This window comes from Stegostoma tigrinum, chromosome 2 (assembly GCF_030684315.1).
Source record: "Stegostoma tigrinum isolate sSteTig4 chromosome 2, sSteTig4.hap1, whole genome shotgun sequence".
NCBI classification, from domain to species: Eukaryota; Metazoa; Chordata; class Chondrichthyes; order Orectolobiformes; family Stegostomatidae; genus Stegostoma; species Stegostoma tigrinum.
This window is the reverse complement of record NC_081355.1, coordinates 125,350,625-125,494,803: the sequence shown is the minus strand read 5'-3', so window position 1 is coordinate 125,494,803 and position 144,179 is coordinate 125,350,625. Positions and strand designations below refer to the sequence as shown.

Here is a 144,179-nt window from a genome sequence, read left to right as displayed (position 1 = left end):
ATAAGACCATAAGACATAGGAGTGGAAGTAAGGCCATTCGGCCCTTCAAGTCCACTCCACCATTTAAATCATGGCTGATGGGCATTTCAACTCCACTTCCCTGCACTCTCCCCGTAGCCCTTGATTCCTTCTGAGATCAAGAATTTGTCAATCTCTGCCTTGAAAGCATCCAACGTCCCAGCCTCCACTGCACTCCGTGGCAATGAATTCCACAAGCCCACCACTCTCTGGCTGAAGAAATATTGTCTCATTTCAGTTTTAAATTTACTCCCTCTAATTTTAAGGCTGTGCCCACGGGTCCTAGTCTCCCTGCCTAACGGAAACAACTTCCTAGTGTCCACCCCTACTAAGCTGTACATTATCTTATAAGTTTCTATTAGATCTCCCCTCAACCTTCTAAACTCTAATGAGTACAATCCCAGGATCCTTAGCCGTTCATCATACATTAAACCTACCATTCCAGGGATCATCCGTGTGAATCTCCACTGGACACGCTCCAGGGCTAGTATGTCCTTCCTGAGGTGTGGGGCCCAAAATTGGACACAGTATTCTAAATGGGGCCTAACTAGAGCTTTATAAAGCCTCAGAAGGACGTCGCTGCTTTTATATTCCAACCCTCTTGAGATAAACGACAACATTACATTCGCTTTCTTAATTATGGACTCTACCTGCAAGTTAACCTTTAGAGAATCCTGGACCAACACTCCCAGATCCCTTTGCACTTCCGATTTGTGAATTTTCTCACCGTTTAGAAAATAGTCCATGCCTGTATTCTTTTTTCCAAAGTGCAAAACCTCACATTTACTCACATTGAATTTCATCAGCCATTTCCTGGACCACTCTCCTAAACTGTCTAAATCTTTCTGCAGCTTCCCCACCTCCTCAGTACTACCTGCCTGTCCACCTATCTTCATATTATCGGCAAACTTTGCCAGAATGCCCCCAGTCCTTTCATCCAGATCATTAATATATAAAGTGAACAGCTGTGGCCCCAACACTGAACACTGCGGGACACCCCTCGTCACCGGTTGCCATTCCGAAAAAGAGCCTTTTATCCCAACTCTCTGCCTTCTGCTCGACAGCCAATCCTCAATCCAAGATGTGGGAATGTGGGAATGTTTTAAAGGCCAGTTGATTAGAGATAAGGGTCAGCATATTCCTGTGAAAATCAAGGATGAGGATGGCCAGATTTGGGAACCTTGTATGATTATAAAAATTAAGAGCTTAGTCATAAAAGAAAAGGAGGCATACAAAAGTTTTAGGAAACAGAAGACAGGTAGCACCTTTGAAGAATTCAAAGATAGCAGCAAATAACTCAAACGAGGAATCAGGAGGAGTATAAAGGGCCATGAAATGTTTTTGACAAACAGGATTAAGGGTAAGTCTCAAGTCATTTTATACATACACAGAAGCAAGAGGATATCTGAGAAAGGGTGGGTCCACTCAAGGGCAAAGGTGGGAATTTAACCATGAAGCCAAAGGAAGTGGGTGAGGTCCTGAATGAATACAATGCATTGATATTCACAAAGGAGAAGGACATGGTAAATGGTGAGTCTCAAGTGGAGTATGTTGATATTCTGAGCTGTGTTATTGTAAAAAAGGAGGTGGTGTTGGGTGTTTTGAAAAGTGTTAAGATAGACAAATTTCCAGGACCTGATGGGATCGCTCCCGGAATGTTGAGGGAGGCAGTAAGGAAACCACTGAGGTCTCAGAAAATCTTTGTATCCCCTTTAGTCGCAGATGAGGCTTCAGAGGACTAGAGAATAGCCAAATTTGTGCCTTTATTTTGAAACAGCAACATGGATAATTTAGGAAATTACAGGCTAGTAAGCCTAATGCCAATGTTCGGAAATTTTTGGAGAAGATTCTCAGGAATAGGTTGCATGCATATTTGGAAAAAAATATGGATTTATTAGCATCAAGGAGCACGGCTTTTTGCAGGAAGGTCTTGTCTTCCAAAGTTAAATGAGATTTTGAGGAAGTGATGAAGACGATAGATGCGATCTACATGAACTTCAGCAAGTCCTTTGGTAAGGTCCATCATGGCAGGCTGATCCAAAAGATGAAGTCACATAGTATCCACAGTGTGCTGGTAAGATGAGTACAGAACTGGTTTGGTCATGGAAGACAGAGAGTAGCAGTGGGAAGATATTTTTCTGACAGGAGATCTATGGCCAGCGGTATTCCCCAGAGATGAGTGTCGGGACCCCTGTTGTTTCTAATTAATATAAATGATTTGGAGGAGAATGCAGGTGGTCTGATTGATATGTTTGTGGACAACACAAAGATTGGAGGGAAGCTGCAGATAATGAGGAGGATTGCCAGAGGATATGGCAGGATATAGATAAGCTGCAGACTTGGATGGAGAAAAGGAAAATAGAGCTAATGGGAACTGCGGATGCTGGAGAATCCGAGATAACAAAGTGTGGAGCTGGATGAACACAGCAGGACAAGCAGCATCTCAGGAGCACAAAAACTGATGTTTTGGGCCTCGAAGGATCAGCTTTTATGCTCCTAAGATGCTGCTTGGCCTGCTGTGTTCATCTAGCTCCACACTTTGAAATGGAAGATAGAGTTTAATTCAAGAAGGCATATGGTATGCTTGCTTTCATCGGCCAAAAAAAAAAAGGTGAGTCATGTTTCAACTGTATAGAACTTTAGTTAGATCACATTTGGAACTTGGCATACAGTTCTAGTTGCCACACTACCAGAAGGATGTGGAAGTTTTAGAGAGGATACGCAAATGGTTCAACACGATGTTGCCTGGTCTCAAGGGTATTAGCTATGAGGACAAATTAGACAAACTTGGTTTGTTTTCACTTGCAGGTTGAAGGATGAGGGGGTGACCTGATAGAAGTTTACAAAATTGTGAGAGGATGGATAGAATGGATAGTCAATGTCTTTTTCCCACTGTCAATTACTAGGAGACATCAGTTTAAGGTAAGAGAGGGAAAGTTTAAAGGAGATGTGAGAAGCAAGCTATTTTTACAAAGATTCATAATTACCTAGAATCTGCTGCCAGAGAAGATGTTGGAGGTGGATACAATAGCAATATTGTGGACAGACACATGAATAGCTAGGGAGCAAAGGAATACAAACAGCACAGAGGCAAAAGGTTTACAGTTTAGAAAGCCATTACATGTTGGTGCAGTCTTGATGGGCTGAAGGGCCCATTCCTGAGCTGTACTGTCCTTTGCTCTTTTATCTTTAAGGAGTGCTACTCCTCCTCCAATACCAGTGTAGCCTAACACCTTCTCATTGTTCAATGTGGAGCCACCAGGTATAAGGAGACCCTACCAATGGTTGAAAATGTTCACTTTCATTCAATAACAACAAAGCAAACAATAATATAAACAACTATAAGCTGCATTTGCTTCTGGGAGCAAGCAGGGACCATTTCCCCTTTCAGCAAGAGCAATTTTATAGTCAGTGATTGCTCACTGCAGTCACCTCTCATCCATTGGAACTTGGTCTCAGTTTAGCTCTGTTTCACTTGTTGCACCCAGCTCTCCAATGGTCTGCTAAGCTGAAGGTGATGTTACTCTTGTTCAATGCTCCATCTTCAGAATCCTGTGACTGTTCTTCCACTCTTCAGGATCCGTCATACTCCCACGCTATCGGCTCCAACCGAGAAGAGCACACCATGCTAGGACTATGCAGCACACTGTGTCCGGGCTGTACTGCAATACGCTCCGGATCAATCCAAATATGGGGAGCTCAAGAGGTCTATCATCTGCTCTAGTAGAAGAAAAGGCAGTATTGTATCTACGCTCGGCCTCACTCAGAGACATACATAACAGAATCAATGACCATATTTGCAGAGGATAGCCCTTGTCTCCCACTCAAGTCAAGTTGCCATCGTCTTACCAGAGGCTGCTCTTTCATTGGAGAGAGATGACTAGTGATGATTTGACCTGAGAGCCAACATATCTCACGCAAGGGAAGAAGGTGAGAAGGAGAGCCGTTCATGGTAACCTCATGTTGGAATGTTGGAATTGAACCATGCTGTTGGTGTCACACTGCTTCGCAAACCAACCATGCAACTAACTGAGCTAAACCGACTCCTGTCTGTCTCCTAGCAACCCTCTTTGTAAAACATTCCAAACAGGACCATATCATACACTGGGCCACATCCAAACACACCCAGCCCTTGAAATGAAGTAAGAACATGTCGGTTTTCAAGGATATAGGCATCATGGTAGCTCCCAGGGTGCCTCATGTAGACCTCTAAGATGTGGTAGCGATAATCACGGATGAGTTGTACTTTGTCGTAATGGAATCCTTTTCTGTTGATGAAGTCAGCCATATTATGACATGGCATTCCCAACACAATCTATGTATAGCCTTTCGCAGCCTGAATCTGGGGAATGCCAGTCTCATTGGCAAATCCTACAGACCTCATCCCAGGGAAATGAGGTGAACTGCTATGATCTGGAACTAACTGCATCAATAACAGCCTCGATTCGTTTGCGGTCAAAAGTTGTGAGATCCCACACAGGTGCCCAGTGGATCTTTGGAAGCAGCCAATTGTATAAAGGTTTAGAGCAGCTGTCACCTTGACAACCATTGGGACAGGATGGCCACCCACACCTTCAGGTAAGTCACGGGTCCTGGTCCAGTAACAGGAATCATTCAGTGATAGTGTCTCAGGACATTGTCAGTCTGTGGTGACACAGTGCCTCATTCATTAGGAGGAAATCGCATTGAGGACAGTATCAATCGACATCACCTGCAGATCCAACAGGACATTCAGCTGCAAAATCTTTACGTGGAGACTGTTTATTTTATTCATTTATGGGATGAGGGCCTCACTGATTGGCAGCATTTATTGCCCATCCCTAATTGCCCAGAGGGCAGTTAACAGTCAACCATATTGCTGTGGGTCTAGAGTCACATCTAGGCCAGGTCAGGGAAGGATGGAAGTTTCCTTCCCTCAAGGACATTAGTGAACCAAAGGGGTTTTTCCTGACAATTGACGATGGAATCATAGTCAACATTAGACTTGCAGATTTCTTTTGCTTTTAATACAAATTCCATCATTTCCCACAGTGGGATTTGAACCTGGGTCCCCAGAACATTATCTGTGTCTCTGGATTAACAAGCCAGCGATAATACCACTAGGCTGTTGAAAGAAAAGTCTTATGATGATGATTAAGAGTGGTAGCAGCCACCAACAAAACAAAGTTGTCAACCAAAAGCAACATGTGCCTCTCCAGACAGAAATATGATCTCAGATCAGGGTGTTGGAAGTTGCGGTTGCTCCTGGGCTTCCTGGCACCTTTGTCCCTTGTCCATTTCTCTGCATCTTCATTGCAGGCAGCAACAATGCTAATAGCCGCGGCTGTGACTGCATCCATTCATCACACTTCCAGTGAGCCCAACCTACCGCAAGAGCAAGGCAGGTCCTTAGTGGTGTAAGCAGTCAAGGGTTTACAGCACACACAAACCACAGGTTAAACTACCATAAAGTGGAGGAGTCTGACAAGGAGGATCATCGATCCACCTTTCACACAGGGACCTTCTTCTGTTGAACGCACGACAAACCATCTTCCCACAAAACTCAGAAGAGGATTGCAGGTGCTGAGTGGTAACTTGTACCTTATCCCTCACCTCACCAACTAAAGCAGTATTGTGGAGAAGAGTATGTTGGCAAATACTTGCAGTTCAAGCTGAGAGGAGATCAGTTCCATGCCATTGTGTAGCCCTTGAGATCTCAGACATAAAAACCGAAGTTGCTGGAAAAGCTCAGCAAGTCTGTCAGCAACTGTGAAGAGAAATCAGAGTTAACATTTCGGGTTTAGTGATCCTTCCTGAGAACTGATGGTAGCAAAGAAAACATCGATTTCTATGCAGAAGGTAGGGTGGGGGAAGCGAGTAAGGAGTAAATAATAGGTGCAGATGGAACCCACAGAGAAGGAGAAGAGCATTCGGACAAACAAAGAAGTTGATAACAATCTGGCCAGAAGGGTGAATAGGTGTTCATGGTGACTGTTAGTGGTTAACAATTGGGAGTGTCTTATGGCAGGCCATGTGATAACAAGGCCTAGAGTGTGGAGTTGGTGGGGAGCTAGGACATGGGAGAGTTCAGGCCCTAAAATTATTGAACTCTACATTGAGTCCAGAGGGCTGCATGGTCCTCAAGTCGAAAATAAGGTGTTGTTCTTAAGGCTTGCATTGAACTTCACTGGAACACTGTGGCAAGCCCAAGAGAGAGATGTTGGTCAGTGAGCAGGGTGGTGCAGTAAAGTGGCAGGCTACAGGAAGCTCAGGGTCTTTTTTTGTGGGCAGAACATAGGTATTCTGCGAAGGTCTTGGGTGAGATCTGTGAAATCTTAGGTTGTTTTTGTGAATTTGGCCTCATGTGCCACTGTTAATCTCATCTGTGATTTCTTCTGTTTCACAAATGAGAGTCTGATCAATCTGCAATGAACAATAACATGGTGATGAGATAGTAGGAACTGCAAATGCTGGAGAATCTGAGATAACAAGGTGTAGAGCTGGATGAACACAGCAGGCCAAGCAGCATCAGAGGAGCAGGAAAGCTGATGCTTCGGGCCTAGATCCTTCTTCAGAAAATTTTTTTTCTGAATCAGTACTCCTCCACTGAGAAGAAGCACAGAGGATGGCAAGGGCACAAACTATACTCTGGGTGGGGAATTTCAATGTCCAGCGCAGTACTAACGATTGAGCTGGTCGGGTCCTAAAGGACAAAGCTGCCAGACTGTGTCAGCGACAGGTGGTAAGGGAACCAACAAGCTAGAAAAACACACTGACCTCATCCTCACCAATCTGCCTGCTGCAGTTGCATCTGTCCATGACAGTATCGGTAAGAGTGACCATCGCACATCGAGGAAGTCCTGCCTTCACGTTGAGAACAACCTCCATCGAGTTGTGTGGCAACATCACCGTGCTAAACAGGATAGACTTTGCACAGATACAGCAACTCGAGTCTGGGCATCCATGAGGCGCTGTGGGCCATCAACAGCAGCAGAACTGTATTCCATTACAATCTGTAACCTCATGGCCCAGCATGTCCCCCACTCAACCATTACCATTAAGCCAGGGGATCAACCCTGGTTCAGTGGAGAGTGCAGGAGGGCATGCCAGGAGCAGCACCAGGCTTACCTGAAGATGAGGTACCAACCTGATGAAGCCACCAAACAGGAAGACTTGCACGCCAAACAGCATAAGCAGGAATTGATAGACAGAGCTAAGCGATCCCATAAGCAACGGATTAGATCCAAGCTCTGCAGTCCTGCCCCATCCAGTTGTGAATGGTGGTGGGCAATTAAACAAATCACTGGAGGAGGAGGCTCCACAAATATCCCCATCCTCACTGATGGAAGAGCCCAGCACATCAGTGCAAAAGTTAAGGCTGAAGTACTTGCAGCAATCTTCAGCCAGAAGTGCCGAGGGGATGATCCATCTCAGCCTCCTCCAGTGGTCCCCAGCATTACAGATACCAGTCTTCAGCCAATTCAATTCAAGTGATATCAAGAAATGGTTGGGGACACTGGATACTGCAAAGGTGACGGGCCCTGATAATATTCCAGCAACAGTACTGAAGACTTGTGCTCCAGAACTTGTCGCTCCCCGAGCCAAGCTGTTCCAGTACAGTTACAACACTGGTATCTACCTGACAATGTGGAAAATTGCCCAAGTGTGCCCTGTACATGAAAAAAACAGGACAAATCCAATCCGGTCAATTACAGCTCCATCAATCTACTCTCGATTACCAGTAAAGTGATGGATAGTATCAGTAACAGTGCTATCAAGCAGAGGCAGCTCATAAATAACCTGCTCAGTGACGCTCAGTTTGGGTTCCGCCAGTGCCACTCAGCTCCTGACCTCATTACAGCCTTGGTTCAAACATGGACAAAACAGCTGAATTCCAGAGATAAGGTGAGAGTGACAGCTATTGATATCAAGGCTGCATTTGACTGAGTGTGGCATCGGGGAGCCTTAGCAAATATAGAATCAATGGGCATCTGGCGAAAACTCTCCACTGGTTGGAGTCATACCTGACACATAGGAAGATATTGTTGTGGTCGGTGGAGGGCAGTCATCTCAGCTCCTGGCCGTCTCTGCAGGAGTTCCTCATGGTTGTGTCCTCAGCCCAACCGTCTTCAGCTGCTTCACCAATGACCTTCCCTCCATCATAAGGTCAGAAGTGGGGATGTTCGCCAATGATTGCACAACGTTCAGCACCATTCGTGACTCCTCAGATACTGAAGCCGTCAGTGTTCGCATGCAACAAAATCTGGACGATATCCAGGTTTGGGCTGAAAAGTTGCAAATGACATTTGCGCCGCACGAGTGCCAGATGTGACCATCACCAATAAGAGACAATATAACCAATGTTCCTTGACACTCAATGGTGTTACCATCACTGAATCCCCCACTGTCAACCTCCTGGGGGTTACCATTGACCAGAAACTCGACTGCACTCACCACATAAACACAGTGGCTACAAGAGAAGGCCAGAAACGAGGAATACTGCAGCATGTAACTCACCTCCTGACTCCTTAAAGTCTGTTTACAATCTACAAGGCACATGTCAGGAGTGTGATGGAATACTCCTCACTTGCCTGGATGAGTGCAGCCCCAACAGCACTCAAGAAGTTTGATACAATGCAGGACAAAGCAACCCGCTTGATTGGCACCACATCCACAAGCATCACTCTCCCCACCACCAATGCTCAGTAGCAGGAGTGTGTACTGTCTACAAGATATGCTGCAGAAATTCACCAAAGATCCTCAGCCAGCACCTTCCAAATCCATTCAGAAGGACAAGGGCAGCAGACATATGGGAACATAACCACCTCTGAGTTACCCTCCAAGCTACTCATCCTCCTGACTTGGAAATATATTGCCGTTCCTTCACTGTTGTTGGGTCAATATCCTGGGATTCCCTCCCTAATGGATTCGTGGGCCAACCCACAGCAGGACGACTGCAGCAGTTCAGGAAAGCAACTCACCACCACCTTCTCAAGGGCAACTAGGGACGGGCAAGAAATGCTGGTCCAGCCAGCAACACCCACAAAAGAATAGTAAAACACCTGAACCTTCATATTCCTTTTTTCCTTGTATTCTGAAATAACTTCAGAGGCTGGTACCTGTCAACAACCCTTTATTTGACTTGACACTGGTCTAGCTTCCTCAGAGCCAGATCTCAGAGTGAGCAGAGCCTCTGACACGTGTGTTTGTATATGTCAGCCAGGGCTCCCTGATTGGACCATATTAACAAGCCCAATCAGAGAACTCATATTCTAGGAGGTCCACCTGGCTGACCTCATTGCAGTCACTATATTCCTTCCCTCTCTATGTATCAGGAAGTAGGCCTGTTCATTTCCTTGTAGCCTTCCCTGAGGCGTTTTCGCACTGGGCCCAGTTCCTCCAACTCAGCCTCAGGTGCAGGCAGCATGTACTGGACTGTAGAATGCTTCTTGTGCCTGGAGCATTTTGGAAGAAATTCATCCTCTTCTTTGGCATTAAAGGCGTCAAGCTGTGACATCCATCATGTCCATTTCAGACTCTGAGGTTTCTTTGTTGCTAGATGGAGTGGGGTGAATTCAGGGTCTCCAACAGCCTTTCTGGATGTTCTGAGGGGCCGGGTATGTTTTGCTCCTGCCCTATTTGTGAGTTTGAAGCTCTCAGGTGGTCCATGTGCTTGTTCAGGACCACCTGCCCTACCCAAACTTTGCACATCACAGGACCACACTACACGTCGACCTTACTTGCGTTGGGGCACTTCCAAGGTTTCAGCACCAAACCTCGTCCCCTGAAATAAATTGTCTGCTTCATTTGGTGGCGTCTAGTGTCTGCCTTTGATGCTCCTGGTGCTATTTCACCATCGCCACCCCCACCGAGATGAGATTTAACCCGGTGCAAAGTCTTCTCCCCTTTAGCAACTCTGCTGGTGCTATCCCTGTAGCTGCATGAGGGGTGGTTCAATAATCAAATAATCAATAGGGCAGTTTGATATCTAGTGAAGCTGTAGGCTGTTCCTTTAAGCCTGCCTTCAAAGTCTGAACTGCTCTTTCTGCCAGACCGTTGGACAATGGATGATATGGAACTGGCTGTATATGCTGAATGCTATTCAACTTTAGGAAATACTCACATTCCCCGCTGGTAAATGTATTGGTGGAACTTCCTCACAACAAAGATGACTGCCGAGCCTTCCTTCTCTATCCGGGGCATACTTGCATTCTGAATCAGCCAAAGTCCAGAAAGCATCTGCTATTGGGCATTCCTTTCCATTGGGCCATGTGTAAGCCAAAGCTACCGTGATACCATACAGGGAGGCATCACATGTCAATACCAGAGTCCTGCAGGATGTCTTCTGCTTGGAAAAGCCAAAAGCTACTGAAATCAATTCTGCACAATTAGACACGTGTCTGCTTTTTAGTTTAATTCTCAGTCCCCACACTCAGACATAACTAATTACACACAGTTGTCAGTCCACAGGCAACAGATATACATGTTCAAACACCAAATATTTGAACATTACAAACTGTATTATATGAAAGCAAGTCAGGCAGCAGGAAAGCTGACGTTTCGGGTCAGGACCATTCCTCAGAAATGGGGGAGGCGTAAGAGAGCTCAGAAATAAATAGACAGAGGACAGTTGGGGCTGGGGAAGGTAGGTGGGATGGTGACAGGTGAGTGCAGGTCGAGAGTGATGGGGATTAGTCAATGAGGTGGGAGGAGCAGATAGGTGGGAGAGAAGATGGGCAGGTTGCGTCGGGTCAAGGAGGAGAAGATGAGAGAGAGGTTTGGTCATGGGATGACGGTGGGGGTGGGGAGATTTTGAAACTGGTAAAGTCCACATTTAGGCCATGTGGCTGTAGGCTCCCAAGGCGGAATATGAGGTGTTCCTCCTCCAGTTTGCGGTGGTGTCATTGTAAGGCTCAGAGACCGTTTTGTAGAGCACCTGCTCTCTGTTCACAACAAATGACAACACCTTCCAGTCGCGAACTACTTCAAAACCCCCTCCCATTCCCAGGGTGACATGTCCATCCTGGGCCTCTCCCAGTATCAAAATGACACCACCTCACTAACCAGTCCCCACCACTCCCTAGCTGCACTTGCCTATCACCATCGCGCCTACCCTCCCCAGCCCCACCCCTCCTCTCTCTATTTATTTCTTAACATCCTTCCGCCTCTCCATTTCTGAAGAAAAGTTGCAACACAAAATGTCAACTTTCCTGCTTTTCTGATGCTGCCTGGCCTGCAGTGTTCCTCCAGCTCCACACTGTGTTATCTCTGACTTCAGCATCGGCAGTTCTTACTACCTCTGGGTGAGGTATATTAAAGCAAATCTTCCTTTTACTTTCATTCTTTGCTTATTGCCAGTAATACTGCATTCATAAGTTTTCACTAGGTTTCCATCCACTTTCCACCATCGACAGTCAGGGCTGTCTGACCAAGCTGACCAGAAGGCTAGGTAATAGCCAGTCCTAGGAGTCAGCTCAATGAAAGTCGTGGGAAGTTACCAGGGCATTCTTGAGCTAAGCATACAAATCTTGCACCACACCACTGCTTGTAGACTTTGACAACAATAAACTGGAAGGTCTGAGTTACAAGAAGAGGCTGGATAGGCTGCAACTTTTTTCCCTGGAGCATCGGAGGCTGAGGGGGTGGCCTTATAGAGGTTTATAAAATCATGAAGGCCATAGATAGGATGAAAGGATAAGGTCATTTCCCTAGGGTGGGGGAATCTAGACAGCATAGGTTTAAGGTGCGAGGGGAAAGATTTCAAAGGGGCCTAAGGGGCAACCATTTCATGCAGACAGCGGTGAGTGCATGGAATGAACTGTCAGAGGAAGTGGTAGAGGTTAGTACAATTACAACATTTAAAAGGCATCCAGATGGGTAAATGATGGGTTCAGATGGATATGGGCCAAATGCTGGCAAATGGAATTAGGTTTATTTCGGAAATCTGGTCAGCATGGACGAGTAGGACTGAAGGGCCTATTTCCATCCTGTATGACTCTGACTTTAATGGAAAGCACCAAGCACTTGTAGAACCGTAGTAATAGCTAGAAGAAAACACTTTATCAAACTCCAGCAGTACCGGGGAGAGTTCAGAAAAGATCGACAAGGATGTTGCCAGGAGTGGAGAGTTTGAGTTATAGGGAGAGGCTGGATAGGCTGGGATATTTTTCACTGGAGTGTAGGATGTTGAGGGGGACCTTATGGAGGTTATGTAATTATAAGGTATAGATAAAGTGACTGATAGGTTTCTTTTCTCTAGGGTGGGGGATTTCAAGACTAGGGGGCATATTTTTTAAAGGACAATTTTTTTACACAGGGAGTGGTTCATGTGTGGAATGAACTGGCAAAGGAAGTGGTGGATGCAGTTAAAGTTAAAACGTTTAAAACACATGGATGAGCATATGGACGTACATGGAATAGTGTAGGTTAGGTGGGCTTCAGATCGGTATGACAGGTGGGCACAACACCAAGGGCCGAAGGGCCTGTACTGTGCTGTAATGTTCTGTGTACATTTAGATAAGTACATGAATAAGAAATGCTTGGAGGAATATGGGCCAAGCACAGGCAAGTGGGGCTAGTTTAGTTTGGGATTATGTTCGGCATGGACTCGTTGGACCAAAGGGGGATGTGTTTCCGCGCGGGAGGGCTCCAAAACTCTACTGCATGGGAGAACAGGCTTTCAAATTCTCAGGTCTCTGAAGTAGGATGTGGATTCAGGGAGGTACACGTACTTACAATGAGGCACAGTCAGCACAAATGGCAGGCCAGGAGATCATAGAATGTGGAACGTTTCACACTTCCAACCGTTTAACAGTAGAAGCTTTGGAGGCAGAAACAATCAAAAGCCACAGAACCAGAGAACACTTTGTGGTTTCTTTGGGCAAAGTATTTGTGTACACAACTCACCAAGCTAGTCTTTGATTTCTGTTTACACCCTCGTCTCAACAATATCAGTGTGACTTTCATTCATGAAATATGTATTGCCAGACCACATTTCCTATTTTTTGTAAAAATTAACTATCAGATCTATTTTTCTTTCCTTCATTTCTTTCATTTTTTCTTCAGAAAGCTTTTAGCTGATTGGAATAACGTTGCACTTTGGCTAGCAGTAATGCGGAAACCCATTAGAAGGATCAAGCCACGTCCTCAGGGATGTCAGAGATAGCACGGGGCAGACTCGACAGCTATCAGATAACGCTGCTAACTACCTGGCAAACTTTGTTATGTGGTTTGTTTCTCTAATTCAGTCTGCATTGTCGTGTCATCAGCATGCATCATCGGGCACAAGGGCAAAGATGGAAAGCTATCAGACAGAGACTTGTAGAAGGAACTCTCACCAAGCGACAGAAATCAGACCAACTATAATGACAGCAGCTTCCTACTCTTTTAATCACGGAGTAATTTCTACCCCCCAACCACCCAGATCAGTCAGTGTTCAATTTCAATCTTAATCTCTACAAAGAACTATTGATTTCTTATTCCTAAACAATTTTCATCCTGGCAGTAACATAAGCTTCTGCCTCAGAAATAGCACAGAAAGGATGCATTATGTGTTTGCTTTGTTTACGCAATTAAACACAAGAGAAATATTGCCATTCTGACACAGCCCATTCACAGAAATCATCTGATTTCATACCAATGTATATGTAACGCTTTGCCTTATGCAACATTTTGTCATGCACACACACACGCATTGGATCAGCATAACAAAGTCGTGTCAACCATTGAATGTGCCCATGAGGCATTTCTGTGTAGGATACATCAGAGGTCAGCATTTACTTTCTTTGCCAGTACCTTTTCACTGTTGATTTGCATGTTCCTCAACAGAAGTGTACTGGTTACATTTAGCTGCCATTGGCTGTTCATTTTGCTAAGCTTTCCAAATGATAATGTATCATAGAATCTTAGAAGCACACAAAACGTATATGGGGTTTTTGAAAGAATGATCCAGTTAACCCCATTCTCAAGATGACACTGCGAGTATTTTCTTTTTTAAGCATGTACCCAGCTCCCTTTTCAAAGCAACGATTGAATCCCCTCCCACATCCTTTCAGTTTTGTCGAAACTATTTCTTCTAGGCTTGATGACAGAATTTTGCTTCATATCCAGAGGTTTTCCTAAACAAAGCAATGACATAAAGATAAAGAAAACCCTTCCAACAAACAACTTGCAGTCAGGTACATTGTCTGTCAGACCACACCTGCACCACTGGCTATAGCCACTGTAGAGCTGGATGAGCACAGCAGACCAGGCACCATCAGAGGAGCAGGAAAGCTGATATTTTGGGTCTGAGATAACAAAGTGTGAAGCTGGATGAACACAGCAGGCCAAGCAGCATCTTAGGAGCACAAAAGCTGACATTTTGGGCCCAGGCCCTTCATCAGAGAGGGGGATGGGGAGAGGGTTCTGAAATAAATAGGGAGCGAGGGGGAGGCGGACCGAAGATGGAAAGAGGAGAGGATAGGTGGAGAGGAGAGTATAGGTGGGAAGGTAGGGAGGAGATAGGTCAGTCCGGGGAGGACGGACAGGTCAAGGGGACGTGATGAGGTTAGTAGGTAGGAAATGGAGGTGCGGCTTCAGGTGGGAGGAGGGGACAGGTGAGAGGAAGAACAGGTTAGGGAGGCGGGAACGAGCTGGGCTGGTTTTGAGATGCAGTGGGGCAGGGGAGATTTTGAAGCTTGTGAAATCCACATTGATACCATTGGGCTACAGGGTTCCCATGCGGAATATGAGTTGCTGTTCCTGCAACCTTCGGGTGGCATCATTATGGCACTGCAGGAGGCCCAGGATGGACATGTCATCTAAGGAATGGGAGGGGGAGTTAAAATGGTTCGCGACTGGGAGGTACAGTTGTTTATTGCGAACTGAGCGTAGGTGTTCTGCAAAGCGGTCCCAAGTTTCGGATCTGGGCCCTTTTCAGAAAACTTTCTGAAGAAGGGTGCAGACCCGAAACGCCAGCTTTCCTGCTCCTCTGATGCTGCTTGACCTGCTGTGTTCATCCAGCTCCACACCTTGTTATCTCAGACTCCAGCGTCGGCAGCTCCTACTATCTCTGACTATAACCACTTGCATGTAGGTGCATAAAAGGCCTCCTGGGGTAAAGTCTCACAGTATGAGGGTGCGATCCATTGAAAATACAAATCACAGATTGTAGAATCCCTATAGTGTGACAACAGGCCCTTCAGCTCAACAAGTCCACACTGACCTTCAGAGCATGCCATCCAGATGCATCACCCTATAACCCACCTAACCTACACATCCCTTCATATCCCCAAAGTGTGGAAGCTGACCCTCTGAAGAGTGTCCCACCCAGACTCAACACCCTATCCTATCCCTGTAAAAGCCCATTTCCTATGGATAGCCCACTTAGGCTACACATCCCTGGACACTATGGACCATTTAGCATGGCCAATCCACATAACCCTACACATCTTTGGACTGTGGGGGGAAACTGGTACATTCAGAGGAAATCCAAGTAGACATGGGGAGAATGTGCAAGCTCCACACAGGCAGTCATCTGGGGATAGAATATGCTTGCAAGCTGATATTATTGGAAACCTAGGCTAATTTACCAACCTTGCCAACAATGGCAAGAAATTTAGGTTCATTTCTGGAATTGATCTGGCGTGGCAGTCAAGGTGACCCTGATTGCTGGGGATTATTCAGGTCTCTCAACTCTGGAGCTGAAGAAAGCCATCCTTTCCTTTGAGGGACAGCCTTTGCAGAAGAAGATGTGCTGGGGACATTACCTGCCACTGGTGCTCTACTTTCACCTTGGGAACCTGTGGTGCCATTCTCCGCCAAATATCATCCAGAAAAACTTCTAAATGTTCATCCATAATCTCTGATTTCTCCCACAGACCTCACCAATTCAGTGGCTAAAACCATTTCAGCTTTCAAAGCATCTGTAAACTGCCAATTCTGGTCTCCCATCTCCAGATGATAAGCTGTCAAGGACAGCACTGGGAGTTGGCTGTCATTACACAAAGTAGGCTGATACAGCAACTGCAGCCAGGGTCAGTTCATTCCAGATCGGGGAAGGAAACACAACAGAGCTGGTAGTTGTCGTCAAAAATGACGATGTCATGGCATTATCGACAGTATCGTCAAACATTGGGATGGTGCTGTTTTTGCAAAAGCATCAACTATTGGAAGTCAGGCAGCAAGGTAACTAAGTGTGGAACTGAATGAACACAGCAGGCCAAGCAGCATCTTAGGAGCATAAAAGCTGATGTTTCGGGCCTAGACCCTTCTTCAGAAATGGGGGATGGGGAGAGGGTTCTGAAATGAGGGAGAGAAGGGGAGGCGGACCGAAGATGGATAGAGGAGAAGATAGGTGGAGAGGAGAGTATAGGTGGGGAGGTAGGGAGGCTATAGGTCAGTCCGTGGAGGACGGACAGGTCAAGGAGGCGGGATGAGGTTAGTAGGTAGGAAATGGAGACGCAGCTTGAGGTGGCAGGAGGGGATAGGTGAGAGGAAGAACAGGTTAGGGAGGCGGGGATGAGCTGGGCTGGTTTTGGGGTGCAGTGGGGGCAGGGGAGATTTTGAAGCAACTGTGGAGAGAGAAACAGAGTTGATGTTTCAAGTCCTGCATGAGTCTTCTCCAGTACTAAATTAGACAGGCAGGAGTCATATCTGGAACTCACCAATTCCCATCACTGCTAAACGTAGACTCTGGCTAATGGGGTGCACTTGGCATTGTTCCCTGGTTTCTTTTGAGATTTCCTTTTATTTGTTCATGGGACATGAGCATCACCGACCAGGTCAATATTTGTTGCCCATCCCTAACTGCCCTTGAGCTGATTGGTTCGCCAGGCCATTTTAGAGGGTAGTTTAAGAGTCAACCTCATTGCCATGAACCTGGAGGCCAGATTGGATAAAAATGTCAGATTCCCTTCACCAAGGGACAATCATCGACAGTTTCATAGTCACCATTACCAAAACTCTCATTCAATTCCAGATCTTTATTAGCCAAATGTAAATCTCCAGAGGGTAAACCAGTAATACTTGAAGGGAAACATACTGGAGCTCTCTTTTGAAGTCTTAAAGACTGGCCAGACCAGCACACGCCAGTTGTAGTGGTTTTTCCTATCCATTTCTACCAGTTGCCATGGCAGGATTTGAACCCAAGCCACCAGCAAATTAGACTGAAGATCTGGATTACTCGCCCAATGATATTATAACTATGCAAACCATTTGTCTCAATTTTTGTCTCATTTCTTTGAATTGAGCATCAGCCCATTGGCCAGTTTGTCTCACATTCCTGTCCAGTCACTCGCTTCAGGAGAGGACAGGAGAGTGACTTTAATGTGAGACTTTAGATAAACAAATATAAATCGGAAAAAAGAAAAGTGGTGCGAGGCAAAGCTTGTATATGTGATGTATGCATCTGAGAAGCCACAAGAGGTAATGCTCTTATTGACCTGTTACAGTTAAATGACCCAGACAACATACAGGAAATGGAAGTCATGGCAACCCTCTGGGACCGACAAAGTCAAACATGATGTGGGATTCAGTTATAGCAAAAACCAGGAAGCAAGTTTATAATTTAAAAGGATTCAATTCAAAGAAAAGAAAGAAAAGTTAAGACAAATGGAGTGGAAGAGAATATGCTTCAGCAGTTCAGGAAAGAAACAATAATGCTGGATACACAAAATGAAAACATACCTCAGATCAGCAGGTTCAGACTAAACAAGTGTGACCCGAAATGGGTTTAAGAAACAAAGTAAAATAAGAAAGGAAAGTGACATCTATAAATCTTCCAGAGAATGAAGCTAGATATTTGCAACAACTGAGGAGAAGATAGGATCATGAAGCAGTACATCAACAGTTGATTGGTGGGGGAGGGAAGGGATATGGGTAAAACATAGCTGCAGAGGTCAATTCTTTTTGCTGCTGGACAGAAGACAAAACAACTTGGATTTATAAAGATCATTTAAGGACTTGAGGACATTCCAAAGTATTTCCCAGCTAATGGAATGCCAATGAAGAATATTTACCATTTAATGCAGCAATCTGTTTGCACAAAAAGGGGAAGACACCCTCTCTGATGAAGGGTCTAGGCCCGAAACGTCAGCTTTTGTGCTCCTGAGATGCTGCTTGGCCTGCTGTGTTCATCCAGCCTCACATTTTATTATCTTGGAATCTCCAGCATCTGCAGTTCCCATCATCTCTAAGACACCACACGGGCTGGTTTGCTGGATGAAAGACTCATGTCATTAGACAGGCGATTCTCCTGTTGCTTCCACGTCTGCCCTAAGCTTGCACAATCTTACACATAGCAATCAGAAAGACAGTCAGAAACAAAAGCTTCCCGCCTATCTTCATCCCAATTGAGGCCCTTAGATAGCCAGCTCATGGCCTCTTGTGGGACCCTTCCTACGCCAATCTGTAATTTCTCAGGTGGCTGTAGGAGGTCAGGGATAGCGTCAAAGACCAGCAGAGTATCATAGAATCATACAGCACTGAGGGGGCTCTTCAGCCCATTGAATCGGTGCAATCCTATCTACACAAATCCCATTTCCCAGTGGAAGTCTGGCCTGGAAAATGCGGAGGGCCTATTCTGTCCACTATATGCAATCAAAGTGACTTCTCACCATCTCCCCCACAGAAAACCCCTCCCCACTTGGCTTTTGTTACTATCCTAACCACCCACCCCACCTGGTTATCCTCTCTTTCACCCTGTTCCATAGGGCAGAAGATATGAAAGTTAGAATACACATACAGGTAGTTCTGCTAGAATGTGCGTTATGTTAACACAACTTGGCTGGCATGTAATTGATGAAAAGTGGATACTCTTTGGATAATGTGAACTTTTGCTGTACAGCTACAGCAATTTCCCTATAACACAATTTTATATTGTGCAAGATCACGCAAGAACAAACTGTTGTGTTATATAGAGAACTACCGAGAATCATAAAATCCTTACTGTGTGGGAGCAGGCCATTCAGCCCAACAAGTCCACACCACCCCTCCAGAAAGCATCCCAACCAGACCCTTCCCCTTCCCTGTAACATTACATTTGCTATGGCTAATCTACCTAATTTACACATGCCTGGACACAACAGGAAATTTTGCGTGGCCAATCCAGTTAACCCACATATTTTTGCACTACAGGAGGAAATAGGAGCACACAGCAGAAACCCACACAGACAGGGGAGAACGTGCAATCTCCACACAGACAGTCACCCAAGGGTGGAGTTGAACCCAAGGCCCTGGCACTGTGAGGCAGCAGTGCTAACCACTGAGCCACCGTGCCCCACCTACACGAATAGATTCAAGTACAGCTTCTTCCCCACTGTTACCAGACTTTTGAACAGACCTCTCAAATGTAAATTCTGATCTTTCTGTCTGCACTTTCTTTGTGGCTGTTTAACTGCATTCTGCACTCTGTTCTGTTCCTCTGATGCATGTTATATGGTACGATGTGCCTGTATAACACGCAAAAACAAGACTTTTCACTGTATCTCGGGATGTGACAACAAATCAATCAATGTTCAATCAATCACACACACCCAGGACCTCCAGTTCATTTCCCTGCCTTGCATTATTGCTCTAATTGCAGGCTCCTACAATGACTTTTCTTTCTTCTACCATTTCATTGTCTCCCAAATCTACCCCCAAGGATCTATTTCTCTTCCGCACGCTACCTCTCCACTTTACCACCACTCAATGCCTCTAACTGTCTGTACATTGTCAAAATCTTTGACCGACATCCAGTAATGACAAATTGAAGCTTCCTTCAACAAAATATTGAGAAGATGAACACCAATGTATCTGATCGTGATAGAAGTGGCATTGTGGATGTGGAGCACTTGGATTCCCAGAAATCTTTTGTCAAGGCGCCACATCGAAGGTTACAGCATTAAGTGCTCAATGTGCAGGAGATGAAACATAAGCACTCCGTGGTTGGAGGATTAGTCAGCTAACTGGAAACAGAGCATGAGTATAAATAGGTAACTTTCAGGTCAGCAAGACATAATGAGTGGAAAGCATCTGGAATCATTACTGTGGCCTCGATTATTTAAAATCTATGTCAATGACGTCAATGAAGGGCAAATGTATACTTGCTAAGTTTGCTGATGACTCCCATTTGGCAAGAAAGGAATTTCTGAGATGGACATTGGGAGGCTACAAATGGATATAAATTGGTTAAGTAACTGGAAAAAGAAAGGTGGCAGATGGAGCAAAGTATGAAAAAGTTTGAACCTTTTCACTGAGGTAGGAAGAATAAAAAATATTGTTTAAATGAAGAGGAATTGCAGTGTCACTGACATAGCAGCAGCAGTCAGGACAGTGGTACTGTGACCGGCTCTGAGGCTCAGAGGGAAAGGATGCAGTCAGACAAGAGCGACACTGGCAGGAGACTCAGTTGTGAGGGAGACAGACAGGAGATTCTGTGACCGCAGAAGAGACACCAGGAGAGTGTGTTGTCTCACGTGTGCCAGGGTCAAGGATGTCTCTGAGCAGTTGCAGAACATGCTGAAAGGGGAGGGTGAACAGCCAGAGGTCACTGTGCACATTGAGATAAATGACATAGGCAGACAAAGAGATGGGGTCCTGCGAAATGACCAGAGGGAGTTAGGTAAGAAGTTAAAAAGCAGGGCCTCAAGGGTAGCGATCTCTGGATTACTCCCAGTGCCACGCACCAGTGAGGACAGAAAAAGAAAGATGGGCCAGATGAATGCGTGGCTGAGGAGCTGGTGTAAGGGGCAGGGTTTTCAGTTCTTGGATCATTGGGATCTCTTCAGTGGTACAGGTGACCTGAACGAGAGGGATGGTTTACACTTGAACTAGAGGGGGTAAATATCCATGTGGGGAGATTTGCTAGTGTTATCCAGGAGGGTTTAAACTAGTTTGGCAGGGGATTGGGACTCTGAATAAGGGAGGGGTCATCAAGAAGTCAGGGGAATATACCTTAGCCATTCAAGATCAAGTTTACTATTCAGGATAGCCAGTGAAGGGGAGGGAAAAGGCTTCTGGTTTAAAGTGCATTTATTTCAACACATAAGACCTGACTGGTAAGGCAGACGAGCTCAGAGCAAGGATTGGCTCTAGGGACTGGGATATTACAGCCATAACAGAAACATGGCTAAGAGAAGGGCAGGTCTAGTAGCTCAATGTTCCATCCTGCAGAGGCTCCAGGCATGGTTGAAGTACAAGTAAGCAAAGAGGGAGAGTTAAAACAAAAACAGAAGTTGCTGGAAAAGCTTAGCAGGTCTGGCAGCATCTGTGAAGAAAAAAAATCAGAGTTTACATTTCGAATCAGGTGACCCAGAACAGAGCGGGAGTTGCCCTTTTGATAGGGTAGGACATAATAACTGGGCTTAGAGAGGGTATTCTTAAGGGGCCATCAAATAAGGCCACGTGTTTAGAACTTAGAAACAAGAAGGGGACGGCCACTGTGTTGTGACTGCATTATAGACCCCCAAGTAGCCAGCTGGTACTGGAGGAGCAGATGTGCAGAGAGATTGCAGATATCTGTAGGAATAAAAGTACAGTATTGGTTGGAGATTTTAATTTCCCCTGCACTGACTTGGCCACCTAAAGAAATGTGTCCATGAAAGTTTCCTAAATCAATATGCAGAGGTCCCTACTTGAGAGGGTACAACTCTGGAGCTCCCCTTAGGAAATGAGGTCACGCGACTGGTTGAAGTGTCAGTGGGAAAGCACTTTGTGTTCAGTGACTAAAAGTCTCTTAGTTTTAACATAGTTATGGACAAAGATAGGACCGGTCCACAGGTTAAAGTACTGAACTGGAGCAGGACCAATTTTGGGGCCATTAGGCAGGATCTAGCAGAGGTTGTTTCGGTGAGTTTGTTTGAAGGAAAATCAATGACTGGCAAAAGGGAGGGTTCTAAAAGTGTCATACCAAGCAACCAGCAGCAGTATGTCCCTATTAGGGTGAAGGGAAAAGCTGGCAGGTTCAGGGATCCCTGATGGATGAGGATATTGAGGCTGTGGCCAGAATAAAAAAGAAGGCTCACACTGAGTTTAAACAATCAGGCTCAAGTGAATCCCTAGGTGGCTATGAAAAGTGTAGGAGCACACTTAAGGGGAAAATCAAAAGAGCAAAAAGAGGGTATGAAATGGATCTGGTGGATAAGGTTAAAGAAAATCCCACCAGGTTCTTTAGGTATATTGGGAGTAAAAGGGTGACTAGGGAGAGAATAGGTCCCCTTAAAGATCAGCATGGCCCTCTGTGTGGAGCCACAGGACAGGGGGGATACTTTTAATGAATATTTCTCCTCAGTGTTTACTGTGGACAGAATCATGAATACTAAGGATATAAGGAAAACAAGAGGGGCATTTTGGACTGCATACATATCAGAAGAGAGGAAATGTTTGCAGCCTTAGATCACATTAAGGTGGATAAATCCCTTGGGCGTGATCAAGTCCGTACTCGGACATTGTGGGAGGTTAGGGAAGAAATTGCAGAGGCCCTTACAGAGATTTTTGCTTCATCTTTAGCCACTGGTGAAGTTTCGGAAGACTGGAGGGTGGCTAATGTTGTTCCATTGTTTAAGAGAGGTAGCAAAGACAAGCCAGGGAACTATAGGCCAGTGAGCCCAGTATTAGTGGTAGGCAAGTTATTGGAGATGATACTGAGGGACAGATCAACCAACATTTGCATCATCAGGGTCTGATTGGGGTAGTCAGCATGAATTTGCATGTGGGAAGTCATATCTGACAAATCAAGTTTTTCAAAGAGGTAACCAAGAGGATAGATAAGGGTTGTGCAGTGGATGTTTTCTATATAGACTTTAGTAAGGCCTTTGACAAGGTTCCACACTGCAGGCTTGTCATGAAGGTTAGGTTGCGTGGGATCTAAGGACAGCTAGCTAACTGGATTCATAATTGGCTCAGTGGCAGAAAAAAGAGTATAATAGTTGAAGGTTGTTTCTTGGGCTAGAGGCCTGTAACTAGTGGTGTGAGACAGGGTTTGATGCTAGGACCTTTGTTTTTTGATATTTACATAAATGATCTGGATGTTTGCGGATGAAAATTAGGAGATATTGTTGATAGCAAGGGTGTTTATCAAAAATTGCAGACGGGTCTTGATCAGATGGGGAAGTTGGCTGAGGATTGGCAAATGCAATTCAGTACAGGCAAGTGTGAAGTATTGCGTTTTGAAAAGTCTAACCAATGTAGGACTTACACAATAAGGTCCTGAGGAATGTTGTGGAACAGAGGACCGAGGAGTACAAGTACATAGTTCATTGATAATGGCGACACAGATAGACAGGGTGGTGAAAAAGGCAATTAGCATGCTAGCGTTCAGCACTCAATGCATTGAGTATATGAGTTAGGACATTAGGTTACGGTTGTATAAGTCATTGGCGAGGCTGCACTTGGAGTATTGTGTACAGCTTTGGTCACCCTGTTATAGAAAAGTTAAATTGGAAAGTGTGCAAAGAAGATTTACAAAGACATTGCCAGAGCTAGTAGGCCTGAGATATATGGAGAGGATGACCAGAGTCGGACATTATTCCTTGGAATGTCGGAGAATGAGGGGTGACCTTATTGAGATGTATAAAATCATGAGGGGCATTGATAGGATGAATGCATATCGTCTTCTTCCCAGGAATGTGAACTGAAAACTAGAGGGCATAGGGTTAAGGTGAGAGGGAAAGATTTAAGACGACCCTGAGGGGAAACTGCTTCATGCAGAGAGTAGTGCATATATGGAATGGGCTGCCAGAGAAATTGGTTGAGGCAGGTACACTAGCAACATTTAAAAAACATTTGGGAAGATACATGGATGTGAAGGATTAAGAGGAATACGGACCCATTGCAATTGGAACTAGCTGAGTGGGCACCATAGGCAGCTTGGACCATTTTAGGCTGAAGGCCCCATTTGCATGCTGTAATACTCAATGACTCAATGACTCTGAGTGTGAAGGTATCTGGGTGTCCTGGTACACAAATCACAAAAGGTTAGCTTGCAGGTACAGCAGATGACTCGGAAAGCAAATCAAATGTTGATCTTTACTGAAAGAGAAATGGAATATAGAAATAGAGTACTTTGCTGCATTTTTCAGACCATATTCAGATTGCAGCGTATAATTTTAGCCTCCTTATTTAAGAAAGACAGTTCAGTCAACTGATTCATAGGATGAGGGAAATGCCATATGAGGAAACATTCAACAGCTTGGGCTGGTACTTACTGGAGTTTAGAAAAATGAGAAGTGATCTTATAAAACACAGAATATCCTGGGGTCTTACCAGGGCAGATGTTGAATGTTTTCCTTTGTTGGAGACACTAGGATGGGGGCACATGTTTTAAAAATAAGGGCCTGACATTTTAGACAGAGATTAAGAGATTTGTTTCTGAGTTTGTAGACTTGCTTGCCGAACCGATGTGTTCAATTGCAGATGTTTTGTCGCCTTGCTTTCCAACATCATCAATGTGCATCTGGTGAAGGGTTGGTGTTCTGTTCCTCTTGTTATTTATATGCCTTGGTTTGCTGGGGCCTATGGCTTCACTTCTGGTTCTGTTTTTCAGTGGTTTGTATATTGGGCCCAGTTCAATGTGTTTTGTTGATAGAGTTCAGTTGGAATGCCAGGCTTCCAGGAATTCCCTGACATGTCTCTGTTGGGTTGTGCGATTATGGATGCATTGTCCCAGTCAAATTTGCATCCTTCTTTGTCCGTGTGTATTGAGAGCAGATTTGGTCATGTCTCTTGGTGGCTAGTCAGTGTCTGTATACACTCATTGTCAGTTTTCTTCCAGTTTAGCCTATGCAATGTTTCTCACAGTCCTTGCATGATGTTTTATACACCACAACCACAAAGTCGCTGGAAAAGCTCAGCAGGCCTGGCAGCGTCTGTGAAGGCAAAAAACAGCGTTAATATCCTCAGTTCTGTTAACTCTGTTTTTTGCCTTCACCAATGCTGCCAGGCCTGCTGAGCTTTTCCAGCAACTTTGTGTTTGTTCCAGATTTACAGCATCCACAGCTCTTTCGGTTTTTATTTTGTATATTACATTAATTTTATTGGTTGTGACTATGGGGTCCGTTACATTTGTCAGTAGCTGTTATAGGGTGATTGTTGGTTTGTGGGCAGCCCTGATCCTAGGGGTCTGAGTAGTCATGTGGTCAGCTCTGATAAGTCTCTGATGCACGGTGGGGTGACCAGTGTAAAAACCAGAAGAACTGCAGATACTGTAAATCAGGAACAAAAACAAAGCTGCTGGAAAAGCTCAGCAGGCCTGGCAGCAACTGTGGAGGAGAAAACAGAGTTAGCATTTCGGGTCCGGTGAGGGGAACTGAGGAAGGGTCACCGGACCCGAAACGTTAACTCTGTTTTCTCCTCCACAGATGCTTCCAGACCTGCTGAGCTTTTCCAGCAGTGATAATGGGAACTGCAGATGCTGGAGAATCCAAGATAATAAAGTGTGGAGCTGGATGAACACAGCAGGCCAAGCAGCATCTCAGGAGCGAGCTTTTCCAGCAACTCTGTTTTTGTTGTTGAGGGTGACCAGTGTGTCTGGTCATGTTGTGTCTTCTTGTTGTGGTCTGCCATGGAGGTATGGCAGATTGCGCTTTTTGGCTATCTAATCCTTTTAAAAACTCTGTGTTGGTGCTCCTGTTCTGCTTTACACAATTCCACGTTGCTGCAGTTGTTGTGGCTCATTGGAATAATGTCCTGATGCAGTTTCATTTATGGCTGTTGTGGTGGTTACTGGTGTAATTAAGTATCTGGTCCGTACATGATTGCAGAATTGGTAATGAAAAGGTTAGAACGGACAGCACTCCCCACTATCCAACCTAAACTCTGGGTCAGCTACGTAGATGACTACTTCATGATTATCAAACACACAAGAGTAGAAGAAACCCACTGACACATAAACAACATCCTACCGGAGTAGAATTCACAAAAAAAGAAGAGAACAATAACTGCCTAGCCTTCCTGGACATAATGGTGGTATGTAAGAACAACGGGGAAGTCCAGACATAGTCAAGGTTGTGAGTATGTGGGATTCCCCTTCCTAGAGAGCAATGGGGACAAGGCCATTGAATATTTTCAGGGTGAAGTAGATAAATGTTAGATTCACATGGAGTCAAAGTTATCGGGAGGAGTTGGGAAAGTGAGTTGAGACACATTCAGATCATCCACGATCTTACCCGAATGGCTGAGGAGGCTCAAGGGAACAAATAGCCTTATTCTAATTATGATGTCTGTAACTCGCCACCTTACCTCCGTTCCCTAGGTAATGGTTCCATCCCTCTGCTAGACTCTGTCTGAGACTGATTCACTCTAACTGCAACCTTATATGACGCTGAGTATTTCCAACCATGTCAGCAAGACCACAAATTTCAACATCTAGAGTATAGTCTGCTCACTACTGCTGAAACCTTCACTCATACCTCTGTTACATCTAAACTTAACTTAGATGAGCTCAGGGCATGAATGGGAACAAAGAACTGGGATATCACAGCCATTACAGAAACATGGCTGAGGAAGGGATAGGACTAGTAGCTCAATGTTCCAGGGTGGAGATGCTATAGGAGGGTTAGAAAGCGAGGCAAGAGAGGAGAGGGGGTGGTATTTTAGATTGGGAAAACACCACGGCAGTACTTAGATGGGATACTCCTGGGGAATTGTCCAATAAAGCTACATGGGTAGAACTGAGAAATAGGAAGGGGTTGATCTCTGTCTCCACAGTCGCTACTTGACCAGTAAGTTTTTTGGTCACCTTGTCACCATATCTTTATTGCACCAATTGGATCAAAACCATTAATCTCTATTTGCACTATTAGATCAACTATTGTATTGTGGATGCTTCATACACTCAGGTAGTCTTTAGTTATAAGTTTTCTGCTACTACTTGCATGAACCTTAGTCACTTCTGGGCCATTATTATTTGACTCTTTTCCTGTCCCACCCTGTTTTCCTTTACCCACATCACCAAACTCATCATTACTCCAGCTGAACTCTGCATTTTTATCTTGTTTGTCAAGACCCTGGCTATAAAATTCACCAGGGCTTTGACTCTATCCAAGCTTAAGAGGTAACCATCCCAATGAAAAAGTTCCCTCTTTTCTGAGTATTGCGGCTCGTGCTCCCATGAATCAAAACCCCCTTATTGTGAACATCTTGAAATTTACTTCCCGCATTTGCCAAAAGGTGAGCAGCTCAGGTAATAATCCAGAAATAATGACCTTTTATTTTGTGTGTCTTAGTTGGGATGCCAACTCCTCAAACTCTCTCCACAGAACATTTTTTAAGATGTTCATTAAAACTTACCTCTTGGCTAAGCTTGTGATTATCTGACCTAAAAGTCTTATGTGAATTAATATCAAATTTTGTTTGATAGCACATCTATGAAGTGTTTTGAGACGTAGTTTAATGGTCTTATATAAATCCAATATTAAGGTGCATGCTATTTTTAAGAGTAGTGCTTGAAATAACAACACCTCAATGATGACCACCTGAAACCGTGTAAATGTATTTTTATTGCATATTTTGACAATGACTGACTGCAATGCTTTTGAACAGGAACATTGAGGTGCATGAGAAGTTCTTTGGGGCAGCTCACAACATTGTATTGGCATTAATCTGGATATTCTGTCTGGAGTTCACCAGAAACAATGAGTGCTGCACCACTCTACCTTATTGGGCACCAGCGGAAATAGAGTGATTGGTCATCAACATCTTGCTCGGGTCAGATCTCTGGCTTTGCATTGATGAATGAGAGGAAGAGAGAACATCAGATAAAACAGCACTAGCTGCGGGAGTCAGAGGGAGGAGAGGCTGATGCCAAGGCAGCGAATCCACCCTGGACATGGCAAAAGTGGTGCTCCTATATTTCCATAACCCAAAACCAACGCATGTGCAGATTTAGAGAAGACTTCTCTACAAAGATCTGTAACCTCGTGGGATGAAAATGCAACATCATAACACTATCAGGAGTGCATTATTTGTGTCATTGTTGGTCAGAAAAGCACCTAACCTTTAAGACACTGGTACCTTCCAGGTTGGTACAGACAATACAAATTACATCTCGCAATCTGTTGGGTATTTACACACACATGAGTTCTCTGTTCTGCCAGTTGCACAGGGAAACAATAATTCCCAATTTCCTGGGAAATCCAGGATTAGGGAGAATACTAGATTAAAAAGCATTATTTGATTTGTCATGGGTTTGGACTTTACTATTGGGACTATGTCAGCTTTTCATTTTTGTTACTTACTTATGGGATGTGAGCATCCTTGGTTGCATCATAAGGCCATGAAACCGTAAGACATAGGGGTAGAATAAGACATTCAGCCCATTGAATCTGCTGTGTCACGCCTGATATGTTTCTCAACCGATTCTCCCGCCTTCTCCCCTTAATGCTTGATTCCATTACCATCAAGAACCTATCTATCTCTGGTTTAAGTACTCGTCATGACTTGGCCTTTACAGCCTTCTGCAGCTATGGGTTTCACAGGTTCGAACCCTGCCACAGCAGATGGTGGAATTTGAATTCAATAAATATCTGGAATTAGGAGTCTAATGATTTCTGTGAGTCCATTGTCTATTGTTAGGAAAAACCCATCTGGTTCACTAATGTTCTTTAGAGAAGGAAACTGCCATCCTTACCTGGTCCGGCCTACATGTGACTCCAGACCCACAGCAATGTGGTTGACTCTTAACTGCCCTCTGGGAAATTAGGGCTGGGCAGTAAATGCTGCCTAGTCAGTGATGCCCTCATCCAGTGAATGAATAAAAAAATTCTGCCACGTCTTTACCCACTTTCCTAGCATGTCCAAGTCCTTTTGCAGCCTTCCTGTTTCCTCAACACTACCTGCCCCTCCACCTATCTTTCTGTTACCTTCAAACCTAGCAATAATGCTCTCAGTTCCTCCACGCACATCAATAATGAAACATGTGAATAGTTGTGGTCCCAACATGGACCCCTGTGGAACTCCATTAGTCATCAGACCCAACCTGAAAAAGATCCCTTTATTCCTACTCTCTGCGCTTCTCCAGTCAGCCAATCCTCTATCTACACCAGTACCTTGCCCCAGCACCTTATCTTAATTAGCACCTCATGTGTGCACCTTGTCAAAGGCCTTCTGGAAATCCAAATAGATCACACCCACTAGCTCTCCTTTGTCTAACTTCCTTACTTCCTACTCAAAGAATTTTAACAGATTTGTCAGGCATGACCTCCACTTGATGAAGTCATGCCAAATCAACCCTATTTTTACCATGCACTTCCAAAAATGCTGCAATCTCATTTTTAATAATTGACACCAAAATCTTACCAATGACTAACATCAGGCTAACTGGCCTATATTTTCCTGGCTTCTGTCTAGTTCGCTTCACAAACAGGGGTGTTACATTAGCTATTTTCCCATTCTCTGGGACCCTCCCGAAATCCAGTGATTCCTGGAGTATCACCATCAATGCATCTACAATTTATTGCATTTCTTGACAATCGCTAGTTGTCCTCGAGAAGATGCTGACAAACTACTTTCTCTCAGCACTGCAGTCCCCAGTGCAGGTGCACCCACAATGCTGTTGTTGAGGGAGATCCAGGACTTTGGCTGAGCAACACCGGAGAAACAGTGATATATTTTCAAGTCAGGATAATGAGTAGCTTGGAGGGGCACTTGCTGGTGGTGGTGTTCCCTGTATCTGCTGCCCTTGTCCTTCTCGATGGTTGTGATCATGTAACTGGAAGGTCCTGTCAAAGAACCCTTGGTGAATTTCTACTGTGAATCTTGCAGATGGTATACACTGCTGCTACTGAGACAGGGAGCTGATGTTTCTGGATATGGTGCCAATCAAGCAAGCTGCTTTGTCATGGATGGAATCAAGCTTCTTGAGTTTTTTCAGAGCTGCACTCATCCAAGAAAATGAGGTGTATCACAATCATCGCTTATACCATGTTGATGGTGGAGAGACTTCAAGGAGTCAGGACATGAGTTATTTGGTACAGGATTCCTAACCTCTGACCTGTTATTGTTGCCACTATGTTTAGGTAGCGAGCCCAGTTGAGTTAGAACAAAGAACAGTCCAGCACAGTACAGGTCTTTTGGCCCACGATGTTGTGCTGAAATTTTACCCTAAATCTAAGGTCTATCTAACCCCCACCCCTACCTACACTAGGCAACTTTTTCCCACAGAGTGGATAGTGTGCGGAATGAACTTTCTGAGGAAGTGGTGGATGATGTACGGTCACAACATTTAAAAGACATTTGGATGAGTACATGAATAGGAAAGGTTTGGAGGGATAATGACAAAACACAGGCAAGTGGAACAAGTCTAATTTGGGAACATGGTCGGCGTGGACTAGTTGGACCAGAAATTCTGTTTCCATGCTGTATGACTCTAGGAGCTGAGTGGGCCTGGTGGAAACTAAGCTGACCATTATTGAGCAAGTTATTGTTGGCAAGTGCTGTTTGATAATGCTGTTGATGATCCCTTCCATCACTTGGCTGGCAATCCAGCGTGGATTGATGAGGTGATAGCTGGTCAGGTTAGATTTGTCCTGCTTTTTGTGCACAGGACACAAATGGGCAATTGTTTCTCATTATGGAGAAGATGGAGTGGCTGTACTAAAAGAGCTTGGTTAGCGGCAGAGCAAGATCTGGAGGATGTCTTCAATGCTATTGTCATAATGCTGTCAGGCGCATAGCCTTTACAGCATCCAATGTCTGTAGTCATTTCTCGATGTAGCGTGGAGTAAGTTGAATTGTCTGAAGTCTGTACATCATATAAATTGAGCAACATTTGGGAACAGGAAAGGATCCCACTCTTTGTGCAGCATCTGTGTAGCCATTACAGTGTATCATATGGCTAAATACCAACTAGTCAGGGAGCTGATACAAAGCATCAAGAATAATTCCAACAATCTTTGAGCTCTTGCATAATGTGTATATCTACCTTTTAAACTAATAAGGGATACCCACTGACGCTATGAATCATGACTTCCCTGAGAATCCCTCTGATGCCAGCAACTCAGAACTCGTACACATCCATTAAATCCTCAAGGTGAGGTTTAGATGTTTTGATCAGTCTCTGTAGTACTAGGCTGAGAAGATCTTTACACTGTGCTGAAACACAATCTGGGGACCAGCCTTTGCCACTAGCAAGGCTTCTGGAATGTCACATTCAGGAGCTATAAGAAGCTGTGATCACAATGCTTGGCATATTACTAGCTGGTATTCACCAAGCTCTCTGTATTGGTGATGATGGCACCCAGGCTTTGCATCCAGATATGGAACAAAGCAAAGGCATATTCCTCTATTCATAGAGCCACAACACAACTCCATTGCACAGTTATCCCTCTTCTGAAGCTTGGTCCTGCAGATCCTCATTTGACCCCCTCTACAATAGAACCAGTATCCAACTGCGGCTCCCAAAACCTCCCATTCCTTCCATCTTTTCTGGTAGTTCCATGCTAATGCCAGATTGATTATACTGGGAATCCCTCTTCTAAACTATCCTTAAATTCGTACAGGGTGCTGGACTTTGTATTTATGTTTTCTATAGGGATAGCTATTGACACAACACTTTCAGCTCTGCTCACCTACCTTCCCTCATGAGGGGTTTCACATGGACCTTACTCATGCAAACCTACGATAATCAAACTGCAGGGAATCAGGGTGCAATGTGTATGTGGCCACTTCACCAGAATATGTGTAACAAGAGATTTGGAGTTTGCAAGTGAGCCGAACTTTGAGTGATTAGGATTTGGGAGTAGCTGCATAGCTGCAAGAAAACCATCATGGTCACACACTGCTAAACAAAATGCTTTCTGTTGGAAAGGAAAGACAGGAAACTGAGTGCATTGGCACTGTGTATTTATGTATATGAAATGCTTTGTTTGGTTGAACACTAGTGAGGAATTAATGGAACCTGAGAAGTATAAAATATTATTGCACTGTATACCAATGTCAGTATATAGTCAGACGGAAGGAGAACATCAAAGCTGTAATGCGAGCACTCAATGTGAATTTCACTCATTTTCCACTTGTGCATATTTTCATGCTCTTTCCCGCTTTGTGAATTGGTGTGGAGCGATGAAAAGATTTCGCAGGTTGATTAATAATGTGCTTTGATCTGTGTGAATATTTCCACAGTCAACAAGCCCTGGAATCCGATTTGGTCCTGGAGTCTTCTGGCTCAGAGACAGAAGCACTAAACAATGAGCCATTAATACTGTGTGCTTGTGAGACTGAATCTTCCCTTGGGACCATTCACATCAATACATTACATTTCTTGCGGCACTGACACCATGTCTCAGGACCAGGGTTTGGGCTATAAACCTCAGGTCATCCCACATGCAGTACATGTAAAAGCTCTTCCTTTGCTAATAAAAACATAAAATGCTGGAGAAACTCTGCAGGTCTGGCTGCATCTGTGGAGAGAGAAACACAGTTAATGTTTTGAGTTCGATATGCCTCACCTTCAAAATAGCTTATTCTGTGGGCTCCTTTCTCATATGAAGAAGGCACCCCACCCTCTCACTATCTGTACCAGGATACCCAGTCAGAGAAACTGGCCCCTCTCTCTCTTACTGTGTGATGAATCCTCCCACTCCCACCCTGAGCACTCCACATCTTCAGTGGAAGTGGCTGAGTGTGGACTAATTATTCTGTTCCACAAGATTGTATCTAATTGATGCTTCAGAATCAAACCTGCAGTTGTCGGTTTGAGTGCCTACAGGCATCTACAAAACATGATAATCATCAGTTGCCTGAAAATTGCATACTAAGTCCAGACTTTCAAACAAACGTCTTTTATTCATACAGCACCCATCACCCTTTGGTCAAAATTACCCCTTGCAGGTTTTAAAGCGAGTTCAAACCCTGGAAAGAAAAACTTTGGGAGAATGGTGTTTAAGAGTTACAGATGTCATGCTAACAAGCCTCCTCAGTACTCTGCCCAGGTCAGTACAAACTCTTCTATTTTGATGGCTCCTCTTGAGATATTCTCAAGGGCTACTTTTTGATTTTAGGGGCACATTTTTTGCTTTTCTCACAATCCTTTTTTCATTTCCACTAATTTGTTTATCAGGCAATACAGTCGTGTCGTAATTCTACCTGCTGCATTTGTGTTGACATATGGGCTGTTCAGAGTTAAAACAAAGCTGAATTAGAATAATTTGTCAATATCCTCTACAATAATCACCTCACCACTAAAATTAAGGCCATTACACAGAGGCACATTAATTTCCCAGCCACTGCAGTGCTAAAATTATCACAAGATGACAGGCATAAGTTAGCAAAGAACAGTTTTTCAAAGGACCTGATGCACACATCTACACACAAAAAGCCATCCCCCTAAACACACCTTCTGCAAACTGGCATGTTCACAGCTAATGCATTTCCAATGCAGAGAAACAAAGCTGGAGCATTTTAACCAGCAATTACTACATCTCAGATTTCAAGTTCAGGTTTAAATGTATCCCTTGACACAGAGTTCACTACAATAGCTTACACTATATTATTTTCCTGCATATTAGTTCCTGAACATATGATGCTTTAAAATAACATATTTGATTTGATTTATTATTGCCATTACCAAGATACAGTGAAAAGTATTGTTTTGCACGCTAACCAGAAAAATCATAACTTACATGAGTACATCAGGGAATAGAACAGAGTACATTAGTGTAATACAACAGAATAAAGTGAGGTACAGGCACCACCAGGATTTGAACCCAAGATCATCTGTTTACTATGTTGTGGAGGGGCCGGCATTGGACCAGGGTGGACAAGGTCAGAAGTCACACAGCGCCAGGTTATAGTCCAACGGGTTTATTTAAAATCACAAGCTTTCTGCGTACTGTTCCTTCAACAGGTCAAGTGAAGGTGCTAGGCAAGCACTTAAACCAACCAAGCTGCAGCACCACCAAACATCCCACATTCGATTGCAAGGAATTCATACTTTCAGGGCTCCCAGTTAGCTGAATATTTATTTGTTGACACATTTATTGCTTTTTCCTTTTATTTGTAGCCTCCGTCTACCCCACCTCATCTTCCAGCCTCCGTCTCCATCTTCCCTTGCAGCCTCCCTTGCCCCCATCTCCTTTCAGTCTGAATCCTGTCACAAAACCCTTCCAGCCTCCTTCCCCATGCCTCTTAAACCTTATTCCTCACACACCTCTTGCTGAAGTGCATCACCTCCTGCCAAAATATTATTTTGTTTCAAATGTAGCACAAAACATGTTTTTGTTACAGTGCCCCTTTAAGAGCTAGTTCCTTAGTTAATGAGCTAATTTGGTTCAATTTGGTTTTAATTTGGTTATACTCAATCCATGCCATTAGTTTCACAAACACTCTCTGTTACTTTATCAAAGCATTCAATCAAGTTAGTCAAACACAAAATGTCTTCAACAAATCAATTGCCTGTCCTTTATTAACCCCACTTCTCCAAATGAGAATTAATTTTATTCTTGACAATGATTTGTAGCAGTTTTTCTATCTGCTAGGTGTCTAGTTACCACCTTTACCATTACCCCAGCTTAAAACATTTGCAATCCACTGGTCTTCTGGCACCAATCCCATCTTCAAAAAGGAGACTACATGAAGTTTCACCAACTCTACTGATGTCAGAATGTCTCAGATGCTGAGTGCAGAGTCTAGTTTGAGATCCTGATGGGGCCAGATGTGTCATCCCTGACTCCTGATGGGCCTAGTAATTCTATCATGCAATAAACTGCATCTGTGGTGAAGACAAGGACCTATTCTTGTTAAGGCTCACAGGTGATTCATGCATTGCCACTGTTAACCGAACAGGTCCTATTGGATAGCGTATAGCTGGGACGTATTACACTTTGTCTTGGAAATACCAGTGTTGCTTAAAGAAGAACACACAACATTCGCCACACTTTAAGAAGAGAAAAATTGTCAGGGATATTGCCTGCATTACTTGGAATTTTAAAAGTAACCCTCCTCAACAGGAATGCATCTCTAACAGAATTCAAGTTCAAGTTGCAGAAGTAACCCATTGAAATATTCAGTAACCCATTGAAATAGTAGGAACTGCAGATGCTGGAGAATGTGAGATAACAAGGTGTAGAGCTGGAGGAACACAGCAGGCCAAGCAGCATCTTAGGAGCACAAAAGCTGATGTTTCAGGCCTAGACCCCTTTTCTGAAGAAGGGTCTAGACCCAAAATGTCAGCTCTCCTGCTCCTATGATTAGATTAGATTAGATTCCCTACAGTGTGGAAACAGGCCCTTCGGCCCAACACGTCCACACTGCCCCTTGAAACATCCCACCCAGACCCAGGCCCATCCCCCTATAACCCACACACCCCTGAACACTATGGACAATTTAGCATGACCAATCCACCTAGCCTGCACATCTTCGGACTGTGGGAGGAAACCGGAGCACCCAGAGGAAACCCACACAGACACGGGGAGAATGTGCAAACTTCACACAGACAGTCGTCCCAGGCTGGAATTGAACCTGGGTCCCTGGTGCTGTGAGGCTGCAGTGCTAACCACTGAGCCACCATGCGATGCTGCTTGGCCTGCTGTATTCATCCAGCTCTACACTCTCTCATTAAAATATTCTATCTTTTTTGTTGCAATCTATATTTGTAATTTAAGCATCTTGGTGAAAAAAGTGCCTAAAATTTCCATATCAAAATTGCTAAGTCGCATCTAGGTGAGGTAGGAAAAACTGCATTTTTCAAGCAACAAAAATAGTTAATGAATTGGTCTCAGTATTACTGGTGCAGGCAGGGGGAAAATCAAACAGGTTTTCAGGTTTTGATCAATCGTTGGCGTGCAGAACTACTGTCAATTTACCAGAGTAAGGGTTAAAAGCTATACACCCGCAACCTGTTGCATGCATTGCAAACTTATAATTTTATTCAAAAGGTGATAAAATACAAATGCCAGTCATCAGATAGGATATAATTATGCTGACAGTTGGGATAAAATCCATAAAGAACATTTCTGAGCAGATTATACAGTTTGAAAGACATTTCCGGGTAATGTTGATTTTTGTAAGCATTTTGAATACAAAGGAAATGGAGAAGTTATCAATCTATTAGTGACTAATTGTTGACAGTGTATTTGACTGTCCACGTCAAGGGTAGGTTCTCTTCTCAACCAGAGAAAAGTCAAACTGTTTGGCGTTTGTTCCTTGTATTGTACTTAGTAAATGATTCCCAGCAATTTGTTTCCCAGCCAAAAGACTTTATGTCAAAGACAAAGCCAAAAATAGACAGTACATCGAAATATGGTGTTGGTGTGCACTTTCATTCAGGTTTTTGAGTAAAAACTAATCATTGAGCTTAAGTAGGTATTCAATCCAATAAAGAGTTTTTGGAATAAACTGCTGGAAGCTTTTACCTTTCTAACCATACAATAATATACACCGACAGATTTATTTTTTAAACCAAATATTGTGGATGCTGGAAATCTGTAATAAAAAAAGTAAGTGCTGGAGAAACTCAGCAGCTCTGGCAGCATCTGTAGAGAAAGAAACAGAGTTAATGTTTCAAGTCCAGTACAGCCCTTCTTCAGAACAGAGACTCATGAGATAGTAATTTATTGACTAGGTTTGTTCTGCTTTTGGTGGGCTGATATAGCTGAGCAATTTCCTACATAGTGGGTACATACAGGTTTAAAACAGTCCCGGAACAATTTGGCTCAGGGAGCGGTTAGTTCTGGTGCATAGGTCTTCAGTAAAACTGTCCAGATTTTGTCAGGGCCCATAACATATAGAGCATCCTTCAGATTTTTCAGACATTTCTTGAAATCACATGAAGTGATATGAATTGGCTGAAAGCTGGCACCAGGAGAAGGCTGCAACTCTTCATCCACGTAACAGAAAGAGACATGAAGGGTGATTATACTGAATGGGTTTTTTGTTGGCTGGCACAGGCATGAGGGGCTAATGGCATCATTCTGTGTTATAATTCTGCTACATTTCAACGTCCCTCTGCACTTCCTCCAGTGTAATCATATCCTTCCTATTGTGCATTGACCAGAATTACACCCAGTACTCCTGCTGTGGCCTGAACAAAGTTCTGTACAGATTCAACATAACCTCCCTGCTCTTATAATCTATGCCACGACTAACAAAGGTAAGTGTCCTGTGTGGCTTTTAACTACCCTATTAGCCTTCCTGCCACCTTCAGTGATCATCAGTCGAGAACCCCAACATCCCTGTATTCCTCTAAGTTTCCTAGTGTCCTACTATTCATTGAGTACTACCTTGCCTTTACTTCTTCCAAAGTGCATTGATTCACACTATCAGGGTTAAATTCAATCACTCACTATCTGTCCATCTGACCAATCCCTCCATCTCCTTCTGTAACTTACAGAACACAAACAATATGAGACCCAATACTGATCCCTGTGGTATGCCACTGCACACTAGCCTCCAGTCACACAAACAGCCTCCTACCACTGCCATCTGTCTGACACCACTTGGCCAATTATGGATTCAACTTAACAAGTTATCCTGGATCCCATGTGTGCTATCTTCTTTATGAATCTCCCATGTGAGACCATGTCAAAAACTTTACTGCAATATTTACCTGGTCACCTCTTTGAAAAACTCATTCAAATTTGTTAGGCATGACCTCCCTTTCGACAAAGCCGTGCCAACGGTCCCTGATCAAATCTTGCTTCTCCAAATGGAGGTTAATTGTCCCCTTCAGAATTCAACTTTCATTCACAATATTTAACTTCTTTCCTCTACTTAATTCATCATAAAAGCAAACATTTGTATTCAAAACCCCACTTCAAATATTTCATAAGAGCTCGTAGCTTTCAATCAAACAATGAAGTAACTGGCACCTCACTGTAATAATGCCAGGCTGTGAAATCAGTTATGCAGCACAAATGTTTCAATTCCCTCAGGCATGACTCACCATTCATTGTAAAATAGCTAGCAGATTTTACTTCTAAACACAGCAGACAATTAAGTCAAAAATGTAAAGACTGCGAGATTTAAATGATTTGGCAGCATGACAGTGCCCTTCACAGTTTCACAATTCCCTTGATGGCTTGTTAGTTTCCAATAGATTAATTCATTTTTAATACACATCCATGACTAGTTTTAACAATTCCAAAATGCTCCTCACTTGTACAAAAGGCACCCTACTTCTCTCAAAGCTGTAACTGAACCAATCAAATGGGGCATCCCACTCTCCAAAAACTCCAGCATCTTTTGGTGTTCTCCTGAAGAATTTAAAACCAACAACTTCTGTTTTGAACATCCTGTTTGTGAAAATTGGATCTGACTCTAGAAGCTGCACTTTAAAACAGGTAACAAAGTGTAGAGCTGGATGAACACAGCAGGCCAAGCAGCATCTTAGAAGCACAAAAGCTGACATGTAGTTTCCTCCATGAATGACAGATATACAATATACAACTCATCTCTGCTCCACCCTATCTCCGCTACCACACCCCAGCAAGGTGCCAGGTTTAGGGACAGATTTCCAGAACTGGGACTCGGGCACCACTTTGGCTCATCCAGGGAACATCTGCCTTTTCAACATTTCAAATTTCCTGTCTGCATCTGCCCATGGGAACAACAGACTACCTGACAAGATAACAAAGTGTGGGGCTGGATGAACACAGCAGGCCAAGCGGCATCTCAGACCCACAAAAGATGACGTTTCGGGCCTAGACTCTTCATCAGAGAGGGGAATGGGGAGAGGGAACTGGAATAAATAGGGAGAGAGGGGGAGGCGGACCAAAGATGGAGAGAAAAGAAGATAGGTGGAGAGGAGAGTATAGGTGGGGAGGTACGGAGGGGATAGGTCAATCCAGGGAGGATGGACAGGTCAAGGAGGCGGGATGAGGTTAGTAGGTGGGAAATGGAGGTGCGGCTTGAGGTGGGAGGAGGGGATAGGTGAGAGGAAGAGCAGGTTAGGGAGGCGGGGACAAGCTGGGCTGGTTTTGGGATGCAGTGGGGGAAGGGGAGATTTTGAAGCTTGTGAAGTCCACATTGATACCATTGGGCTGCAGGGTTCCTAAGTGGAATATGAGTTGCTGTTTCTGCAACCTTCGGGTGGCATCATTGTGGCACTGCAGGAGGCCCAGGATGGATATGTCGTCTAAGGAATGGGAGGGGGGAGTTAAAATGGTTCACGACTGGGAGGTGCAGTTGTTTATTGCGAACTAAGCAGAGGTGTTTTGCAAAGCGGTCCCCAAGCCTCCGCTTGGTTTCCCCAATGTAGAGGAAGCCACACCGGGTACAGTGGATACAGTATACCACATTGGCAGATATGCAGGTGAACATCTGCTTAATATGGGAAGTCAGTTTGACTGAGATGCTGCTTGGCTTGCTATGTTCATCCAGCTCCACACCTTGTTACCTTGGATTCTCCAGCATCTGCAGTTCCCATTATCTCAGACTACCTGACAATCTCAGTTCTGGGTATCCACAGGGAGATAGGCATTGACTTCCAGTGGATGCTTTAAAAGTACAGATACCCTATGTGGCACAAAGGACTGTGTGATGTTTACTGAGGCAGATTGGATAATGGGAAAACAATAAGACATAGTTTGGATTCACCCTTGAGGGCACATGGATCTGCAAGCAGCACATCAGCAGATAACAAGGGACTGACTGTTTACTTTGTTCACTTGTAAACACTTCCAAAATAAACAAAAGCCCATTGTTCTAATAAATGTCTTTCCTGCACAGAACATGGCTAAAGAAATACTTACAAGTTAATCATTAAGTCCCTTTGGACACACAGAAAGCCTACATGTTTCTTATTCAGCATGAAGAATTAGTTATATTAAATTATATGTAAATCACACACTTTACATCATTACAACATCCATAATGTTGATAGGAAAGAAATTCCATTTTAACCCAGCAATAGAGAAGGAACGGTGATTTGGATTCAATTCAGTATGTTGTGTGACTTGGAGGAGAATTCGTAGGTGGTGGAATTCCCACAAATCCGCCCTTGTTCTTCCAGGTCATGGAGGTCATAGTTTAGAAAGGGCTAACAAAGGAGCCCTTGTTGAGTTGCTGCAGCACATGTCAGCATACAGAGCACGCTGCTGCCACTGTGGTTTGATGGTGGAGCGACTGAACTTCTAACTTAATGAATGGGCTGCTGATCAGGCAGTCTACTTTGCCCTGGATGGCTTTAAGGTTTTTGTATGTTGTTGGATCTGCACACATAGAGGCAAGTAGAGAGTATTCCGACACAGTCTTTAGTTGTGATCTGTTACTGTAGGTGGTTTATATGTTTTTTGGAGAATCAGGCAGTGAGCTACTCACTGTAGGTTCAAACATCTGACCTATTCTCTGGGCCACAGTATTATTTGGCTGGTCCAGTTTTGCCTCTAGTCAACAGTAAACCTCCCCCCACCACCACCCAAGCATTTTTCTATTGGGAATTTTACAAGGCAATGCCATTGAACATAAGAGTTAGATTCCTTCTTGTTGGATTTGCATGAGTTAAATGTTGCTTGTCAATTTCAAACCAAATCTGAATGTTACCCAGCTCTTGTTGCAGATGGTACATTGTGGTAACTATTTTGAAAGGTGGGGCCTACTCTTAATCACATTCATGAATAGGAAACTGGCCTCCCAACTTTCCAAATTCTCCACTGGAGTTGGGATAAGAAACATGCAACACATCGATAACAACATGGAATTAGGTAGCACTTAAAATGTGGAAGTATGGTTAATTGAGCCTTACAGAGTTTTTAGAACAAAATTTTGCATTTAGCAAGTCAAGGAGGTAGTTGAACAGATGCCCTATCACTTGGTCTAAGTGGTAGATTTGAAAGAGTGTCTTAAAGGGAAAAAAATTGTGGAGAGGTTTAGAGAAGGTATTTCAGAACTTAGATCGTTGACAACAGAAGATACATTCACAGGTAGTGGAGAAAACATCATTGAGTATTAACAAGAAGCAGTTGCAACATGTTACTACATTGCAGGATTATAGAGATGGGTGACATTAAGGAGGGGAAAAATGACAGAGAGATTTCAAAATACGAATAAAAAGTTTACAATTGATATAATGTTTAATAAGGAGCCAACATTGGTCATTGAGCACAGGGATAATGAGTGAGCAGAATTTGATATGAATTAGGACATGGGTCTGTTTGAATGGTCTAAAGATTATGGAGGATGGAATAATCTATGTCAAGAATCATAGAATCACTCAATGGTTATAGCATAAAAAGAAGTCAGTTGGCCTGTTGTGTTCATGCCAGCTCTCTGGAAGAGCAACTCAGATCGATTTCAGCATCTTTTCCCCTTATGCCTTCAATTGGTTGAACTGAAATTTGCCAAACTGATAGGCAGTGCACTGTAGATCCTAACCATCCACAACTTAAAACTGTGCTTTTCAACTTTTAATTCATTTGCCTTTTGTGTTGAATTTGTGTCCAATGGGTTCTCCATCCTTTTACCAAAGTAAATTGTTGAGCCAGGACCGTTTTGATATAGTCAAATCTGGAAGTAACAAAGACATGGGTAAGGATTTCAGCAGCACATTAGCAGAGGGAGAGGCAGAGTAAAATCATGTTACATGTGTCAGGAGTCTCAGTGATGCGGTCAGAAACTTATCTTGGTGTCAAACGTGGCACCAAAACTGTGAACAACCTGGATCAGCCTTCAATCTTTGGCATGGAGATGACAGCGAGAGAAATAAGTTTTTGATGGGTTCTAAACACAACAGCTTTGCATTTTCCAATATATAATTGTAGAAGAGAAAGTAAGAACTGCAGATGCTGGAGTCAGAGATAACACAGTGTGGAGCTGAAGGAACACAGCAGGCCAGGCAGCATCAGCGGAATCTGAAGAAGGGTCAACTTTCCTGCTCCTCTGATGCTGCGTGGCCTGCTGTGTTCCTTCAGCTCCAAAATGTGTTGTCTATAATTGAAGGATATTTCTGCTCATGCAAAACTATATGTCAGGTAAAGGATGTTTGACAGTTTAAAGATACTGGAGACATTGAGAGAGGTGGTAGAGAGGTAGAGCTGGGTGTTAACATTGTAGATGTGGAAAATGTTTTCACATGATATTGCTAAGGGACAGCATGTAGACAAGAATTAGAACGGGGCAAGGATAGATCCTTGAACCCACACTGCTGGACCAGGAAAAGGAGTCATTTCAATCATTCTCAACAATTAAATAGCCAAGAATGGAGCTAGGTGAGTGCAACCCAAACCCCAATCAGCTGGACAACAGATCGAAGTTAGAGGAGAATAGTGTGTTCAGACATTTCAAAAGCTGCAAACAGCTTGACCTGGACAAAGTAGGTAAAGTGAGCATGAAGGACAAGGAGGGTGAGGTGTTTGGAAGGACACGGAGAGTGAGGTGTTTGGAAGGACACGGAGAGTGAGGTGTTTGGAAGGGTACAGAGAGTGAGGTGTTTGGAAGGACACGGAGAGTGAGGTGTTTAGCTTCACCAGATTGACACCTCCTCTTTAGGTATGGTTGCTGCTGCTGCTCCTGGCAAGCCCTCCTGTGCTCTTTATTAAACCAGGTTTGATCCCCTGGGATCTCCAACACCATTCACGACCTCATCACCACAGGGGACCTCCCACCCACAGCCTCCAACCTCATTGTTCCCCAACCCCGCACGGCCCGTTTCTATCTCCTTCCCAAAATCCACAAACCTGCCTGACCTGGTCGACACATCGTCTCAGCCTGCTCCTGCCCCACCGAACTCATCTCAACCTATCTGGACTCCATTTTCTCCCCTTTGGTCCAGGAACTCCCCACCTACGTCCGTGACACCACCCACGCCCTCCACCTCCTCCAGGACTTCCAATTCCCTGGCCCCCAACACCTCTTATTCACCATGGACGTCCAGTCCCTGTACACCTGCATTCCGCATGGAGATGGCCTCAAGGGCCTCCGCTTTTTCCTGTCCCGCAGGCCCGACCAGTCCCCCTCCACCGACACTCTCATCCGCCTAGCTGAACTCGTCCTCACACTCAACAACTTCTCTTTTGACTCCTCCCACTTCCTACAGACTAAGGGGCTGGCCATGGGCACCCGCATGGGCCCCAGCTATGCCTGCCTCTTTGTAGGTTACGTGGAACAGTCCCTCTTCCGCACCTACACAGGCCCCAAACCCCACCTCTTCCTCCGGTACATTGATGACTGTATCGGCGCCGCCTCTTGCTCCCCAGAGGAGCTCGAACAGTTCATCCACTTCACCAACACCTTCCACCCCAACCTTCAGTTCACCTGGGCCATCTGCAGCACATCCCTCACCTTCCTGGACCTCTCAGTCTCCATCTCAGGCAACCAGCTTGTAACTGATGTCCATTTCAAGCCCACCGACTCCCACAGCTACCTAGAATGCACCTCCTCCCACCCACCCTCCTGCAAAAATTCCATCCCCTATTCCCAATTCCTCCGCCTCCGCCACCTCTGCTCCCACGATAAGACATTCCACTCCCGCACATCCCAGATGTCCAAGTTCTTTAAGGACGGCAACTTTCCCCCCACAGTGATCGAGAACGCCCTTGACCGCGTCTCCCGTATTTCCCGCAACACATCCCTCACACCCCGCCCCCGCCACAACCGCCCAAAGAGGATCCCCCTCATTCTCACACACCACCCCACCAACCTCCGGATACAACGCGTTGTCCTCCGACACTTCCACCATCTACAATCCGACCCCACCACCCAAGACATTTTTCCATCCCCACCCCTGTCTGCTTTCCAGAGAGACCACTCTCTCCGTGACTCCCTTGTTCGCTCCACACTGCCCTCCAACCCCACCACACCCGGCACCTTCCCCTGCAACCGCAGGAGATGCTACACTCGTCCCCACACCTCCTCCCTCACCCCCATCCCAGGCCCCAAGATGACATTCCACATTAAGCAGAGGTTCACCTGCACATCTGCCAATGTGGTATACTGCATCCACTGTACCCGGTGCGGCTTCCTCTACATTGGGGAAACCAAGCGGAGGCTTGGGGACCGCTTTGCAGAACACCTCCGCTCAGTTCGCAACAAACAACTGCACCTCCCAGTCGCAAACCATTTCCACTCCCCCTCCCATTCTCTAGATGTCATGTCCATCATGGGCCTCCTGCAGTGCCACAATGATGCCACCCGAAGGTTGCAGGAACAGCAACTCATATTCCGCCTGGGAACTCTTCAGCCATATGGTATCAATGTGGACTTCACCAGTTTCAAAATCTCCCCTTCCCCTACTGCATCCCTAAACCAGCCCAGTTTGTCCCCTCCCCCCACTGCACCACACAACCAGCCCAGCTCTTCCCCCCCACCCACTGCATCCCAAAACCAGTCCAACCTGTCTCTGCCTCCCTAACCGGTTCTTCCTCTCACCCATCCCTTCCTCCCACCCCAAGACGCACCCCCAGCTACCTACTAACCTCATCCCACCTCCTTGACCTGTCCGTCTTCCCTGGACTGACCTATCCCGTCCCTACCTCCCCACCTACACTCTCTCCACCTATCTTCTTTACTCTCCATCTTCGGTCCGCCTCCCTCTCTCTCCCTATTTATTCCAGTTTCCTCTCCCCATCCCCCTCTCTGATGAAGGGTCTAGGCCTGAAACGTCAGCTTTTGTGCTCCTGAGATGCTGCTTGGCCTGCTGTGTTCATCCAGCCTCACATTTTATTATCTTGATCCCCTGGGTTGATAGTAACGGTAGAGTGGGGGATATTCCAGATCATGAGGAGATTTTGTTGGAATACGAGCCACTCTTGCTGGTAGACACTGAAACCACGTGCAAACCTCCCACCCCTCACCATCAGAATATACTCTTCACTATTGCTACATTCACTGCTTCCTCCATGTGACAATCAAGATGGAGGAGATCTGAATCAACAGCTGAGGGCGGACATTACATGGTATTCAGGAAATTGTTTATTTGCCAATTTTTGACCTGATGCATGAGACTCCATGAGGTCTGGATCCAATGTTGAGGACTCCGAGGGCAACTCCCACCCGACTGTATACCACTGTTCCAATCACTATGTTAGGTCCATTCTGCTGGTGGGTCAGGACATATCCAGGGATGACGATATTGGAGTCTCAGACATTGTCTGAAAGTTACAAGTCTGTGAGAATGACTACGTCAGGCTGTTGTTTCACTAGTCTGTGAGACAGCCCAGACTGTCCCCGCCTCCCTAACTTGTTCTTCCTCTCACCCATCCCTTCCTCCCACCCCAAGCCACACCTCCATCTCCTACCTACCACCTCATCCCCCCTCCTTGACTTGACCATCTTCCCTGGACTGATCTATCTCCTCCCTACCTCCTCACCTATACTCTCCTCTCTATCTATCTTGTTTTCTCTCCATCTTCGGTCCGCCTCCCCCTCTCTCCCTAATTATTCCAGTTCCCTCTCCCCATCCCCCTCTCTGATGAAGGGTCTAGGCCCAAAATGTCAGCTTTTGTGCTCCTGAGATGCTGCTTGGCCTGCTGTGTTCATCCAGCTTCACATTTTGTTATCTCCCAGTTTGGCAATGGCCCCCAGATGTTCGTAAGGAGGCTTCCTAGGGTTGATATAGCTGCGTTTGTCACTGTTGGCGTCTTGTTTGACACTAAGCTGATAAATAGTCGAGTGATAATACCACAAGGTCATTTCCCCCTCTATTGCACTGGTAGTGCCCCGAGTCTACAATATATGGGGAGATGGAGCAGAGGGTGCATTTCCACAATTTGTTCTGACTAAACCTCAGGCAAGCTTCCACAATTTATTACAAAGAGAACCTGGGCATGTTTCTCCAACTCATTACGGTTCCAGACAAGGCTCTCCAAATTGTTAAAGTCCCAGGTGAGGAGAAATGAACTGGAATGCCCTTTTCTTTTATTGACCCAAGCCCCTCATCCCCTCCCCTCCTCCTCGGTTATTCACAAAAGGCTCATTTACAAAGGATCCCTTCCCTACTGGGTATCCTTCTCCCAAGCCCAAGTGAGTATTAAAAAACGAGAGCACTGGAGAAACTCAGCAGGTCTAGTAGAGTCTGTGGAGAGAGAAAATTTCAAGTTAATGCTTTGAGTCTGAGTCCCGATATGGTAACTCCAAAGTCATGCTAGATTTTTTGTCAGAGAGTACGAGCACACTATGGAGTTCCAGAATAAAAAAAGGAAAGAACTGCAGATGCTGTAAACCAGGAAACAAAACAAGAAGTTGCTGGAAAAGCTTAACAGGTCCGGCAGCATCTGTGAAGGAAAAAACAGAGTTAACATTTCAGGTCCAATGACCCTTCCTCAGAACTCCAAATATTGCTGCTACCGTCCAATATGCTGCAGCATGGGATTAATCTCCAGCTGATCCCGGGGCAGCTTTCCTCACTGGAATGTTGCTTTGTGGGAATCACTTCTTCTGCATGCACATCATGTAGAGCCAGGATGGTGCCAACTAGCTTGCCTTCGCAAAAGCCTTTAAATTCTTTGAGCAGCCTCGTTACGTCTGCTCACTGCTCTGCATCAAGCTAGGTGACGAAGAGTCTACACTTGCCAGCAATTTTATATTTTTTAGCCGCACAGTAGGGATTCAATACAGGTCTCAACCATGTGTCTGTCTAATTCCTCCCCTCTGCTCCCCTCTGCCACGCTCATCCTCCAGGTCAGTGGCAATGGGACACACCATTATTTGCTTGTCACCTTTTCAGCAGTGTGTTGCTTTATCATATTGACATGACAGACACTTTGTTTTTTCCCTTGATCTGTGGGCTCAATCAGATATTTTGCTTCCCTGAACTTCTTGCCTACTCTGTAGTAAGGGAAACTGAACCAAGCCTTTATGATTCTCCTGATGTCAGTAGGAACGCTGTATGTTATCTCTTGGCTGTAAGGTTCAGTTCTTGGCTATTTCAGCGACTAATCACACCTCTTGCTGTATCTAAACAAACATGGATTTCATGCTTTGTTATAAGTTTAGCAGTTATCTTCAGCTCAAGGTCTAGGAAGGAGGTTTGTTTACAAAAGAAAGGAAACGGAATGAATGGCAAGTTAAAAGCAAGAGTAGAGCAAACTGAAGCCTGTTTGTGGAGGTCAGTGTTGACTGAGGAACAGCTTCATTCTGATGCAGGCACAGTGTTCTGGGAGAGAGGCTTGATTTGAAAAATGAGCATACAGGGCGGGCTGAAGAATATGTCTGTACATCAGCGAACCTGGCATTTTCCCCTGGTTTTTACAAGTGCTGCGGTAGACCAGCATGTTAACAGGTGGAACTGGTAGTGACAGCACTGCAGATTGTAAAGGCCAGTCTTAACAAAGCGCTGTCAGACACAAAACTGGTGTCAGCCTGTTGAACAGGTGACCAGCGTGCAGTGCCAGCTCACACGTAAACTCACTTCTTCAATCTCTTAACAATGATTTAAAAGAACAGCGGCACCACAAACAGCAGAGGCTGAACTCAAAACAAGCCATTTACGGGCTCTGCATTCCAAAGTGAGATTCTTATCTCAAGAATTAGGTTACAGAAGAAACCCAGACAGGCCTAGAGAAGTTGTGCCGTACCAAGAGCCTTCAGTCATGATGCCTGAATGCATGTGGCAATGCCCGCTGTGGGAAAACAGGAATGCACAGCAACTGAAAGCTTTAATCAAATTAAACCACTGTCCTTCATACTTCAGGCATCTTAGACAGAGATCTAAAAATGACTGAAGTGGAAAGGAGAGTGGCCTGCAGGGAGGAACAACAGGGAGCTTTAGGTTGCTCTGTACTTTAAAGTACTTTTATCAGTTTCCTATCAGCTGTATGTTAAAGGGAATGCTGTCTGGCCACTAGTCCCAAGCTCTTTGTGAAACTGTTTCTCCATAAAGCAGCTGCTGGTATTGAATGAACTCAATCAACTGCCACTCTGGCATCTGCTTCTGTTTTTGTGTACACAATGTTCAGTCTGAATTACTTGATTAAAAACAGGGTGACATAAGTGACAACTCCTACAACCTTCACAGAGCACTTCACCAACAAGAGAGCACCTCAAATCCATCCTGCAATAGAACAATCAATGAGGTGAATAAAATGATGGATGGCAACATTTCTTTATTTGAGATCACTATATCCGTTCCGATCAGTCTTCCAACTCTTTTATTTGTGAAGACTATAATTTTAGTCCCATTTTCTTACACTTATTAAAGGCTTTAATGGACTTACATTTCTTGCTGATTGCTTGCAGATGGTTATGCATTTGCTATTGCTTTATTCCACAAATATACATTTGTATTTTAACGAGTGTTTCCAAAATCATTCACATAAAGTTTGTTACCTTAGTTACTTTTAATGCAACAATTAACAACTTCCCAATTTTGATCCAGTTCAGAATAATAGAACATAAAACACGTATGTGAACAGTGGAATTTAAATATACTAAAACAGTCTTCAATACAATACTCCATATCTTCACGGTCACCTGTGACTATAAGCTTTTTAAAACTGATTTGATTTGTAGACCCATCTTTAGTTTGTGTCAACCCTATCTACAGTGACTGAGAATCCTATCTCTAATATTTGCCTGTGCTAGTTACAGACTCTGAGAGGCCTATCTATAGCATGACAGATCAAACAATAGTGAATGCAAGCTCTATTAATAGTGCGTAAGAGCTCTATTTATAGTAAATGTGGCATCTATCTGTGGTACATCAATCCTATGCATTGTAAATATGAGCCACAGAAGGAACGAAAGTCTGCTGTATTGTGAGTGAATATGACCTCTGTGTGTAGTGATCAGAAACCTCATTTCTAGTGAATGGGGTGTCAATCAGCAGCCACTAAATAGATCGATGGTTAGTTTATTTCACACATCCCCACAAAATGCTCTAGAAAGACACGGACATTTCTGCAGAAATGTTCCTGTATTTGTTATGCTCAGCTCATGTTTCTTTTAACAAATTGCATCAAAACCTGATGGCTTAGCTCCCCTAGTGGTTTTAGGCCAGTGGACAGTCCAGACAGTCTGGTCCCATGTTCACTTTTATTGTGTGCATTGTAATAGCTTTTAAAAACGTACCACTGGTGTTGTGAATTTTATAGGTAAGGTTGTACGTAGCTCCCCAAGAGAGTGGTGGAGTACGTTCTTATTGGACTGTTGCAGCACCAGGCCTGTGAACAGTCAACCCTAACTTGCTTGGAACTAGAGTTGGATAAAGTCCAGGTCAGGGGAGAACAGCAAGTTTTCTTTCCTAAAGGACAAAGATACAGGTTTTCTCACAAATCTGACAACTTCATGGTACTTTGGCTGACACCAGCTTTGTGTTGTTAGATGTTTCCTTTAAGGTGAATGTAACTTCTCAAGCAGTTACAATGGGATTTGATCTCACACAGCCTGGATTATTCGCACGTATTAAACTACTCTATCACCACAAGTTGGTTCATCTCAGGCAAGACAAGAATAGGTGGCTTCATTTCTTTTTTTCCTCAAGGCCCTGAGCAACAAATGGAAAGGTTAATGCTAAGTTTATTGTTGGAAATTATATTCCAGTAGATGTAGTCAGCAGATTTGGAAGATGAGGGAAAATCAGAAGAAAGAAAGTATGACAAACTCATTATGATATTGCTGGTCATGGAAATTGATACAAATCTGCTGCCTTCTTACCCTTCAGACCAACAGTGACCCCAAAAACTTCAAATTTACTTCATTGGTTCAAAGGCACTTTGGAATGCTTTGAGCTTATGAATGGTGCTATATAAATGCAAGTCTTTCTTTTCATGTTTACTGCGCTGAGCCACTGTGCTGTTGCACTGTTCAGGAATACAACACTGACAATCCTGGTAGACATTTCAAAGTTAATGTAGGTCGCCTGAAGGAGGTGAAATACTTGTCCCAGAAGGGAGCAAGAATCAAGGAGGAAGTTAAAGAACATGCCTTCCACTCACTTCCACAGCCCCTCCCTCACCAAATGGCTACTTAATAACGTCTGTGGCAAAGATGCCAGGAAAGGTTCCGTACATATTATGTTGTAACCCAGGGGAAATGGGCAAACAACAACAATATTCCAAGCCACGACACAGAAACATTATCAAACCAGGTATGACACTGGGCTGTAAGAGGAGATATTTGACCGGATGACCACATGCTTGGCGGAAGAGGTAGGTTTTAAGATATGTCTGAAAGGAGGAAGGTGAAGTAGCAATGCAGAGAAGTGTAGGGAGGATATTTCAGAGTTTAGGTCTTAGGCACAGCCACTAATGGTGAAGCAGTTGTTGTTCAGTGGCATAGTCATTTCAGGAATCCCCCATTATCAACGTGCTGGAGGCTACCATTGACCAGAAGCTGAACTGGATTAGCCATTTAAATGCTGTAGCTACAAGAGCAAGTCAGAGGCTGTGAATACTGCAGACAGTAACTCACTTCCTGTCTCCCTAGATCCTGTCCACAATCTGCAAGGCCCAAGTCAGGAGTAAGAATAAAATACTCTCCACTTGTCTGGATATATGCAGCTTTAAAAACACTCAAGAGGCTCAACACTATCCAGGATAGAGCAGCTCACTTGATTGGCACTACGTCCACCACCATCATAATTTTCTCCCTTCATCACTGATGCACATTGGTAGCAGGGTGTACAATTTGCAGTGGGACACTAAAACTCTTTCAACAATACAGTCCAAACCCATGTCCTCTACCACAAGGATATATGATAATGCCATCATCTGCAAAGTCCTCTCCAAGTCACATATCATCCTGACTTGGTAAGATATCACTATTCCTTCAGTACATGGGCAACTGATGATGACCCAGCCAGCAACATCCTCATCCTGTGAATAAATTAAAATTGGCCAAGCTTAGACAACAGCAGATAGCTCCGATGGTTGTGGGACCAGAGGAGATGACAGAAATAGGGAACAGTAAGACCACAAACGGATTTGAAAACAAGATTGAGAATTTTAAAATCAATGTGTTGCTTGATGAGAAGCTAGCAAATACAGGACTGATGGGAATGAGGCTTGCTGTGAGTTAAAACATGGGCAGCAGAATTGTGAATGACCCCAAGGTTAAGGAGAGTAGGCTGTGGGAGATCGGCCAGGAATTCATTGGAATAGTCATGTCTAGAGGGAATGAAAGCAAGGAAGGGAAATTTTATTTGAGTGAGGGGGAGAGTATGAAAAACTTCCAGCACCCAGAAAATCATAGAAAGAAAAGTGTGAATTAAATTTTCTGCTTCCTTGGTTCCAAGCCAATCCAAATTTTTACAGCCCTTTTCCATTTCTATTATACAAGCATGAGTATATTATGCAGCTAATTTTTTTTCTAATTTTCTTCCTTCTTTAAAAGTATGGTAAAATTATCATTTCAGTTTGCGAAGTGATCAAATGTAAGCCCCCACTTAAAGTACAACCACTAAACTCAAAGGTTTAAATATCAAATGAAAACCACCAAGTACCTCTTCTATCATCCAGTTCTGTTTTCCTGAAAATCCACCAACACTTTATACAGACATAATTCTGAGAGGGTACTTGAAATTCTGAGGGTCTTTTGCAAGATTATCTGTACGTGCTGAAGCTTTGATGTACTGACTGATGTCATCTCATTACTGGATAGCATCAAAAACCCATCAGATTGGGGCTGTTTGGCCTGGTACACTTCACTGGCACATTTCTGCAGCTGGGTCACTGCTGCAGGATCAGAATTCCCTCAGCATGCCTTTCCCAGACAAAAAATGTGTTTGTAGTGTTAGCCTTAGAGCAAAGCTCTGCCAGGAATTACATGCTGACAGCGATAACACAGATTTATTTATCTCTTTGGTTTTAAAAAAATGGCTGATTAAGGACACACTCATCACAGCATTGTCATATCCCCAGGCTGCACCTCTTCATTGTCAGCAAGGCTCAGTGGATAGCACTTTTGCTGGGTCATAGGTTCAAGCAGTACATCCACAGAATATAATCCTCAGCCGTCACTCTGCCACAATAATGAAGGAGGTCTGCTCTATCAGTGGTCCCGCCGTTTGGATTTTTTAAGCTAATTTTTTTGTGGGACGGGGTATTGCTGGCTGGCCAACATTTATCGCATATCCCTAGTTCCCTTGAGAAGGTCGTGGTGAGCTGCCTCCCTGAACCGCTCACTGTAGTTAGACCCACGATGCTGTTATGGAAGGAATTCCATGATTTTGGCCCAGCGACAGTGAAGGGCTGGCAATATATTTTCCAAGTCAGGATGGTGAGTGGCTTGGAGGCGGAGATATTTCCATGAATTTGCTGCCCTTGTCCTTCTGGATACAAGTGGTGAGTTTTCCATTGGACTCCTGAATTACAACATGTTGATGGTTAACAGGATTTGAGGAGTCAAAGCATTACTTACCACAGAATACGCTCCCAATGACCTGCTCTTGTAGCCACAGTTTTGTGTATAGAATCCCTACTGTGTGGAAACAGGCCAATCAGCTCATCAATTCTACACCAATCCTCTGAAGAGAACCCTCTGCCGACCCCTAGCACCCCTACTCCTGCATTTCCATGGCCAATCCACCTAACCTGCACATGTTCGAGCTGTGGAAGGAAACTGGAGCAGATTGTTGAAACCCATGCAGACACGAGGAGAATGTGCAAACTCCACACAGTCACCTGATACTGGAATTGAACTCGTGTCCCTGGCGCTGCGATGTAGCAGTGCTAACCACTGAGCCACAGTATCATATATCACTGGTCTAGCATAATTTCTAGTCAATGGTGGTCCCCTCCAGGTGCACCTCAGTGTTATTTCCGCAAAGCCACCAAAATAATATTAAAATAAGTATTAAATTACACACATAGTAAGATTGGATCAGAAAGAGGGCTTTTAGTCCCTGAAGCCAGTTCTATCATTAAAAATGTTCATGGCTGATCTCCAAACAGCTCAATGTCTCTTAGTAACTTTGAATCATTCAATGCTATTAATCTCAGATTTAAATGAAGAATTTAGTTAATTTAATTTTCGGAACATGGCCCCTGGTCCTAGGTTTTCAAAAATGACAGAAATTTCCTTCCCTGATTAACGTCACAGCTGGCTTCATTAATATTCAGCATCTTATCTGATCAAATGTGCCAAACAAGCCAGACATTGAGAATTCTCAACTTGGACCAGTTACCCAGTGACTTCAGCTCAGTGCTGCTGAAACACAGCTCTATGGTGCTTGGGACCAAACAATAGCTCAGTACATGGTCCACAGTCACTAGTCACACACAGCCCTCACTGGCAGGCATTGAATCTGTCATTTGCCAATCTCTCACAACGATCATAGCAATGTCTCGTTTCACTTTCAGGACTCTCAGGAATCTGTGTGGCAGGGTGCACCGGCAACTAGCAATGTGAGGCTGCAGCAAAACAGACAGGCACCCAGCTCACAGACTGGATCAGGCTGCACCTCAGGGCTGCTTGCTCACACTGTGCCTACCTACGTACTCACAACGTCCCTGCCAGCAGTCACCCTGCTGGGAAGCTTGTCCTACAGTGCCCAGTCATGCAGTCACTCTGCTGGGAAGCCTGTCCTACTGTGCCTAGTCGTGCAGTTACACCACTGAGCTTTGCCTTTCAGCGTAGCATCCCTCAGTCTAGGGGCAGACATTTTACTGTGTGCTATCCCAGTCTCCCACCTGCTCCATGTGCCAGTAACTTACATAGCAAGCACCTGGCATGTGCAGTTAGCTGACAGCCGTGTCTCAATGTCCACACAGAAGATCGTGGAGATACTTGTCAGCCTGGGGGTCCCGGCGTAGTGATCCAAGGACAACGTTGAAAACCAGTCCAGGGCCTTGGCCATGGGCGGGTGTTTAGTCAGAGTGAGCTTGGGCAGGGGTCAACGCCGTGGCTCAATAGTGGCCAGGCCATTAGGGTGGGGCTAATATAGTCAAAGAGATGTAAAGCCAACTGTCAGGAGTCTGGTCACTTCTTGTCTGTAACTTTTTAGTGACGATGTTCAAGGGCCAGTCCCTTTGTGTCCACTCACTGAAATTAAGGGGAAAGCAAAATCAGCACAGGACGAAGGGTAGGAAGCTGCATCAAGAAGGATATTCAACAACTTGTTTGTTGGAACTAATTGTTGCAAGATGGGGAGAAGTGGGATAACAACTGTGAAAGAGGTCAACAGGGGCATATGGTAATGCATGATGGGAAGGGGATCTTGTAAGAGGGGGCTTCCAGGACCTGACAGTGTATGACCACCAGCTCATGGTCCAGGGACTATGGGGTAAACGTGAGTTGGTGCAGGCTCACATAGGAACATAGGAAATTAGAAATAGGAGGGGGCCATTCAGCCCCTCGAGCCTACTCTGCCATTAAATAATACCATGACTGATCTGTGGCCTAACCCCATTCACCTGCCTTGAGCCCATATCGCTTAATATACTGGCTTAATAAAAATTTGTCTATCTCAGATTTAAATTTAACAATTGAATGGCAACAACTGTCATTTGAGGAAGAAAGCTCCAAACCTCCACTACTGTTTGTGTGTAGAAGAGCTTTCTAACATATCTCCTGAATTGCCTGGCCCAATTCTTAGACTGTGCTCCTTAGTTTTACAATCTGCCACCAGTGAAAATAGTATCAGTGATAATGGGAACTGCAGATGATGGAGAATCCAAGATATCAAAGTGTGGGGCTAGATGAACACAGCAGGCCAAGCAGCATCTCAGGAGCACAAAAGCTGACGTTTCGGGCCTAGACCCTTCATCAGAGAGGGGGATGGGGAGAGGGAACTGGAATAAATAAGGGTCTAGGCCCGAAACGTCAGCTTTTGTGCTCCTGAGATGCTGCTTGGCCTGCTGTGTTCATCCAGCTCCACACTTTGTTACCAGTGAAAATAGGATGTCTTTATCTACCATGTCTATCCCTCAATTAGGTCACCCATTAGCTTTCTAGATTCTAGAGAATAAAGACTTAATTTGTCTAATCTTTCCACTTAACAAGTCCTTAAGTACAGATATCATTTGTGTAATCCTGTGTTGACCTCCCTCCAGGACTAAAAAACCCTTCTGAAAGTGTGGTGCCCAGATCTGCTCAAAGCACTTAAGATGAGATTTAACTAGGGTTTTGTATAACTACAACATCTTCACCTCCATATCCCAGACCTTTAGATATGAAGATAAATATTCCATTATCTTTCTTGACTATTTTCTGCACCTGTGCATGGCATTTTAAAGACCCATGCATCTGAAACCCAAGTCTCATTGGGCACCACAACACTTTGATTTGTGCAGTCTAAAATATACCTCAATTTATCCTTTCTCGGCCCGAAATGGATAACCTCACACTTGCTTATGTTAAAATCCATCTGCCACAGCTTTGCCTATTCAATTAGTCAATCAGCATATTGTTGTAATTTTATGCTGTCGTCAATACTGTTTACAATGATGCCCAATTTTGTGTCTTTGGCGCATTTTTATGGTTAACTGTTTGAGAGGGGCCTGGGTGGGTGAGAAGCGTCTGGAGTTTGCAAGAAAGTGCGAAGGAAAGATGCCGAGGATGTTCAAACCTCACACATTGGGGCAGAGGCTGGAAAACTAAGTGAAGAATCTCACTATCTCCTTCCATTGTACCATTTCTCCATGGATGTTGCCATCTGACATTCAGTGGATGATGTTCACCATTCTGGCACCTCACCAAACTTGCATCATGGGCACAGCTGCTCAGATACAGTTACTGCACAGGGACACGGCTTGGACTAAGGGTTCCCTACAAGGGTGGCTTGCTCTCTTAGCATAAATTCATGGCATCTACTAGCATGCCCGTAGCATACATGCCATGCCTTGGGGTAAAAATCGTTGCAGTCATATAACCAAACAGCTGGCCTTGCTGCTTGGCTGTCCTCAGATAAGGTCACGTTCATTTTGTGTGCCATTTCAATGTCACACCTATATCACATTGCCACATCATTCGTGACAAACACACTGCAGCTGCAGAAAGCAGTGGGGTGTGTCCGAAAGTTTTTGGGCAGTAGATAATAATGGGGAAGAGGGAACAGTGGTTTTGGAGAGCAGAAGGTTGGAGATACATGTCAGTGACCTTAGTGAGGGCCTGTGGAAGTGTGAAGCATTTGGGATTGACGGAATGGGCATTCAGGAAGAAGATGGCAATGTTTTGGGGGCTCACTGCTACGTTCAGGCTTCAGCAGTAAGTCACTGGCAGAGGACTGGTGGCTGCCACTTTCCATAGTGAAGGTCATGGAAGGTGTGCATTAGGAAAGAAAATGGTTGTGGTGACACTTGGAATGGGCAGGGGGATTGCAGCAATATGTGAGGGAGAAAGTTACAGCTACAGGGGAAGAACAATGGCCAGGGACCCAGGTAATTACTTCTCAGTAAACTCCATCAATTACTCAAGCATGACATCCCTTCAGAAAAGCATATTAACATTGTCTGATTAACTTGAACCTGTCTTAATGCCCTGTTACAACATATTCACTAATAACTTCCACCATTTTCCCTATGACAGGTATTAAGCTAACTGGCCTATCTTCCTCACTTTCTGTCTCCCCACCCTTTTTAAATGAAGAAGTAACATGCATGATCTTCCTGTCTAATGGGATAGTCTCTGACTGAAGAGAGTGTGGAAAATTAAAACAATACATCAGTTATCTCACTGGCAACTTATTTTAAATCTCTAGGATGAAGCCCCTCAGGACTCAACACTTGTTAACCAGCAGCTCCAACAATTCACTCAGTCATTGGCAATCACTGAGCAATCGCTCGCATTCCTTTCTCCAGTTGCTTGTCCGTTCTTCCTCTTGCTGATGGGCATTCTCAAAGAATCGTCTCCTTCATACCAGAGTTTCCTTTGAATTAATTTCTTCCTGAATATGTTAGACAGATGTTAAGCTAACTTTACCTGTAGTTTCTCACTTTCTGTCTCTCACTCTTTTTGAATAAAGGACTTACGTTTATGATCTTCTGAAGTTCCCACAATCTACTTTGTCTCCTATCTTGAGGCCAGTTAGGTTGACCTCATAGAATATTGGTTCCCTGATTGTTAATCTGGCCCAATCAGGGATCCCTGGCTGACAGATAAGAACTGGAGGCAGGTAGGGGGATTCAGAGTTCAGGAGTGCAGGAGCCTAAGCCCTTGACCTTGAGCCACAGGTATGAGATTCTTGCTCCCTGTATGGTTGAGGAAAAGGACTGTGGACAGGATGAGCCAGCTGACCACGGCACCATGATGCTGAAGGTCATTCAAGACGGGGGAGCAAAAAGACATGTAGTTGTTATAGGGGATTCTATAATTAGGGAGACAGATAGTATCCTATGCAAGCCGTATCGGGAGTCCCGCATGGTGTGTTGCCTGCCCGGTGTCAGGGTGCGGGACATCTCTGACCGGGTTGAAAGGATATTGGAGCGGGAGGGGGAGAATCCAGTTGTTGTGGGGATCCAGTTGTTGTGGTCCATGTTGAGACTAACAACATAGGCAAAGCTAGGGTAGAGGACCTGTTCAGGGATTAAGAAGCACTAGGAAAGAAATTGAAGTACAGGTCCTCAAGGGTCATAATCTCCAGGTTACTGCCTGAGCCACGTGCCAATTGGCATAGGAAAAAGAAAGTTAGGGAAGTAAACACATGGCTAAGGGATTGATGTGGGAATGAGGGATTCCATTTCATGGGGCATTGGCATCATTTTTGGAACCGGGGGGCTCTGTGCCGTTGGGACGGTCTCCACCTGAACCGATCTGGAACCTGTGTTCTAGTGAAAAGGATAAATAGGGTCCTCAGTAGGACTTTAAACTATTGAGTCGGGGGGAAGGGAAAGTGAAAGAGACAGGGAGTATGGAGTTAAATGGAAAGATAAGCAACAGGATAGCATGTGTACAGGTGGATTTAAGCTCGAGGCAGACTAGGAATCCAGCAAAAAGGAAGGATAGCTTTAGACATCTTGGGATTTCCAACCTCTCTAATAATGATAAGAAAGCTAGCATTAAGACACTTTATCTAAATGCTCGTAGTATTCGCAACAAAGTAGATGAATTAACAGCACAAATCCTCTTGAATGATTATGATGTGGTCAGCATCACAGAGACATGGTTGCAGGGAGCTCAGGACTGGCCGTTAAACATCCAAGGATTCACAACATATCGAAAAGACAGGGAGGTGGGCAGAGGGGGTGGGGCTGCCTTGTTAGTTAAGAATGGAATTAAATCTACGGCACTGAATGACATAGGGTCAGAAGATGTGGAGTCTGTGTGGGTGGAATTGAGGAATCACAAAGGCAAAAAAACCATAATGGGAGTTATGTACAGACCTTCTAACAGTGATCAGGACCAGGGGTGCAAGATGCAGCGGGAAATAGATAGGGCATGTCAGAAAGGCAAGGTCATGGTGATCATGGGGGACTTCAATATGCAGGTGGACTGGGTGAATAATGTTGCCGGTGGATCCAAAGAAAGGGAATTCATGGAATGTTTGCAGGATGGCTTTTTGGCACAGCTTGTGATGGAGCCCACAAGGGAGCAGGCTATTCTGGACTTAGTGCTATGTAATGAGCCAGACTTTATAAAAGACCGTAAAGTAAGGGAACACTTAGGAGGCAGCGATCATAATATGGTAGAGCTCAGTCTGCAGTTTGAAAGAGAGAAGGCAAAATCGGGTGTAATGGTGTTACAGTTAAATAAAGGGGCATGAGAGAGGAATTGATGAAAATCGACTCGAAGCAGAGCCTAGCGGGGAAGACAGTAGAGCAACAATGGCAAGAGTTTCTGGGTGTAATTGAGGACACAGTACAGAGGTTCATCCCAAAGAAAAGAAAGATTATCCGGGGTGGGATTAGACAGCCATGGCTGACAAAGGAAGTCAGGAAATATATCAAAGAAAAAGAGACAGCCTATAAAGTGGCCAAGAGTACTGGGAAATCAGAAGATTGGGAAGGCTACAAAAACAGACAGAGGATAACAAAGAGAGCAATATGGAAGGAGAAGATCATATATGAAGGTAGGCTAGCTAGTAATATTAGAAATGATAGTAAAAGCTTCTTTCAATACATAAACAAACGAGAGGCAAAAGTAGATATTGGGCCGCTCCAAATTGATGCTGGAAGGCTAGTGATGGGAGACAAGGAAATAGCTGAAGAACTTAATAAGTACTTTGCGTCAGTCTTCACAGTGGAAGACATGAGTAGTATGCCAACAATTAGGGAGAGCCGGGGACAGAGTTGATTATGGCAATCATTACAAAAGAGAAAGTGCTAGAAAAGCTAAAGGATCTAAAAATTGATAAATCTCCTGGCCCCGATCGGCTACATCCTAGAGTTCTGAGGGAGGTGGCTGAGGAAATAGCGGAGGCTTTGGTTGTGATCTTTCAAAAGTCACTGGAGTCTCGGAAAGTCCCAGATGATTGGAAAATTGCTGTTGTAACCCCCTTGTTTAAGAAAGGATCAAGGCAAAAGATGGAAAATTATAGGCCGATTAGCCTAACCTCGGTAGTTGGTAAAATTCTAGAATCCATTGTCAAGGATGAGATTTCTAAATTCCTGGAAGTGCAGGATCAGATTAGGACAAGTCAGAATGGATTTAGTAAGGTGAGGTCGTGCCTGACAAACCTGTTAGAATTCTTTGAAGAGGTAACAAGTATGTTAGACCAGGGAAACCCAGTAGATGTTATCTATCTAGACTTCCAAAAGGCCTTTGATTCACTGCCTCACGGGAGGCTGCTGAGCAAGGTGAGGGCTTATAGTGTTCGAGGTGAGCTACTGGCTTGGATTGAGGATTGGCTGTCTGACAGATGGCACAGAGTTGGGATAAAAGGCTCTTTTTTGGAATGGCAACCGGTAACGAGTGGTGTCCCGCAGGGTTCAGTGTTGGGGCCACAGCTGTTCACCTTATATATTAATGATCTGGATGAAGGGACCGGGGGCATTCTGGCGAAGTTTGTCAATGATACAAAGATAGGTGGACAGGCAGGTAGTACTGAGGAGGTGGGGAAGCTGCAGAAAGATTTAGACAGTTTAGGAGAGTGGTCCAGGAAATGGCTGATGAAATTCAACGTGAGTAAATGTGAGGTTTTGCACTATGGAAAAAAGAATACAGGCATGGACTATTTTCTAAATGGTGAGAAAATTCACAAATCAGAAGTGCAAAGGGATCTGGGAGTGTTGGTCCAGGGTTCTCTAAAGGTTAACTTGCAGGTGGAGTCCGTAATTAAGAAAGCGAATGTAATGTTGTCGTTTATCTCAAGAGGGTTGGAATATAAAAGCAGCAAAGTGCTTCTGAGGCTTTATAAGGCTCTAGTTAGGCCCCATTTAGAATACCTTGTCCAATTTTGGGCCCTACACCTCTGGAAGGACATACTAGCCCTGGAGCGTGTCCAGCGGAGATTCACACGGATGATGCCTGGAATGGTAGGTTTAACATATGATGAACGGCTAAGGATCCTGGGATTGTACTCATTAGAGTTTAGAAGGTTGAGGGGAGATCTAATAGAAACTTACAAGATAATGTATGGTTTAGAAGGGGTGGATGCTAGGAAGTAGTTTCCGGTAGGCAGGGAGACTAGGGCCCGTGGGCACAGCCTTAAAATTAGAGGGGGTAAATTTAAAACTGAAATGAGGCGACATTTCTTCAGCCAGAGAGCGGTGGGCTTGTGGAATTCATTGCCACGGAGCGCAGTGGAGGCCAAGGTATTGGATGCCTTCAAGCAGAGATCGACAAATTCTTGACCTCAGAAGGGATCAAAGTCTACGGGGAGAGTGCAGGGAAGTGGAGTTGAAATGCCCATCAGCCATGATTTAAATGGCGGAGTGGACTTGATGGGCCTAATGGCCTTACTTCCCCTCCTATGTCTTATGGTCTTATGGAGTGCCAGGCATCCTGTTCATTCTGAGAGCTGGCTCTGGGGGAGGTGGAGCAGCATCAAGGGCTCTGCACATGTGAATATAACATTTCTGGCATTATGTAGCTATTTAGGAAGCTTAATTTATTTGATCCTGCTGTTGCACACTGGGCCAGGTATATGGACAGAATGTGATTTATTTTCCAGGAAAATGACATTGGGGTAGATGAAAAGCAACGAGTAATTCTACTGGCAGCTTGTGGTTCTGCAGCTTTTCCTGTTATAAGGGGCTTAACTTTCTCAGAGGCACAAGGTGTGAAAACCTTTCAAGATTTGACGGATTTAGTAGAGAATATTATGATGCCAAGCCTCCTTTAATTCGGAGACGCTATCAGTTTTACTCAGTAATTTGAGAACCAGGGGAATCTGTATCAGGATTTTTCACAAGGTTGAGATGACTGACAGAGCCACATAACTTCAGTTTAACCTGTAATGAGATGTTGAGAGACAGTTTAATTTGTGGGATTAATGATGTAGCCATGCAAAAGCACTGACTAGCTGAAGCCCAACTGGACTTCAGACATGTGCTACAACTGGCTTTATCATTGGAAAATGCAGCAAATGGACCATATGAATTACAGGGTATTCTAACTGCCTGTCCAACTGAGCTTGGGGAACACCATTTAAGTGTTGTCAATTGCATAGCCTCACTCAGGACATATCCTGAACAGAGGGACCCTAGGTCAGCTCACAGCTAAATGGTTAAAACTTCCTTCTGGATCGGGGGTAGCAAGCCATTGTATTTGCTGCTGGTATGCAGACTCAAGGTTGCAAAAAAATCCCACTAGACCGAAATTGAGTAAGATAACTCATAAGCTGGTATCCAGGGGAGGACACACCCTGGAAAGTTCAACTACATCTAGTTTGGAACAGTTAAATACCTTAGGAACGTCCAAATCAGAATCTATCAAAATAAATATCTGGTTAAATGGTCACTCAGTTCTGATGGAGGATGATATAGGCATGGCCATTTAAGTGATCGCAAAACCAGTCTTTAACAGAATTCGAGATAATAGTATCAGAGATAATGGGAACTGCAGATGCCGGAGAATCCAAGATAATAAAATGTGAGGCTGGATGAATTCGCCCTGACTTCAATCCTTAAGTTTGCACGAGACCTCAGCTGGACTGAGAACCGAACCTATACTGTTAAACTTTTTCTGATTAAATGTACGACTTCGATTCCAGTGTCTCATGAGAAACAGCTGGTTGATTTTCCACTGATTGTTGTAAAAGACTCGGGCCCAAGCTTGATGGAGCAAAATTGCTTGAGAAAGATTCATCCAGACTGGCTCAACATTTTTTGATTAGAAAATGAGAAGGCGTTTGGTTTGCTTGCCTTTATCAGTCAATACATTGAGTTTTCGGAGTTGGGAGGTCATACTGTATCTGTGCAGGATGTTGGTTAGGCAACGTTTGGACTATTGCGTGCAATCCTGATCTCCCTGCTACAGGAAGGATGTTGTGAAACTTGAAAGGATTCAGAAAGGATTTACATAGATGTTGCCAGGTATGGGGGGTTTGAGCTCTGGGGACAGGCTGTATAGGCTGGAGCAATAGTCCCTGGAGCATCAGAGGCTGAGCGGTGACCTTATAGAGGTTTATAAAATCATGAGGGGCATTAATGAGGTAAATAGTCAAGGTCTTATCCCCAGGATGGAGAAGTCCAAAACTCAAGGGCATAAGTTTAAGGTGAGAGGGGAAAGATTTAAAAGGGAATTAAGGGGCAACGTTTTCACACAGGCGGTGGTATGTGTAGGGAATGAGCTGCCAGAGGAAATGGTATAATTACAACATTTAAAAGGCATCTGGATGGGTATATAAATAGGAAGGGTTTCGAGGGATATGGGCCAAATGCTGGCAAATGAGACTAGATTAAGTTAGGATAGGTGGGCGTGGATGAGTTAGACTGAAGGGCCTGTTTCCATGCTGAACATCTCTATGATTCCATGGATGCCTGAGTGAAGTCCTAATTAAATTCAGAGGTTTTCAGAGATTCTAGGTACCATCAAAGGAGACAGGGCCATGTTGCATGTTGATCAGGAATTCCATGATTCTACAAGGCCAGTGCCATTTGCCTTGGGAACAAGAGCAGAGGCTAAAATCGGGAGGCTGGAAAGGGAAGGAATCATCACACCAGTCCAGTTTATGGAATGGCCAACATCGGTCACACCAATTATGGTGGATCAGTTCGCCTTTGTGGGGAGTTTAAACAAATGGTCAACCGCTTTTTACAGCTGGATAAATACTCAATCCCTCATGTGGAGGACTTATACACAAAGCTAGTGGATGGGGGCTGTTCTTGACAAAGCTGGACATGAGCCATGCATACCTACAATTGCAGCTTGATGAGGGCATACGACAATTAATACCTATGAAGATTTTTACCAGTATGCCAGACTGTCATTTTGGGTATCACCAGCTTGTACCATTTTCAGTGGATGATGGAGAACATTTTACAAGGTCTACCCCAGGTCACAACTTATCTGGATGATGTGCTAATAACAGGGAAGATTAATAAGAAGCACTTACACAATTTGAATATAGTCCTCAGACATTTCTCCCAATTGGGCATACACCTTAGAGGGGGAAAATGTGTGTTCTAGCCACCCTCACGTGGGTCTACAGAGTCTACAAGATCAGGTTACACCTATTGAAAGATGAAGTGAGGGTGATCAAAGGTGCCCTGACACCCCTGTCAGTGCCAGAGCTTTGGTCTTTCCTTGGGCTGATGAATTATTATGGAAAGCCTACCTGGTCTCCATTCGTGTACCTTTGCAGCAACTCTTAAAAATGGGCCAGCCTTGGAAATGGTCATGTAGCTAAGTCAGAGCTTTCAGGGAAATGAAGAAACAGATATCATCCACGATGGTGTTGGCACAGTATGATCCCAAGCAAGATCTGATATTGACATGCAATGGCCCTCCATTTGACAGGGCAGTATGAGCTCGTAGAAGGCCCAATTCAGAGGAATGCCCAATAGTGTATGCATCCAGGACTTTGGCTGATGCAGCGTGTAAATACACATGACTCTTCTGGAGCCCGCTGGTTCTCCCTCTGTGTAAGACATTGAAGATACCTTGGATTCTGAGATGAACACAACAGATATCACCACCTCAATGCCTTTGCCACATGAAGAAGAGAATTAATCCTAGATGCTTCAAGCACAAATGGCAAGCTGTTGTGTGTTAAACGCTGCCCATTTCAGAAGCAGGTTTGGAGGAACCTGATCCAGTGCTAAATTAACACAGGAGCACAAAGAGAAACCTGCCTATGTCCTCAGAGTCAGGGGGAGAGGGACATGAGCGATTGTAACAAGGTCAGAATATGAGTTCCCTGATTGGGGATATTAGTCTGGTCCAATCAGGGAGTACTGGCTGACAGACATAACAGGAGTGTCAGACACCCTGTTCACTCTGACAGTTGGCTCTGAAGAAACTGGACCAGTGTTAATGACTCTCTGTGTGTGAGTAAAGGGTGACTTGCTGACAGGATCCAGCCTCTGTGGAGTTATTGGTGGTGGTGATGACAGCATCCCCAAGATTGGCAAAGATTTCTTCTTTGTCCCAGATTTTCAGGAGCAGTTGACAGAGACAAAGAGTCAGTGGGGAAGGAGGAATCTGCTCTGATGAAGAACAAGTAGCAGTGAGGAAAAAGTCTGGCTTGATTTCTCTACGTGTACAAAGACGGGAACAAATTAAGTCCATGTTTACAGGTTTGAGAAAATTATAAACACATACAAAAGTCCGGGCTTGAAAATATAATCAGCATTAACATTTTGGATTAATGGATATTCCATTCTAAGAGCAGGCGTGGTCAAAATGGGTCTTGGATAAAAGCAGCTTGACATGTAGAGGTATGTGTTTTTCTGCCTGTAGGTACACCTTATGAATTAGGATCAGATTATTATTTAATTATAATCCACATAATTATAAGCATAACTTCCAATAAATGCAGCTAATTATAGGTTTAACAGATAATGCTGGAATGCAAAACTTCCCGGTTTCTCCTGATAATACCTTTTCATTAATTGCAGCCTTTTAATGTCTTATAGTCAGTGATAGAGGAGACCAGGAGTCCATTTTTACTCAGTTTTAGATTGATTCAAAGGAAGACATTACAAATGTCTAGCTCCTGACTACAAGCATGCCTCCACCCAGGATTGATATTTGTTTCTTCAAGTACTTATGAAAAATAAATAAGTAAACAACTTCTGATCAAACTCTTTAAGGTATATAATACCTTGAAATTTAAAACAAACCTGAAAGGAAACTGAGATAATGGGAACTGCGGATGCTGGAGAATCCAAGATAATCCAGCCTCACATTTTATTATCCTGAAAGGAAACTGAACAAGGTGTAATTTTAAAGTTGACAGCGTACTGCACCGACCTGTCATAGATAGAGGTCTCACTTATATTGCTGCTCCCTTTTCAGGGCACACAGACACACAAGTAACCACAGAGGAGGAAACAGGAAGTGTCTCTTTATATTCTTCTGATTATTAAATTAAACAAATGAGAAAATAACCAAACCAATTCCTTATAAGGGACATTTGCAGCTTATTGTAACAAAAATTAAAATTATGAAAGGACACATCAAATTTTCATTAAAATAACATTCCTGGGGCTGATAATTCATTCCACTCACTATGGCAATGCTCAGTCACAAAGGGCCTCCAGCATACCAGTCGATACTGCATGTTCCCTCAGCAGGGGGACATTGGGGCAGACCTATCCACAGAAGAGTTTGTCGGTCAGGTCTGTTGTCTGAGTAATTCTTACCATTGACTGCGGTGCTGTATGAAGCTGCTTGCATTATTCCTCACTGTGTGGGCTGTTTCTGCTGCCACCATCTTCTTTTTGGGATGGGATCTACAGGGCCTACTTGAGTCTAGTGTGTTTTTGGAAAGCCAGCTACAAGTTTCACAACAAGAATTTCAAGGGTAGTCACTTTCATCTCACCTCTCGAGTTCAGCACTTTTGTCCATTTTTGCTCCAAGGGTTTAATGAGCTCAGGAGCTGAGTGACTGTAGACATAAATTGAGATTAAGTGAACAGGTCATCCCAAAATCAATGCCATTTGATAGCACTACAAATGATATCTCCCATCACTTTGATGATCAAGAGTCAACTGATAGGGCATTAATTTGTTGGTTAGAATCTTCTTGCTTTTTGTAGACTGGACATGCCTGGGTGGTTTTCCACATTGTTGAATGGATGCAAATAGCTATATTGGAACAGAGCGGTTTTGTAGCTAGTCGTAGAACACCAATTTTCCAAATAGATGGTGGAATGTTGTCAGAGCTTTGCAACATCCGGTGCTTTTAGCCTTTCCTTGCTGTCTCATGGTGTGAATCAAATTGGAGGTTGAACACTGATATCTCAAGAGGAGGCCAAGATGGATCATTCACTTGGCACCTATGGCTGAAGAGTTTTACAAATGCCCCAGCCTTACCTTTTGCACTGATGTGTTGGGGTCTTCCATCATTAAGGATGGGGATATTTCTGGAGCCTCTTCCTGCAGTGAATTGTTTAATTCTTCTCCACCATTCATGACTGGATGTGGCAGGACTGCAGAGCTCAGATCTGATCCGTTGGTTGTGAGGTCGCTTAGATCTATCACTTGATCAGAGATAATGGGAACTGCAGATGCTGGAGAATCCAAGATAACAAAGTGTGGGGCTGGAAGAACACAGCAGGCCAAGCAGCATCTTAGGAGCACAAAAGTTGGCGTTTCGGGCCTAGACCCTTAACCCTCTCCCCATTCCCCTTTTCTGATGAAGGGTCTAGGCCCAAAATGTCAGCTTTTGTGCTCCTAAGATGCTGCTTGGTCTGCTGTGTTCTTCCAGCCCCACACTTCGTTATCTGTCTATCACTTGTTGCTTAAGCTGTGTGGAACCCAATGGGGCCAGTTTGGTAGCTTCACCAGTTTTTCCCCTCATTTTTATGCATGCTGGTGTAGGTGCTGACACACCCTGCTGCACTCTCCATTGAACCAGGGTTGATCTGCCAATTTAACGGCAATGATCAAGTGAGGGATATGCCACACCATTGGCTAACTGCACCTCCCAGTCGCAAACCATTTCCACTCCCCCTCCCATTCTCTTGATGACATGTCCATCATGGGCCTCCTGCACTGCCACAATGATGCCACCCGAAGGTTGCAGGAACAGCAACTCATATTCCGCCTGGGAACCCTGCAGCCATATGGTATCAATGTGGACTTCACCAGTTTCAAAATCTCCCCTTCCCCCACTGCATCCCTAAACCAGCCCAGTTCATCCCCTCCCCCCACTGCACCACACAACCAGCCCAGCTCTTCCCCCCCACCCACTGCATCCCAAAACCAGTCCAACCTGTCTCTGCCTCCCTAACCGGTTCTTCCTCTCACCCATCCCTTCCTCCCACCCCAAGCCGCACCCCCAGCTACCTACTAACCTCATCCCACCTGCTTGACCTGTCCGTCTTCCCTGGACTGACCTATCCCCTCCCTACCTCCCCACCCACACCTTCTCCACCTATCTTCTTTACTCTCCATCTTCGGTCCGCCTCCCCCTCTCTCCCTATTTATTCCAGTTCCCTCCCCCCATCCCCCTCTCTGATGAAGGGTCTAGGCCCGAAACGTCAGCTTTTGTGCTCCTGAGATGCTGCTTGGCCTGCTGTGTTCATCCAGCCTCACATTTTATTATATTGGCTAAATACAGTTTGGCAACTTCCTATGGCCCACAGTGCCTCATGGATTCCCAGATTTGATGTGCTAAATCTGTTTAAAATATATTTTGTTTAATACAGTAGCAGTGCCACATATCACAATGGAGGGTATCCTTAATGTGAAACTGGGACTATGTTCCTGTGTGGCCAATATGGCAAAGAGTGGTTTAAAAACAGATGATTGAGTAAGATTTAAAGGCCAAGAAAAGATAACCAAAAGAAAAGACGATAAACTTTGAGGGTAAGCTTGTAAAAAAATCAAGATGGAATGCAAAGCATGGAATCCCTACAGTGTGGAAACAGGCCATTTGGTCCGTACAAACCTCTAGAGAGTACCCCATCCAAATACCGTGCCCGACCCTGCATCATGGCCCACCTGGCCTGCACATCCCTAAACACTACGGGCAATTTAGCACGGCCAATCCACCTAGCCAGTACATCTTTGGACTGTGGGAGGAAACTGGAGCACCCAGAGGAAACCCACACAGACACGGGGAGAATGTGTAAACTCCACCCCAAGGTTGGAATCACACTTGGGCCTCTGCTGCTGTGAGGCAATAGTGCTAACCACTGTGCCACTTCTTTAAAGAGCTTCTTTAAATATATCAAAAGGAAGAGAGAGGCCAAAGTGACGATAGGCCTCTTAGAGAATGAGGCTGGGGAAATAATAATGGGAACCAGGAAATGGCAATTGAATAAATAATTTGCACAGTAGAATTTTCACAGTGGAAAACCTGAAAAGCATTCCAAAAATGTTAAGTAATCAAGTGGTTAAAAAAAAGAAGAGGAAATAAACACAATAACTATCACTGAGAAAAATGGCTTGGAAAAATAGGGCGAAAGATCGACAAATCCTTGGGTCTGATGGGGTGCATTTTAAGATATTGAAGGAAGTAGTTTTTTCAAATTCATTCATGAGATACAGGTATCACTGGTTAGGCCAGTATTTACTGCCTAGAGGGCAGTTAACAGTCAACCACGAGACATAGTGGGAACTACCGGTGCTGGAGTCTGAGATAACAAGGTGTGGATCTGGATGAACACAGCAGACCAGGCAGCATCAGAGGAGCAGGAAAGCTGACGTCTTGTGTGTGGATCCTTCTTCAGAAATGAGCGAGAGGAAGGAGGCTCTGAAATAAATAGAGAGAGGGAGGCAGTGAATGAGGGTGGATAGTGGAGCAGATAGGTGGGAAGGAAGACAGACAGGTCAAGAGGTGGGGATGAGAGGTGGGGCTGGTTTTGGGATGAGGTCAGGAGTGGGGAGATTTTGAAGCTCGTAAAGTCCACATTGAGACCATTGGGTTGCAGGATTCCCAAGCGGAATATGAAGTGCTGTCCCTCCAGTTTTTGGGTGGCATCTTGTGACACTGGAGGAGGCCCAGGATGGACATGTTGTCCAGGGAGTGGGAGGGGGATTTGAAGTGGTTCGTGACTGGGAGGTGTTGTCGTTTGTCACAAAACAAATATAGGTGCTCCACAAAGCGGACTCCGAGCCTCCGCTTGGTCTCCCCGAAATAGAGGAGGCCGCGTCAGGAACAGTGGATGCAGTATACCGCATGAGCAGATGTCCAGGTGAACATGTGTTTAATGTGGAAGGTTTACTTGGGGCCTATAATGAAGGAGAAGGGAGAGGTGTAGGGGCAGGTGTACCACCTCCTTCCGTTGTAGGAAAGGTGCCGGGGGTGGTGGCACTAATGGGGTGTGTGGAGCGGATGAGGGAGTCACAGAGAGAGCGGCCCCTGCTGAAGACAGATAGGGGTGGGGAGGGAAATATATCCTTCGTAGTAGGGTCAGATTTCAGGTGGTGGATGTGGCGGAGAATGCTGGGTTGAATCCGGAGATTAATGGGGTGATGATTGAGGACAAGGGGAATTCTGTCTTTGTTATTATTGCGGGGAGTCAGCCACATTGCTGTGGGTCTAGAATCATATGTAAGCCACACCAGGTAGGCTCGCAGTTTCCTTCCCTCAAGGACAATAGTGAATCAAGTGTGTATTTCTAGCAATTGACAATGAATTCATGGTCATCATTAGATTCCTAGCTCCAGATTTTTATTGAATTCAAACTCCGACATCTGCCATGGCAGGTTTCAAATCTGAACCCCCAGAACATTACCTGGGTCTCTGGATTAACAGTTCAGTGATTAGTATCACTGGGCTAAAAAGATAGAGGAAACACCAGTGCTAACCAAGAATCCTTAGATTCTGGAAAAGTGCTGGAGCATTGGAAAACTGCCAATGCAATAGCTTTATTCAAAAAGGGAAGGACATAATAAACATGTAATTATAGACCAGTTAGCTTCACATCTGTCATTGGGAAAAATTATAAGGGATTGTAATTTAAAATTAAGGATTATAAATAATTTACATTTTAAGTATGTAATAGCAGAGTACTTAGAATTACATAAATGAAACAAGTCAGGTCGATATGGCTTCATGAAGAAGAACTCATGCCTGACAAAGTTATTAAAATTCCTCCTAGAATCTTCGAATTCTACAGCACAGAAGGAAGCCATTCGACCCCCTTCGAGTCTGAACTAACTCCTGAAAGACCTCCCCAGTTAGTCCTATTCTCCAGCCCTATCTCTGCAACCCTCTAAATTCATCACTTTCAAATATATATCCAGCTCTCTTTCGAAACCTTGTGTGGAACTCACATTCTCCACTCTCCCAAGCAGCACATTCCAAATCTTAACAACTCTCTGAGTAAAGAAGTTTTTCTTATCTCACTCCTAGCTCTTTTGCTGACAGTTTTGAAATTGTGATCTCTAGCTATTTATATACCAAGAGAAGAAACAAAATATCCCCCTTTACACTATCAAAATTGATCATAATTTTGAACACTTCAATCAGGTCACCTCTTAATCTTCCCTGATCCAAGGAGAATCAGCCCAATTTCTGTAATCTTTCCTTGTATCTAAAATCCTTCATTCCTGGTATCATTCTAATAAATCTCCTTTGCATTTTCTCCAGGGCTTTAACATCCTTCTTTAAATAGGGTGCCCAGAACTGAACCTAATACTCCATAGGTGGTATGGCCGCTGATTTGTAGAGATGTAGCATCACTTCCTTCCTTTTATATTCGAGATGCCCCCTGCTTAATTTGTCTGGCCAACTTCAGAGTGTTATGCATGTTAACTCCGAGGTCCCTCTGTTCTCCTACTCCCCTCAAAAGTTGTACTATTGAGCCTGTATTGTCTGCCCATGTCTCTCCAATCAAGTTGCATTACCTCACATTTCCTGGTATTGAAATACATCTGCCAAGCGTTCGTCCATTCGACCAACATGTCACTGTCCCTTTGAAGTTGCTCAGCATTGTTCTCACGGTTCATTCTTCTCCCTAGCTTAGTATCACCTGCAAATTTAGTGATTTTTCCCTCGATACCCATTTTCAAATTGTTTGTATAAATCAGAAAAAGCAAATGACCCAACACTGATCCTTGATGAACACCACTTTCAACTCTTCTCCAACTTGAGAAATGATCATCTACACCTACTGCCTATTTCCTATTTTTTAACTAACTCCCAATACATGCTGTCAACAATCCATCAACCCTAAACATCCCTAATTTTCAAACCATCCTGCCATGTGACACTGAATCAAATGTTTTTTGAAAATCCAAATATACAACATCCACGCCACTACCCTTAACTACTGCCTGCTAGACCTCAAAGAATTTAGTTACATTTGTCGGTCATGACCGTCCTTGACAAAGTCATGTTGACTTTCTAGTATCAACATATTTTTCTAAAAGAACATGTTTATATTATGGCCTCCATCAGTTTGCCCACTGTTAATATCAGGATGACAGGTCTGTAATTTCCTGAGTAACCCATTGCCCCTTTCCTAAACAACATCATTACATTTGCAATCCTCTAGTCCCCTGGGACTAATCCTGCGTACAGAGAGACCTAGAAAATTTCTCTCAACAACTCCATGATTTGCTCTCTTACCATTCTCAGCAATTTAGGATGTATCCTATCCGGCCCTGGTGACTAGTCTACCTGGAGTGCCATCAGCCTCTTTTTAACACCACTTCTTTATCTGCCTCTATACTGCTTAGTTGCTCAATACCCACATTGTCAAATAGGCCACTATCACCATCTTCTATTTGGCAAAGTGCTCATTTAGTACCACTGCTATACTCTTTTGCTGCAGTGAGCTGCTTAACCTGGTTAGTCCTTATGATTCCCACACTACCCTTCATTAATATTTTACTAACGATATGTTTGAAGAACATTTTGAGGGAATTACACACAGGGCAGATAAAGGGGAAACAGTGGATGCAATATATTTGTATTTCCAGAAAGCATTTAATAAGGTACCATAGGTTTGGCTACTTAATAAGATAAGAGCCCGTGGAGTAGCATGGATACAGGACTGCCTAACTAACAAAAGGCAAAGAGTTGGATAAGGGGGAAGTTTTCAGGTTGGCCAACCCACAATAAGTGGAGTGCCGAGGGGATTAATGCTGAGGCCACAATTATTTAAAATATATATTAATGACTTGGTTGAGGAAAGTGAAGGTACTGTAGTAAAGTTTGAGGATGACACAAAAATTGGTGGGAAGCTAAGTGGTGAAGATGACACCATGAGTCTGCAGAGGGATAGGGACAGGCTAAACAAGTGAGCATAAACTTGACAGATGAATAATCACGTGGAAAATGTGAGATTATGAATTTTGGCAGTAGGAATGGAAGAACTGAATACTATTTAAATAGAGAAAGACTGCAGAAAACTACAGCAGAAAGGGATTTGGGAGTCCTCTGGCATAGATCACAAGTCAGCAAACAATGTGTCATTCTATGACAGGTAATAGGGAAGGCTAATGGAATGTTAGCCTTTATTTCAGAAGGCACTAATTATTCCATAACTGGAATACTATGCACAGTTTGGAAGGAAGAATATGCTGGCATTGGAGGCTATGATGTTGAGGTGCCGGTGTTGGACTGGGATAGACGAGACCAGAAATCATATGACACCAGGTTATAGTCCAACAGGTTTATTTGAAAACACAAGTTCTCAGAACCTCAGTCCTTCTTCAGGTGTTAGTGACAGAGGTAGTATCAGACACGGAATTTAAAACATCAAAGGGGCACACCATTGATGAAGATGCATTAAATAAACCTAAGATGCTGTTAAATCTTTAATCAGTGTGGAGGTTTTAATTGAATATGTATATGTAAATTCCTGAATTTCTTTCAAGTCACTGTCCGGAGAGAAATAAAGGTTTTATCAGGTATAAAGAAGAACATAGAACAATACAGCACAGAACAGGTCCTTCGGCCCTCGATGTTGTGCCGACCTGTGAACTAATCTAAGCCCCTCCCCCTACACTATCCCATCATTATCCTTATGCTTATCCAAGGACTGTTTAAATGCCCCTAATGTGGCTGAGTTAACTACATTGGCAGGCAGGGCATTCCACGCCCTTACCACTCTGAGCAAAGAACCTGCCTCTGGCATCTGTCTTAAATCTATCACCCCTCAATTTGTAGCTATGCCCCCTTGTGCAAGCTGAAGTCATCATCCTCAGAAAAAAACTCTCACTGTCCGCCATATCTAATCCTCTGATCATCTTGTATGTCTCTATTAAATCCCCTCTTAGCCTTCTTCTCTCCAGTGAGAACAGACCCAAGTCCCTCAGCCTTTCTTCATATGGCCTGCGCTCCAGAGCAGGCAACATCCTGGTAAATCTCCTCTGCACCTTTTCCAATGCTTCCACATCCTTCCTGTAATGGGGCGACCAGAACTGCATGCAATATTCCAAATGAGGCCGCACTAGCGTTTTGTACAGTTGCAACATGACATCACGGCAAGAGATGACGTTTTAGGTCAGACAATGCATGTTATCTGTGAGGCCTTGGTTAGATTCTGCTTGTGTTTTGGTTTGGAGTTAGACTGGTTTTATTTTTAAAGTAGGAATTTATAAAACCCTATATTAGCTGACTGTCTATAAATTGTGTACTTTTTGAACAAAATAGAATGTATCTGCAAATACACATGAATCAGTGTCACTACAATGCCACGCGGAAACTGGAGGAGCAGCACCTCATATTCCGCCTTGGAACCCTATAACACAACGGTGTCTGTGTGGACTTTACGAGCTTCAAAATTACCCCACCTCCAACCTCATCCCAAAACCAGCGCCAACTCTCATCACCGCCTCCTTGACCTGTCCGTCTTCTCTCCCACCTACCTGCTCCACTATCCACCTTCTATCACCAACCCCCCTCTCTATTTATTTCAGAGCCCCTTCTCCTCCCCCATTTCTGAAGTAAGTTCCAGACCTGAAATGTCAGCTTTCCTGTTCCTCTGATACTGCCTGGCCTGCTGTGTTCCTCCAGCTCCACACCTCGTTATCACGTGTGTGTGCGTGTGTGCGTTCACAGAAGGTTCACTTGGCTGCTACCTTGTAGGAAGGAGATAACAAAGTGTAGAGTTGGATGAACACAGCAGGCCAAGCAACATCTTAGGAGCAGGGAAGCTGATGTTTCAGGCCTAGACCCTTCTTCAGAAATCCCCTTGTAGGAAGGGATTATTTTTTGAGGAGAGTTTAAGTAGGTTGGGCTTGTATTCATCAAAGTTTAGAAGAATGAGAGGTGTCTTTATTGAAATATACTTAATTCTTAGTGGACTTGATAGGGTAGATATGGAATGGTTGTTTCCCTTTGTGGGAGAGTCTTAGACCACTTGCCATATTCTCAGAATAAATAGTCACCTATTAAGACCGAGATAAAGAAGAATTTCTTCTCTCAGAGGTAATGAATCTGTGGGATCCTTTTCTGCAGAGGGATGTTGAGGCTGGGTCAGTGATTACATTCAAGGTTAAGATAGACAGATTTTTAATGAGTCAAGTAATTTCAGGTTATGGGGGAAAGGCAAGAAAGTGAATGGAGGATTTTTAGAACTGCTATGATTTAATTGAAAAACAAAGCAGAATTAATGGGCTCATTGACCTATTTCTGCTCTGATGGTTTTATGGTCTAACAGAGATAGATTGAAAATAAAAACTGCCAATATAAATTGAAGATGCAGTCCATACAACCTCATGTAAGTCATCTTTGAGAAGGGAAGTATCAGTGTATTGAGATCCAGGAACAGTCAAGTTGGAACTTCTTGGTTTTAAGACATTGCGAAAAAAGGAAATTGCTGGTTCAACAAGTACAGATAAAGTCTTCATAGTTCTACTGGACCATGGGGCTGCCCTCTCACTAAAGCGAGAGAGAGAGAGAGACAATTGGTGGCAGTTTAACCAGAAGGCCACTACACCTTTGGCAGGGGGCAAGGTTGAGAAGAAGAGTCCTCCTAGCAATCTCAGCCAGTGCAAGAATTGCAGACAGTGTGTACTCTGCATTTATAAACCAGCCATCTAGCAAACTGAGCTAACCAGCCCTTAAAATTTCAACCAGGCTGCCCTCCACTGTAAAGGAAAGACATAAGACCATAAGACCAAAGAAATAGGAGCGGAAGTAAGGCCATTTGGCCCATCAAGTCCACTCCACCATTTAAATCATGGCTGATGGGCATTTCAACACCACTTCCCTGCACTCTCCCCGTAGACCTTGATCCCTTCTGAGATCAAGAATTTGTCGATCTCTGCCTTGAAGGCATCCAACGTCCCGGCCTCCACTGCACTCCGTGGCAATGAATTCCACAAGCCCACCACTCTCTGGCTGAAGAAATGTCGCCTCATTTCAGTTTTAAATTTACCCCCTCTAATTTTAAGGCTGTGCCCACGGATCCTAGTCTCCCTGCCTAACGGAAACTACTTCCTAGAGTCCACCCCTTCTAAACCATACATTATCTTGTAAGTTTCTATTAGATCTCCCCTCAACCTTCTAAACTCTAATGAGTACAATCCCAGGATCCTTAGCCGTTCATCATACGTTAAACCTACCATTCCAGGGATCATCCGTGTGAATCTCCGCTGGACACGCTCCAGGGCTAGTATGTCCTTCCTGAGGTGTGGGGCCCAAAATTGGACACAGTATTCTAAATGGGGCCTAACTAGAGCTTTATAAAGCCTCAGAAGCGCATCGCCGCTTTTATATTCCAACCTCTTGAGAAATTAAAAGTCTTCCAGATATTGCAATGGTGCAATAATAGGAAAACCACAATCTGCACAGGACATCCAAGAGATTAAGAGTCCTCCAGTCTAAAAAAAAATTCAGTCCACGCATCACCAGAAGAAACCAAGGTAAACAATCTTGTATTGAGAATTGGTTAGCAGATATGAAACCGAAGAAATGGTGGGTCATTTTGGAGTGAAAGGCCAGTGCTTGCTTTTCACTGCATATATATGTTGTGTGGAAGAGGGAATCGAGTGCATTATTACCCAGTTTGTTGATGACAAAAATCCAGGTTGGAGTGTGAGTGATGAAGAGGATGTAAAGAGGCTTCAGGGTGATTTAGGCAAGCTGAGTGGGCAAAAACATGGCAGATGCAGAAAAACCTGAAAAATTGCAGAGTAGGGAAATCAATATGTCAAATTATTATTTGAACAGTCATAGATTGAGAGAAGTTGATGTACATAGGGACCTGGGTTTGCTTGTACACCAGTACACCACTAAAAGCAAACATGCAGTGCAGCAAGCAGTTAGAAAGGCACATGGTATGTTGGCCTTCATTACAGGAGGAAAGAAATCTTACTGCAGCTGTACCAGGCACATGTGAAGCCACTTCTGGAGTACTATGAGCAGTTTTAGTCTCCTTAACTAAGAAATGATTTACTTCCTTAGAGAGTAGCAAATGTTCATGACAGGTTTGTCGTATGATGAGCGATGGGCCTGAATTTACTGGGTTTAGATTAAGGAAAGAAGATCCCATTAAAACATGTCAAATTCTGAGAAGGCCAGACTGACCTGATGCAGAGATGATATTTCCCAGCCAGAGGGATTCCTGAACAAGAGGCCACAGTCTCAGGTTATTTTGTAGGACATTTCAGACTAAGGTGAGAAGAAACATTTTTACTCAGTGGTAAACACGAGGAATTCTTTAGAAGGTTGTGAAGCCAAAGTCACTGACTATACTTAAGATTATTTTCTCAAGGTCAAAGATATCAAGGGGCATGCGAAGGAGTGACACCATGATGTTGAGATAGATGATCAGCCATGACCTTCATCAAGGTGCGGCAGGCTCAAGGGCCAAATGGCCTACATCTGCTCCTATTTTCCATGTTTCTATATTTTGTCAGTCCAAAGATGGAATAATCTTCCAAGTCAAAATACAGTGCATTCTGGGAAGATAGTGAAATCTCCGGTCTGCCTGAATTTGTGACATCAAAAACTTGGGTTGAGATAGCGGACTGGGAAATCTAGTTATACACACCAATGTATGGTATTAATAATGAGAAAAAAGAAGCTTTGTTAGGATACAGATGTTTGAAAGGATTAATGGTGAGGAATTTGTTAAGCATTACCCAATACGATGAACTCATATGGAGCTGGTGAAAGAATAGTTTAGGATCTCAAAGGGCTACCATCCAGAGCACCCTCATTGGCACAGTAATAAATTACATCACATCAGTGTAACTTGTGCATAGCTGCTAAATTGCAATAAACCACATTGTTTAAGATAATGGGAACTGCAGATGTTGGAGAATCTGGGATAATAAAGTGTGAAGCTGGATGAACACAGCAGGCCAAGCAGCATCTCAGGAGCACAAAAGCTGATGTTTCGGGCCTAGACCCTTCATCAGCCTGGGTCCGAAGGGTCTAGGCCCAAAACGTCAGCACTTCTGTTCCTAAGGTGCTGCTTGGCCTGCTGTGTTCATCCAGCTCCACACTTTGTTTAAGATAACAGCCTCTTTGCATTAGCCTAGCAAATGGTTATCCCCTACCATACCAGACCAAAGCAGGTTCTGTTGATTCCTACCTTAAAAGAGTGTGGTGGCATCAAAACTACCCTTTGGTGAGCTAGAGTGCAGACAACCTCATATAACAAGGTGGTCTGCAGTGAGAACTGCACATAAAACATGGTGGCCAGTGGTACAGATTCCACCTAGCAGTCACAGGCTGGCAGTTGTGGAGATCTGAAGATTTTTTTCAGACAGGTTTAAGAATCTTGCTCAAGCAGCGAACCAGGAGTAAGGAGAGTTGAACCCCACAGAAGCAACCCAGTTAGTGAGATTCAAAAAGCAGAGTCTACAGTCAGTGGTAAAATCATTTCAGATGCAGCAGCAGGTGACTGTGCATTGCTACCATAGGCACCATGAGGCATGGCTCTGGAAAGGGAAATTAGGAGTCACGGAAGAAATTCAAACCAAGTTCACAGGTCTGAACATGTTTGAGGGCTATGCAAATAAGGTCCAACAGAAGGCAGTTTGAAGACTTTATTAAGAACACAGGAAAGGCAGAAGATCATTTTTAGTACAATGGTGAAAACAGGAAGCATAACCCATAAGCAATTATATTGCCTTTCCTTCAATGTGGCTGGGTCAAAACTCTGATCTCCCATCTCCCCCAGTGGCATTGTACTCCAAGTGGACTGCAGCCATTGAAAAGGCAGCTCACCGCCACCTTCTAAAGGGCAATTAGGGACAGGCAGTAAGTGTTGATCCAGCCAGAACTGCCCACTCCCATGAATGAAGAACAAAAAAGATTCTTGCTTCAAGTAAGCCTCTCAATACCCATTGCAAATGACATCCAGAACCTTCAGTTCCCAATGTGGTCAAATGACTAAAGCCACTTGTCGTGTTAAAATGAGTCATTTTGGAATCGAAAAAAAAGCCTTTAAAATCCCACCCAATAAGTAGGTTGTTTACTTCCTCCATTGCACCCCACCAAAACACAACCTAGGTTATAATCCACACTGATAGCTTTACAAATCATACATAATTAGTATTCAAGGATTTACCCTCATTTCTCACCTGAGCTGATACAGCAGTGATGACCTCGATGTTACTATCAGCTGCATAAACCTGGAGTACATAGAACCTACAACAGTACACCACAGTACAGGTCCTTCAGCCCACAATGTTGTCCTGACCTATTATCCTACTCTAAGATCAAAACTAACCTGCATACCCTTTATTTTACTATCATCCATGTGCCTATCCAAGAGTCGCTTAAATGTGTCTAATGTATCTGACTCTACTACCACTGCTGGCAGCACGTTCCACATACCCACCACTCTCTGTGTAAAGAACCTACCTCTGACATCTCCTCTGTATCTTCCTGCAATCACCTTAAAGTTATGCCCTCTTGAAGTAATCATTTCCATCCTGGGAAAAAAGTCTGTTACTATCCACTCTATCTATGCCTCTTGTCATCTTGTACACCTCTATCAAGTCATCTCTCATCATTTTTCACTCCACTGAGAAAAGTCCTGGCTTCTTCAACTTTTCCTCATACAACCTGCCGTCCATTCCAGGCAGCATCCTGGTAAATCTCCTCTGCACCCTCTCTAAAGCTTCCTCATCCTTCCTACAATGAGGTGACCGGAACTGAACACAATATTCTAAGTGTGGTCTAAGTGGAAATTGCCACTTTTCTATTAGTGATAGATATCTCGTGATTTCAGCTAGAAGATCACTTATGTGAACCCAAACTGAAAAGTGAGTTGAATTCATGTGTGATCTACTCCAGGCTAACCTACCAACGCTCAATTTCCAAACTGAGTTAAAGCCTGTAGATGAAGTAAGAGAGTTAGAGAGCAAGCTGCATGGTCAGAGTGAGGGAGATTTCTCCCAGAGTCAGAGAGCTTTCTCCCAGATTGAGACTGAGACAGCTAGTAACTGGGAATTTAGATCAAAGTGGGAATTTAGGCCAGATGGGGAAAGATTTATGTAACTAAGGTTTACTGTAAGAAATAAAGTCTCCAGAGCAAATGGTGAGTGGGAGAGGAAACACAGCTTTAATTGAGAGGCCTACCTACACTGAGACCAACAGTGGTTTGATGGCACAAATGCAGGGAAAACAGCTGATTGGTTTGGTCAAAATTTCCAATCTTGGACGTTAAAGTCAGATATTTAGTTCTGTGTATAAGCCTCTAGATATTCTGTTCCCTCTTTTTCTGAGAAAGTTTATGTTTTCAGAGTAAGCCCATTCTTCTTTTAAAGGTAAAGAATAGTTAGAGTTGCAGGATGGCAGGTCAGAAAGGTCAAGTGAAGTATACACCCTGCAGTACATGTGTAATCACAGGCACACTGCAGACCAAACACCCTCTGTGAACCTTTGGAATTCTCTATCACAGAGGGCTATGGAACTTTAGTCTTTGAGAAGTTTAGTTTAAGGAATTGATAGAGTTTTGATTACCAATGGTGAACAGGATTTTGCAGATTGAATGGTAAAATATGTTGAAGGGTTTGATTAGCCATGATCTCGTTGAATGGCAGGGCAGATTCTGACAGATTGAATGGCTTGAAAAGCATAGCAGGTCAGCAGTGGAAGAAAAGATTAAAGAATAATTATTAAAATATAAGTCACAATAAAATAAGTTCCAGTGAATCACTGACCTACAGGCATATGTTGGTCCCAATGTACCAAAATCAATATTTAGTTCCCAGGAAACAAAATCAATTTTGATTAATGAAACTGAACTTACCTTGTGCCAGTGATATTTCAGATTCAGAATTACAGATATCTCCTTATTTGGGAGTAGACACCCTGGCTCCTCCATCTGTCTGGGGAATCATTCAATACTCAGTCGAGTTGTTTGGGGCTATTTATTCAACAAGGCATCTGAAAGATTTCCCATTTTATACCATTTTAAAAACCCCAAACCCACACCCCTCTCTTTGAGGAGTTTGTGTGTTCAATCATGTCCAAATGTGCGTCTCACAAAAATACTATGAAAGGGGGAAGAAAAGTTAAATTTGTTCCTCATGTCTTTTTCCAAAAATGGATGGAGGTGAGAGGTCAAGTATAAGTCACAATATTGAGATAAGAAGTATTTGTATTTCTACATTGACATAATCCCAGGGTCAGTTTTATCACAAGTCAAACTATGTGGTTGTGACATCCTGTGGCCTGTGTTTATAGAGCAAAGAAAGGAATGTCAGACCTTGATTCAATGCCAAAATCATGTTAAAAAAATCTATTGAGACAGTATTTTGTTTATAAGTTGCAAAGGAAGTAGACACGATGGAGACTGAAAGACACATTCAACTCTGGCCGATTCTGACCCTAGAATATGAGAGCCTCAGTAATCTGGCATGTAACCATTGGCATTACTCCTGGGATGGCCACAAATAATCAGCTAATTACAGGAAGTTTCTAAGTAGATTTCACACATTCTGCCAAAAGTAATTGGCCAATGCTAATATAGTACTCGATTGACTCAATATACAGGATATAAGCATTAGCTGTTGTAGAATCTAAAGTGACACATATCATTTCCAAGACTGAAACAAATCATTGACAATGGGAGGGTGGATTGAGAAGCAGTCAGACAGCTAAATGAGATCTTGTGCCTTGTGCCTTTTCTAGTTTCATGCGTAGTATATAGAAGCTAACGGAAGATTTTATAGAAGTGCTCAAAGACATGAGGGGTCTAGACAGTAGGTAGAAAAAACACTTTTTATTAACGGAAGGGTTGAGAGCCAAAGGATGCATATTTGAGGGCTTGTGAAAAGAAACAACAGCAAAAGGAGGGGAAACAGTTTTGCGCAATGTGTGGTTAGGATCTACAATGCACTGCCTGAGTGTGTGGTGGAAACAGCTTCCCTCACGGCTTACAGAAAAAAATTGAATAAGCAACTGAAGAGGAAAAAATAGCAAGATTGACAACAAAGGGCTGGGGATTGGGACTGCTTGAGCAATCTTTACAGAGAGCTGGCCAGACTGGAACAGGCTGAATGGCCCCCCTCAGTGTTGTAAATGTTCCAATATACATTGTCGGATTCGTTACAAGTGAGTCCACCAACTGGGTATTTGAGATGATCATACTGCCTTATGATGATTTTTGCTGTAACTTTCAAAAATCCTTCTTTGAGTTTAAAGCACAAAAATTGACCTGACAGCGTTCAAGTAGAAATCCACAAGGACATTTCAAAAACTATTAACTGAAATATTTTGGGGCATCCTAAGGATGGCAACAGGAATAAGCTATTCAGATCCTTGAGCATGTTACTCACTTAGATTGTGATTGACCCACACTTATAGACCGGTTAGTTTGACATTGATCACGGAAAAAATGCTACTGTCCGTTTTAAAAAATGTATTCACAGAGCACTTGGAAGATAGCGACAAAATCGGACAAAGTCGGCATGGATTTACAAAGGGTAAGCCATGCTTGACAAATCTGCAGGAGGTTTTTGAGGATGTAACCAGTATATTCAATCGGGGGCGGGGGGGCGGTGCTTGGATGTCATTTACTTTGATTTTCATAAGGTTTTTCTTAAGATCCCACATAACTGATTAGCATATAAAATGATAGTGGTTGGAATTGATGGTAATGTTCTGACACGGATCAAGTGCTGTTTGGCAGATGGAAAAGAGAATGTGAACAAAAGGGTCTTTTTCTGAGTGGCAGACAGTGATAAGAGGGGTACTGTACAGCTCAATACTTGGATCCCAGCTATTTACAATGTACATCAATGATTCAGATGAGAAAACTAATTGTGATATCTCCATGTTTGCAAATGACACAAAATTGAATGAGGGGTTAATTGGGAGGATACAGAGAATCTTCATTGTGATTCGGATAAGTAGCAAACATATGGCAGTTGCAGTATAATGTGGGGAAATGTCAGGTAATCCATTTTGGTAGCAAAAACAAGCAGGCAGACTATTAACTCAATGGCAATAGATTGGGAAAGGTTGAGATGTAATAAGACCTGGGTGGCCTCATATGTTCAGTCCCTGAATGTGAGCATGCAGGTACAGTAGGCAGTGAAAAGGGCAAGGGGTCATGTTGATCACCTTAGTGAGAAAATTCGAATACAGGAGCAGGGATATCTTGTTGCACCTACACAGGGCTTTGGTAGCACCACATCTGGAGTACTGTGCGTAGTTTTGTTCTTCTCATCTGAGGAAGGACGTTCTGGCTAATGGTGGGGTGCAACAAAGGTTTATTAGACTGATTCCTGGGATAGCAGATCTGAAGAATGAAGAGAGATTGGATCGGTGAGGACTTTGTTCACTGGAGTTGAGAAGAATGAGCAAGAACTGTCAGAGAAATCTATAAAATTCTTAACAGAATTAGACGTTAAATGCAGGGAGTTAGTCCTCCATAAGTCCACGACCAGTGGTCGCAGTTTAAGGGTAAGGATTGTGCCTTTTAGGACAGATGAGGAGGAATTTCTTCACCCAGAACCTTGGAATTCTCTGCTGACGGAAACTGTTGAGGCCAAAACATTGAAGACTTTCAGGAAGGATGTAGATATAATTCTTAAGATAAAAGGGATCAAAAGATGTGGGAAGAAAACAAGAATAAGCTACTGAGTTGGATAATGAGCCATGTTCATATTGAATGGCAGAGCAGGCTTGAAGAGCTGAAAAGCCTACTCATATTTTGTTTCTACATTTCAACCCTGTTTTCTTTGTTTCATAATCCCTTCATGCCCATATCTACCAAATTTCTATTGATTGTTAAATACCAGAGGGTAGATGCTGGTGAGATAGAATGCAGGCAAATACTTATCTGTCAGCATTTTATTCCTGAGTGATAATGGGAACTGCAGATGCTGGAGAATCCAAGATAAATAAGGTGTGAAGCTGGATGAACACAGCAGGCCAAGCAGCATCTTCTGAGTGAGATGCTGCTTGGCCTGCTGTGTTCATCCAGCTTCACATTTTGTTATCCAGCATTTTATTCCTATTCACATATCTCAAACTCCAACAGCACTAATTGCTGGTGTCCCTATATACACGCAAATTGAATGATCATCCAATTATCCCTTAATCAACATGGGCATTACCTATTCCCTCATTTGTTTTTGTCTCAGGTATCCCTGTCAGACCTGACTAGATTATAACAGTCTTGAAAATTCCACATCCAGTGTTTCAGATTCCCACTATCCTTCCCAATTCCCTTTTAACATGGTTTATCTCTAATTCATCACTTGACATTCTTTTGGTGGATTATTCTTGAAAACACATTCTTTCTGAATTAATGGGCCAGTAAACAGTATAGTAGAAAGCTGCAGAGACCAGTAACTTCTCAAGTTCATTTATGTAGTCTGAGTAGAGATAGATTTCACATACAACTAAAACAGAAATTGCTGGAAGAACTCAGCATCTGTGGAGAGAAGGTCAGAAGTCAGACGAAACCAGCTCATAGACCAACAGGTTTATCATTCTGTGGAGAGAAAGCAGAGTTAACGATTTGTGTTCAATAACCTTCCTTCAGGACTCATTGTAGCTACAAAGAGGTTGGTACAAATGCTGAGGATGGAAGGCAGAAGAGGCAGAGGGAATGACAGGTGAAGATGGAGCCCAGAAAGAGAGAAAAACAGTTGAACAAATAAAGGAATGGGTAAAGGTCAGCCTAGGAGAGTGAATAGCTGCTAATGGGGATAGTTAGTGGCTGACTTTGGGCTACTTGAGGGAGCAGTTCATGTGATGACAAATCCTCATGTGTGTGGGTTGGGGAAAGAACATGGGAGAAGGTGCTCAAGCCCTAAAATAATTGAACCTGGTACTGAGTGCAGAAGACTACGGTGTCCCAAATAGAAAATGATGTTCTTCCAGTTTGTGCTGAGCTTTGCTGGGGCAATGTAGCAAGCCTGTGATAGACGTTGGCCCAGGAACAGGGTGGTATGTTGAAGCAGCAGGTAACAGGAAGCTCTGGGTCATCTTTGCATAGGTATTCTACAAAGCGGTCACCCAGTCTACATTTTGTCTCCCCAGTGTAGAGCAGACACATTATAAACAGCGAATGCAGTAGACTAGATCGATTGAAGTAGAGCTAAATCATCTCTTCACTTAGAAGGTGTGTCTGGGGCCCTGGATAGCGAGGAGGAAGGAAGTATATGGGCAGGTGTTACATCTTCTGCGGTTGCATGAGAAGGTGCTGTGAGACCATGAGGGGGATGTTGGGAGTGAAGGAAGAGCGGAACAGGGTGTACAGAGAAAATGGTCCTTGTGGAATGTTGACAAGGGAGGGGAGGGGAATATGTGTCTGGTGGTGGCATCCCACTGGAGGTGGTGGAAATGGCAGCTAATGGTCGTCAGGATGTGGATGCTGATGGAATGGTAGGTGAGGACAAGGGGGCCCTATTGCTGTTGCGGGAGGGAAGAGAGGCGTGAGGGTTGAAGTGCGGAAGATGAGTTGGACCCAACTGTAAACAACGGTGCTGGGGAATCGTCCATTGAGAAAGAAGGTGGACATTTCAGAGGATTCCTTGTCGAAGTTGGCCTTATCAGAACAGATGCGACTGAGATGGAGGAACTGAGAGAATGGAATTGAGGCTTTTATAGGAAGCCAGGTGTGAGGATGTATGGTCAAGGTAACTGTGGAAGTCGATAGGTTTGTAGTGGATACTGGTGGCCAGTCTATCCCCAGAAATGGAAACAAATATCGAGGAAGGGAAGGAAGGAGTCAGAGATAGAGCAGGTGGAGGTAAGAGTAGGTTGGAAATTGTAAGCAAAATTGATAAACTTTTCCAATTTTCCAATAGGTTTCACATGTGTGGCAGAAGTTAGGGCCATCATCATCCATCATCCCTGGTGTCAAGAAGATGGAGGCCTTTACAGGTGGCTGGATGGAGTGAGAAGTTAATGTTGGCTGTAGGGTTCTGGGTGTTGGCCCTGTCAAAGTCCTCAGTGGCTGTCCCATTCGGACAGCAGTGGCTGTCAGATGGTAGAACTGGTGGAGGATTATTTTTCTTTTTCTGGTTCTCTCACCATTCTCCCACAGCTACTGCCCCTGTTGACTGGAAGGGTTTGCAAATACTTTCAAAGCTGTCTTTCTGTTGTGATCGTGTTTGGAGGGTTGCATTTTAGAGGGTGCTATTTTTAACAACGGTGCCCTGCTTGATTTGCAGAATCTTTCTAAGACAGGCATAATGATGGTGTTGTATGGCCCTGATATGGTGTCTATAATGTGTATTCACTAAGTACCAAATATCAGTGAGCATGGGGAGACCCACTGCCTGATAGACTTTGAGTTTAGCATCAGGTCTGAAGCCCTGATTTTGAAAAGCTAAAGGATTTATTTTACCAGAGGATCAGCTGGCATACTGACTTCATGAGAACAGCATTTCATTTGATGTCAGGTCTATGGGCGAGATGCGAGAGGTTGGAATAGGTAGACTTTTCAACACGTCACCATGGATCCCACCTGGACGAATAGGGGGTGTTTAATGCTTCAGTGTGGATGTGGGTTATGAAAGGGAAAGAGTTATCCAGGGCTTCTATTCAAGGTCGCTCTCCAGTAAAAATATCTGTTAGGGGAGGACAGCATGAAACCGGCCTTACTTCATGCACCTGTTAAAACTCAAGCCTAGAAATATGAATATTTCCCATTTTAAATGTTCCCATTTAAAAATGTCGTAGTCATAGAATGGTACAGCGCAGAAACAGGCCACTGACAAACATCAAACTACACTACTCCCATTTCCCTGTACTTGGTCCAGACCATATTGTGTCCTGACATTTTAAGTGCTCACCTTGTTGTTTCTTAGATGTTACCCGCCTTAACCACCCTCTCAGACAGCACATTCCATATTTCTATCACCCTTTGAGTGAAAAACCTTTTCCTCAGGTCCTTTCTAAACCATTTGCTCCTCCTGTTAGATGTATGCCCTCTGTCACATCTGCCACAGGGAAAAAGATTTGCATAGTCAGGCTCCGACAGTCAGTCTGTAGCCACAAACCGTTGATGTCTCTGCACTGACTGAGTAAACTAGACATCCATTCTAGTGCCATTTTCTCGTACCTTGTTACAGCGTTTCAGGTCCACATCCAGAATCCTTTGAAAAGAGCGTGTGATTACTGCCTCAACTGCATAACAGAGCATTAAATTGCAGATACCTACCAGCATTTCCGGTGATGTCCCTTCTAATCCTTCTGATGGTCTTAAACCTGTGCTCCCTGGAAGTTGATCTCTCCACAAGGAAAAATAGGTCTTCTCTGTACACTCTATCTTAGACTTTTGTTAATTTTCTCACCTCAAGTAATTCAACACCACCCTCCTCTGTTGAAAGGAAAACAATCTTGGCTTAACCAATTTATCCCCATGCCTGCACTGGTCACACCCGAAAATCATTCTTATACATCATCTCTGTTCTCTCTGCAGAGCAATTATGTCCTTATCTATAATGCGGTGGCCAGAACTGTACACACAGCCCCAGCTGCAGTTTAACCAGTACCTTACGTAATCCTAGCATTTCATTCCTGCTTTTATGTTCAATACCACACCTACTGGACTAAACCAACCCTTATGCTATCTTTACCACATTATCTAACCATCCTGCTAACTGCAGGGATTTATGGACATGTACTCCACAGTCTCCCAATTCCTTTACCCCTTTCACTACTGTCCTCTTCATTGTGTATTTTCTTGCATCGTTTGTCATCCCCAAATGTATAACCTCACACTTCCCCAAACTGAATTCCATTTGCCACTTTTCTGTCAATGCCCTGGCAAATGTTTGTGTCAACTGCATGTTTCTCGATCATGCTTCCCTCATTTAGTTTGAACTCATCAGTTGCAACACAGGGGCAGCAAGGAGGCCAGAGGTGAGCCCTGTGGAATGCCACAGGAACTTGCTTTCCACTCACAACAATGCCCAATAACTGTTAGCCTTTGTTTACTGCCACTGATCCAATTTTGAATCTAACTTGCCTCATTGTCTTGTATCCCATGGACTTTAATTTTTCTGACCATCCTGCAATGTGGATTCTTATCAAATCCCTTACTAAACTCCATGAAGACAGCATCCTCCTTTTTTATTTACTCAAAAAATTCGATTACGTCTGTAAAACACAAACTTCACTCAACAAAGCCATTCAGACTATCCTGGGAAAAAAAAATCTGTTGTTTTCTAAGTAACAGTTAATCCTATCTCTTAGTATTGATTCTAGTAATTTGCTCACACTGAGGTCAGCCTGACCAGGTTGTAATTATTTGGCCTATGTCTCGCAAAGTACTCATTAAGAACCTTGCCCACATCTTTTGCATCCATGCACAAGTTATCCTGTACATCTCTGTTAGGCCCAACCCTTCCCTTAGTCACCCTTTGGCTATTAACATGTTTGAATTTTCCTAAATTTTACAGGCCAATTTTTTGCCACATCCTCTCTTTGCTTTCCTAACTTCCTTCATCACACCACCCTTGTATTTTTTATAATCCACTGAGCTTCCAAAAGTATCACATAATATGGGATGCCATAAACTCTGCTTTTCTACTTTACCTCATCCTACCTGCTTCTGGATAACCAAGAAACTCCAGATTTGTCAGTAACACGTCTTCTTTGTTACACTGTACCTGTTGAATCTTGCCTTTAAATAATTCCCAATGACTTGTTGCTGATTTTCCTTCAAGTACCCAAAGCTAGTTCACCTTTGCTAGATCATCTCCCAGCTTTGTAAAAAACTTACCATCTCACAACATAGAAATTCACTCCTGACCTACCCTTGTCCCTTTCCATAATGATTTGCTATTTAATGTATTATAATCATTACTTTCAATATGGGCACTCATATTTGTCTCACCCACCTGCCCAGCCTAATTTCTTCAGGCTAAATCGAGAATTACGGCCCCTTTTGTTGTGCTTGTTTCATGGCTGCTAATAAAAAGTTCGCGTGAATGCAGTTCAGGATGTTTGTGTCCTCTGTGTCTGTCACAATGTTTATATCGTAGTTGATATTTAGTTAATTGAAATCCAAGCTACTTTGGTGTACACTCTTCCCCTCTGCTTTCTTTTCTCAGATTCACTTGTTTCTGCCTCCCATTCCCTGTTCTGAATTTACTCACAAGTTCCCATCACCTTGTCAATCTATTTCAAACACTCCCCAATTGCTCTAGCAAATTTCCCTGAAGGAATATGTATTCCAGTCCTATTCAAGTGGAGGCTGTCTGGATTGTTGGTTCCACTTTCTCCAGTCCAAAGTCCCTGGTCAAAATGTCCCAGCAATCTGACACCCACCTTCCTCCACCTACTTTCCAGCAATACATTCAATAACCCAATTATTTTATTCCAATGCTTTCGAGCACATGGAACTGGGAAATATCCTAAGACAACCACTTTAGACATCTGGCCTTTCAACCTCCTATCTAGCTCCTTGAAATCTGCTTTCAGGGATCACCCCCATTCCTACTTAGACATTGGAACCAACATGGGCCACAATCTCAGACATCCTTATCACTGAAACCAGATAAGCAACATACTGTACTGAAGTCATGTTGATGGCAGCCTTTCCAATCCCCTGACGATGGAAGTTGTGATCACTGTTGCTCTTCTATTCTTATTCTTCCTCAATGCCACCCCCTCAGCCCCACTTCATTCAGGAATGCTGCCCACAGTACCATCACCTTAGCTCTGACTTCAGTCTCACTGGTATTCTGAATGGAAAACCAAATGATATTACAGATTCAGGGGGCTCCTGCATTGTTTGGCTGGTTCACTTAAACTGGCTGGTGGTCACTCTTTCTCTTGCTTCCTGTACACTTCTAAGCAGCAGTGTGATCACCTCCAGAATTGTGCTATCCACACAGTCTTCTGCTTTGTGAATGCATGACAAGGGCTCCAGCCATTGCCCAAGTTCCAAAACCTGGAGTTCAGGCCTGTGCAACCAATGATATTTCTTACATAGCAAGGTGTAGACTTGGATGAACACAGCAGGCCAAGCAGCATCGTAGGTGCAGGGAGGCTGACGTTTTGGGCCTAGACCCTTCTTCAGAAATGGGGGAGGGGAAGGAGGTTCTGAAATAAATAGGGAGAGAGGGGAGATGAATATAAGATGGATAGAGGAGAAGGTAGGTGGAGAGGAGATAGACCGGTCAAAGAGGCGGGGATGGAGCCAGTAAAGGTGAGTGCAGGTGAGGAGTTAGGGAGGAGATATGTCAGTCTGGGGAGCTCGGACAGGTCAAGGGGGCGGGATAAGGTTAGTAGGTAGGAGATGGAGGTGGGACTTGAGGTGGGAGGAGGGAATAGGTGGGAGGAAAGACAGTTTAGGGAGATGGGGATGAGCTGGGCTGGTTTTGGGATGTGGGAGAGGGAGGGGGGAATTTGAAGCTTGTGAAGTCCACATTGATACCATCGGGCTGCAGGGCTCCCAAACGGAATATGAGTTGCTGTTCCTGCAACCTTCGGGTGGCATCATTATGGCACTGCAGGAGGCCCAGGATGGACATGTCATCTGCAGAATGGGAGGGGGAGTTGAAGTGGTTCGCGACTGGGAGGTGCAGTTGTTTAGTGGGAACTGAGCGTAGGTGTTCTGCAAAGCGATCCCCAAGCCTCCGCTTGGTTTCCCCGATGTAGAGGAGGCCACAACAGGTACAGCAGATACAGTATATCACATTGGCAGATGTGCAGGTGAACATCTGCTTGATGTGGAAAGTTTTCTTGGGGCCTGGGATGGAGGTTAGTGGGAAGGTGTGGGGGCAGGTGTAGCAGTTCCTCTGGTTGCAGGGAAAACTGCTGGGGATGGTGGGGCTGGAGGGGAGTGTGGAGCAGACAAGGGAATCAAGAAGAGAGTGGAGCCTCTGGAAAGCAGATAAGGGTGGGGAGGGAAAAATGTCTTTGGTGATGGGGTCAGATTGCAGATGGCAGAAGTGTTGGAGGATGATGCATTGGATCCGGAGGTTGGTGGGGTGGAATGTGAGGACAAGGAGGATTCTGTTTTGGCTTTTTTTTATTATTGTGGGGAATGTGTGTGAGGGATGAGTTGCAGGAAATGCGGGAGCTCGGTCGAGAGCACTCTTGACCACTGGGGTGAGGCAGTTGCAGTCCTTGAAAAACAAGGGCATCTGAGATGTACGGGAGTGGAATGCCTCATCCTGGGAGCAGATGCAGTGGAAGCAAAGGAATTGGGAATAGGGGATGGCATTTTTGCAGGAAGGTTGGTGGGAGGAGGTGTATTCCAGGTAGCTGTGGGAGTCGGTGGGCTTGAAATGGATATCGGTTTCTAGGTGGTTGCCAGAGATGGAGACAGAGAGGTCCAGGAAGGAGAGAGAGGTGTTAGAGATGGTCCAGGTGAACTTAAGGTTGGGGTGGAAGGTGTTGGTAAAGTGGATGAACTGTTCGAGCTCCTCTTGGGAGCATGAGGCGGCGCCGATACAGTCATCAATGTAACGGAGGAAGAGATGGGATTTAGGGCCAGTGCAGGTACGGAAGAGGGATTGTTCCACGTAACCTACAAAGAGGCAGGCATAGCTTGGGCCCATGCGGGTACCATGGCCACCCCCTTTGTCTGTAGGAAGAGGGAGGAATTGAACGAGAAATTATTGAGGGTGAGGACGAGTTCGGCTCGGCGGATGAGGGTGTCGGTGTCGGGGGACTGGTCGGGCCTGCGGGATAGGAAGAAGCGGAGGGCCTTTAGGACATCTGCATGGGGAATGTAGGCGTATAGGGACTGGACATCCATGGTAAAAATGAGGTTTTGAGGTCTGGGGAATTGGACGTTCTAGAGGAGGTGGAGGGCATGAGTGGTTTCAGAGACATAGGTAGGAAGTTTCTGGACCAACGGGGAGAAAATGGAGTCCAGACAGGTGGAGATGAGTTCGGTGGGGCAGGAGCAGGCGGAGACAATGGGTCAAGCAGGGCAGGCGGGTTTGTGGATGTTGGGAAGGAGATAGAAACGGGCCGTGCGGGGCTGGGGAACGATGAGGTTAGAGGCTGTGGGTAGGAGGTCACCTGAAGTGATGAGGTTGTGGATGGTTTGGGAGATGATGTTTTGGTGTTTAGGGGTGGGGTCATGAGCAAAGGGGCGGTAGGAAGAGGTGTCGGAGAGTTGGCGCCTGGCCTCAGCGATGTAGAGGTCATTGAGCCATACTACAACTGCACCTCCCTTGACTGCGGGTTTTATGGTGAAGTTGGGATTGGAGTGGAGGGAGCGGAGTGCTGCATGTTCTGTGGGGGAGAGGTTGGAGTGGGTAAGAGGAGTAGAACTGTACCTCCCAGCCGTGAACCATTTCAACTCCCCCTCCCATTCTGCAGACGACACGTCCATCCTGGGCCTCCTGCAGTATCACAACAATGCTACCCAAGAGTTGCTGTTCCTGCAACCTATATTCTGCTTGGGAACCCTGCAGCCCAATGGTATCAATGTGGACTTCACAAGCTTCAAAATCCCACCCTCCCCACTCTGCGTCCCAAAACCAGCCCAGCTCGTCCCCGCCTCCCTAACCTGTCCTTCCTCTCAACTATTCCTTCCTCCCACCTCAAACCCCACACCCATCTCCTACCTACTACCCTCATCCCGCCCCCTTTGACCTGTCCATCCTCACTGGACTGACCTATCCCCTCCCTAACTCCCCACCTACACTCACCTTTACTGGCTCCATCCCTGCCTCTTTAACTGGTCTATCTCCTCTCCACCTGTCTTCTCCACGACCCATCTTCTATTTGTCTCCCCCTCTCTCCCTATTTATTTCAGAACCCCCTTCCCCTCCCCAATTTCTGAAGAAGGGTCTAGGCCCAAAACGTCAGCTTTCCTGCTCCTATGATGCTGCTTGGCCTGCTGTGTTCATCCAGCTCTACACCTTGTTATCACAGATTCTCCAGCATCTGCAGTTCCTACTATCTCTGGGACATTTCTTACAGTTTTTTTTCTGGAACTCATGGTATATGCTAACCAACCATATTCTTTCCCTGTGCCAAAGTATGCGCTAACTACACTTGGCTGAGAAAGGAATGAGTATCTCCTCCTGGCCAGTTAGTTCCGTTGGTTAGACTGTGGTGCAAATAATGCCACGTTTGCAGGTTTTATCCCATATGGGCCATTCTGTTTTCATTAAGTCAAGTAGCACTAATGTGTCTTTTCAGTCAACCAGCACATGAAAGGACGGGATAGGCCACATGGCCTCTTTTAGTGATGCATACGCACAGCAAGATCACGGTAAATGGAAAATGTGTTCCTCCACTTTTGTTATAAGGCAAAAATAAGTAGATTTTTGAACAGTAAAGAAATTAAGGGTAATGGTGAGTGGGTGGGTAAGTGGAGTTGTGTCCATGAAAAGATCAGCCATGATCTTATTGAATGACGGAGCAGGTTTAACTCCTGCTCGTGTTTCTTATGTTCTTACATTCTTATTCCCTGCTTCACTGAATTCCCTCACATTCACTGAACTTGCAGTTTATATTCAGGCTATTCCAAAGCAGCCCTTACTGCGTACAAGGCAGCAATAGGGTAGGTCTCTGTGAGGCTTTCTGAAAGCACCTGATTCATTCTTTTAAACAAAAGAAAAGTTTAAACCAGCTACCAATAAACTAGCAGTGATAATGGGAACTGCAGATACTGGAGAATCCAAAATAACAAAGTGTGAAGCTGGATGAACACAGCTGCCAAGCAGCATCTCAGGAGCACAAAAACTGACGTTTCGGGCCTAGACCCTTCATCAGAGAGGGAGATGGGGAGAGGGTTCTGGAATAAATTGGGAGAGAGGGGGAGGCGGACCGAAGATGGAGAGAAAAGAAGATCGGTGGAGAGGAGAGTGTAGGTGGGGAGGTAGGGAGGGGATAGGTCAGTCCAGGAAAGACGGACAGGTCAAGGAGGTGGGGTGAGGTAGTAGGTAGGAAATGGAGGTGCGGCTTGAGGTGGGAGGAAGGGTTGGGTGAGACGAAGAACAGGTTAGGGAAGCGGAGACAGGCTGGGCTGGTTTTGGGATGCAGTGGGGGGACGGGACGAGCTGGGCTGGTTTTGTGATGCAGTGTGGGGAGGGAAAGAACTGGGCTGGTTTTGGGATGCAGTGGGGGGAGGGGAGATTTTGAAGCTTGTGAAGTCCACATTGATACCATTGTGCTGCAGGGTTCCATATTAGACTTTCCATATTAAGCAGATGTTCACCTGCACATCTGCCAATGTGATATACTGTATCCATTGTACCCGGTGTGGCTTCCTCTACATTGGGGAAACCAAGCGGAGGCTTGGGGACCACTTTGCAGAACACCTCCGCTTGGTTCGCAATAAACAACTGCAACTCCCAGTCACGAACCATTTCAACTCCCCCTTCCATTCTTTAGATGACATGTCCATCATGGGCCTCCTGCAGTGCCACAATGATGCCACCGAAGGTTGCAGGAACAGCAACTGATATTCCGCTTGGGAACCCTGCAGCCCAATGGTATCACACTTTGTTACCAATAAACTAGCTGCAGCTTCTCCAAGAGTTTGTATACCCTGAATTAGGTCTGCAATCACCTGAATTTCTCTTAACTTGAGAAGTGATGTTCGGATAATTAACAATACATTGCTTTCTATGCCTATCATTACTGCAAACGTATCAGAACACAAGCAGAGACAAAGTTTGCAACAAGGAGTAAATAATGAGCACAGTATTGAGGTTGTTGAGACAGCAGAACAGTCTGCTGACCAAGTCATTAGGGCAGATGTGATAGTGATGGCAAGAAGATGCAAGTTCAAGGGCGATGTTTCAATCTTTCGTCTTTCAAAGAACTGTTATCAGTATGAGTGGCGAAGAATGTGGTGAGCAACCAGCAGTTCTCCAATAATACAAAGAAGTGTCTGAAAATCTCTGGCTCACCAGAGAGTCACCTGAAAGAAAACTTCCAACTGACTCAACAGGTTGAGGTAAAGAACTTAGATTTCAACATACACATATTAACAGATTGTGGGTAAATATTTATTTGAACAATAAAGGAAATGAATTCCTTGTGACTCCATGGAAGCCAGACCAAGTCCTCAGGTTCAAGACATGTAGAAAAAGAAGAGATTGCCTGGTTTGAACATCCAGGATACTGTGAGGTAAATGGTACTTATTTCAATCAAACACACATCTTCCATGATGTTATTGGACTACCTGAGTTATCAGGACAGAGTTTCTCTGCAAAGGGAATTCAGAAGATTAGAGATAATGGGAACAGCAAGTGCTGGAGAATCTGAGACAACAAAGTGTGGAGCTGGATGAACACAGCAGGCCAAGCAGCATCTTAGAAGCACAAAAGCTGACATTTTGGACCCTTCATCTCTAAGCCCGAAATGTCAGCTTTTGTGCTCCTAAGATGCTGCTTGGCCTGCTGTGTTCGTCCAACTCCACACTTTGTTGTCTCAGAAGCTTAGAGATCTCTTGAAAGTAAAGGACCAACTGTTGGCCTCATCTGAACATATGCAATCCAGGCAGAGGACCTGGGAGAATGGAAGAGGCTGTACTGGGAGCAGGGTGCAAGGATGTATAGTCCAGGTGGCTGTGTCAGTCGATGGGTTTTAAGTGGATGTTACTGGCCAGGCTATCCCCAGAAATTGAATCAGATATCGAGAAAGGGAAGGGAGGAGTCAGAGATAGAACAGGTGAAAGTGAGGGCCCATGCATGTACCCATGGCCACCCCTCTGATCTGAAGAAAATGAGAAGAGTTAAAAGAGAAGTCATTCAGAGTGAGGATGAGCCAAGCGAAGAGGATGATGGTGGGTGGGAACGGTTCAGGCCCTTGTTCCAGGAAGAAGCAGAGAGCCCTGAGATCATCCTGATGGGACGTGGATGGGTAAAGGGATTTCAGGTCTCTGGTAAGAGGAGGAGGTTGGAACCTGCAAACTGGAAATTCCAAAACTGCTGTAAAGCATCAGACAAGTCACAGATGTACATGGTAGGGGACTGGACCAGTGGAGAAAATATCAAGTCAAGGTAGAAAGAGCAAAAGTTCTGTGGGGCAAGGGCTGTGGGGCTGTGGAGGGCTGAAAGATCGGCTCTGCCCAGGCCACCTGTTTGTGGATTTTTGGAAGGAGGTAGAAGCAGGCTGTGGGGTTGCGGGGAGGGTGGGGGGTGGGGGGGTGGCAGGGGGAGGTGGGGAGATCACCAGATGAAATGAGGTCAGTGACCACTGTTACAACAGTCTGATATTCATTGGCGGCTCAGGGGAGATTGGAGGACGTATCTGAGAGCTGGCACTCAGCCTCTTCAATGTAGATGTCAGTCATCCAGCCTACAACAGCACCACCCTTATCGGCAGGCTTAAAAACAAAGTTGGGGTTGGATCCAAGCACATGGAGTGCAGTCAGCTCGAAGGGAGGTAGGTTACCACTTCACCACACCACTCTGTTTTCTGATCAATACCGCTGTCTCTGGCTTGCTGCAGTGTTCAAGAGAAGCTCAAAGCGAGCTGGAAGACAACATCTCATTTTCTGCCAGGGGACCCTGCAGCCCTCCGGACACAAAATCGAGTTCAATAATCATAGGGCCTAAACTTTCCTATATCGTAGCGCCCAACTCCACCAGGGCTTGTTACCTCAACAGGAAGACGATGGCCTAGTGGTATTATTGCTGGACTATTAATCCAGAAGCCCAGACAATGTTCAGGGGACCTGGGTTTGAATCCCGTCTTGGCAGATGGTGGAATTTGAATTCAATAAACATCTGGAATTAGGAATCTGATGATGACCATGAATCGATAGTTGGAAATACTCACCTGGTTCACTGATGTCCTCTAGGGAAGGAAACTACCATCCTTACCTCGTCTGGCCTACATGTGACTCCAGACCCACAGCAATGTGTTTGACTCTGAATTGCCCTCTGGGCGATTAGGGATGGATAATAATTGTTGCCTCGCCAGCGAAGTCTTCGTCCCATTGGGAAATTTTTTTGAAAATCTGCCATTACACAACCCATTGTTAGCCACCAACAGTCTCCATGAACAGTTATTCATTCTCCCAGCCAGATCATTACCCACTCCTTTGTCTGTCCAACTGTTGTTCTCTCTCTTTGGGCTCTATCCGACCCTATCTTTCACTCCTTATCCCCTCCCCACCCTATCCTCTGCATATAAACCAGCATTTTTCTAACTACTGTCAGTTCTGAGGAAGGGTCACCAGACCCGAAACATTAAGTCTGATTTCTCTCCACTGATGCTGCCAGACCTGCTGAGTTTCTCCAGCAATTTCTGCTTTTGTTTATTTCTGACTTAACAGCATCCACAGTTCTTTCCATATTTATCTGATATCTCCATGAAGGCCATCCAAGAGATAAAAGGCGCTCCAGCAGAGAATTGATTTGCAAACAATTGAAATCAAGGTCAGCAATCCAGTAGCAAAAGATCTTATACACTTCCAAGTTAGACGGGAATGTATTCTGGCTGATTTATGAAACCTCCAGATCACCTGAATATCGAAAGTTGGCATGGGTAAAGAGGGTGATAAATGTAAAGGTGAAGGTCAGTGTATACCTGAATGTATAAACGATAACTGTTAGAAACGCTTGGGTGGGTGGTGGTGGGGTTGGGTAGCTGGCAGGGTTAACTCAAAGAGTTAATGTGATAATGTCACACTGTTTTTGGATAGAGATGAAACACTCCAGCATGAGCTTCTGATGGAGACAGGTGTCACCCCTGGCACCTCATAGCTTTTATAATTACCTTGATCTAGTCAGTCTACCTACTGCTATCATGTAATAGACATCTTGATGTGCAAGATAATAGTATCTTCTCATTAAGACTCAATACAGGCTGAGAGTCAACTGCTTCTTAGTCGAAAGGCCCTTAGTGTCAGTGTATAAAGGAATATTTGTGATAGTATTCTACTCCAACCACATGCCCCCAGCATTTGATGCCACTTCAAACAACAAGTCCTGCTGGTTTCCTATAAGTCCGGAAGGCTGCAGCCTCAAATTGTTTCCTGGTAGTCCCTCTTTCAAAGCCTCTAAGCGGCCAATTGAGTGGCCTGGCACCGAAGGGGCACTTCCCTGCCCTTGATCTGCCTCCCATCCCAGTCCAGCCCTCACTCAAACATGCCGTTAGTGCTGATTGCAGCTCTGAAAGGCCCCAGTTTCCACCATCACAAATCATTACTGACACCAGAAATCTAGGGTGAAGTTGGTCTAAAAGCTAATTTAGAACAGACTGCAGAATTAAATTAGTTTTTTTCTTTCATTGCACAGTTCAACAAGTGTGTCACTATCTTTCCATAGACTGATAGAAACTATTACTTTAAAAAAAAATCAACATTTGATAAAGACAACTGCAGCTGAAACTTAGTGCAGGCTCCAACATTCCAGACAGCGCTGATAACCTTTCTTTCTCTATCTTGCAGTAGGGAGATTTTGTTGTCAACCTGATGCCACCAATTGCCTGAGGGAGATTCCACGGAAAATCATCTAAAGTATAGGTTATTGTACAATGTGAACTGTATTCGGTTAGGATCTGCCCCACTTCTCTGTACAAAGTTGTTCATTGTAAGCCCAAGGTCACAAAGCATGGGTTGAAAAAAATACCCTGAAATGCTCTATTGTATATTGGAAGTACTCTTTCAAAAATTAAAGATTCCAAGTATAGCACCACCATCACCAAAACCAGTGATATATTATGACAAGAAAGATGACTGTAGAAACAGCAAAGCAAAAGATGGAGATAAATTTAGTTTCAGAGAATCAAAACCCTAACAGAAATATGAAGGTGAAAATAGAAAAGGCAGGGGTTCTACTCCAGGTATGTCCATTTAGGTCACACATCAGCCATAACAACTGAATGGTAGAACAAACTCAGGGATGAAGATATTCTATTCCATGGGGACATATTCCTATGTTCCTTCATACTGCTGACATGGTTGAATAAAGAACCTCTTAGGAAAAATGTTATCAGCTGTTTAAATAGTTAATTGGCAGTGAATTACAGAGCACAAGCCCTCAAAGGGAACATAGCCATATTATACAGGCTGGCCAGACATGAATGTGTTTTATTTGTGCTGTTAGCTTATGAAATAAACTGCTATCCACTGCAATGTTTAACTCAATTGAATCATTCAGAAAGGAATGCCACAAAGAATAATTAGTATATACAAAAGCAGAGTAACACAAATGCTGGAAATCTAAAATAAGAACAGAAAACGCTGGAAATGTTCAGCTGACAAGCAAAATCCAAGGGTAGGGGATGGCAGGATCATGAAGGAACCTGAGTGACACAGGCTATGGCAAGAAATGGGGAAGAAACATGCAAGAAGTTGAGTGAGGTCTATCTTAACATCAGGAGCAAATTTCTTCACCTTTTTAGTGAAGTTGCAGGAACTGAAGTAAGGCTCTTGCTAGGCAGCACTGAGTAACCCTTTAAGGGAGATTTATTGCTTGTTAATGACCTTATAAACAACACATCTTGCCTCATTATTATGCAGTTTCCCATCTTACCTCTCACTGTGGGTAAAGCAGATGCTGAGAATTCTCACCATGGAAGCCAGAGTGGAGAACCTGGTGACTACAGATTACGCTCTCTCCAAAGGACCACCATGTTCTCCACCAGGTATCAACATCTCAGGGCACACTCCATGGGCACAGACCACACCTCACACGTACAGGCCACAAGCATCCTATGTCCAGGACATTAGTGTTCAACATGTGCCAGGCTCTAAGAATCCCACAGGACTGCCCCAATCCACTGACAGAATGCTTCTGCTTTAATGCTGCACCTTGGGAAGTAACAGCAACTATCATGATAATGCTGCAGCAATGACGCTGTAATACTCAGGGACATGCACCCAGCTCATAGATTGGACCAGGCTGTATCTCCAGGTTATTCACTTGCTCTAGAAGCTCCATTCTGATGAAAAGACACCTGACTCAAAATGTTAACTCTGCTTTCTTCCCTCATATGGTGCCAGACTTCCTGAGTTTCTCCAGCAATTTCTGTTTTTGTACATCCAGCTTATTCACTTAATCTCTTGGTGTTCACTCACTTTGAACCTAGATGGATGTTCAGCTCATCCCTGCCCTGCCTTGCCTTCTTATGACTTGCCCCTCACCCAGAAATACCAGGCTCACAGCACTGTTGTATTGCCATCCTACTCATTGTAGCCACAAAGCTTGGAAGCTTGTCATGATTGTCTGCAGGTCAGAGTCAAGTCGGTGGAGTTAGCGTTTGGTGAGAGTTCCCGGCTCAGTAAATCAAAGGCAGCTTTCAACATCAGGCCAGGGGCTTCAACACAGTCAGTCAGCCACACAGGCTGGGCAGAGTCAACATGGTCACCACATAAGGGGTAAACAGTCAAATGATGGGAAGCCCATACTCCATCCTTACTCTTTCTGTCTTTCTGTGGGCTATAAAAGGAGACAGGCAGGTATTCAAAGAGATATAAGCGAGGGAACAGCTATTAACTTTGATGCAGGTAGAAGAGTGATCTGAAAGAGTGAGCAGGCAGTGCAGAGATCACTTTGAAAACTTTTCTATTAAAAACGGTACCTTATTAATGAACATGATCTGGATTCATCAGTATTTTAACACCATGGAATTACAGAGGTAACAGGTGTCTGCTTTATCTTTTTATAAAGCTCAGCATTGACAAATAACAGTAAAGTTGTTTCAGCCCTTTGTGCTTCAGATTTCAATTACATTGACATCGTGTTGCCTTCAAATTAACCAAAACTGGGCTGGAAAGAGCCAGAGGCGGAATGAATTAATTGTGCTGATCAAAACTGTCCCTTGCATTGCCAAAATCATACAGCAGGCTGTCTGTACATGCGTTTACATCACATAACAACTGGCTCTAAGTTGACATGCAATCTATGGAGGTAGTTGTCCTTTGTCATTTCTGCTCCATTAGTCCCCAGCATTGCAGATACCAGTCTTCAGCCAATTCAATTCACTCCATGTGATATTGAGGGAACAGTTGGAGACACAGGATACTGTAAAGGCAATGGGACCTGACAACATTCCAACAATATTAGTGAAGGCTTGTGCTCCAGAACTTGCCACTCCCCTAGCCAAGCTGTTCCAGTACAGGTATAACACTGGCATCTACCTGATTTGGTAGAAAATTTCCCAAGAATGTCCTGTACATAAAAAGCAAGACAAATCCAACCCAGCCAATTACCCGCCCCCCCCCCCCATCAGTCTACTCTCAATCATCAGTAAAGTCATGGAAGGTGTCTTTAACAGCACTATCAAGCAGCACCTGTCCAGCAATAACCTGCTCAGTGATGCCCAGTTTGGGTTCCGCCAGGGCCACTCAGCCCCTAACCTCATTACAGCCTTGGTTCAAACAAGGACAAGAGAGCTGAATTCTAGAGGTGAGGTAAGAGTGACAGCCTTTGACTTCAGGTCCACATTCAAATGAGTGTGGCATTAAGGATCCCTTGCAAAACTGGAATGAATGGGTATTGGGGGCAACTCTCCATTGGTTGGTGTCATACTAGACACATAGGAAGATGGTTGTGATTTTTGGAGGTCAGTTTTCTCAGCTCGTGGAAATCCCTGCAGAAGTTCCTCAGGGTAGTGTCCTAGGTCAAACCATCTTCAGCTGCTTCATCAATGGCCTTCCCTCCGTCATAAGGTCAGAAATTGGGATGCTTACCAATGATTGCCCAATGTTCAGCACCATTCACAGCTCCTCAAATGCTGAACAATATCCAGGCTTGGGCTGACACATGGCAAATAATATTTTGCTCCACACTAATGCCAGGCCATGACCATCACCAAAAAGAGACAATCTAACCATTGCCCTTTTACATTCAATGGTGTTACCATCACTGAGTCCCCCACTATCAACATCCTGGGGGATATCTTTTACCAGAAACTCAATTTGACCCAAACCATAAACACAGTGGCTACAAGAGCAGGTCAGAAGCTAGGAATACTGCGGTAAGTAGCTCATCTCCTGACACTCCAAAGCCTGTTCACCATCTATGAAGCGTAAGTTAGGAGTGTGGGTCCCTACTTGCTTGGATGTGTGCAGTCCCAATAACATTCAAGAAGCTTGACACCATCCAGGACAAAGCAGCTCACTTGATTGGCACTACATCCAAAAGCATCCACTCCCCCCACCACCAACGGCTAGTAGTAGCAGTGTGCACTACCTACAAGATGCACAGCAGAAATTCACCAAAGATCCTCACGCAGCACCTTCCAAACACACAACCATCTCCATCTAGAATAACAAGGGCAGTGGACATATGGGAATACCACCACCTCCAAGTTACCCTCCAAGCCACTAACCAGTGACACTTGGAAATATATTGTTGTTCCTTCACTGACACTTGGTCAAAATCCTGGAATTCCCTCCCTATTGGCATTCTGGATCTACCCACAGCAGGTGGGCTGTAGCAGTTCAAGAAGGCAGCTCACCATCACCTTCTTAAAGGCAACTAGGGACAGGCAATAAATGCTGGCCCAGCCAGTGACGCCCATGTCTCACAAAGGAATAATTAAAGTAATTACAGCAGTGAATCCACTTCCTATTCTGAGATGCTTTAAAGAGGCAATCTTTCTTTCTTCAAGCTTTACAGATAAAATTGATGACTGTTGTTATTAGCACAGCTAATGAGTCTATTAATTTTGCTGACCTGCTCATCACATATCGACTCACTTCCTCCATTGTGGTGTTGGCAAATGTGGCACTTTGAATCACTGTTTGAATTCAGAGGATGATTTTGTTTTTCACTGCACATTTGGATGAATAATAATTTTAAGATGAAATAGACTTACTACATAGAATCACCATTTGAGGAAACAAATGGGAAATAACTTGAATTCTGTTAGCTCAAATGACAATAGGTGCTCACAGCCGCAGAAATACCAAGGTCTTTTTCATATTGCAGTTGAAAGAACAGGCAGAGGATTTTGTTCACAACAGAACAATTTCCCGCTTAAAGAATCTAACTTCTGACATCATCAAAGCTATAAATTCCCTGGGAAGCATGAAGTCAACTTGAAGACTGAAGTGTTTGGAAATAGTCAGAAGTGTATCATTAATGTGACAGCTGAATTTACTTTTTTATAACATGGCGCCTTTTCAACGCCAACAGACTGAGTCAATGAATCACTTATGTCAAAGCATGTGACATCAATTGCAACAATATCAGTAAAATATTGAAGTAAATATGGAACATTTTCCACAACACCACACCAACAGGAAAAACAAAGTAGAACTTAATGACATAGCTGATTTCCCTTGGGCCATTAGTACATTGCACTCATCTCATTGTCAGGTACAAGCACACATTAAAGGTGACTTTGAAGGAAAACATGTTAAACCGATAAATTATCAAATCACAGGTTACAGAAAACACAGCCGGGCTGAAAATCCTCAGGGCCATTTACACTGGCTTTGCACCCTGGCAACAAGGATTCCCACCTGCAGATCCTCTCCAGTGCTGACACCACCATAAACAATTGGAATGATACATTTGCATGAGTTAATTGTGGTTTAACTTTTATGTAATGAAAGAGTGGTGTGCAGGATGCTCACAACACTTCAAAATTGCTGTTGCAATGATTAAGAGGCAATGTGATACAGAAAGAAAAAGGGTGGACATTTGGATCAGTGACCTTTCATCAGAACTAATGCTTGGAACAATGGTATATAGAAGGCAGCTGGGGTATTTATCATCCCACATCTTATCTTTTAGGGAAGCACCACTGCATTGAGTGCCACTCAGCCACTGAAAGGGCTTTGGGATAGGGTCATGCTACCTTCCAGTTAATTAGAATCACTAATTCTATTGAGTGGCAGCATCACCCAGGATGTGGTGGCTACTGACAGTCTGATACCACCCCAGGATGAGAATAACCACTGGATACCAAGCCACAGGTGAGTGAACGGGTGAAGGATCCATGCGCTGGAGGTCTTGGAAAGAGGGAAGGATGTGGGCAGCAAGACCATTAGGATAGCTCACGACCAGCAGGCAAAAAAAAAGGCAAATTTTCTTTCACTGAAAGGACTTGATGGGCTTTTACAACAAAGCGTACCAGCTGTCATGGGTATTTTTAGGCTGGCTTTAGTCCAGATATATGAATTGAATTAATATTTTACCGGCTGTCACAGTGGGATTTGAAACTCTGCCCACAGACCTTTTGCCTAGGCCTCTAGTAATCCAGTGACACGCCATCACTTTGACGGTGGTGACATTTAATTGAGCAAGAGGATGGTTGACGGAACCTACCAGCTTCACACCCTATTAACCCTCTGGTGGGAGTTTGCCTGCCCAACCATTAATTGAATCTCTTTAGGAAAAGACTTCCTTGACTTCATCCTCACCAATTCATCTGTCCATGATGGTATTTGTGCAGCCACTGTAGAGATGAAGCTTCACCTTCACACGAAGGATACCCTCCGTCGTGTTGCGTGGCATTTTGTTAGATAGACTGCAGCGATTCAAAAAGACAGCTCACCTCCACCTATTCAAACACAATGAGTGGTAAGCAGTACATGTTGACCCAGCCAGTGACACCCACTTCTCTCACTCTATCATTATCATCAGCCAGGCAATCGAGAGTTCCAAAGAAGAGTCATACCAGATTCAAAATGCTAACACCGTTTCCCCAGCCTTGTCTGTGTTTATTTCAGACTTACAGCATCTGCAGTACTTTACCTTGATCCAGGAGACCAACTGTGGCAATGAAGAGTGCAGAAGGGCATGCCAGCAGGTGTACCTAAAAATTGAGGTATCGACCTGGTGAAGGTACAAAACAGTACTCATTGCATACCAAACACTGGAAGTAGCGTGCATTACACAGGTCTCAGTGACCCCACAGCTGACAGTTCAGCACTGCAATCCTGCCATATCCAGTTATGATTGATAGTGGTCACTGAGACAACAAGGAGGTGGAAGCTCCACAAACATTCCACACTCATTACTGGGTGGGGGGAGGGGTGGGCAACACATCACTGCAAAGGGCACATCTAATGTATTTGCATCCATTCTCAGCCAAAAGTGTCAAGACAATGATCTCAGCTGCCTCCTGATGTCCCCAGCATCACAGATGTCAGACTTCAGTGAATTTAATTCATTCCACATGATTTCAGTAAAGAGCTGAAGACACTGAATCCTGACAATGGTGCTAAAGACTTTGTGCTACAGATTTTGTTGCACTTCTAGCCAAGCTTTTCCAGAACAGCTAAGACACTGGAATCCCCCCAACAATGTGAAAATTTGCACATTTATGTCCTCCACAAAAGCAGGACACATCCGTTCCATCCATTTATTGCCTTATCTGTCTACTATTGAACGTCAGCCAATGATAGAAGGGATCATCAACAACTATCCTTGCTCAACACTGATCTGTCCACTGATGCTCAGTTTAGCTTTTGTCACAGCCTCTCAGCTCCTTACACAATTAAAACCTTGGTCCAAACATGGGCAAAGTAGCTGAATTCCACATCCTTACCCAGATGTTGAGACTTGAGGTAAGTCAAGAAAGCCTTTAACCAAATATGGAAGCAAGGAACCCTAGAAAAAACTGGAGTCACCAGGTAAAAACCATACACTGGATAGATAGCTGGCACAAAGAAAGATAGTTATAGTTGTTGGAGATCAGTCATCTCAGCTCCAGGACATCTCCGCAGGAATTCACCAGGGCAGTATCCTGGGTCCAAACATCTACAGCTAATTCATCAATAACTTTGTGTCCATCATAAGACCAGAGGTAGAGATGTTCATTGATGATTGCACAATGTTGAGCTGAATATGGCTGACAGATGTTAGGAGATAGTTTCAAATCCATACTTACCAGCCATTAAATCCTACCAACACTCCCTCTGCTCATAACACTTTGAATTGGAATAAAGCAAAGTATATTTGCAAAGCTGTCATTAAAGATGATCACTTTGCTTTACAGTCAGTCATATGATATTTATTTACATGCAAGTGGTTTATTTTTGTCAGCTTCTGTTGCTGGATCTAATGTGGAATGTTCCTTGTGCCTTGCACATGTCCTTACCAAATCCAGACATTGTTTACTTGTTCCAAAGATTTCTGGACTTTCCCTTCCTGAGTTCATATAGTCTGTGTAAATTACTATTCTTGTTGGTGCTATTTTCTCCATATCATACAGTGTTATTTTTCTTCCAGTTTAATTACCCCTCTCAAAGATAAGAACATAGGAAATAAAAGAAGGCACACGGCCCATGAGCCTGCTCTGCCATTCAATATGATCATGGCTTCAACAGGATAGTGGGCCTCAACTTTATTTTCACGCCAGCTCCTCGTGTCACCTGTTTCTCTGAAAAACCAAAATCTTGTTATCGGCAGCTTTCCAGGGTAGAATGTTCATGCACCATTGTCTCAATTCTGTGTCAAGGTGAAATATCTCAAGTATCTCAGCATCAAACATCTCAAGCACTTTCATAACCTTGTACATTTCAATTAGATAATGCCCTGTTCTTCTAAATTCCAGAGACTATAGACCCAGTTTATTGAGCCACTCGTTACAGGGTAATTCTCTCATCTAGTGAACAGTTACTGTATTCCCTCCAATGCAACTGTATCCTTCTTTAATAACAGCGAGCAAAATTGTACTTGGTATTCTAGGTGCACTCGCAGCAAAGTCCCATGTAATTGTACCAAGATTTTTTTCTTTATACTCCAATTGCCTGTCAATAAAGGTCCAACATGCTTTTCTTTTCCTAATTGCTCAGTGTACTGCACCAGTGTTACTGGGTGTGATCCCTCTGCATGTGCATCCTATAATGTCACTTTTCATAGCTTTTAAAAAATATACTGCTTTTCTATGGTAATGACCAAAGTGAATAACTTCACTGTACTCAGCACTATCCTTCCACCTGTCATATTCCTGCCCATGCAAACAGCTTGTCTATGTTCCTTTGCAACTTCTTTATGCCCTTCTTCTGCATTCCCACCAAACTTTGTATCATTAACAAATTTTGATGGATTATGCCCTATCTCTCTCTTTATCTAAATCATTAATATCAATTGTAATAGAATCAGTGCTGTAAGTCCCAGCACTGATTCTTATGACATTCTATTAGTCACAGCATGCCAAATTGAAAATGCCTCATTAATCCCTACTGTCTGCTTCCTGTCCATGAACTAATCCTCCACACATGATTATAAATCAGCCTCAACTTCACGAGCCCCAACTTGGCTTTAACCTATTTTTCTGCTGCTTTATTGGAGCCTACAGTTACCCCTTTATCTACCCCTTTACATTGAATTGTTCTAATTGTACGATGCTTCTCCAACAGCATTGTCAATATTTCCTTAATAATAGATTCCAGCCATTTCCAGATGACTGGTGTCAGGCGAACTACGCTGCAGTGCCCTATTTTCTCTGTGCCATCCTTTTGAAAAATTGGTATTTCATTTGCTCCACAGTATCTGGGTCCATTCCACAATATAGAAGTTTTAGAAAATCATAGACCATACATCTACTATCCCTGACCAATCTTTTGGAGATAAAGCCAACAGGTTCCAGGGGTTTGTATCAGAGATAACAGGAACTGCAGATGCTGGAGAATCAACCCTCTGTCTAGAGCCCTCTAAATTCATCACTTTAAAATATATATACATATATATATAATCCTTCTCTCATTTGAAAGGGTAAAGAAGGTTCTCCTTATCTCACTCCTAGCTGTCTTGTTAACAATTTGAAATTGTGATAGAGATAATAGGAACTCCAGATGCTGGAGAATCCGAGGTAACAAGGTGTAGAGCTGGATGAACGCAGCAGGCCAAGCAGCATCTTAGGAGATGTGTTCATCCAGATCCACACTTTGTTATCCGGGTCCCAGGGATTTGTTGGATTTTAGTCCCTTGAGTTTCTCCCGGTATTTTTTCTGCTGATATTAATTACCTTCATTTCCTCAGTGCTGTTAGCCTCTCTATCGATTACCCTTTATTTCAGGCATTGTATGTGAATACAAAAAGAAAATATTTGTCCAATGTCTCTGCCACTTCCTCATTCTCATCGTAATTTCTCCTGTCTCTGCTTCCAAGGGACACATATTTACTCTAGCTACTCTTTTGCCTTCTTAGATACTTTTAAAAGCTCTTTACAATTTTTTTTATAACGCTGCCCATTTTACACTTATTCTTTGTTTTCACTATTTATCAACTTTCTTGCAGCCATTTGCTGCTATCTAAAACACTCCAATTTTTTAGACTTAATACTCATCGTCTAACCACTTCTTCTAATCCAATATCCTTTACTTCCTCAGTAAGACATTGATGGATTATTTTGCATTACCTGTCTTAGTTATATATTTTGAATCACTTCCTTTAATGTTTCCAACTCATTAATTACTACGGTAACTTTTAGTCTATTTTCCTAATCAGTCTTGGCCATGTCTCCCCTCAAACTGACATGTTTGGCTTTAAGATTCCAATTTTAATTTGGAGAAAGTTACTTTCAAATTTAATAGTGATCATAACACAATTGAATTAACTATTTCCCAGTGGATTCTTTCCTCTGATACTGAAAATTAACCTTGACTCATTGTAAAATACGATATCTAAATAGCTTTATTCCTCACTGCTTCCACAGCGTCTTAATCCAGGGAAGTATCACGAAAATATGCTAGCTATTAAATTTTCGGATCACCTTTATCAATTTGATTGGTCCAGTCTATGTGAAGATTAAACTCACTGACAATTATTACATTGCCTTTATTACAGGCTCCAAAACTGTCTGTTTTATTACTAGAGATAACATGGTATAGAGCTGGATGAACACGCCAGGCCAAGCAGCATCAAAGGAGCAGGAAAGCTGACATTTCAGGCCTCGGCCCTTCTTCTTCTGTGTTCATCCATCTCTACACCATGTTATCTCAGATTCTCCAGCATCTGCAGTTCCTACTATCAATGCTTTATTACTACATCCAAAATCCTAACTATTGTTAGTAGCCTACATAATACAACCACCGGCAATTTCTGTCCATTGCAATTCTTAATCTCCACTCGTACTGATTCTAATTCCAGATTACATGAGCCAAGATCCTTTCTCACTAATGAACTTATGCCATCTATATTATCAGTGCTACTCCTCCTTTTCTATACTGACACTTGTTTTGAAACGTAGCATACCTTTAGAATGTTCATTTCCAAACATTGGTCACAGATCCAACCCAATACAAAGAAAAATGGCTGTGGTTCCTGGAAACCAGCCAGCTCAGCCCATGGATGTTTCTGCAGGGTTTCCTCAAGGTAGTTTCCTTGGACCAACTGTGCTCAACTACTTCATTGATAACATTCACTCATCCATAACAATCAGGCAAAAATGGGAAGGCAGTGGATTGAAATTGTTCATTAAAGGTTATATCAGTACAATTGTGTAAAAGGACATTGGTACAGAAATGGGGAATTAGATAGGATGGAGCTAAGAAGCAACAAGGAGCAGAAAATATAAGTGGAGATGACTGCAGACCTCCAATCAGTCGGTTGCAGATGGCTTTAAAATAGGAGATTAGAGACGTGCGCAATAAGAATGGCACAAATAAGAATTGTACAATCATCATGGGTGCCTTTAATCTACATATAGCATGGAAAAAGCACATTAACAATGATGCCGTTGTAGATGAAGCCCAGGATTGTATATTTTTTAGACCAATACATCAATGAACCAACTATGGAACAAGCTAAGGTAACAAGGTGTAGAGCTGGATGAGAACAGCAGGCCAAGCAGCATCATAGGAGCAGGAAAGCTGATATTTCGGGCTTAGACCCTGCTTCACCAAGATTTGGATTTGTGCAATGGGTGATGGATTGGCATTGATGGGCAGAATGAATATAGCATGAGACAGTTGCAAGGAAGGTTATGGAAAGGAAGAGATGGCATGTGATGCGTAGCTTAAAATGGCTGCATGAAATACTTAAACTAGTTAAGTGACCCACGAATGAAAAATGATACATCAGTATTGATTCAATAGACAAAGATGGAAACTGTTTCCCACCACCACCACCGCAGCCCCCCCCCCACCCCCCACCGCCCAGGGTTCCTAAATGGTCTGAACTCCAATGGACATTCTGGAGCAAAAACCTTGTCTCCTAGAGAAGCAGATGTTGGATTGCTGTAAAACCTGAATCCTAAGCAAGGATTTTGTCATGGAACAGAGTAATGAGGAAGCTGCTTTCTTCAATGCTAGAGGCTTTAATTATATCAGGCAGATTTTAGTGAAATAGTGTATACCTCTTTAATAATATTGAGCCTATTAGGTGTAAATCTGACCTTTCAATTTGTTCAGAAGTGTTTTAAGAATAACTTGAAATCCTACGCTGAACATAGAACATAGAACATAGAACAGTACAGCACAGAACAGGTCCTTCATCCCACGATGTTGTGCCGACCATTGATCCTCATGTATGCACCCTCAAATTTCTGTGACCATATGCATGTCCAGCAGTCTCTAAAATGTTCCCAATGACCTTGCTTCCACAACTGCTGCTGGCAACGCATTCCATGCTCTCACAACTCTCTGTATAAAGAATCCGCCTCTGACATCCCCTCTATACTTTCCTCCAACCAGCTTAAAACTATGACCCCTCGTGTTAGCCATTTCTGCCCTGGAAATAGTCTCTGGCTATCAACTCTATCTATGCCTCTCATTATCTTGTATACCTCAATTAGGTCCCCTCTCCTCCTCCTTTTCTCCAATGAAAAAAGTCCGAGCTCAGTCGACCTCTCTTCATAAGACAAGCCCTCCAGTCCAGGCAGCATCCTGGTAAACCTCCTCTGAACCCTCTCCAAAGCATCCACCTCTTTCCTATAATAGGGCGACCAGAACTGGACACAGTATTCCAAGTGCGGTTAACCAAAGTTTTATAGAGCTGCAACAAGATCTCATGACTCTTAAACTCAATCCCCCTGCTCATGAAAGCCAAGACACCGTATGCATTTCCAGAAGTATTGTCCAATAAAGATATAAACATTGCCACAAATATTTTGTGGCTGTTTGCTAGTATAAAGTAAAATGCCATCCTGGTTGCTAATTTGTAGAGTTTCCACATATGTTCATGTTTGCACATTAAGCTTTCATTTTATTGAGCTCCTTTGTTCACAGCTTCTTGCTTTCTATAACAGTGGACATTGCAGCTTTGTAAACATGTGTGTGAACAGAATGTGGAGACCAAAAGATAAATTTAGCCAGCACTATTTCACAAAATAATTTGAAATTCTGTCACTCCCACATTGAGGGTTGAATTGGCCTTCTTCAAGTTTGCTTGGAAGCAGAGAACATTTAATCAGCTGGGAGAGTACAGTGTAGGGGGCAACCCTGCCCATTCATGCCACAGTCCCAATTAAGCCCAGGGTAGGAAGTCAATCACATAGTTATCTCACTCCATCACAAATGAAAGCTCCTAAACAGATAATTATTGCCCATTTAAGTGCCTCATTCACTGGCAGTGCCCCAGCAGCAAATAGGGCAGTCGCCAGGCAGGAAGAGCAAAAAGTAAATCCTGTGATCCCTCATTATCACAGACTCAGTGCCTAATTGAGCCTGGTATCAGGAAGGGCAAGCTCATTGTAAGCCATTCCTTAGTGCCAACAACCCTGCTTCTTCCAAATCTGCAAGCCCATCGTACCATCATTCCCCTGTGTAACGGGTCCCCTGTCAATGCTGGGCCTTTGTTTGGTAAATTGCCAGCAACTACCACCACTGTAGTGGAGGCACTGAATATGACTGGCCCTTCGCCAGTGCAGGGCAAACGAAGGTCTCTCACCAACTCTCCCACCAGCGGGACCACTCTCTTTGCTTGCATTAAATTCTGCCCCGTATACTCAAATGACAAATTCAAGTGCTGCTAGGAAACACATTAAGGCTATGATCCAAGTTTTAGCTGCAATACTGTGTTGTTTCTATTTTCCTCTGATTTTTACAAATCACTTCTGTCAAGGCAGTTAGAGATTTTAAGATGTTAGAAGCATTAATTCAACACAAGCAGACAACTGTTACCAGCTGTGCTCCAAATTCAATCAGATTTTATGTTGCCGACATATCCAGATGCAGCTTTGGGTACTAAATCAATTGTATTTGATGTGAGGTGAAAGAATTGATAAGTACCAGTCCCAGGTTCAAGCTGAATAGCTAGTGATTCAATTTCTGTGCTGATTTCATTTTAGCATTTACTTTGGTATTAGTGCACAGCTTAGACCATTTCTTGTTAAGTATTTCAACTCTTTTCCTTTCTGCTCCCAGAGGCATTGACTCATGCTGAGGAGCAGGGATCAGTTCTCCAGTTGTTCACCATACTCAGACCCAAGCCTAACCCATGAGTGGCAGCAAGCCATTTGGCCAAAGGGTAGGAGAGCATTGACTCAGTGTTGCTTCCCCATCACAGCCATATGCATTTCCTTTCGGGTCACTGGACCGAAACCAGGGACAGGAAGTTTAGTTCTATTCCTGTTACAATACAGAGATGACTCTGAGTTAGATTTTAAAGGCAAGCATGTGGCATTGGGACACTTCCTACCTAATTTCCACACAAATACATATGAAGAACAGGAATAAGTCAGGCAGCATTCCAACCTGCTCTCTCAGAAAACCAATAATTCCATGACCCTGTCAGATCTTCATTTCTCTTGTATAATAAAAGTAAAGAACAGCAAATATTGGAGATCTGAAACAAGCAAAAACAGAAATTGGTAGAGAAACTCAGCAGGTCTGACAGTATCTGTGGAAAGAAAACATTTTGAGTCCTGTGACCTTCTTCAGAACTGGTGTTGTTTCTGTTTGTTTCATATCTCTTGTTATCCTTGGGGTGCAATAAGATGTCAAACTTTGCCTTGAATATACTAAACAGCTGAGCATTCACAGATGTCTGAGGTCAAAAATTCCAAAGAATCAATACCCTCCCAATGAAGAAATTTCTTCTTGCCTCATTCCAAAAAGACAACCCATTTGTTCTGAAACGACACTCCTCTAGTTCTAGTGTCTCAAGCCATGGAGACATCCATTGAGGAGGCTTGTTCATCTGTTGCTGTGGAGGCAGTGAGTAGACGTTGGGCTAATTCCATGTGACAATGACTCATTGTGCAGTCAAGCTCGATTCACACTGCTGGGCGGGCAACACTGACACAGGGGACAGAGAGAAAGTGAGAGTGTAAGGCCAGCTCAGGTTCCAGCTAGCCTCCTGCTCTTCAAGGCAGACTTATACTCTGAAAGAAGGTTGAAACTGAATTTTGTTATCTCATTTCTAAGCAAGGGAAAGAAACCATAGGCCACAGAAAAGAATATCAGGTCCACAGATGCAGCCCCAGAAAATCTATTGTTAAAGATGAACAGAAAGAACGGCTTTATGTTTCTGGTAAAAGGGGCAGAAGGCTGAGGAAATCCTCAAGGCAGACCTGTTGAAAGAAATGAAAACAGGTGACAAGAAAGATCAATGCAAGGAATCTGGGTGCCACAGGACTGAAAGAAGAAGACGTTCAATGATCTCACGTGAGTTGTCAATGTAACTGAATATACATTAACATGTTGGTTCAGATCTCTCTAAGTATCAGCCCGTCAGGTTGCTCAAAGCATCATAACCCCAATGCTCGGCCAACAGCAATGCCTATTACTGAGAATTCAGGGCTAACATTCAGATACTGCACCACACATACCCATCAATGATGTTAGCATCTTAACAAGCTTTTCCTGCCTCCACACACCTCTGGTTACTCAACTGTGGCACTCACTGGATTTTGGCGCTGTAACTCGAGCCCCACTATTCCCGAGGCTGTTTTGTTCCTAATTTTCTAGACTTTCAGATGGACATTGGTAGAAAGCACAGACCAGGTTTCTGTACTGAACAAGAATCACAATCTATTGCAAGTAATTAGCCTCTATTTACAGGTAAATAATTCTAAACTGTTGACATTATAATACCCATAATTAAAATTCAAATTCCCTGATAAAGATCACCTTACACTACACAAACACACACACGCACACCATTAACAGACCGGGTAAATAGGTCATGGACAGAGGAGAAAAACTGGAAAGGCAGTTTAGTAGTATTTGTTCTCAGGTTTTGAATTGGGATGATCCTTATGCCTCTTCTGTTGGCCGGCCCATTGCTTCAATTCTCTATCTCCAGATGCTTCCACTGGTTGGTAAGTTTCACAATGTGGACAGTTCCTTTATTAATAAAGAAGTCTAGATAATCATTAAAAATCACAGCAACAGTGACTGCTGCAGGAAAGATAAAGTGGTTTTGCCTGCAGAGAACAGAGACACCTCTCACAAGCTGGGGAAGAACTGAACATTGCTCTGATCTGTAATTTGCAGTTCTAAACTGTTTGGTTGCCTGAGAACCAATCACAAAGTTGTTGGCAGACAAAAAGGTCTTAGTCATTGATAGTTGATCACAACTCCATAGGCTAATCACTTTCTTGTTGCCAGCTAAAGCTACATCAGCACACCCAATTTGCTCCAAACTCAGTCAATGTTTCAAACACGAATTTTTAAAATAATGCTTTCTCATTTCAGTCCCCAGTTTTTAAAAATGCAAAAATAAAAAGACACAGTCCTTACACAATAATGTTAGGCATAACAACCAAATGTGACAAGTTGCAAGTACAACATAGTCACTGACATTTTTCCCTCATTCTGAAGAAGGGTCCCGACTCAAAACGCCAGCTTTCCTGCTCTTCTGATGCTGCTTGGCCTGCTGTGTTCCTCCAGCTCGACACCTTGTTATCTCAGACTCCAGCATCTGCAGTTCCTACTATCTCCGCCATGTATAAAGGTTGCTGCTGCCCTCTGCATTTTTCTTGTATTTGTTTTGCTGTGAAGATCATGTCCATTGTGCTGGAAATCCACATTCTAACTCCAGTAAGAGCTATTCAGGAACAAAAACAAAATTTCTGGAAAAGCCCAGCAGGTCTGGCAGCATCTGCGAAGGAAAAAACAAGTTAACGTTTCGGGTCCGGTGACCCTTCCTCAGAACCCAAAACTAAAAGAGCTATTCAGCCTCTGGGTGGAAGCAATTGAGATGGGGTTTTGCAATGACCTTCCCTGTGGCAGGCAGCAAGGAACAGTCCCTCTTCCGCACCTACACAGGCCCCAAACCCCACCTCTTCCTCCGGTACATTGATGACTGTATCGGCGCCGCCTCTTGCTCCCCAGAGGAGCGCGAACAGTTCATCCACTTCACCAACACCTTCCACCCCAACCTTCAGTTCACCTGGGCCATCTCCAGCACATCCCTCACCTTCTTGGACCTCTCAGTCTCCATCTCAGGCAACCAGCTTGTAACTGATGTCCATTTCAAGCCCACCGACTCCCACAGCTACCTAGAATACACCTCCTCCCACCCACCCTCCTGCAAAAATTCCATCCCCTATTCCCAATTCCTCCGCCTCCGCCGCATCTGCTCCCACGATAAGACATTCCACTCCCGCACATCCCAGATGTCCAAGTTCTTCAAGGACCGCAACTTTCCCCCCACAGTGATCGAGAACGCCCTTGACCGCATCTCCCGCATTTCCCGCAACACATCCCTCACACCCCGCCCCCACCACAACCACCCAAAGAGGATCCCCCTCGTTCTCACACACCACCCCACCAACCTCCGGATACAACGCATCATCCTCCGACACTTCCACCATCTACAATCCGACCCCACCACCCAAGACATTTTTCCATCCCCACCCCTGTCTGCTTTCCGGAGAGACCACTCTCTCCGTGACTCCCTTGTTCGCTCCACACTGCCCTCCAACCCCACCACACCTGGCACCTTCCCCTGCAACCGCAGGAAATGCTACACTTGCCCCCACACCTCCTCCCTCACCCCTATCCCAGGCCCCAAGATGACATTCCACATTTAGCAGAGGTTCACCTGCACATCTGCCAATGTGGTATACTGCATCCACTGTACCCGGTGTGGCTTCCTCTACATTGGGGAAACCAAGCGGAGGCTTGGAGACCACTTTGCAGAACACCTCCGCTCAGTTCGCAACAAACAACTGCACCTCCCAGTCGCAAACCATTTCCACTCCCCCTCCCATTCTCTAGATGACATGTCCATCATGGGCCTCCGGCGGTGCCACAATGATGCTACCCGAAGGTTGCAGGAACAGCCACTCATATTCCGCCTGGGAACCCTGCAGCCTAATGGTATCAATGTGGTCTTCACCAGTTTCAAAATCTCCCCTTCCCCAACTGCATCCCTAAACCAGCCCAGTTTGTCCCCTCCCCCCACTGCACCACACAACCAGCCCAGCTCTTCCCCCCCACCCACTGCATCCCAAAACAGTCCAACATCTCTCTGCCTCCCTAACCTGTTCTTCCTCTCACCCATCCCTTCCTCCCACCCCAAGCCGCACCCCCAGCTACCTACTAACCTCATCCCACCTCCTTCACCTGTCCATCTTCCCTGGACTGACCTATCCCCTCCCTACCTCCCCACCTATACTCTCTCCACCTATCTTCTTTTCTCTCCATCTTCGGTCCGCCTCCCCCTCTCTCCCTATTTATTCCAGAGCCCTCACCCCATCCCCCTCTCTGATGAAGGGTCTAGGCCCGAAACGTCAGCTTTTGTGCTCCTGAGATGCTGCTTGGCCTGCTGTGTTCATCCAGCCTCACATTTTATTATCTAGGATACCCCTTGTACTTGCCACAACCTGTCATATATTCTTTCTGAAAGATGGTCAGAATTACAGCTTCTTGGAAATTCCCAATATTCCCTTCTTCTTTCAGATGAGGGAGATGTGTTTGTGGCAAGCGTCCTTCTTTCCAATATTTCAGTATTCCAGAGGGGATTCCATCTCCACCAGCAGCCATGTTAGTTCTCACTTGTTAGGTGGCCTTTTCCAACCTATCTTGGCCCATAGATGGTTTTGACTGCACTGAAGAATCAACATGTATCAGTGTCACTGAGGCTGTCAGTGAATTGCTGGATTTCATACATTCTTTTCATTCATCGCCTGTCCTTCAGATCATGTATTGTTTGGTTGGACCTCAGCCTTCATTTCTATGTTGGCCTGCTTTCTTACCCTTGTGAGTGTTGGAAATCTGAAATAAAAACTGAAAGTCTATAGAGAAAGAAACATTAACATTTTGAGTCAAAATGACTCCTTCTTAGAAACTGAAAGGAGATGGAAAATCGTGTTTAACACACTGTAGCCAAAGTGGGGAGGAGGATAAAATGCAGCAGATAGTGGGAGTGCCCACAGCAAAAGACAAAGGCCGTGATAATGGTGGCAGAGGAGTGATACAGACATAAAAAAGGTGTAAATGTTAGCAGTGATAAAGAGAAAATGGTTCCACTCTGCTGAAATTAAAACCAACTAGAGAGTAACAAGACACAGCTGGGAGGGGGCAGGGCATGTAAGAAAATTGGAATACGGACTTCGTACTCTGAAGTTGCAGTATTCACATTGGGTCCTAGAGGCTGTAAAATGCCTACATGAAAAATGAAATGTTGTATCTGGAGGTTGTGTTGAGCTTTACTAAATGGAGCACTGTAGCTGGCCCAGGTTAACATGGAAGCAAGGTGGCTTATTGAAGATTACGGTCATTCCTACAAAGAGAGTGATGTTCTGTAAGTGGGTCAGCCAGTTTGTGTTTGGTCCTGCCAACATAAAGGTTACTGTATCACGAGCAGCAAATTCAATAGACCAGTTTGAAAGAAATGCAAGTGAAATGTTTCTTCGTCAGAAAGGTGTGTTTGGGTCATTGGACAGCAAGTTTGGTAGATGTGAATTAGCAAATGTTATACCTTCTGCAGTTGCATGGAAGGAGCCATGGGAGTGCAAGGAAGTTTAGAAATAATGGAGGAGTAGAGGGAATGGTCCCTGAGGAATTCTGACAGTGGAGGGGAGGAGAAGGTGTGATTAGTGGCGGTATTCTGCTAGAGGTGGTGGTAATGACAGCAGATGGTCCTTTGAGTGTTGGGAAGTGAGAACATAGGGAACCTTACAGTTGTTCTGGATCTTTAGATTCTCAAGTCCCAGAGCATTGCAAAACTGTCAGTGTGGGACCTTTAATTATAAAGTGAAGAATACCAGAACAACAGATAACGATAAGCTGGTTAATTTAACATCTGTTATTGGGAAAATGTTCAAGTCTATTATAAAGAATGCAATAACAGAATGTGTAGAAATACATAATATAATCAAGAAGAGCCAGCATGACTTCATGAAGGGGAAATTATCAATGACAAATGTATCAGTGTTCTCAGAGGAAGTAAGAAGCAGGGTGGATAAAGGGAAACAACAAATATCATATATTTAGGGTTGCAGGATGCATCGATAGGCTACCACTCCTTAGGATATTTCATAAAATTACAGCCCATTTTGTAGAAGGTGGAATGATAGTATGGATAGAAGATTGGCTAATTATTGCATCACAGAGTGTTGGGATGGGGGAATTTTCAAGATGGCAACCCAAATCCAAACAGTGGAGTGCCTCTGGGGAAATGATTATTCACAGATATTTTCTAATTAACCTGTTCAGAGATGTTATTACACATCTCTGGAGCAGGTAGGACCACTGCACCGCAAGAGCCCTGAGCAACAATTATTTACAACATATGCTCATGACTCGTACAAGGAACGTGAATGGGCTGCAGCCAAACTTGTGGCTGACACAAAAGTAGGTGGGAAGGCAAGTGATGAGGATTACACAAAGACTCTGTAGAGGGATATGCACAGGTCAAGTGAGTGCGCAAAAACTTGGCAGAGGGAATATCATGAGGGAAAATGTGAGATTATGCACTTTGGCAGATGAATAAATGAGCTGGATATTAAGTTAAATCTTATTTAAATGGCTAAAGTAAAAATGCAGAAAGCTGCAGCGCAGAATGATTTGGGAGTCCTTGCACATGCATTACAAAATGTTTGCGTACTATTTCAGCAGCTAATTGGGTAGGCAAGTGGAATGTTAGCCTTCATTTCGAAGGGAATGGAGTATAAAATTAAAATGATACAAAGCACTAGTCAAACCACCACTGAAATACTGTGAGCAGTTTAGTCCCCTTATCTAATGAAATATATACTGGTACTGGAGGCAATCCAGAGAAAATCCATTTGGCAGAGACCTGGAGGAGAGTTTAAGTAGATTAGACTTCTACTTATTGGAGTCTAAAAGAATGGGAGGCAACCTTATTAAAATATATAAGATTCACTGGGACCTTGACAGGGATATCTGGAGATAACCAGGAGAGTATTATCACAGACCTTTATTGTGGAATAAAAAGTTGCACATAATAAAACAGAAATGACAAGGAATTTCTTCCCTCAGAGGGTAGTGAATGTATGGATTTCTTTACCACAGAGGATGTAGAGGCCACAGCTTTAAGTATGTATTAAAGGCTGAGGAAGACCAGCTTTAATCGGTTACAGAATTAAGGTTATCAGAAAAATGGAGGAAAATCGAGTTGAGGATTATCAGACCAGTCATGATCTCATTGAATAGCAAAGGACAGCTTACTTCTGCTCCAAATTCTAATGGAGTGCAGAGCATTGGTGGAAGATGGGAAGTTGTTGAGGAGAACATTGGAATAGTGGAACCCCCTTCTAAACCCACAAGAAGAGGCATTGGGACACCACAAGCCATTCAAGCCATACTTCAGCCTGACTTGGTAATACACGATCATTTTTTCATTGACATTTGGTCAAAATCCTGGAACTCTATCTGAGATATCACCATGGGGATGCTAGCCTTCAAGTTCAAGAAGGCAGCTCACCACCACCTTCTCAAGAGCAATCAGGGTGGGCAATAAATACTGGCCTGCCAACGATATCCATACCCAGTGAACAATTAGAAACAAGCTCCAAAATTTGAATTAATCCAGGACCTTGCAATTCAGAAGATTTATTAGTTGCTTGCTTAAAAGAGATTTAGAAAGCTAGCATATTATTTCAGCAAGTAACAGGGAAGGCAAGTGGAATGTCAGCCTTTATTTCAAAGGAAATAGAATATAAAAATAAAATGACACAAAGCACTAGTCAGACCTCAGTTGGAATACTGTGAACAGTTTTAGTCCCCTTATAAAAGGAAATATATACTGGTATTGGAGGCAATCCAGAGGTGGCCACTCAGCTGGGAACGGATATGGAAGGGCTGTCTGATGAGGAGAGGTTAAGTAGATTGGTCCTGTGCTTACTGAAATCTAGAAAAATGGGAGGCAACCGTGTTGAATTATATATGATTCAAAGGGGCCTTGACAGAGCGGTTGTGGAGATATAAAGTCCAGGGTCAAAGGGTATTATGTCAGGCCTTTATCTTAAAAATTCCAGCCAACAGGAAAGCAGTGGGATTTCAGTGACTATTTTAACTACTCTTTAACTCATTTTCCCCTGTGCAGGCAGGCTTATGATTGGCCCTTAAAGCTTTTGGACATGATTCACATTTAAAAAATCGAGTGGAATTTGATAAGCCAACTTTAAAATTTTACCATGTTCCCCATAGAAACGTAGGAATAAATGGCTGACTTTAAGATCCATTTACCAACATTCAAGAGCATTTCAATCTTCTTTTCCTGAATATCTGTGAAGTGGAAACGCACTCTCACCTGTCATACTACACTGGGGTTTCTCACATTCATAATCTAAATATGCAGATGTCATTTAAAAGCAAAGTTACAACATCCAGATGGCCAACTGACTTTCTTCACAATTATTTTTAAACTTCAGGAGATGTCTGCCTCTGAACCACAAGGAAATTTTGCTGAAATAAACATTTTTGATTAACAAACAGCCCGTTGTCAAGTTCAGGAATGGCCTAGTCTTTCCAATATATAATCAACTCCCTCTTGGTGATGCAATGCTTGGAATGTATAATTTTCAAATTGTGGATGATTGACAGAAAAACTAGTCTGCAAATTACAAAGCTGGCAGAACAGTTAAGTTGCAGTTTGGCTCACACTTTAGTTACTAAATGCCATCCGGTTTAACTTGTTTGATTCTTGGTGACTATTGCAGACCAGCCATCGAAACAGCAGATGGAACACACAACCCAAATAGTCAAATTAGTAGAATGAAGGTCATGTTTAAACTGTGATAATATTCTGGTCATACCTCAAACTGAGTGTGATACCCATTTTGGTCTTCAAGATGAAACAGACTGGAAGGCCTTGTAACGAAAAACCGGATTCTTGATGATTGAAATATGAAAAATGTTTGGGTTAGGAAGAGGAAAACTCATAGCTATCTAATATTGTAAAAAGGATAGAATTGGTCAATCTGGAACATTAACTGTGGGAGTAGCACAAAGAGGCCTCTAGTATAAACGAATGAACAGAACATTTAATGCTGATGTCAAGAGGTTCTTCATGTATGTGCTGGAACTGAAAGCAAAAACCTGGGAATCATTGAAGGAACAGATGCTGTTTATGAGTGAGGAATGGGGATCTTACCATGGATGGGTCAAATGGATTTCATTCAGATCTATCTAGTAATCTGGTGTTTGCAGACAGTTCTTATCAGTGAAGACTGGCAGCTTTTAGCACTGCCTCTGAGTATGAGATGCATTAACTGATTTACAATGCTCAAACATAGACATCTGCAGACTAAACTACCTGGTATAAGCACAAACAGTGCTGATCTTCACCTGGCACAATCATCTTTAACAGCATCAGAATTAGTTCAATATCCAACAGTGTCATTTACTGTCTCTTTTCATGGAGTGATGAGGGGAGGTGAGGCATTCACCTTAGCAGCTGCCTGTTTCAGGCAGTAGGAAGTTTCATAACGTGAATGGAAATCTATATAAGAGTTATAATTTACCAAACATTTGCTTATCCAATTCTGGAGCACTCAAGTTGCATGTAAGATCCTTACACTTTTCCTTACTCTTTCATTGGAATTGAGCATCATTTGCAAATACACCAGTTATAGCCCTCTCTCTAATTGTTCTTGAATTGAATTGGCAGACCTGTTCAGAGTGATGTTAAGAATTGAGCACATTGCTGTGGATCTGGAGTTACATGTTGGCCAGTAGGGAAGGCTGATTTCCCTCTCTAAAGGTTGTAAGCAACCAGATGAGTTTATTATAACAATCAATAATAGTTTCCATAATCACCATTACTGAGGTTAGCTTCATATTTTCAGATTTTAGTCATTGAATTTAAACTCCACCAGGTGCCATGGAAAGATTTGAATCCATGTCCTTGAATATTAGGCTGTGCTTCCAAATTAATAGTTCAATGATAACTATGTGAGACATACAAATAAATCTGAAGCAATCCAAAGACTTGCTGCAAGATTTTGCACAAATCAGAATCGGAAATGCAGCAGTGTCATATCTCGATCAAAGATATAGTTGTAAAGTGATAGGATCAATAACAAGGGGCATAATTTTAATGTGAAAGGCAGAAGGTTTAGAGGAGAATTGAGGATTTGTTTTTATCCAGACGTGGTGGGAATCTAGAAAGCATTGCGTGGGAGAGTAGCTAAGGTGGGAAACCTTTAAAAAGTACATGGGTGGGATGTCATAACATTCAAAGCTAAGGGTCTAGCACTGGAAAGCAGGACTATTGTGGGTTTAGAATAGCTTAGTCAGTGCAGACTCCAACTGCCTAATGGTCTCTTCTATATTCTATAACATTATGACTTAGAATGGGAATCTCTACAACAAAGGATGAATAAACATAGACTGACCAGGTTATATAAAACATGGAATGGGCTGGTAGGAATTGACTGAAACAAGCATGGGTGCTCTCTGGAAATGACAAGACATGAGGTAGCCATCCTCAGAAATTGCAAACCATTTGTTTCCAAGATAATGTATCAACACTTTTTCTTCCCAAGGACAATCCCACACTGGAACAAGCTGCTAGAGGAAATAGTCACAGCCCCAGGATTGAAAGTCTTCAAGACTTAATTTAGATTATTTTGATTTGAAATTTTCGTTATTAAGGCAACCATCTCAGCAGGTAACTAAGACTTCTCCTAATAATTTTGTTGAACCAAATATTATCATGCAATAAAATGTCTGAGATACCCTGTAGTGCTGCATCCTCCCATTTTAATCACTTGATAGGCACATGACAATGCAAAGACAAAGGAGGATGAGTGGTAGTGAATTACCATCAACAAGACTTTTGCAGTCTCATGTACTATTAGAGATGGCAAATACCACAAGCAGCCAACTTTGGCCATTGAGGAAAATTCCACATAGTACACAGGCAATGATCATCAATTGTGAGAAAAATCAGCTCCAACCATATTTCTCCTACCAGGAAAAATAGGGTCCAATAGTTAGGATGTGTATGTAATCTTAAAGAGAGAGGCAAAAATACATTGGAAATTCGAGACTTAAGTTGAAATGAGTCTGGAAATAACTGCGCATTTATGTGGTTTCCACTGAAATATGCATAACCTGTGGGGTTTCTGTTCTCACTGAAATTTCCAGACACATATTGGACAGCAGAAGTACAAAGTAGATTTCTGGCCTGATGGTCATTTAAATCAAAGGGCACATTTTGGCATAACTACAGAGGACAGTGTAAGTAATGTCACAGAAACAGAACAGACCTTTAATAAAAACCAAACACATCATGCAAATTAAACTTCATATGAAGCACTAGGTGAGGAATTCAACACTGCACCCAATTTTCTAAACATAGTACAGGCTTTGTAATGCAACTCAGTGTGCAGCAAGGCAAGGTAAAGTTGTCATAGTCTGAAAGCGATGCTCTCTCACTCAACTGGTGGTGATTTTAACCTGAGTGTCACCACGCCTCAAGCAAGGGTAGAAGTTGAGAAAGTGTGATTTCCATGGTGACATGAGCTTGCATTACAAAGCAACAGTTCAGCCAACTGAAATCACCAAACCCCCTGCAAATGCCAGAAAAAATTGCAATAGATCTTTGTCCCAGTTCAGGAGTCCTTTGATGAATCATTAAGACCTGTTGGGGTTTATTCCACATATGACCCAAACAGCACCTGCAGCTCTACAGCATCCAAAGCAATCTGTGAAGACTGCCACAGGCCTTTGAATACAATGAAAATCTACATTATCTAACTTGACTACAGGTGGGCATTCAAATGGCAGTTCTGAGAATCTTCGGAGTTATTTGAGAAGATAACATATTTATTCTTACCCAACTGGAGTGCTCATCATTTCCTTGATGCAACTGCTCTTTGTTACTTATGTCACTCGGTGGCACAGGAAGTCAGTAACCTTGACAGTTGTAGGAAATGATGAGCACTCCCTTGACCTTGTTTGAAGTTCAAGCCGTGGTTGAAGCAAGCGACAAAGCTTAGTGAGAGGTGAAGTGAAGGGTTCTGAGATATTGCTCTTCAATGATGCTCAGACAGAAGAAGTGCTTTTCAAAGCCCTGTGTTCGTAATAGTATCCTGCAAAATGTCCTCCTCCTTATCCTCTTGAACCAGGTTGTCTTCCATTCTTCAGTCTTCTTCCACCTTCCTCCATCCGCAAGGGAAGAATCAACAGTAGATAAAGCTTGTGTTTCATGAACAATCCAACAAGTAAAAACCGGACTTAATTGGTAATTAACAGGGGGTGACATGGATATCAGTCAAGTTGAAGAAAAAAGAGGAAACAATCCATGGTATGGGGAAATTTTGGTTTCCCAGAGATAGCATGGTCTATGAATCATTACATTAAAAGTATTTTAGTTGGATTTCAATAGAATGGTTTTCCTCAAAAGTGAATACTAATCTGACATCTTTCAGTTCAATGCCTGGAGTTTGCTTCAGCTTTTTACTTGGCTTGTGAGCAGCTGAGAAAGATGTCAAAATGTCCCAGAAAAGTTTCCACACAACACTGAAGCCAAATGCATCACATGTGAGATTAAAGATTACGAGGTTTTTTTCCCACAGAGCAGAAGATACTTGGAACAGATTTTCGACAGTTAATTAGGATTGGCAGTCCTAAGGATAAGTTATTTTTTGTACATTGAACCTCTTGCAGTTATGTGGCCATATTAATAAAGGCTTTCATATAATTTGACCAATGCCAGACAATTTGGTTCTCTCCCAATGACTCAGTGGGAAAAGGCACTGGCATGGTACAATAAAAACAATATAGATGTGCAGATCTCAGGATTCCTGACCTGTGCAGAATATTTGACCTCATCTGTATTTGTTTGTGTTTGTGCGTGTGCATGCATGGGTCGATAGGACTGGACATGCCTGTGAAACCCTATACAGTTGAATAGGTTTCTCATGCATGTCTGAACATTATACCTTCGTGCTTTATAAGTTTCTTCAGAATTGTATCACAATAGGTTCAGAGTCTTTAAGGGTGAAAACGGGCAAAAGCAATTCATTAGATTTTCTTTACACAATATGTACAAAGTTGTTCGGCAGTAATAGTAGTCCTGTTCAAGGGCAAGAAATTATCGTTTGATAATTAGGGGTTTGAATACCTTAATCAAGTATTGGGGCTGAAATTACAAAAGCTTTGGAAGGGAGATGGACGTGACTTTTACCTGCCTTCCAATCGCAGTCTACATCCTGCTGTGTGTTATGGGTCAAATCATTTAAACAAGCAGTGATTGGGCATGGAGAGGACTGGGAAGCAGAAATGGTTGGGTGGTGATGTAGGGTAAGTGGGAATAGTGTGGTGGGGCAACAAAATCCCTGCAAGGTACCTTGGTACGTAGCCGAATCACCAAACCTGCTCCTACTTCATGGCTAAATGCTAACATAGAAGGAAGACAACATTACAACAAGGACAGCATAAATCAGAAAGCCAAAACTATAATAAAGATCCAGAACAAAAGGGACAGTCTCTTTGGCACTGATGGAGCAGAGACAAACTAACAATGGCAGGTGGCTGAGGTACCAACCTGTATACATGCAAGAGGAAACTTAATAACTTGCTGGTCATACCCAAGTTATCAGCCAGCTTCTGCTACCCCTTTGAGCCTTATCCTCCCGTTATAAAGAGGCTTGATAACTTAGAACCCCTACAGTATGGAAGCAGGCCACATTGACCCTCCAAACAGCATACCATCCTGACCCACCCTGACTAACCCCATCCCTTTAATCCTGCATTTCCCATGATCAGTCCACCTAACAGCACTGAACACCATAGGGAATTTAGCATGGCCAATCCACCAAACCCGCACATCTTTGGACTGTGGAAGGAAAGCAGAGCACCCAGAAGAAACTCGCAGAGACACGGGGAGAATGTTCAAACTCAGCACAGACAGTTGCCTGAGGGTGGAATTGATCCTGGTTCCCTGGCGCTGTGAGGCAGAAGTGCTAACCACTGAGCCGCTGTACTGCCCTGTTGTTACTGTTGTCTCTTGGAATAAGTTGGATGTGAGTACAATACCTACTGCGGAAACTTTAGTGCGCAACCCAGGTGAAATGCTGCTATTAGCTTTGAAATTTTTTCTGCCATTATGCTGACGGCCCAATACTCAATGTGGTAAAGTTGGCAGCTGAGGGAGAGATTGTCTTTGAGTTCACCAGCCATTTAAGTAATGTGAGTAGGGTTCAAAGAGGAGGCAACCACACACAGTGGCCCATGATCTGGATGGTCAATAGTACCACCAGGAGGAGTGGCTGCTGCTCAGGTAGGTACGGATCTTGAGACAATCTCAAAGTAAATGTGACCTGTCAAACCTTTTGGCCATTAATAAATTGCCAGAGCTGTGAAGCTGTCAGTGTGAAGGTAGGAGGTGGTCCTCCCCCACAGGATTGCAGCTGCCCTTTGATCCACTCAGGATGGGAGAATTGAGAGGAAGCTAAAGAAACCAGCCAAAGTGGTTGTTGCCAGCTCGAGCCTCAGATAGGTTCCCTGGCCACTGACTATTCTCTGATCACCCAACTACCTGCCTACAAATCACCAACTACCCTCCCTAATGAGTCCTGATTGCATCCCATGCCAACCACTCCAACCCACAATAAGACTCAATTATCCCACCATCAACGACCTCCTCCCGAACCAAGCACAAATACTACATGACCAACTGGCTACATTCTCTGAACAGATCTAATTAACACCTGCCCTGACTACAATCCAACCATTTAACTACTCCCAACTCGACTAGCCTCCAGACCAGACCTAACTACCATCCCAACCAAATGGTTACACTCAACCACTCCCAAGACCCAAGGATCATTCACCAAGCTCCTCAGCTCACCACTTACTCATCTCATTCAGCACTAATCCACGCTCAAAGATCAGAACATTAAACTTACCTAGGCGCAATACAGCAACTAGTGTTGCAAAAGGGGGTCTGCGCTGCCTTTTTCCCAACTTTACTTCACTCTGATGAAGTTCCGCGAGGAATATTGTGTTATGAATTTCTGAAACACCCAGCATTGGACAATCCCAGAAGGAAGACCCAGCATGGCCTATTAGGGAGAGTCTTCACTTGCAACAAGGGGGAGGTGATGGCCTCGTGGTATTATCGCTGGATTGTTAATCCAGAGCCCAGATAATGTCCTGGGGCCTCGGGTTCAAATCCAGCTACAGCAAATGGTGGAATTTGAATTCCATAAATATCTGGAATTAAGAATCTACTGAAGACTATGATTCCATTGTTGATTGTTGGAAAAACTGACCTGGCTCACTAATGACCTTTAGGGAAGGAAACTGCCATCCTTACCTGGTCTGACCTACACATGACCCCAGACCCACAGCAATGTGGTTGACTCTGAACTGCCCTTTGGGCAAATAGGGATGGGCGATAAACGCTGCATAGCCAGCGATGACTTCATCTCATGAATGAACAAGGGGAAAAAAATGATACGCTTAGTATTGCCAGTGCTTGGAAGCTCTAGCCTGATGAGAAGCTGGAAGACCAGCAGTTTCTCTCCATTTCACAACCAATCAGCTTCTGATTTTGAGAAAATAATGCATCTTACACTTAACCTTAGATCAGAGCACCATTCAGCACACGAGGAGACTGTTCTACCCATTGTAACTTTCAGTTTGACAGAGCTATCCAAATAGCCCTGCCCACCTGCTCATTCCTCATAGCTCAAGAATCGTTGCATTTTCAACTGGAATTGTTCAAAGATTCACAAAATAAAGTTGATCCAAAGTGAAATTTAAAGCATTTCTCTGAGGCTCTTTATTCTAATTGCCTGTCTCCTTTCCTAAGAGTTTAATTTCCTTCGTAATTGTTATCTATTTCTTCGTGCTTAACAATGCAGAAATAGGCAATGTGACACAACCAGTCCATGTTAGTGTTTACTTCCTACACAAGGCCATAGTCCAATTGCATCTACCCACACTATTTCCATATGTCTTCAATGAGTTGTCCTTCTTAGCGAACTGCTGGCACTGATTCTGTCCATTCACCCGTGAAATTAATTAATTAATAACTACAAACAGCAGTTTATGTTCACAAACCACCTTTAACGCAGTACAACATATCAAGAGGCTTCACAGGAGCATTATCAGACAAAATTTGATACCGAATTACATCAGCACACACAAGGACAGGCCACCAAAAGCTTGATCAATTAAGTAGATTTTAAAGAATTTCTGAAAGAATGAGAGGTATAGACAGGGCAACAGCGATTAGGCAGGGAATTCCAGTCATTAGGCCTCAAGCAGCTGAAAGTGAGAATGTCAAAAGAGGGAAAAGGAAATATGGATAGTGCGGAAGGACAGAATTGGAGAACCACACAAATCCCAGAGGAGGCTATAGAAAAAGGATTTGGTAAGGCCAAGGAAGAATAGGAACATAAGCATAAACATTTCAAGTTTGATGCCTCTCTGGAATAGATGCCAGTACACATCGGTCAGCATACGGATGACAGGTCATTTGGAAAAATTGTGAGGTTATACACTTTGACAAGAAGAATAAAGGAACTGAACTGGAGAAAAACTGCAGAAAGTTACAACATAGAGGATTTAGGAGTCGCCATGCATAAATCTCAAAAAACTAACACACAAGTTCAACAGGTAATAGGGAAGTCGAATGAGATGTAGGAGACAAAGAAAACTGCAGATGCTGGAATCCAAGGCAGACAGACAGGAGGCTGGAAGAACACTGCAGCCAGGCAGCATCTGGCGGAAAGGAGCAGTCAATGTTTTGGGTATTACCTTTCTTCAGGGCTGGATGCAAGGGTACGGGGAGTAGATAATGAGAGGAAGGAAAGGGCTGTTAGCAGAATTGTGGTGATAAGTGGGCACTGGTAACAGGTATGATCTGGTTGGCCGATGGGAGAGATGAATCCGGTTGGTGGCTAGAAGGGAGGGTCAGAAGATGGAATGGAAAGTAGGAGGTGGGGCTGGAAAGGGAGGCAGGGGACGGGCGGGGAGTTTACGTGAAATTGGAGAACTCAATGTTGAGTCCTCCAGGCAATATGGTTCCCAGGCACAAAATAAGGTAATAAAATGTGAGGCTGGATGAACACAGCAGGCCAAGCAGCATCTCAGGAGCAGGGTCTAGGCCCAAAACGTCAGCTTTTGTGCTCCTGAGATGCTGCTTGGCCTGCTGTGTTCATCCAGCCTCACATTTTATTATCTTGGATTCTCCAGCATCTGCAGTTCCCATTATCACTGATACAAAATAAGGTGTTGTTCTTCAAATTTGCATTGTGAGTTGCTGCTACATTGGAAGAGGCCAAGAACAGACATGTCTGGAGGTGTGGGGGCTGGAAGTTGAAATGGGCAATGACTGGGGGGTTTAGGCTGACCGTTACCAGTCAGGCAAAGATGCTTGGCGAAACAGTGACCTAGTCTACGTTTGGTCTCACCGATGTAGAGAAGACCACATGTTGGCCTTTATTTCAAAAAGGAATGGAGTTTGAAAATAGGAAAGTCTTGGTAAAATTATGCAGGGCCCTATATACACCATACCTAGGATACTATGAACATAGAAACACAAAATACTGGCGCAGTAGTAGGCCACTCGGCATTCAAATCTGTTCCGCTTCAATATGATCATGGCTGATCATCTAATTCAACACCCTGTTCCTGCTCTCTCCCTATACCTTAAGATCCCTTTAGCCCTAAGAACTATATCTAACACCTTCTTGAAAACATTTGATATTTTTGCCTCACTGACTTTCTGGAACAGAGAATTTCACAGGCTCAACACTCTCTGAGTGAAGAAATGCTTCCTCATTGCAGTCCTAAATATCTTTAGTATCGTTAGTCTGTGACCCCTGGTGCTGGAATCTCTGGTCACCAGGAATATCATTCCCATTTACTCTGTCTAACGTTGTTCTATGTTTGTTCTGTGAATTCTATATACTCGGTTAATGTAACAGACAAGTGCAACTACCATTCCTTTATTCGGCAGTGCTGGTGGATTTAAAGTGATTTCCCAAGTGGCAACATTTTTCATGCTAACACATTTCTGCTGACAAAAGTAGACAAGCATTCTTGGAGTTGAGGGAGATATTTTTGAGCATAGTAATCAAGTGGTTGTGCAAGTGTATATTGCTGGCCTTTTTCAAGCATACACCCTGATAAAGCATCTGGGTATCCACTAATTCATCAATGGGCAGAATATATATGGAATATTTTCATAGATTATATCCATTAGAAATCTTCTATTTCAATCCTTTTTATAAAAAAGCAAAGTGACCTTGTAAATACAAATATTGTGAATTAACCTTAATAAATGGAACACCCATAGTGTTAAAGTAAAATAAATATACAATCACAAACAATATTATATATGCAAATATATATTTGACATTGCATTGGAAGGATGTTAATGCATTGGAAGCGGTTCAGAGGAGATTCACTAGACTAATGCCTGGCATGAACAGGTTGCTTTTTAAGGAAAGGCTGGGAATCCTCAGGAGTTAAGAAGAGTCAAAGGTCACTTAATTGAATGTATAAGATCCTGAGAGGATTTGATCAGGCGGATGTGGAAAGGATGTTTTCTTTTGTGGGTGAAACTAGAATGAGCATTCATAGTTTAAACGTAAGGGGTCATACATTTAAGGCAGAAGTGGGGAAACAAAGAATTCTCCCAGAATATTGAGAGTTTTTGGAATTTGTTTTCTTAAATGGTAGTGGATACAAAATCTTTAAACATTTTGAAGGCACAAGTGGATAGATTCTTTGTTGTCGAGGGGATTAAAGATTATTATAGAATCATACAATGCAGGAGAGGCCCTTTGGCCCATCAAGTCTGCAGCAACAAAACTACCCTAGGGCTATATCAGTCCCATTTTATCAGGGGACATGCAGGAATGTAGAGTTGTGATTAAAAATCAGATCAGCCACGATCATATTGGACGATGAAGCGGACACAAAGGGCTTTGTTCCTTGTTCAGTTTGGAGACCAAAAGAAGCATCCTACAGCAAGAACACAGAATCCTGCTTTTAAAAAACAGCTGAGATAGTGAAGGAGGGACTAATTATGTCTGTTAACTATAAAAGTTTGACCACGGCTTTATCCGAAAGCCCAGAGACTTCAAAATTCATTTTAGTTTCAACAATCAATGAGAGAGTACTCTATCCATAGCTGCAATGGTTTCACCTTAAGTTAATGAATTTTTAAAATATTTTAAAGATTTAATTTCTTGTAATTCCATTAATTACCCAAGTCCATGTGTCATCTATAAGACTCATCTTTCTTTGCGTGAATGTAACTATAGAACTTCAGTTCTGTACTGCACAGTACTGGCCCTTCGGCCCACAAGGTTGTGCTGACCGGTTATCCTACTAAGATCAAACTACTCTGCATACCTGACATTTTACTATCCTCCATATGCCTATCCAAGAGTCGCTTCAAAGTCTCTAAAGTATCTGACTCCACTACCACTGCCAGCAGCACATTCCACATGCCCACCACTCTCTGTGTGAAGTAATTAGCTCTGATATCTCCCCTATACCCTCCTCCAATCACCTGAAAATTATGCCCCCTCACAGTAGTCATTTCCACCCTGGGAAAATGTCTCTGCCTATCCACTTTATTTATGCCTCTCATCATCTTGTACACCTCTATCAACTCACCTCTCATCCGTCTACACTCCAATAAAAAAAGCCTTAGCTCCCTCAACCTTTCCTCATAAGACCTGTCCTCCAGTCCAGGCAGCATCCTGGTAAATCTTCTCTGCACCCTCTCTAAAGCTTCCACATTCTTCCTATAGTAAGGCTACCAGAACTAAACACAATATTCCAAGTGTGGTCTAACCAGGGTTTTATAGAGCTGCAGCATAACCTCGCGGCTCTTAAACACAATTCCCCTGCCAATGAAAGCCAACACACCATACACTTTCTTTACAACCCTATCAACTTGGGTAGCAACTTTGAGGGATCTAAGGACATGGGCCCCAAGATCCCTCTGTTCCTCCACACTGCCAAGAATCTTGCCATTAACCGAGTATTCTGCATTCAAATTTTGACCTTCCAAAATGAATCACTTCACACTTTTAAACTACATATTGGAGGAAGGGCATGCTTCAATGTGTTTACTTTCTGGGTGTTACCTGAATAAATATTTATCTTTTCTTCTGATTTAAACTTACCAACAAACCTGAAAAGGGTACTTCTGGTGCAGAGGTAGTGTCCCTACCTCTGATTCAGGAGGCCTGAATTCAAGTACCACCTATCCTAGAGCTGTGTCTACCACAAATATCGATCAGAAATCTCTGTTTGGATTTAACATTTAAAGTCACAGCACCCAAAAGAATTAAAACATCTTTTCTGAAAGTATATATTGTTGCTACATTATCTAGAATTGTCTTAACTTGAGTAAAGGTTACCACAAATTTCACAAATAGAAAAAGACACTGAATAGGACATTAAGGCATGGAGCGAGTGACACACATAGCCAGAATTTATTGCTCACCTCTAACTGCCTTTGATAAGGTAGTTGTGAACTATATGATGAAGGTATTCCCCAATGCTGTTCGAGTGGGAGTTAGGTCCAGTGGTTAGGAGTTAACAGAAATATTGTCCAGATGGCATTTTTTGGAATCCTGTTACATATGAACTGACCACTGCATTTTCCATTTTAAAACAGTGCCTAGTTTTGAAAAGTTTAATTAGTTGTAAAAAGTCTTTGGATGTCTGAAGTCTTAAGAGGTGCTATACAATTGAAAATCTTTCCATTCTTTCTTACTTCCCCTTCAGATGACTGGAACCACCATTTTATGAAGCCTTCTGGATTTCTCTGGAGTCAATAATGGGCAAAAGCAAGCAAGACCCACTGAGTTTGTCAGACATATTGTGAATGAAATCTACTCACGTGGAGGTTCCACAAAACAGCAGCACAAGTGCAGAAGAATTGCACTGCAGTAACCTTAAATTTATCCAAATTTATCCAAAATGATGTCTATCTCATAATTTGCATAATATTTAATAGGGCAGTTTGGTGGCTCAGTGGTTAGCACTGTTGTCTCACAGCACCAGGGACCCATGTCCAATTCCACCCTTGGGTGACAATCTGTGTGGAGTTTGCACATTCTCCCTGTGTCTGCATGAGTTTCTGTTGTGTGCTCTGGTTTCCTCCCACAGTCTAAAGATGCATAGGTTAGGTGGATTGGACATGCTAAATTACCCCTTGTGTTCAGGGATGCGTATGTGAGTTGCGCTGGCCATGGGAAATGCCGTGTTACAGGAGATGGGGTGGGGGCTCTCTGGCTTGGATGCTCTTCAGAGGATTGGTGTGGACTTGTTGGGCCAGATGGCCTGTTTCCACACTGTAAGAATTCAATTCTAACTGCAGATGCTGTAAATCAGAAACAAAAGCTAGAACATTAATGCTAACAAACCTGCTGAGATTTTCCAGCAATTTCTGTTTTTGTTGCAAAATATTCAGTTCACCTATTACTCCTGTGCTCATTGGCCTACATTTCCATCCTATCCAGAAAAGATCTTATTTTAAATATTTTGTTCCCACTTTCAAATCCCTGCATGACCTCACTTCCGTTTATCTAACCGCCTACAGTCCTGCCACTCTCTCAGATATCTGTGCTCCCTCACAGTGCACATGCCCTGCCTTCAGCTAGCTGCACTGTCAGCTCTGAAATTCCCTCTCTAAGCCTTTTTACCTATCTATCATTCTTTAATATATTCCCTGAAACTTAAGTGTTTAAAAAAAGGTTTATTGACTGAGCTTTTGGCCACCTCATCTTGCATCATTTTATACAGCTCAAGATCCAGGTTTTATTTAATACATCCCTGAGGAGCACCTGGCAAAGGCTTACCATGTTAACGGTGTCATATCAATGCAAGTTATTTCTGTTGTAGTGGCTGATGGAGGTAATGTATGGCATGGTTCTTTATGATTTGCGTTTGGAAAAATAAACACATGGAGACCTATGTCTATCATTGTCAAATAACCTGCCAGCAGTGACTGTCTAGCCTTGTGTGTAACACTAGCTTTTTGGGCAAAGTTCCACTCAGCAGTCCATGTTCGTGGATTTGGACCATTGCATGAGTCATTTTTACCTCAAGGAAAGAAGGGAGAAAATGTGGAAAATATTGGGGAATTTATTTTTGCAAAAGTCGTCACCTCTACTAGCAAATATAAATATTCTCCACAATTCATTAAATTAGAAACTCATCATTCCAGCAGCAGTAGGCATCACTAAAGTGTTGGCATAAATTAAGCTTAATAACCGAGCCAGCACAACAAATTCAAAGCTGATTGATTATATATTTACAGAATCCCATGCCAACTTGATGATCGCGATTTAAGTCGCCAAAAAGTGGGCAAAATGTAAGTCATCCCACAGTGCTAACAGCGGCGTTTGGTGTAGATTGCTTGAAAGTAGCCTGCAAAATAATTCATGGGAAAAAAATGGGAGTTGATGTTCATGAGATTTAGCAGCCTTCCCTTTCCTCTGTTATTAAATATCACAACAAAAACTGCCCTCTCCAAATTGAATGAGCCTGTCTGATTGATGACCGTCTCCTGAGCTGTTTGTACGGCTGTGGTCACTGAGTCACCAGATTTCTTTAAGAAGTGAAATGTTAGTTTCCCATGTGGAACACAAGGCAGAAACAGATCATCTGATCGTTTAACACTTAATTTATGTCTTGAAGTGAAATTCAGAATCATTGTCATTGTACTTTTGACTGACAAGGAATTTATACAAAACCTTTGAAAGAAATTGAATCCCACTTGCAAGAGAAAGCTGGCGTAGAAATTTGAAGGAGCCTAGAAACATAGGAGATAGGAGCAGGAGTAGGCCATTCAACTCCTCGAGCCTGCTCTGCCATTCAATATGATCACGGCTGATCATCGAACTCAATATTTTAATCCCTCCTTCCTCCCATAGCCCTTGATTCCTTTAGCCGCAACGGCTATATTTATTTCTGTCTTAAAATGCATAATATTTTGGCCTCCACCATTTTCTGTGGTTTCCAAATGAATTCCATAGGCTCACCACTCACTGGGACTCACAGTCAGTGCGGCCTTAAGACACATGCTCATGATATTACTTTTTAAAAAATTAATTCATGGGTTGTTGGCAGATTTGACTGGGCCAGCAATTGAGGCCCATTCCTAGTTGCCCTTGAGAAGGTGTTGGATGGTAGACTGCCTTCTTGAGCCACTGCTGTCTGCATGCTGTTAGGGAGGGAATTCCAGGATTGCAACACAGCGACAGTGAAGGAACAACAGTATTTTTCCAAGTCAGAATGGTGAATGGCTTGCAGGTGTTGGTGTTCCAACATATCAGCTGCCCTTGTCCTTTTAGACGAAAGTGATTGTTGATTTGGGAGGTGCTGTCTGAGGATCTTTGGAGAAATTCTGCAGTGCATCTTGCAAATAGTACACACTGCTGCTACTGACCATCAGTGATGGAGGAAGTGGATGCTCGTGGATGTGGTGCCAATCATGGGGGCTGTTTTGTCCTGGACGGTGTCAAACTTCTAGAATGTTGTTGGGGCTGCCAAGTGGGGAGTATTCCATCACACTCCTGACTTATGGCATGTGGATGATGGACAGGCTGTGCAGATGACTCATTGCAGTATTCGTGGCCTTGAGCATGATGTTGCAGCCACAGCATTTATACGGCTAGTCCATAGAATCCCAAAAGTGTGGAAAGAGGCCATTCAGTCCATCAAGTTTTCACCAATCCTTTGGAGAGAATCCCTCCCAATCCCAGCCACAGCCTCTCACCCAATCCCTGTAGGCCAGCATTTCACATGGCTAACCTACCTAGCCTACACATCCCTGGAAACTACAGGCCAATCCACTTAACCTGCACATCTTTGGACTGTTAAAGGAAACCAGAGGAGCCAGAGGGAACCCATACCAACACATGGAGACTGTACAAACCCCACACAGGCAGTCACCCAAAGGTGGGGTTGAACGCATGTTCCTGGTGCTGTGAGGCAGCAGGGCTAAACACTGAGCCACCTAAGTCCAGCTCAGTTACAAGACAATGATAACCCCAGTATGTTGATAGTGGGGATTGGAAACGGGGATAGGATAGGACTGGATTGGATGATTTCTTATCACTTGTATTTAACAAATAAATAGTGTAAAGTGTAATATGTCAGTATGCTCTGGTGCCATTTTGACTTACAGAAGATGTTACTAAGCTATAACTAAAAATATCTCTCTCCACCACCAATGATCAGTAACAGCATTGCGTGCTATCTACAAGAAGCACGGTAGAAATTCACCAAAGATTCTAAGACAGCACTTTCCAAATGCACAAACACTTCCATCCAGAAGGACAAGCGCAGTAGACAAATAGGAACACCACCACCTCCAATTTCCCCTCCAAGCCACTCACCATTCTGACTTGAAAATATGATCGCCATTCCTTCACTGTCGCTGGATCAAAATCCTGGAATTCCCCCCCAATGGAATTATGGGTCAACCTACAGCAGGTGGACTGCAGCGGTTCAAGAAGGCAGCTCATCACCATCTTCTCAAGGGCAACTAGGGATGGGCAGTAAATGCTGGCCAGACAGCCATGCCCACATCCCACAAATGAATAAAAAATTAGATGTCAATGGATGGGAAACCCTTGGTCAGAAGAAACTGATTTGGAAAAAATCCTGTACGAAAGGACCCAATTCTTCAAGAACACTCATCAGCAAGAGGAAGTAGAGGAAAGAAAACAGAGAGAGGAATACTAAAGATCTGAGTGTCAAGGACGGCCCAGAAACTCTTTCCAAATGTAAGACTCTAGGATTGGGCTCATTAGCAACACAAGGGTCCACAGACCCCATGATCAGTGACAACGAATCTCCAAGGTGGACAATCATATTCATTAACAAGTGATTGCCAATGATGACTGATATCGATCGCATCCTCCATTTTTACTCTGTTGTAACCGTTTACTTTAATGATAGTTCAGACGGATCTGTGTCCACCACCAGCAGAGCCTATAGGTTTGTGCTTGATACCCTGGGAGATTTTTTTCAATGACCTTTTTAATCTTTGCATGCCTGCGGAAATGGAGTAATGTGTTGGTTTACGACAGCAGTGATGAGCTCAAGGACTAAAGCAGAGCAGTGCCATGATGTGAGCCACACTGTAACTGGAGCAACATTTGAGCAGACAGACAATCAGTCTCCACAAGCTGCCTACAGTGTCATCTTCAATATGCCCCTGTTTTGGCCTCCTGGATAATGACAGTCTGCCGAACATTGTGCACCTTGGTGCTGCAGTGAGGCTGCCCTCCTGCTGAACACAGACACATTGAGAGGCATCCTTAGTCCAGGAGGAAGGGAAGAAAACTGAAGGTCAGAGAGGAGAGGCTGCTTGGAGGATGCCAAGATCTAAGTTCAAGGGAGTTTTAAGAACTATTGTTCACATATCTTGGCTGAGATTTAAGATTCCTTCAGCCAGCCAGACAAATACAAATATACATAAAAGACACTCACCTCCGCTGGAAGGCCAGATCCCCTCATCCACTAGCACATTTTTTTGTAAATTAACAGCACACATGTCATGAGCAATCTCAGTCAGCGCTTAGGTCAACATGTGCTACTTGTGCAATGCTGGAGGGCCATGAGTACTGAATGGAAACTTTCACAGATCAAATCAGACATTTATTACATCACCCATTACACACAAGCAGAGAATCATTAACTACCTAATCACCCGTGAAACCCAAAGTGCATCTAATGTTTTTTCTTAATTCTTCTATGAGGACTGCTATGTGGTGTTCCCTCATTCAATGCCAGCACCTTGGCGTCAGGCAGCTGGTCCCGTGTTCTGGCATGACCTTGCCAGCCATCCTCTGTCCGTCCGAGACCTGATGGGCTCCGGCAGGCACTGTGGTTCCTGCATAGATACAAGAACCTCCTTTATCAATGTGTTGAAACATTGATGTCACTGGCAGAGAGGCTAGAGAGCCTCTGGCATCATTCAGAGTGCCATGAGAGGAGCCCGGAGATGTGGGAAAATCCTGAACTTCCTCTCTTAGAAAACTCAGCTCCACCAGCCCGAGGTAGACAAGGAACTGGAGAAGAATCCAGGTACCCCATCTTGACATGACTGCATGGGGTTCTCGGACAAGTTGATAGCTAGAGACCTGCATGTTACTCCCACATCCATTGTCCTGTCTACTACATCTGTCTCTCTCTCACCAAGATCTCAATGGACAAGAGAATAAGGGAGGAGGCAGCACTCAAGGCCAAGGTAGATTCTTCCACTTTCCACACCAGGTCGTGGATTCCCTGTGGAATCTCCACCATGTTTTCACACATCTCACTCTGCCTTCTAGCATATGGCATGGACAGTATCAGGGATGTGCAAACCAGCCAGGGGCTCAGCATGGGCCTGGTCATCTTAAAATCCTCCAGTGTCTCAGTCAGCACTGTCCCCAGTAGTTGGCCAGTTTCGTGTGTTGTGTGTGTGTGTGTGTGTGTGTGTGTGTGTGTGTGTGTGTGTGTGTGTGTGTGTGTGTTCATGCGCAAATGCATACCCACTAAGGCAAAACAATCTGGTGAAAGGTCGGAGTCTGCTGGAAGATATAGGCTTGTCTGATGCCTCCCTCCTGCCTGGTGATTAGGTGACGCAACCTCTGGTGATTGAGCTCTTGATTCATGGTCCACACCAGAATGGCAGCTGTGTTATCCTATCAGCTCCAGAGATACCTGTGCGTTGGTAAATAGGATAATGATGCTCTGGTCCATTCTGCTGGTCCAGGCTGCCTGCCTGTTCCCTCCAGAAACATTACACACCATTACTAGGACTAGGACAGCCACAGTTAGTGATTGCTTCCAGAGCTAACACAATGCCTTGCCCTCTTCAATGTGCTGCAGTGACTGTCAGCAATGTGACATTGAGCCTCTCTGGGGTGATCTTGTAAAGTTCAACAGTACTGGGATAATGCACCGTCACGCAACCGAAGCCGTACTTTCCCAAGAAGATAATGAAGACTCCATCATGGTGGCTCTCCCGTATCACAACATAGCTAATCATTTCCTATCCATTCCCCATCAGTGGAGGCTCAGCTATGATCCTCACCCTAACAGAATAGAGAAGCTCAGTCACTCACTTGTACCTACATCCTCTTGACCAGCCACAGCTGCTGGCCTCCTCCACCCAGTTTGCTTGGTTAATAGGTGGTGGGGGAGGGGGGTGGAGTGTGGGAGACATCCTCTTTCTGCTTCTAGAGAGCAGCCTTGCCTGAGGAACCTGGAGAAGGACATGCAGGGGATAATCACTGAACCGTATGGATGTCTGGGATCTTGGTGCTATCTTGCTGACAAGCTGCTGTTTCCTTAGCAGGATCATGGCTGGACACTCCTGATGGACAGCAATGTCGATGGTTGCTGGTTCTTTGGAGGGTCAGGGTCCCAGGCTACGATGCAGACTAAATGCTGCTGGCTGGGGAGGTGAATGCTGCGGTATGTTTGGTACAGGGTTACATGCTGCCATAGGGTGAGGGGGGGGAGAGTTGAGGGCGATCACAGAGTTCTGGTTGTGTGTTGGAGGGTAGGGGGGTGATCGTAAAATTTGCTGGATGTAGCTTGTTGGAAGGAGGTTGCAGGCTCTTGGGAGTTCAAATACCTGGTACTGGAAAGTTCACTTTCTGCTGGCTGTTGCAGGCTGTAAGACTGTCCTAGGCCTCAGGATAAAGGTTCTCATGGTCCTGGAAACAAGCCTCTAGTGACAAACAATGGCTTTGCTGCCTCCACAAGCCCCGCCTCTGGTTGCTGAGTGAATAATGGCCCTGACTACTAATTATTGATTGCACGGTTGATATGGTTCAGAGAAGATGGGTGGGGCCATCCACTTCCAAATCCTCCTCCACAATCTGACTAAAATCTCCCAGCCTGTCGCATTCCTAGGCATCTAATTTGCTTCTCTTTCTTTTGTGGAAAACCCGTGTTCAAAATCCATCGTGTTCCCACTAGTCAAACGATCAGGGATTAGATTTTAAAGTATTTCTTTTCAAAAAGAAATTGCCTTTTAAGACACTGCTCTATTGTGATGTTTCAGACAGACTCTGTATTTGCTGATATATAAACAAGTTAGAGCAGAAACCCAGGGTGAAAATGTACTTTTTGCTCATATGATGTGCCAGAATTGCCAATTGCAAGATTTGTCTCCAATATTATTGTAATAGCAAAATAAATGCACATCTTTGTATTGACAGTTTATTTCTTTTCATTTTATTAAAGCATTTGACAAGCTCCACCAAGACAGGCTGGTGAAGTTAAGTCACATGGGATCCATTGTGAGTTGGTTAATTCAGTACAAACCTGGCTTGTTCATTGTAGAGGGCTGTTTTTCTCATTGCTGGTCTGCGACCTGTGGTGTTCCACAAGATCAGTGCTGGGACCTGTGTTGTCTGTAATATATATTGATGATTTGAATTAAAATATATGTGGTCTGATTAGTGAATGTGTAAAATGGTGGAGTCCTGGACATTGAGGAAGGTTGTCAAAGGAAACAGCGGGATATAGATAAGTTGGAAAGTTGGGCAGTGAAAAGGCAGATGGAATTTAATCTGGACAAGAGTGAGGAAACACATTTTGGGAAGTCAAATGCAAGTGGCAAGTGGTAATGCAGAAAAAGGCAGGATCTTTTAAGTGTATTGATATACAGAGAGATCTTGGGATGAAAGTCTAATGTTCCCTAAAAGTGGCAAAGCAAGTGGTTAAGTTGGTAAAGAAGGCAGAGACATTTCTGAAGAAGGGTCCAGACCTGAAACGTCAGCCTTCCTGCTCCTCTGATGCTGCTTGGCCTGCTGTATTTATCCAGCTCAACAGAGATAGTAGGAGCTGCCGATGCTGGAGAGTCTTCATCCAGCTCTACACCTTGTTATCTCAGATTCTCCAGCATCGGCAGTTCCTACTATCTCTTATAGACAATAGACAATAGACAATAGGTGCTGGAGTAGGCCATTCGGCCCTTCGAGCCAGCACCACCATTCATTATGATCATGGCTGATCATCCACAATCAGTATCCTGTTCCTGCCTTATCCCCATAACCCTTGATTCCACTATCTTTAAGAGCTCTATCTATCTCTTTCTTGAAAGTACCCAGAGAGTTGGCCTCCACTACCTTCAGGGGCAGAGCATTCCATATATCCACCACTCTCTGGGTGAAGTTTTTTCTCAACTCTTGTTCTAAATGGCCTACCTCTTATTTTTAAACTGTGTCCTCTGGTTCTGGACTCACCCATCAGCGGAAACATGCTTTCTGCCTCCAGAGTGTCCAATCCCTTAATAATCTTATACGCCTCAATCAGATCCCCTCTCATCCTTCTAAACTCACGTGTCTACAAGCCCAGTCGCTCCAATCTTTCAACATATGATAGTCCCACCATTCCGGGAATCTTAGGCATATAGCATGCTTGCCTTCATCGGTTGGGCATTGAGTATAAAAATTGGCAAGTTATTTTGCAGCTGTATAACACCTTAGTTCGAACACTTTCAGAGTATTGTGTGCTGTGCTATTCACCTCATTATGGGAAGGAAGTGGGTTCTTTGGAGAAGCTTCAAAAGAGGTTTACCAAGATGTTGCCTAGATTGAAGTATATTAGTTTATAAGGAGAGGCTGGGCAAACTGGATAGATTTCGCTAGAGCGTTGGACGCTGAGGGGTGATCTGATAGAAGAATATAAAATGAAATTCACTGACAGGTTGGATAGTTGAAGTCTTTTCCCAGAGTGAAAGTGTCAAATGTTAGAGACAGATGTTTAAGGTGAGTGGAGGAAAGTTTAAAGGGGATGTGTGAGAAAATATTTTAATGCAGGGAGTGATAGGTGCCTGGTATGCATCGCTGGCTGGTAGAAGCAGATACAATGGCAACATTTAAAAGGTATTTAGACTGACACATGAATAGGCAGGGAATACAGGGATAAGGACCATGGATTAGTTTAGAATGGCATCATGGTCAGTGCAGATATGGTGGACCAACCAGCCTGTTCCTATACTGTACTGTTCTATGTTTTATACAGATATCACATAAAGCTGCCCCTGACATAAAACATCTAGATCAGATAATTAAAATTAGTATTTTGTTACTTTGCTATGAAATTGGATAAATTGGATAATAATCTAAGTAACCTTATCAAATCCATTGCCTCATTTTTAAATGCAGAAGTGGATTATTATGGAAGGGCTAGCGGAGTAGTAGGTGGAGACTCAAGTGACCAAATGCAAAATAGACCAGTTCAGATCATAGGAAGGAAGTGTCTCTAGGCTTGAAGTGCTTAACCGTGTGTATGTGTGGATATTTGTACCACTTTAATCAGGCATTCTCTGATTTACGCCATACATTAGTCATGTGTAGGATTGTGCACCAGAGAATTGTTTATGTACGAATAATACACTACCTGAATGGATAAGAATGTTAATGCACTTATAGCTAAAGCAAGACTTTTCTGTGCCTTGCCAGTTGCTGCTGTATAGGTTGCAGCTAACATGTTTCTCATGGGAATGGATGTTCCTCTAATCTTTTCCATTCTACTACTTGCATTGGATAAATTCATGATAGGAAAAGATCTCCAAGTTCAACAATATCCCAGTGTGAATGTTGCAGCTGTTACTAGCCAATGGGCCTGGCTTGAAGAACCTATTCTGCAGCCTTTTGGACTTCATGCCATCTCTCAGTGCCATCAATGAAAAACCCAGTACCAGGTCCTGAAATGGATAAAGATAGAGTTGAAAAGACTTGGGATCCTCAATAGATTTCATCCTGAGCCACAGCAATAATTAATAAACCAAAACTTATCCATCAACAAACAGTAGAAGCAGTCAGGATTAACATCCTTAATGTGCACTGATCAGCTTAACACCTTAAATCCATCCTTCAGGTGTGGCCATCACTCACAAGGCTTACTGCAAAGGGCAATTAACAATTAGTCACATTGAAGTCACATGTAGGCCTGGCAGGTATTTTCCCTGAAATGGTCACTCACAGACAGGCTTTTTTTTTTGTTTTCATTTCAGCGCAGACTGGCATAGATTGAGATAACAAAGTGTGAAGCTGGATGAACACTGCAGGCCAAGCAGCATCTTAGGAGCACAAAAGCTGACGTTTCGGGCCTAGACCCTTCATCAGAGATGGAGATGAAGGGTCTAGACCCAAAACGTCAGCTTTTGTGCTCCTAAGATGCTGCTTGGCCTGCAGTGTTCATCCAGCTTCACGCTTTGTTATCTTGGAATTCTCCAGCATCTGCAGTTCCCATTATCTCTGGCACAGAATGAGATGTGACTTTCCAGTCAGCTCACTACCACATGATACAGCGATTTTGTCAATCAAGTCTCCAAGAGAACTATTGTTCAGTTTATATTATGGTGTGATAATTTGCCAAGTTCTATGCAACATGGCAACCAACCATCACAGAATTCTATGTAAAAGAGCAAAAAATGAAATAAGTAAACCCATTACTTCAAACAGAAATAATGCTCCATCAACCATCAGGGAAGCATATGTTCTGCCAAATTGATCATGAAGTACTTCAGCTTTGTGGAGAGATGAAAAACTTTTGCATTCTGCCTTGAAATGTAGAAGGATCAGGTCTATGCTCATGTGGAGTGAACATAAACAGGTTTTATTAAAGATAATAAAATGTGAGGCTGGATGAACACAGCAGGCCAAGCAGCATCTCAGGAGCACAAAAGCTGACGTTTCGGGCCTAGACCCTTCATCAGAGAGGGGGATGGGGGGAGGGAACTGGAATAAATAGGGAGAGAGGGGGAGGCGGACCGAAGATGGAGAGTAAAGAAGATAGGTGGAGAGGGTGTAGGTGGGGAGGTAGGGAGGGGATAGGTCAGTCCAGGGAAGACGGACAGGTCAAGGAGGTGGGATGAGGTTAGTAGGTAGCTGGGGGTGCGGCTTGGGGTGGGAGGAAGGGATGGGTGAGAGGAAGAACCGGTTAGGGAGGCAGAGACAGGTTGGACTGGTTTTGGGATGCAGTGGGTGGGGGGGAAGTGCTGGGCTGGTTGTGTGGTGCAGTGGGGGGAGGGGATGCACTGGGCTGGTTTAGGGATGCAGTATACACAAAGGCTTATGAGGACTGTTATGGCACAAGAATGTAGGAGCATAGGAACAGGATGAGACCATTCAGCCCTTTTCCCCAGCTCTGCCATTTAATAAGATTATGGCTGATCTGGGGCCTAAATTCATATGCCCCCCTTGGGCCCTTATAACTTGATACTCTTGCTTAATAAAAATTTGTCTATTTCAGATTTAAATTTAACAATTGAATTAGCATCAACTGCCATATGAGGAAGAGAATGCTGAACCTCCAATTCTCTTTGCATGTAGAAGTGTTTTTAACATCTCTCCTGAATATCCAGGCCCTAATCCTTAGATTATGTCCCTTGGTTCTTGAATTCTCAATCTCTGGAAATAGTTTATCCATCTCGCTTTTTCCTGCTAATATCAAAGACCTGAATTAGATCGCCATTAACATTCTAAATTCTAGAGAATAAAGGCTTAATTTGTCTAACACCTGAAGTCCAGGCATCATCCATGAAAATCTGCGCTGAACTCCCTCCAGGGCCAAAGAATTCTTCCTAAAATGTAGCGCTCGGAAATGCTTACAGTACTCTCAGTGGGGTCTAACTAAGACTTTGTATAACTGCAGCATAACATCTTCACTCCCATATTCCAGTCCTTTAGATATGAAGACTAACATTCTGCTATCCTTCTTGACTATTTTCTTCACCTGCTCGTGGCATTTTAAAGAGCTATGCACCTGAAATCCTCAAATCCATTGTATTTAACTTTTGTATCTTATTAAAAAAACCCTTGATCTATCTTTCTTGTCCAAAATGAATAACTTCACACTTGCAGATATTAAAATCCATTTGCCACAGTTTTGCCTGTTCA

At 43.7% G+C, this 144,179-nt stretch overlaps 1 long non-coding RNA gene across 1 annotated transcript; it reads right to left on the bottom strand.

The window, feature by feature from the left end:
* Positions 1–41,041: 41,041 nt before the first annotated feature.
* LOC132206927 (uncharacterized) lies at positions 41,042–136,866 on the bottom strand. The gene is made up of 3 exons (XR_009443220.1): positions 136,762–136,866; positions 120,087–120,162; positions 41,042–41,394 (listed from the first exon to the last, which is right to left on the bottom strand). It is a non-coding gene; the product is annotated as an uncharacterized LOC132206927 (long non-coding RNA).
* Positions 136,867–144,179: the final 7,313 nt, after the last annotated feature.